The 105212-nt window shown below is 42.1% G+C and overlaps 1 protein-coding gene across 1 annotated transcript; it reads left to right on the top strand.

The window, feature by feature from the left end:
- Positions 1-236: 236 nt before the first annotated feature.
- LOC132569512 (leucyl-cystinyl aminopeptidase-like) lies at positions 237-96205 on the top strand. The gene is made up of 18 exons (XM_060235652.1): positions 237-620; positions 26258-27086; positions 29655-29793; positions 31050-31181; positions 32669-32789; positions 45187-45341; positions 63559-63672; positions 66139-66270; positions 68934-69065; positions 70393-70553; positions 78480-78568; positions 81873-82056; positions 84663-84819; positions 85513-85697; positions 87231-87392; positions 89296-89436; positions 90179-90260; positions 90636-96205. Exons 1-18 carry the CDS (start codon positions 599-601, stop codon positions 90768-90770), a joined length of 3072 nt encoding a protein of 1023 aa, XP_060091635.1. The 5' UTR covers positions 237-598; the 3' UTR covers positions 90771-96205.
- The last annotated feature ends 9007 nt before the right edge of the window (positions 96206-105212 follow it).

Here is a 105212-nt window from a genome sequence, read left to right as displayed (position 1 = left end):
TACTTCCGAGTAAGTAGGCTCAGGGAATCAGTGATGAGGAATGCGCAAGTCAACTAATAGGTATTTCGAGATGAGGATAAAATGCGAATATCTGCCAATGTGTATGATAGCAATAAAACTGTCTTGTCGGGGGCATGGCGTAGACGCAGGCGAAAGCTTCCATGGTCTGTTCCTGCCGTTTCAAACACACGGGAGGCGGCATTTGAAAAGGCAGGCTGCCCGGCCTGAAGTGGCCCAGCCCCAGTAAGGGGAGGGGTTGGAAGAAGCCCCAAAGCAGAAAATGGTCGATTGGGAGCCGTTCGGAAGGTGAAGCTAGTAAGCCTCGAGAGAGAACGGCTTTCCTGCCTGCTCTCGTCACCCGAGCTGTCTTCGTCCTGCCATCAGTAGTGGGCACTGGTGCTGCACGAAACTGGCCCACGAGAGAGCAGAAGCAGCAGCAAGAAGCGGCCACTGTGGCATCATGAAGCAGCTGCTGCCGCCCCGAGAGGAGGTGGGGGGGAAGGACCCGGAGTGAGGAGGAGCCGCAGCGGCGGGTTCTGCTGCTCTCTGCGCGTCCTGCGCTCCTTGTTTGGGCTTTCGGGCGCCCCGCGGCAGCAAAATGGAGCCCTTTCCCAGTAACGGTGAGTACGCAAGCAAGCCCCTCTCCCGGCCTTCCTCGGCGCGCAGCCTGCTGTAACGAGACTCCTGGCTCCTGTCAGAAGCTTTTCTTAAAGCAGCAACTAGCGACTGGCCCTCCGGCTGCAGCCGAGGAGGGGCCATATTCCGGCTCTGCCGGGAAGTGAGACTTGCTGCATCTACAAGGCCGCGCAGCCTTCAGCAGCCTGAAGGTCAAGGGTCCCGGCCCCGAAGCAAGCAGGCTGGCGGGCTTGTGCCCCTCGAGTACTGAGGGAAAAGTTTGGCGGAAGGAAAGCCTTTCCCTGTTGCTGTTGAGTCAAAAGCTCCTTGCGTGGAAAAAATAAATAAATCTTGGACTTGAGAACTGCTCAGTCGGTTGTAGTTTTTGGAACAGGAATGACCAGAAATAGGCTCCCAGTCTTAAGTTGTAAATCAGTGTGAGATAAAGTGACGCGCAAGTCACTTCCACTTGTTGGCATTTCCATCAGAAAAGCACGTGCGAATAACGCAGATTAGTCGACTCCAGGGCCCAAGAGCTCATATATTTATGCTTGTCTCTCACTTGACGGAGCAGCGTTGGGATGGAGTCATGAGAGGGGTTGGCTGGCCCTCATTAGGCCCGCAGTTCTAGTGGCGTTGGATGGCCATAAGAGCTAAATAGACTGATACTGCATCCTCTGCACTTCAGATCTGTTGCATAACCATACCAGTCACTAGTGCTGTTTAGTTAACAAATTAACCCACTCTTATAAAAGAGAAGCAAGGACAGCAGCCTTTTAAAATTCAGTAAGAGTTTTCAGCAGGGCTGGCTCCACCTCCCCATTTATTCAATTGAAACTTCCATTAGGGCTTTTTCAAGATGAATGGGATAGTAGCAACATAACAAAAAAATTGTGCTATAAGAACTGATATTCTGTTGGGTTTTTTTTTAAATCCTACTCTTCTTCCTGGGTGGCATATATGTTTATCCAATAACCCTTTGATCAGGCTGAGAGAGACAGATTTATTTCTTTATTAAAACATTTATATCCTGCAGCTCCTTGTGGTTCAGGTGACTGACCCAAGGTCATATCGTGAGTTTTACGACTGAATAGCAATTTCAGTCCAGATTGACTCAGTTTACAACTCACTTTCTTTTAAAAACAAAAACACCCTGATTTACTTTCCCAACCATAATTCAGCTGTAGTTAAGCTGGTTCCAGTAGACGTTTTGCAAGTGCAAGATCAGCAGAGCAGTTTTGGAGCCAAAAAGTGAACTATTCTCACCAGCTGATGTTTTGAGGAAGTCTTTGAGGCAGGATGTAAAATGAGCATAGAGGAAGTAGCAGCTTTGACTGTTCTAATCTTGAAAAACCTCAATGTGTTGCTAATGTCTTGGCAAGTACAAATGACAACTATGGTATGCTTGTATAGCACTGACTCTTTTGCAGTCTTGATATACTTTTTTTTTAAAAAAAATGTAACCATAGTATAACAAAAACAGAGTCCCTTCTACCTTGTGGCTTTATTTTCTCTAATGAACACGGCATTGCTCAAGTGGAATGCATGAAAAACCCAGGGAAAAAAACAGTACATTAGAAAGCCTCAGTTTTTATTAGGGGCCTGTACACACATATATCAAACAAGTGAGTAAGCTTTGAGGTCCCCATAATGCCTTATGAGGCCAGCTACTGGGGGAAAGGGTAGTTATTTGGTTAGCCATCATTCTCAACAATATCTTTAACTCCTACAGCTGCTTTTTTCTCATTTCCACCATGATAAGATTGCTGAGAAACTTAAAAGCTTGCTTGCTCATTTTGTGATATTTTGTATTAGTCCTTTAGTCTTTTGATTAAGACCATTGGACTTTCCAACTTAGCTGCCTACACTTTTTGCGTGAAACTGTTATCTCCATAAATGCATTTTTGCAAGCCTGCATTTATTGAGATAAGTTGGGGGGGGGAGTGGGTAGGAATACATAGGAGAAAGATAAAGGACCAGTTTTTCCTGCACAGCCCACAGGTGTTTGCTCTACCTGCTAAGCAGTCTTAGGGTTTTGGAACTCAGGGAAAAAATAATCAACACACAGGTCTTTAACCAGGAGGCCCCCTGGCTGCTTCAGAGTGGCCTGTGCATCCCCTAGAAGTCTTGTGAAAAGATCCAATCTGGGCCTTTTTAAAAAGAACTTTTATTTCACAAGAGTTTCCTCTGTGCTGCTTAGCCGGTGGCTTAATTTCCTAATTCGCATGCTGTTTCTTGGACAGAACAAAACTTGGTAATAGACTGAGAGGGGAGGAGCTTGGGATATTTTTCATTACTCAGTTGTATCTCTTAATTAAAGAAAAGGTTGGTGACCATTGGCTTAGGGAGCACTTGAAGGAATAGATGAGTTGGGGAAGGACTAAACACCCCTTCTGCTTGTCAGTTCTCCCCTGCCATTTCACCTGCATAGTAATTTATTTATTTTTGTTTGTATTATTTATAGTCCACCTTTTTCACTGAAATTTAAAGCAGATAACATCTTGTAAATAAATACCATCAACAGGATGGGACATCCAGTAAACAATATGATAGGGTCTAGACTGCAGAAATCTGAAAAAGACCTGAAATAAAGCATAAGCTTTTTGATATGACATATTAAATTATGCAGAAATTACATAACTGAAGCATATGGTACATACTGTACATAGTCCCTATTCCTTTACCAAAGTATCTTACTGAACTATTTAATTATACTAAAACTCTTATTACCAGTGTAAAAGAGCCCTCCTGAATAAATAAGTTTTGCATAACATAAGAACATAAGATAAGCCATGTTGGATCAGCCGTGTTGTTACCAGCTGTGAAAACCTGAAATCTTTGATATCATGTTGGATCAGGCCAATGGCCCATCCAGTCCAGCACTCTGTGTCACACAGTGGCCAAAAATAAAATTATACACACACACACTATGGCTAATAGCCACTAATGGACCTCTGCTCCATATTTTTATCTAGCCCCTCTTGAAGCTGTCTATGCTTGTAGCCGCCACCACCTCCTGTGGCAGTGAATTCCTCATGTTAATCACCCTTTGGGTGAAGAAGTACTTCCTTTTATCCCTTTTAACCTGACTGCTCAGCAATTTCATCGAATGCCTACGAGTTCTTGTATTGTGAGAAAGGGAGAAAAGTACTTCTTTCTCTACTTTCTCTATCCCATGCATTATCTTGTAAACCTCTATCACGTCACCCCGCAGTCGACATTTCTCCAAGCTAAAGAGCCCCAAGCATTTTAACCTTTCTTCATAGGGAAAATGTTCCAACCCTTTAATCATTCTAGTTGCCCTTTTTTTGCACTTTTTCCAATGCTATAATATCCTTTTTGAGGCGCGGTGACCAGAATTGCACACAGTATTCCAAATGAGACTGCACCATCGATTTATACAGGGGCATTATGATACTGGCTGATTTGTTTTCAATTCCCTTCCTAATAATTCCCAGCATGGTGTTGGCCTTTTTTATTGCAATCACACGCTGTCTTGACTTTTTCAGTGACCCCAAGATCTCTCTCTTGGTCAGTCTCTGCCAGTTCACACCCCATCAACTTGTATTTGTAGCTGGGATTCTTGGCCCAAATGTGCATTACTTTGCACTTGGCTACATTGAACCTCATCTGCCACGTTGACGCCCACTCACCCAGCCTCAACAGATCCCTTTGGAGTGCCTCACAATCCTCTCTGGTTCTCACCACCCTGAACAATTTAGTGTCATCTGCAAACTTGGCCACTTCACTGCTCACTCCCAACTCCAAATCATTTATGAACAAGTTAAAGAACATGGGACCCAGTACTGAGCCCTGTGGCACCCCACTGCTTACCATCCTCCACTGCGAAGACTGCCCATTTATACTCACTCTCTGCTTCCTATTAATTAGCCAGTTTTTGATCCACAAGAGGATCTGTCCTTTTACTCCATGATTCTCAGCTTTCTAAGGAGCCTTTGATGAGGAACTTTCTGCATAATTTGCAGAAAGCCTGTTGAGCCTTTCTAACCTCATCAGACAGGTCATTCCATAAGGGGGGGTGGCAACATAGAATGTGCACAGGAAGTTGTTGATTTTGCCCAGTTGAAGAATGTTATCTGCAGAAGGCCCTGCCCAGATGATTGAAGCTGTTGTAGTGGAGCATAGAGGAGCAGTTCTGAAGATGGGAGGGACCAAGGCTATAAAGGACTTTGTATGTGATAGTCAATACTTTGTACTAAGCTGATGGGTAGACAATGAAGTGTCTGTAGAACAAACATTTAGAACTCCGATTAACTGACTGGATGCACCTAGGCAGCATCATAGGTCCTGAACAAATTGGCTTCTCCAAAGGCAAATCTGCTATGGACCATTGCTGCACTCTGGCCTTCCTTGCTGAAAAATATATGCATACCTGGACAACAAAATTATATGCTGCCTTCATCGACTTGAAGGGCGCATTTGATTCAATAGATAGAGCCCAACTATGGTTTAAGCTAGGTTACCTGGGAATGGACCCTCGTCTGCTGTTTCTCTTGAGGAAACTTCATTCTAATACTATTTGCCAAGTGAAATTATCTTCTAGTGGTGACTTGACTAGCAAAATCCCAGTGTTAAAGGGGGTTAAACAAGGTTGCGTGCTTGTCCCACATCTTTTAAATTTATTTTTAACTGACCTGGTACAATTTTTGAACCTTATTAATGGTCATCCACCTAAACTAGCAGGCCGAGCAGTCCCCTTATTACTTTATGCCGATGATACTACCATCCTCTCTTGCACAAATGTGGGCCTGCAAAGGTATTTGAAAGCCTTCTATGACTACTGTAATTGTAATTCACTCTCTATCAGTTATTCCAAATCTAAAGTAGTTGTCTTTTCAAATTGCTGCTGCCCACAGAGATGGTTTATTGGCAACTCAACAATTGAGCAAACAATTTTTTTTTAAATACTTGGGGATCACTTTTAATCACAAATTAAGCTGGGTTTCACATTGTAACAACACCGTCAACTTGCTCAAATTAAACAGTTTTTCTTTGCAAGGGGCAACCAATTAGTTCCGGCAGCAATTAAGGTGTTCAAAGCTAAAACGCTAGCCCAAATTCTCTATGGTATCACTATATGGATCTCAGCATTTACCAGGGAAGTGGAGGGCATTCAAGCCTCATTCTTTAGACAAATTCTTGGTATGCCAAAATGTGTGTCCTACTTTGCTCTCTGCTCTGAAGTGGGTCAGTCTTTGGTGGAGACAAAAGCCTGGATTGCAGTGTTTAAATTCTGACTCAAAATTCACTTTAGAACAGGTCCTAACAGCCTTCTTGATTATATGAAAAGAGACCCATATATTTCATCCTGGTCAGCAGTCTTATGTCCAAACTTAACCAGTTGGGGTTAGAGGTTGATGATTTTTTTTTACTTCTGATGAGTCATATATCTTCAGATTAACTTATGAAGCTGCGTTATACTGAATCAGACCCTCGGTCCATCAAAGTCAGTATTGTCTTCTCAGACTGGCAGCGGCTCTCCAGGGTCTCAAGCGGAGGTTTTTCACACCTATTTGCCTGGACCCTTTTAGTTGGAGATGCCGGGGATTGAACCTGGGACCTTCTGCTTACCAAGCAGATGCTCTACCACTGAGCTACTGTCCCTCCCCGAGCCACTGTCCCTCCACTATTAAATTGAGACTGTTGGCTGGAGGAAAAGAAACTACATCCAACAGACCCTTATATTTGCTCCCCATCTTCCTTAGGTCTTTATGGTTTCTGCGGCAAAATGCCCCGTTATCTATCAGACTTAACCATTCCAAGTCATCGCAGGGCATTTATGTTGGCTAGACTAAATGCGTTTTCCTCCAAAGTTTTACAAGGGAGATATCGAGTCCCTTTAGGCGACAGACTCTGTTCCTGTGGATCGAATATTCCCGACTCAATTCAGCATATATTGCTTTTGTTCCTTTTATCATAATCTCTGTAAAGATTTATTTTGTAACCTTTCTTTCTTCCCAGATTTGTCTATTCTGCCACCCTGTTATTATTTACTGAACGATTCTGAGGGGGAAGTTAGTGAGGCTGTGGAAAAAATTTTGGCTGACATCCTTAAATTTAAATCTGACCACGTATGAATGCATCTGTAAGCTCGGTTTCATTTTGATTTTATCTCCAGTGTTTAAATTTTTATATTTTGTGTATTTTTATTTGCAACTGTTACGCCATTAAAGGTTTGGTATGGTATGGTGTCTGTAGAATGCTCATTTCCACCTTTTGGCTGAGGTGGTCAATGTTCAGTTTTTCTGGCCTCCCCTGCTCATGGCCCTCTCCCAGTGCTCTGCTGTCCCTGATATTATTTGGGTACTGGAGTTTCCTGAGGCACCTATTTTCTGCCTGACACAAGGCATGAATTTTTTGTCCTATTTGTTTTGCGATCCATGTTTTATTGTTTTATTACTGATAAATGTTTTGTTTTATTGTTGATCTATATTTTATTGCTTATTATATTGTAAGCTGTCCTGAGCTCACTTGTGGGATAGGGCAGAGTATAAATAAAATAAAAAATAAGTGCATTCTAAGTAAGGCCTATGTAGACTACATTACAGTTATCTAGTCTTAATGTTACTGTGGTGTGGATTTATATGGCTAGATCAGCTGTGTCAAGGTAGGAATCCATGTTAACATGCTAGTCTCAGTTAAAAGAAAGTGCTTTTTGCAGCTGCATTAACTTGCTTCTCCACTAGCAATGCCAAATCCAGCAGAACATCTCAGCTTTTAACTGAGGGTGATTCCGCATTAGCCTTTGCTCCGGCCTTGGTGCTTTGTTTCCCCTGGGGCAGATGTTGATTTCCACATCTTTTGACCCGCCTCTAAAGCAGTGTCACCCCGCATCTAGGAGATTGTCATTTTGCGAGAAGTTTATTTTTGATGCAGTTTCGGGGCTTGAAATTTATGTGCGGAACTCACGCCAATGTGCTATCAAACTTCTCGTATCAATAGAACACATCCACATAACTCCACGTCCATTATTCTGCCCAGTTATTTCGTCATACTTCCTTAATTTTACTCCCTTTGAAAATTATCCAATATTTTCCTGTAACAAAGTAATTTTTTTAAACAAATCATGTTTCACGTTACAACGCAAAAATGTATAACAATGTAACGCGATTTTCTTTTACTGAATACATCCCTTGCTTCCACCCGCCCCCATTCTTTATGGTACTCCACGTGATTTTGATAATGTGTCATTGCATTGTGATTACTTTCTTCCCCCTCCAATTAAAATCACTCCTGACTATTATAATTTTTTTTCAAATAAGATCGTTACAGCGCAACTAAAGAAATAGCGATGTTACACAAACTACTTTAAAGATGCACGATTGCCACCTTTATCGAGCTGCACCCCCGTTTGGCCTCAAACAGGAATGGTTTATACGTTTATATTTTTGATAAGTTGGGAAAACTTTCTCCCTTAACCCCTCTGCATAAATCTCCCCCCCACACACACACACCCCTTCATGCATCTGTTTGTAATTTGTTATAGCTTTTAATGAAAAACTGTGTGCTTAACATTCAGTGTGTGTGGATAAAAATGGTGGATCACCGACTCAGATTTCCCGGGGCTTAGATAACCTGCCAATGGCAGAGCGAAAGGAAAACACGTGACTTTGCCAGTATTATGCCTCTGGCATTATGTTGTAACGCAAACAAAGACGATCGCATTGTAACGCAAACATGCATGCGTGTTTTAAAAAAAGGGAAACGTATGAGGGAGAGGGAAATTGCTACGATTGTGGGGGAAACTCCGGGAGCAGCAGTAATGCAGAATCAGAACACATGGAACAGAATGGGAATTGAATCAGGAAGAAATCTTCTAGTGCGGAATCGGGAAATCACACCTGCATGGGACAACCCAGGAGCGAAAGGGAGGCAAATGCCAAATGCGGAGTCAGCAAGGGTCAGCTGAACCCCATGAAAAGTGGGAAGCTAATTGTCCTTCAAGATCTCTGCATCACTTCTGTCCTGTCTGGGTCCAGTTTCAATTTGTTCACTTTTAGTCATTTGATCACAGCAGTCAGGCAGTGGTTCAAGACTTCTACTGCATCACCAGGAGATTTGGATAGATAGATATCAACTGGGTGTCATCAGCATATTGGAGAAATCCAATTCCCAAAGCTACAATTAATTTCTCCTAAAAGCTTTACATAGAGGTTGAATAACATTGAGTATAAGATTGTGCCCCACAGAACCCCCATAAGACAGCTCCCATACTGAAGGTATGAGACTTGAGCCTGGACTTCTGAAATCCATCATCTTGGCTTCAGAGGAGCTTGCAGATCGTCTCTCTGTGGCAACTCTGAGTCTGGCGGTTGGAGGGATGTCACAGAAGTGATGCCCCCATAGAAAAAGCCCGGAGAGGCTTTTTCTTCGGCATGGGATTTTTACAGGGAGAGAGGGGTTCAGCGGCAGCTGCCTCTGTGTTCCCTGTATGTCCTGAACCACTGCGGCCATGAAAGCTGGCATATCAGCAGAAAAAGAAGAACACCTGACCGCTTTCTTGCTTTTGTTTCCTCCAGTACGTCTTTGAAGTAGCGTTCTTCTACTTCTAAAGTGATGATGCTACTTAACAAGTATGTGTTTTTCTAATTCTACTCCCTGATGGGTCACTCTGCATAACAATGAGTGACTAGCTCAAAAGAACAAGAGACCTCGGAATGTCATGAGCAGTCTTAACTATTTAAATTGGATTGAATACATTTACTAAAATTGACCTGGATTATAATTGGACACATACTAAAGAGATTATTAAGAGGTCGCAATACAGTCTGAACACAAAGAAGATATATTCCAGAGAGATCTGTCTCTATTGCCTGATTGTATTTGAAAGAATGGCATTTAAAACTTCAGTAGGAGCTGTCATGGAATGTGGATTAGCAGGAGCTTGAAGCTATTTTATAATCTGATCTGAGTTTTGTTATTGGAGAAAAATGACACTGTCTAGCGAAATTTATACAGCTCCTTAAAGATCAAGTGAGTTGTTTTATGCTGACAGCTAATGAAATTGCCAACCTACAGGGGTTGAGTGCTAAAGAGAGTGTACTGATGGCTGTGAAATTGGAAGGGGAAAGTGATATGCTTTGAAATAAAGGAAAATTAAGATGGTCTCCTGTGTCGCAGTTTTAATCAAGACGCAGTGGAATTAGGCAGAGAGGGAAAAATGGTGTTGACTTCTTCTTCCCGTGGTTGAGGGGGCAGGCCATGCTGAGAAGAGAAAAGGTGCACTCCAATCAACAAATCAAGATATGGAAAGCTTTTCGGAAAAAGGATTTTGGATTTTTTTCTTTTATTTTTGTGAATGGCTGGACATGGATTTCTATGTGCTTGTTTTAATAAAGATTTTGTTAAACCAATAATCTAATCTGTGCCTATAATAGGCTTAAGTTAAATTAGATAAAATTGGCGTTGAGATAGTTTTGAAAAAAATTTTTTTTAACTTGTTATGCTTATTTGTGTTTAAGAAGAAGTGTTTAGATTTACATTGCTACTACTAGTTTATTAAAAGAAAATTTTCTTTTTTTCCCCCCTGGTAATGGAAGAAAGGAAGGTAAAATTTACAAAGATTTTATACTTGTAGGTAGAATGATTTGAGTATTTTATTGGAAGGTAGAATTATAATTGATACATTTGTACTGGTTTCTGTTTCTGTTTTCCCCATTCTGTTAATGCCCTTTCCCCCCTTTCCCCCTCTTTCTTATGTATTCTTTGCAACGCTGGGATGTGAACTGGCAGAGACTGACCAAGAGAGAGATCTTGGGGTCATGGTAGATAACTCACTGAAAATGTCAAGACAGTGTGCGTTTGCAATAAAAAAGGCCAACACCATGCTGGGAATTATTAGGAAGGGAATTGAAAACAAATCAGCCAGTATCATAATGCCCCTGTATAAATCGATGGTGCGGTCTCATTTGGAGTACTGTGTGCAGTTCTGGTCGCCGCACCTCAAAAAGGATATTATCGCATTGGAGAAAGTCCAGAAAAGGGCAACTAGAATGATTAAAGGGCTGGAGCACTTTCCCTATGAAGAAAGGTCGAAACGCTTGGGACTCTTTAGCTTGGAGAAATGTCGACTGCGGGGTGACATGATAGAGGTTTACAAGATAATGCATAGTATGGAGAAAGTAGAGAAAGAAGTCCTTTTCTCCCTTTCTCACAGTACAAGAACTCGTAGGCATTCGATGAAATTGCTGAGCAGACAGGTTAAAAGGGATAAAAGGAAGTACTTCTTCACCCAAAGGGTGATTAACATGTGGAATTCACTGCCACAGGAGGTGGTGGCGGCCACAAGCATAGCCACCTTCAAGAGGGGTTAGATAAAAATTTGGAGCAGAGGTCCATCAGTGGCTATTAGCCACAGTGTGTGTGTGTGTATATAATTTTTTTTGGCCACTGTGTGACACAGAGTGTTGGACTGGATGGGCCATTGGCCTGATCCAACATGGTTTCTCTTATGTTCTTATGCTTCTTTCTTCTGTAGTTTAAATCAATAAAAATTATAAAAATTGAGACTTGAGTCTGATCCATGAAGAGCAATTTAAACCAAGGCACATCTCCAGATACCTGATTCTGTCTCCAGACATCTTGAAAGAATGGATGATCTACTGCAGGGGTGGCCAATGGTAAATCTCCAGATATTTTTTTGCCTACAACTCCCATCAGCCCCAGCCATTGGCCGTGCTGGCTGGGGCTGATGGGAGTTGTAGGCAAAAAAAATCTGAAGAGCTACCGTTAGCCACCCCGTATCAAAGACTGCAGATAGAACCAGTAGAAGCAACAAAGAAACATCACCATTTTTTATGTTCAGATGAAGGACATCAACTAAAGCTTCCAGGGCCATCTTGGTCACATAGCCCAGCCTGAAACCAAAGGGTCCAGAACAGATGAATTATCCAAGAAGACCTGGAGTTGGTCTTCTACTGCCCTCTGAATCACTTCTGATTTGGGAGTGGGGGAGGGAGTAGTTCTAACTACTAATCTCAGGTTTCATATACCCTTTAACTACTCATCTCAATTTCACTTACTCTTTAACTAAGTCTAAAATGAGCTCTATTAAAACTACAAAAACAAGTTATAGAAAGGGCAGATTAGAGAATGGGTGATAATTGCTCACATCATTTTTCTGTAGGTATTTTTTAAAGTATTAGATAACTAACCAAATCTTTTAAGTGGCTGGAGGAACATGCTCTGAGTTGGTGATGGATTTATGACAGACATCAATGGCTCATTAATATGGTCCTTCCATGATTTTAGCAGACAGGCTTGGCAGGAGTCCATTGCACAAGTGGTGGCCTTCACAGATCCTAGGATCTTGTCAGTGTCCATCGTGGGAAATGGGTCAAAATGCTCCATAAGCAAACATACGTTATAGCTGGCACCCAGATCAGAGTATATTTGTGTTATTTTATCATCAGAAAACTTTGCAAAGTGTATAGCTAATTGGCTGTTTCTGAGTTAAGATTTAGGAGTCAGAAGATGTCAAGATCTCAAATAACTGGGACGGTCATGAACTGACTGATTCAAAAGCTGCTGCTATCACCACTGCTTGATAGGTCTTCCAGCGGGCTCTATAACATGCTCCATTGGCTTCAGTGTAAGTTCTCCATCAGCATTTTTTAGGCATCTTCCGGCCATCATTTGGTCACTCAGGTCTGCAGTAGCCCATAGGGGCTTGTCTCCTAGGAATGTGCAAAAAAAATAAAATAAATCCAGATTCAGGGTATTTGAGGGCAAAAATATTGGAGGGGGGACAATATCCCTGAATATCAGACTCAGTGGCTGAATCTGGTTTGGGAGATATTCAGCTATTCTTGAATATATGACTCAATTGTACCTTATGGGCCATTGAAGTCAAAGGCAAAACATAGCATAATGTATGGGAGCTTGGGGTGTGTGTGTGTGTGGAGGTTTGAAGGAGAGGCAAATTTGCAGGGCATCTGCAGGAGCCTTTCTCCCAGAGAACATCCAAGTTTCAAAAAGATTGGACCAGGGGGTTCAATTCTAGAGGAACCCAAAGAGGGTGCCCCCATTTCTCATTGTTTTCTATGATGGGGAAAACTTGCAAACACAGGCAGCTGTCAGATTCTCCTAGAGAATCTCTGCAGTGGAAAGTCAATTGTGGTGAGGATGCCTGTTTGCAAGGAGCATAAAGTACTATGTGCGTAGTAGAACAAGTGCCACTGTGGCAATGCCAATGCCACACACAAGACCTTATTTTAAATCTGAGAATCTCACTGAAATACAGTGTGTGTGTGCTTTCTGCAAGGACCATAGCTCCAAGCTAACAAGCCCAGTGGCACAACCCTACCATCTACTGCTGAACAGGATTTTGCTGAATTACAATCTTTACATTCATTACAAAACTCAGGGCAATGCTATCTCTTGTTTCAGTCTGTTTCTGAAATGATGTTGCGGTAAAATAGGTTGCTCTCAGCTTTGTGAATCTTGATTTCAGATTTGTGTCTATTCATTGTTTGGTATACCCAGGCTACAAGGCCCTGGGTTCAGCTTCTGGGCAATAGTTGGTAAGGTTGTGCCCACTGGGCTGGTCACTATTAGGTTGGACCAGGGCTCTGCTGCTTACCACCAGTGTTCAGTACACTGTTTCTGTGTTGCAGTAGATAGGCATGGTTCAGACTGAATCTCCAACCCCAAAACAAGACTGCCTCTTAAAGGCTTAGTGCAAAAAAAATAAGATGGAGCTTCTTTGATGTGTTAGGCCCCTCACAATTTGAGAGAGGCCCAGGGCAGCCCAAGGAACTATAAAATCCTGAACTGGCCTTGGCTAGGAGTGTTCAGCATGAATGTTGGTGTCACTCAGAACAGAAGACACTCCAGCACCATGCCCAAGAACATTCTGTCAACTTAGACAGGGTGCCCACTGGTGAACTTGGCAGTCTGCAAACAAGTAGAATGCCTAATCTATCCTTTGTCCCACATAAGGAGTGTTCAGTCAATGCCAGCTACAGTTTGTTCTGGGAGTTTATAGAAGTTGAAGGGTTCGCAGAGAATAATAGCCCCTCCTCTCTGGCCATCTGTGTGGAATTGGCAAAGGGGTTTGTGGAAGACTGCATAACCAGGCAGAGTTAATTGAGACAGACATATCACATCATGTTCTTCCAGCCACATCTCTATTATGCAAGCCTGGACAATTTCCTTTTTTTTCTGTAAAATTCCAGAGAGGCATACAGTTTTATGCTTCACTAATATGGTATTGCACTGAGAAGAGGTGGGAGAAATAAGGTCCCTTGCATTGTCAGCTCTCAGGTTGCTATGGAGTTTAGATAGACAGTGAGCATCCTTGCCAGAGACCGGCCATCTGAAAAACCCCACCTCTATACCTACCAGATAGAGCATTCATCTAACATCCTGCCCCCAGAAACTGTATGAAACGGAACACCTTAGAATCAACATGCTAGTGTCCACAGAGGAGTGACACAGCAGTTTAGGATTACAGTCACAAAGTATAGATGTTAGCATCCAACAGTTTTTGTTCTGTATCATTATTGCTACTGGTTTCCAGGAACGCAACTGCTGTAGCTCTCTTTCTCCAGTGGTGGTGGACTTTCTTCCACTCATTGCATGTAGTACTAGGGTGCCCATGGTTTGCACCAAAAGGCTTATGCCTTTGATGAGGAGCTGGCCCTTTGTAGTTGAAGGAACTGCAGTTTCTCCTTAACTTTAACAGTGAGAGGAAGGTCCTGACTTGGATAACCCAGGCAAACTTAATCTTGTCAGATCTCAGAAACTATGCATGGTTAGCTCTGACAAGTACTTGGATGAGAGACCTCCTTGGAATACCAGAAATCAGAACACCAGGGCCTTTCCTCAGCCATATCTCTGAATATTCCCCAGTAGCAGTCAGTCACCGGAGGTCACCGTGATTTCCAGGTGCGCGCGCACACACACGCATGCACATAAAAATACAGAAATACCCCCCCCCCCAAAAAAAAAGACACAGGAAGCAAAAGTCAGTGGAAGTGTCTCTTCCTTTTCCTGCCTCAATTTCTGAAGCAATTGTGGGTGAATCAAACCAGGTTCCCCTCCCCTGCAAATAAAACACTTTTATGTGTTATGCAAACAACACAATTTATTATTTTATTTGGTAAAACATTTATATCCTGCCTTTTCTCTTGGTTCAAAGTAGCTTACAATAATAGTTAAAAAACCAACTCCAACCAGTTTTTGTTACATTTTTTTGCTTGGAATTAAGGCATCACATGCTAAAAAAAAAAAAGGAGTCCTACAGTGTTACTAGTTGAAAGGGAATAGTAAAAATGTGTGATGTTGTGTAAAAATGAGGAAATAGATAGTATGCCTTACATAGCCCTGGTATGCCTCTGTCTGATGAAACTCTGCCCAAAAACACCCATGCCCTATGGGATTTATTACCTTACTGTAGGGCTTGCAAGGCAGAGATGTTCCACCAGGCATTTGGTTGAGGACAGCAATGATCTGGGAATCTCATACTCCCACCTCCCCCTTTTCCTCAATCTCATACTCCCACCTCCCCCTTTTCCTCAATCTCATACTCCCACCTCCCCCTTTTCCTCAATATTCCCCCCAATATTCCAGGGGGCTGGTGGATACCAAAATTATCATCTTGGGTTTAGGACATAGTGTTACATAGTACTGTTTTTTGATGAAGTGTTTTAATGTATTTTAATATTATGTATTGTACTTTAGCAAACTGACGTAAGCTGCCCTGAGCCGTTTGCAGGGAATGGGCAGTCTAGAAAAGTGAATGAAGTAAAAAATTATATAGCACAAAGTAGCAAATAACTTCCAATCTAATTATTGGTGTTGTAGGATTATGTATCCTGGGATGTTAATACTTGCCCACTTTCCCTTCTTGGCTAAGAGGAATTAAATTAAAACTTAAATTTAAAACTTCAAACCATTTACATGTCAAGAAAATCTTACTTACTACCTATTCATAAATAAATTAATCTGTTTGGTAGGAAATAAAAATTGTAAATAGGCCAGCATTTGTTGCAAGGCTAAGAGAAAGCAAGGAATATCGGTAATTTATTTTATGGTAAACTGGATTAAAAGTACTGATGAATATTATCCAAATCCCATTTGGCAAGACATTTCTCTGTTTTGTTGACATTTATATGCTGTTGTGGTCTGGTTTATCAGGATGCATGCTAGTACTTGCTTAGCATCATGTGACTGAAGGCAGGTTGGGTAATGTCATAGTTTGACTATTGTGATGCAGTCAGTTGCCTCAGAAAACATTCTGACATAATACATAAAAAGTCAAGAAAGGGAGCTGTTGTGGCCTTCAAGATCAAATTGGATTACATAAGGGAGAAGAGCTGCTCTTTAGTACATTCTATTTGGCATTGTCCTTGGACTCTGCTGAGGAATGCCAAAATAAACCAAGCCTTGCCAATCTAGACAATCTCCAGGAGTCCTTACCAGGGGCCTTCTATCTGCTGCTGAAAAATCTGCAAATTGGGTAATCTTGGAGATCATATAATCTAAAGCAATTACTCTCTTAGCAGGGTGCCTAGCTGTGCAGGTTTCATCATCAGACTCTATGGCCCTAGAATTCCTGGTTATTTGCAGGGCACCCAAACTTTCCAAGGAATGTGCACTCTACTGACAAGCTTTCAGAAAGGGGGAAAACATTCTGGCAACTATAGATGTAACAACTTTATACAAAGATGGACTGCAAGACATCAGAAATACTGTTCCTAAGTGTCATCTACTCCGTGGGGCAAATTCAGTTTCTGGCTATCACAATAAAAATTAGGGGTATATAACGATTATATTTTAATGGAAACAGACTGCAACATACATCAACTGTGTTTACTAACCAAGCCATACATTTCCTGTGGACTTTCAGAGGGGGACAAAAATCTGTAGAATTTGCACTGCATATCATCAGGTTATAAAACATTTCTCATTTGCTCCACTACAGTTTGTAAGCACAGAGGTTCTACTTTCAAGCAGAGTGTTTCAGAGTTACTTTTAAAAGAAGAAATATCTAGTCAGTAATACTATATGATTGTAAAAGTTGTTCATGGTTTAAGTTTAGAAGCTGTGGTCTCCTTCTCTGAGGTCCTCAAAAGTTATTTTTGTAAAAGGACATCGGATAGTCTTATTTCTTACATGTGACTCTAGATAAAATAGCAGATTAAGGCCCACCAGATTGTCTCTAGGGAGATGGTAATACTGGTTTCTTAATGCCAAATTATCCAAAAATGTATCTTGCACCATTAACTAAAGAATGCTTTCAGAATTCTTTAGAAACAACATAGGAATTCTTCAAAGATTAGGAATTTAAATAGTTCTTTAGAGTGCTAAAAAACTGACAAGAATATATGCAGAACTGCGTGGTTTTAGTGTGTGGTCACTCCAGTGAGAATGAAGCAGTTATTTTTTTTCCATAGGGAGTTGAAAATTTTTTAACTACAAATTAGGCTTCCCAAATCCCCCGCCTGGGCGGGAGCCCCCCGATTTGGAGCCTCCTCCCCCCGCTTGGCAAAAATCCAGAAAGTGGGGGGGGGGAATGGCGGCCCTTCCCACACAGCCTAGAACCCAGCAGCTTCTCCTCTCCACTTTCCGCTGATCCCTGATGCTTCTCCTCCTCCCTTCCCTTCTCACCTTCGCAGCAGCTTCTCCTTGCTCCTCCCCTTCCCACCCAGCTCCATCGCAGCAGCCGGAGCTTTCCCAGGCTGCTTCCTGCCCCGCCCCAAAGGACCATGTGCCTTTGCACCTCCGGTGGTGAAAGGCTTCAACTTTCTGTGTCGCTATGAAGAAGCTGGCTGGTGAGTAGAGAGCCAATCCCCTACATCAGATCTGCGAGAAGGGGGGGGTGTAGAGGAGAGGGAAACGTCATCATTATTCCCTATGTGAAATATTTCTCATAGGGTATAATGGGGAATTGATCTGGAGGTTTCAGGTGCTCTGGGGGAATTATTTTTTGAGGTAGAGGCACCAAATTTTCAGTATAGTATCTAGTGCCTCTCCCCAAAATACCCTCCAAGTTTCAAAACGATTGGACCAGGGGGTCCAGTTCTATGAGCCCCAAAAGAAGGCGCCCCTATCCTTCATTATTTCCTATGGAAGAAAGACATTTAAAAAGGTGTGCTGTCCCTTTAAATGTGATGACCAGAACTCCCTTGGAATTCAATTATGCTTGTCACACCCTTGTTCCTCGCTCCGCCCCCAATGTCTCCTGGATCCACCCCCAAAGTCTCCTGGCTCCACCCCCAAAGTACCCAGATATTTCTTGAATTGGACTTGGCAACCCTACTACAAATGTAGCTGCAGTTGCTTAATTTCATATTGTGTATGCTCTCCTTGCCTTCACTGCCTCTCCCTATTGTTGGAGTGTATGAATGCAAGTACTTCAGGAAATGCCACTAAACTACCCCGATGCAAACCTCAACTTCCAAGCATTCCAATAGTGTGTTGGCAGTTCCATTGTGTTACTGATAAAATTAAAACTGCACAGACTTAAAGCCATCCTGTTGTTGTTGTTAGTTGAATTGCTCTGGGCGATGTGCAGATTTGATAAAAACAACAAAATAAAACCAGTTAAAACATTCACAACCTTCCAGTAATCAAATGGCAAGAAATAGTCAAACACAATCCCAACTGCCAGCTACTTCATGGGCAGGGGGAAGAGGGAGATGTAAATAACAGAGTTTGGCAAACTAGGTGGTAGCAGCTCTGATGTACCTTTGGTTGTGAGGGCTGTCTAATTCCTGGATGCAATACTTTGTAGGGGCAAGGGTTGCTGTGTTGCTTCAAATGAAACTGAAGGACAAATATTCAGTCAAAGGAGCTCCATATGTACAGTATGAACCTTTTTACAAATACTAGTTCAGTAGTATTCTGGTAACAACATTAGTTGTCGAGACAAATGACTTTTTAGAGGTGGTAGCGTGAAATGGAGGGATAGAATTTCATGTTTTTATTCTTTATTTCCATGAAATGACACTTGACCCTCTTATAAATTTCTGTAGTCCAAATATGGAAGTGATTAAGAAGGCAAAAGAAAGGAAATAACTCTCTTCTGCTTTCTCTTCTATTAGTTGAAATCATCTGATGGTGCAGCCATAATATGTTTCTGTTTCAACTTCCTGTCTGAAATGCATCTGATTTAAGGCTGTCATTATTTTAAATACCTTAGGCTAGGGGAACAGTTAGTCAATCTTTTTCTTCCCAGTATTCTATTAGAAGATCTTTTTTTTCAGACTTCACATATTAAATTAGATTTTTAGGCTTTGGGAAACAGGAAAGAAAACAGATTGCTTCAGTAAAGTCAGTCAATCCACTAATAGTTCAAAGAAGCTCTCTTTTATCATTTATGTTTCTTGGAAGTATAAATATTGTATATATCTGCTTTAAATGTTTATATTTCTAAGACTGTTGTACCCAACCATGCTTTCTTCTACTTTTGAATTATTCCTTGGTAAGGCATACTGGGATGGTTCATGTACTTGTGCACTTAATTACTACAATAAAGTCTTTGATTGTGGTTACTGCCTCAAGTTTAATAGCCTAGCTTGATCAGAATCATGCTAAATCCTGACCATGTTAAGCAAAATTTAGTCCACATGATTTCTGCGAGGTAGCTGAACGTGACTCTCTTCTGTTGAAATTAGATGAATTACACATTGCTGTATGCAGGGTGAATTGGGACCATGATTTTGATTAATATTCTCAGTGGAGAGAGGAATAATAGAATGAAGGCATCTTCAGAGGAATGAGTAGTGAAGAGGCTGTTAAACTCTTGCAAGTTAAGACGTGAATGTGTTTCAAAACAGTGTTCTGACCTGTTGGAGGCTGTTCCATTTTTACCAGTTTTTCCAAACTTATACTTCCCTTTGAAAAATGCTTAGTAATGAAGTGTATCTTTCAATGAAAAAATGCCTAGAAACTCCTTAACTGTTGTCTTGGCAAAAGTTGTCTTCTGGGACTCTTCCATAGTGAAAAATCCATTAATCAGGTAGGACATTACTGTTATCTAAAAAAGTGCCAATGCTTTATTTTTTTTATTCATGTTGCTAACCTACTATAAGTAAATAAGCACCATGTGGTTATATTAACATTTTGCACTGTGTTGCTGTTGTTTTCGTGTGACCTACCACAAGTAACCAGGGGCAGGCTGGCCATTAAGGCCAGTGGGAAACATCCAGGTGAGCCAGTGGCCAGGGGGCGTCTCCTACTGCTGGGGTGTTTCTCATTTTTGTAATTATGCTGTTTTTGGATTCTTCAAAATAGTTCATTAAAAATGTAGTGATATCAAATGCTTAAGTTGGTATCTTGGAAGTAAATCAGATGATCTTCTTCGTGGTCTCTGTGCATCACACTGATGGGATATAGGCGCCCGCGCCGATCTCGATCGGTATTCTTGAAAGCTGCGGATTTCCGCGCCCCGGACCCAGTGCTCATGCGCAGAAGCCCCACTGCGCATGCTCCCAGGGGCCGGAGCGGACATCCCGCCAGTTCTCTTCTGACCGCCGCTTGGATCAGTCGATCTCCGCCACGGTCGGTAGAACCCTTCTTGGAAGTTGCGTTATTGCTACGGACTTTGTTAGGACTTATTAGGACTTTTAACTTAGACTCTTTTAGTTTCTGAAAAACCTTGGGAGCGAGGAAAGCGGACTCTTTTCGGGGGAATTCCCCTCAGCCCTTTCCCGCCTTTTTCCCCTTCCCCCCCCCCCCACAGTTCCAGTTCCCCGCATGGAAAAACGGTGGGGATTTTTTAAGAGGTGCGCGAACTGCGGTAGTAAGATTGCCCCTCCGGACGGACACAATCTTTGCCTTTTTTGCCTGGGGGAAACTCACGTACCTGACGCGTGTGTGCACTGTGCAAAGTTTTCCCGCCAGACGAAGAAGAATCGAGCAGGTCGCTTGGCAGCAGCGTTAATGGAGAAAGCGCTATCGCCTAAGAAAATGTCGACAGCAACACACAAGCCATCGACATCAGAGTCAATCGGTACCGACAAGAACCCTTCCGACGCCGATCGCCCCACAAAATCGGGCACGGCATCTAAGTCGGACTCCTCCACTCCTGCAAAACGGCTAAGGGAGGAGAAAGGGCTCCATTCGGAAGCGAAGAAGTGGAAGAAGTCCGACAAACATCGGTCGACCGCGGCTTCGCCCCCGACATCACCATCGGAATCGGTAGCGAAGGTGCCCCCCTTGAAGCTGTTCGCTTCACCTCGCCGCCGACTAAGCCCCCCGGTGTTGGCTTCGATGTCCACGCAGATTGCTATCTCTTCGGACTCTGATCGCGACTTGGATCTGACTCAACGGTCGGGGATGGAGGATAGCCCACTTGAGATACATACAGTGGAGGACCCTGCTCGATCCCGTACACCTCTCCGAGACCCATCACATAGCCCTGAGCGCCAACGGGACCGCAGCCCGAACAGAGGTCGATTCTCCACACCTCGACGCAGCAGCCGAGAGCAGGACTCTTCAAACAGTCCTCGGCGTCGACACCGATCCCGAGAGTCGGAGGAGAAATCCCTTCACAGGGATCGGTCCCCACTTTGGAAGCCACCGCCACCGATGTCCTGGGACCAGAGACAGTGGCAATACTTGTATGGCTCCTGCCCAATGCCATCGATGTTCCCATGGTTTCCCCCGAGGCAACTGGACTGGGACCAACACTCCGAAGCTTCGGGTAGGTCCCGTACGTCATATCGGACCCCAAGACATACACCTTCGGCATCGATGTCGAAACCGCCGACCACATCTCCCAAAACACAAAAAACCTCGCCGCGTTCCCGGAGCACGGAGCGGCGTAGAACCCCAGAGTCACCGAAGGCTCCGGAGTCTCCTAAACACTCTTCGGAGCGCTCGGAGTCGAGGGAACGTTCCCTTGGGTCGGAGGAAGGTTCGCCACAGGAAGAACACGGCGCCTCCTCCCCAGATGAGCCATCCCCATCCAACAAGGTGGGCGAAGAACAACCCATATCCCCCTCTGAGGACCTGAAATTCTATGGGGACTTAGTCAAGAGGATGGCCCATACCCTAGCGCTACCGACGGTGCAACCGGAACCGGTGGTAACCGACAATGTCTTCGATGTCGTCCAACTTGATATCTCGACGGCTGTGGCCCTTCCGCTGACGACGGTTATGCTCCACACTGCTAAAGCATCGTGGGACAAACCGGCGTCGACCCCGATAAGCTCCCGCAGACTGGACCACATGTACCGAGTCCAGGAAGCCACAGCAGAGTTTTTATTCAACCACCCCAAACCGAACTCTGTCGTCGTAGCTTCATCTTCGAAGGCGAGAAAGACCCACGCTTCTCCCCCAGACAAAGAGGGGAAGAAGTTGGACAATCTAGGCAGAAGATTCTATACGGCGGGCTCCCTTGGCGTTAAAGTAGCCAATTACGGGGCATGTATGGGTCGATATCAATATGCTCTATGGGAACAACTTTCGAGCTTGCCAGACCTATCTGAGCAAACCAAGCAGGCAATGAGGAAGATTCAACGGGAAGGCATAACATTGGCCAAGCAACAGATTAATCTATCAAAACATGCTGGTGACATCTCAGCAAAAACACTTACCTCAGCCATCACACTACGACGCCATTCTTGGTTGAGATCGACAGCACTCCAGCCAGATAATCATACGTCGAGGATCTCCCCTCGATGGGAATGGTTTATTCAGCTCCAGTACAGACTCTGTATTACAGGAGATGGATAAAAGCATTAGAACGTCTCAAAATTTAGGGGTCCCCATCTCAGCCAGGTCCCAAAGTAAACGTACCTGGAACAAGCCATGGAACAAGAAACCGTTCCCCAAACAATCCAGTGAGCAGCAATGGAGACCCAAGAGCTCCCCAGCCTATCAAAAACCTCCATACAACCCGAAGTCAAAGTATTCTCCGACTTCAGCTCAGACATCTAGACAGAAGGGGAGTAGACCATCCAAACAGGGTCTTTGACTGCCTTTTCCCCTGTTTCTCCCCCTCCCTTGGGTACCAGGGCCAGACCAGGCTTCTCCCCTATTTCCAGGCGTGGTCTGCAATTACAACGGACAGATGGGTTCTAGAGATAATCCGGCTGGGTTATCAAATCGAATTTCGAGAGAACCCCATAGTTCCCACGGTCGTTCACACCAGAACATCTCCCACTCTGCAGGCAGAGGTTCAATCCCTCCTCCAAAAGGATGCAATCGAACTGGTACCATCCAGCCAGGTGGGCCAAGGCTTCTATTCCCGATACTTTACCATACCCAAGAGGGACGGGGGCCTTCGACCCATTATGGACCTACGAGGCCTGAATTGTTTCATACCACACCAAAAATTCAGAATGATCTCCCTACCAAACATCCTGCCTCTACTCAACCAAGGGGATTGGATGGCCACGTTAGACCTGCAGGACGCCTACTTTCATATAACCATACATCAAAACCACAGGAAGTTCCTCAGATTCTCGATAGGAAGTACCCACTATCAGTACAAGGCCCTACCCTTTGGCCTCTCTACGGCACCGAGGGTTTTTACAAAGAATATGGTGGTAGTGGCGGCCCATCTACGACTTCAAGGGATTACCATATTTCCCTATATCGACGACTGGTTGCTAGTGGCAAGTTCCAAACCTCTACTATTGCACCAGATAGACATCACTTTAGACCTCCTACAGAACTTGGGCCTACAGGTCAACTTAAAGAAGTCAGCACTGCAACCCTCGCAAAGGGTGCAGTTCATAGGGGCCATTCTGGACTCACAAGCCTGCAGGGCATTCCTTCCCACACAGAGAGCGGAGGACATCGCATCACTGATAAAAATGTTTCTAACAGGCTCCACAGTCACTGCGTTCCAAGTCCAGCGCCTCTTAGGCTTAATGGCAGCGACCACAGCAGTCATACGCTTTGCAAGATTCCACATGCGGACACTGCAGCTGTGGTTTCTTCGAGCCTTCAACTGCCAGAGGGACCCTCCTTCACTAAAGCTCACGGTTCCAGCGACAGTATTGTGCACCCTGTCCTGGTGGCAGGAGACGGGGAACCTTCTCCAAGGAGCCCCCTTCCACAGGGAATCCCCTACCCTGACCATAACAACGGACGCGTCCTTATGGGGCTGGGGAGCACACATGGACGGCATGTGTGTGGGAGGCAGATGGCCTCAGAACCTGCTACGTTACCACATAAACTTCCTGGAGTTATTGGCAATTCATCATGCCATTCTTTCGTTCAGACTCTTGGTCACGGGGCGGACAGTTGCGGTCTTGACAGACAATACCACCGCCCTGGCTTACGTGAACAGACAAGGGGGCACAGTTTCGAGGAAACTATGCTTCCTGGCACTGAGGATCTGGGAAATTTGCAGAGCATGGGGCACAACCCTAATTGCCGCCCATCTACCGGGCAATCTGAATGCCTGTGCGGATTACCTCAGCCGCGGAGGAGCCACACTCCACGAGTGGGAACTCAATTGGAAGTTCCTCCAGGCGGTGTTTCAAAAGTGGGGCACACCGGAGGTGGATGTCTTTGCCACACGCAGCACCTTGAAGTGCAAGAGGTTCTGCTGCAGGGGGGGTGCAGACCCATTGTCACTGGGAGACGGATTACTAATCTCCTGGGCTCACAGACATATGTACCTTTTTCCACCGATCCCACTAATCACGAGGGTAGTTCACAAGATTCTCTGCGAACACCCCAGAGCGATCCTCATCACACCGTGGTGGCCCAGACAACAATGGTTCTCCCTGGTGCTGAAATTGTCTCAGGGAACGTTTCATCAGTTCCCAAGGAACTCAGATCTTCTGCTATCTCATGGAGGTCGAGTGATTCACCACGACGTGCCTCACCTGAAACTAACCGCCTGGAGGCTGGAATGACGAGATTGTCTGATAGAGTTTTGAACATCATGTTAAACAGCAGAAAATCCTCTACCAGGAAGTCGTATGAGTACAAGTGGACTAGGTTTGTCGAGTTCGTGGTGGGAACTGGTAAAGAACCCAGGACAGCGGGTCTCCCACTGATCCTGGACTTCCTGCTCTCACTGCTAGATAGAGGCCTGGCTGTATCGTCGGTGAGGGTGTATCTGGCAGCAATATCAGCTAACCACGAGCAGATAGATGGCTATTCTGTCTTCTCACACCCTGACGCTAAATGGTTCCTCAGAGGTCTGCTAAAGCTGTATCCAGCAGTAAGGGACCCAGCCCCATCCTGGGACCTTCCGGGAGTGTTGCAGGCCTTAACAGGGAAGCTGTTTGAACCTATGGCGACGTGTTCTCTACAGTTATTGTCGTGGAAGACAGCCTTTCTGGTGGCTGTTACCTCTGCTCGTAGAGTAGGCGAGCTGGCAGCATTACGCTGCGATGACCCATACTTGAAGTTCAGTGCTGAAGGAGTGAGGTTACGCCCTGATGTTACCTTTCTCCCGAAGGTGGCATCTTCGTTCCACCTAAACTCAGAAATATGCCTACCGATATATTTCCCGAATCCAAGCACAGACCTGGAGCGGAAACTCCATACCCTGGATGTTAAAAGGGCACTCTCGTTCTACCTACATAGGGTAAGGCCGGGACGGAAGGACCCTAGACTCTTTGTCTCATATTCCACGGCATCGCAAGGTGTCAGAGTTTCATCACAAAGAATCTCTAAGTGGATAACGGAGACTATAAGACTGTGTTACTTGTTGAACAAAAAACCCCTGCCAAGGCAAATCAGAGCTCATTCTACTAGAGCCCTGGCGACTTCGACAGCCTTCATGAGAGGGGTGCCATTGAGAGACATTTGCGACGCTGCCACGTGGTCCTCCTCGCATACTTTTGTTAAACATTATGCACTGGACCTGAACTGGCGTCGGCGTTCATCAGTGGGCCATGCTGTTCTTCAAGAGGCTTCTCGCTGATGGACCGTTGCACCCTCCTCCAGGTAGGAAGCTGGCTTGCTAGTCTCCCATCAGTGTGATGCACAGAGACCACGAAGAAGATAAACAGGTTTCCTACCTGTAACTGATGATCTTCGAGTGGTCATCTGTGCAGTCACACTACCCGCCCTCCTTCCCCTCCGCTGCCGGTCCATCTCTAGGGCTTACGCAGCGGTCAGAAGGAACTGGCGGGATGTCCGCTCCGGCCCCTGGGAGCATGTGCAGTGGGGCTTCTGCGCGCTGGGTCCGGGGCGCGGAAATCCGCAGCTTTCAAGAATACCGATCGAGATCGGCGCGGGCGCCTATATCCCATCAGTGTGACTGCACAGATGACCACTCGAAGATCATCAGTTACAGGTAGGAAACCTGTTTCTATCATTCTTCCTTGGCATTTTTATCTATATTTCCAGAGTCAAACTGATGTAAGTCATGGAAAGAATGCAGAATAAAAAGTTCCTTTAAAATATTCATTCACGTGTACTGAATTGAAAGATTTAGCAGAAAATAGCAGCCTCATTAGTCTGGTATTCCTTTCCTTCCAATAAATCTTTGTCTTGTCATTCAAAGGAAAGTATTTCCCTTCTATGATGGAATTGTTGGTCTTATTAGGAAATGAAGCTGAATGGAGGGGGGAAGATAGCTCTTGATTAAACTGCTTCACTTAAATTGTCAGCCCTTAATATATAAGCAGAGTAGGGAGGAAAGAAATACAATCTAATACGCTTGCCATTTAATGTACTTCTTTTGATTATCTTTTTTTAGATCGAATTCAGTTACCTAGGAATATGATTGAAAACAGTATGTTTGAAGAAGAACCTGATGTGGTTGACTTAGCTAAAGAACCTTGCTTGCATCCATTAGAGCCTGATGAAGTGGAGTATGAACCAAGGAGCTCTCGGCTTTTAGTACGCGGTCTTGTAGAACATGAAATAGATGAAGATGAAGAAGATTGTGAATCATCAGCCAAACTTCTAGGAATGTCATTTATGAATAGAAGCACAGGCCTGCGCAATAGCACCACAGGCTACAGGCAGAGTTCAGGTGGATCATGCTCTGCACCATCTGTAAGGACCACAGTGATCTGTGCTGTTATTCTTGTGATTGCTGTTTCTGTAATAATGGCAATCTATCTCCTTCCTAAATGTACCTTTACCAAAGAAGGCTGTCAAAAGAAAAAACAGACAACAGTATATCCTCTTGCAAGCAATGGACAGCCCTTTCCATGGGCAAGTAGTAGACTTCCAGGTGCTGTTAGGCCACTGCATTATGCTATTGTGTTACAGCCAAACCTAACCAGTCTGATGTTTTCAGGTTCTGTTCAGATAACTGTGAATGTCCTTGAAGTTACATGGCATATCATACTGCATAGCTCAAGACTAAATATTACCAAGGCAACTCTTACTCTGTCGGGCTCAAGCCAACCAAAACCAGTGGAGTTTCTGGAATATCTCATGAATGATCAGATTGCAATTTTGGCTCCAGAGGCTCTCCTTGCTGGACACAACTATATTTTAAACATGGAATATTATTCTAATTTATCTGACACTTATTATGGTTTTTACAAAATTGCCTACAACAGTTCAACAGAAAGGTAAACTTGGAAAGTTTTTAAAATCTTATTGTTTTGAATATGTGATGATCATCTGACACATGATCTAATATATTTGTGTTTTCTGAATGAGGTGAAAGCATGGTTCAGTACTCAGAATTTCGCCCCTGATGATGTGTATGAAAATATCTGTTTCTTCAGGAGAGAATGACACATGATCCAAATTTGCCTACTTTCATAGTTTAATATCAGGAAATTTCTATATAAGATGACATTTTTCTTTTAGAATTAAAAAAAACACCTTTTGTTCCTTAGTTCAGTCATTACCAAAGAACACTTGTGTGTATGTGTGTGTGTGTGAGAGAGACAGACAGATATACAGACACAACTGATTGCCACTGCTAAAGCTTAGGAATGTATTCTCTAGGTGCAAAATGGAATATGTAGAAATAATGGCTAGGTAAACATGAATGTGATAATTCACCAATGTACTGCTCTTGACAGAAAGTAGAAAACAGAATATGGTATTCCAAATTGACATTTTTGTAGGCAGTGTCTTGCAGTCAGTGTAAAAGATAAAGAAATAATTGACTGCTGGGCAGAACTTCTTGTTTAAGATGATACTGTGATTGAATACAGTCGTGACACCATGCCATACATGGCACAATGATCCAAAGAGGTATAGCCAATAGTCTGCATTCAGGTAAAGGTAGTCCCCTTCCCCAGCAAACTGGGTACTAATTTTACCAACCTCGGAAGGATGAAAGGCTGAGTCAACCTTGAGCTGGCTACCTGAACCCAGCTTCTGCCGGGATCAAACTCAGGTCGTGAGCAGAGAGCTCAGACTGCAGTACTGTAGCTTTACCACTCTGCGCCACGGGGCTACACTGCATTCAGCTGTGCAGTTTGAAGTGCCTTTAAGTTTTATCTTCAGAGGGATGATGATTTCTACTGATTTTTGCCCTCCTGCTGCAGTCACCTTAACCCTTGAAATCTTTGTTCCTGAGAACCAGTGAACCCTCAAGATTAGCAAAACTGGCATCTATAGTTGGAGAAGGGAATCAGAGAAGTCTCTCAGCTTACCCTGTCTGTCCCATAGTAACTTGTTTCACGGTGGGAACCACCTGCCCACTACAAGCCCAACTGGGCAATGCCCTTGTCAAATATTGTGGAATGTGGGTATAACTGCCACTTTTATGGGATGATGCTTGAGAAAGTCATATATGGCATGGCCTAATTAATTGGTCTAGCCTTAGTTTCATTTTATTTTTTTGCATTTTTATACTGCATCATCTCCTGAATGGTATTGGAGCAGTTAAATTTTATACAGCCCTCCTTCCTAGACTCTGTATTTTCCCTTCATTTTTGGAGTTTGACTTCTGTTTTATTTATTTTTTGTGTATGCTCAGTTTGCCCCATAGCAATTCTTATCTTCTTTCATTATAAATACTTTGCTAACATCTTATAATTAGATTAAAGTCTTCACTAATGTGCAGAGTATGGGAAACAAGCAGGAGGAAGTCCTAATACAGGAAGGGGTCTGTGACCTAACAGGCATTACTGAAACTTGGTCAGATGACACTCATAATTAGAATATTAGGATTGAGGGGTACAGTTTATTTAAAAGGGACAGACAAATAAGGAGGGACAGAGGGGCAGCATTATATGTGAAGGAGCTATATACTTGTGAGGAAATACATGAATTTGAGAGTGGCAGTTCAGTTGAATAATAATAATAATACCTTTTATTTATATCCCGCCCTCCCCGCTGAGGCAGGCTCAGGGCGGCTGAGAGTCTCTGGGTAAAAATAAAAGGAGTAAGAAATAATAGTGATATTATGGTGGGGTTCTGCTATAGGCCACCAAGCCAGGCAGAGGACTTACATGAGATACTCCTACAACAGATTGTGAAGTTCTCCAAGAGAAGGAATGCAGTGGTCATAGGAAATTTCAGTTACCTGGACATCTGTTGGAAGTCCAACTCTGCTAAAAATGAAAGGTCAAATAAATTCCTGCTGACAACTTCATTTTATAGAAAGTAGAGAAGGAAACAAGGGAATCTGCTATCTTGGACTTGATTCTCACCAACAAGGAAGAACTAGTCGATGAGGTGGAAGTAGTGTGCACCATGGGCAGGTAGTAGTGACCGTTTGCGTTTGGAATTTACAGTGGACATTATGGTTCCTGTATTCTTTTGTTAAGTTCTAATGGACAAATCTGTTAAGAATCAGACATCATAGCAATTTCTTTTCTTTGTAGTGGTTTAGAATGGCGGACTTTAATCTGTAGAAATGGGTTTGATTCCCCACTCCTCCCCCACATTAAGCCAGCTGAGTGAACTTAAGTCAGTCATAGCTCTCAGAGCTCTCAACCTCACCTACTTCACAGAGTGTCTATCGTGGAGAGAGGAAGGGAAGGTGTTTGTAAATCACTCCAAAAGTCTTTTGGGTAGTGAAGGATGGGGGTATAAAACCAAACCCTTCTTCTTCTTCAAATATGTAATAAAAATACTATATTTTTTCTGTAAGTTTTTCTCTTTGCACTGAACTTGTGAGAGAATTTTACTATTTATAAATACAGTAATGTGACTACTTCTACTTTTTTTGTAAGGTGGCTTGCAGCAACTCAGTTTGAGCCCCTGGCAGCAAGATCAGTTTTTCCTTGCTTTGATGAGCCAGCATTCAAAGCCACTTTTCAAGTCAAGGTCAGGAGGGAACCACAACATTCTGCTCTGTCCAATATGCCAAAGGTAGGCTTACACTGCTGTTCTCATCCCTCTGTGTGTGTGTGCAGGGGGGTGTTATTGTGCGTTGACCCATGATTTTTGCCATGGAAAGCCATGATGCAGTTTCATGCCACATAGACTCTTCTTTCATTTTAAAAATGAGAATTTGTGGGCAGTGTCTGTTAATATTTTAGTAGTCACAGAACTGATATTTGTAAGATGAAATGGACTGATGTAAGTCTGTATAATTTGGACCTTGTTTACTGCAATGGCAGTTTGGAAACCCACAGAGGTTATCAAGGCAAAACCCCTCTCCTGCATCCACAGTGTCTGGTATTGCATTTTGTATTTAAATCTGCATTCTCCAGTAAAATGCTAAAGCCCCCCAATTACCTTCTATCCCCTACATTTCTTTTTGTTTGACTCATAAATACAATTATTTTCAGTTGCCAGTTAAAAGGTGATATGAGGACAAATGGCTGCTTCAGTGGACTGGGGTATGGAACATAATGCTTTTGTGGCAGGACTGGGAAGATCTAGACTTTCGTATCCACATAGGTGCCAGCCCAGCTTTGTTGTGATCTTTTCCAAAACATCTTATCAAAGCAGGTTTAGGAATGATCACAAGAAAGATAGGGAAAACCCAGAAGGCGCGCAGGACAGAGTATCATAATACTGTAGGGAAGCAGGGGAGGGGGACCCTCTTTCCAGCAACACTGACCCTGCCCACTGCCCCCCCCCTTCGTGGCACTGCCTTGCTTCTGTCACCCCCCTCCAGCGCGCTGAGACTGGTCCTTACTGGCTTTGATGTGGCTGGTGCAGCATCTTATCCTTTGAAGAGTCTGCGGGAGGAGACTTCGCTCCCCCTCCTTCCCAGAACTGGAAGTGAGGGGGAATGAAGTCTCCTCTCACAGGTTCTTCAAAGGACTAGAAGCTGCACCAGCTGCATTGAAGCTGGTACGGACCAGCCTCGGCGCACTTCTCTGATTGCTCGGGGGGGGGGTGAAGTGCAAGGGAGGGGGCGGGCAGCGGTGGGGGGATGAGGAAGGCAAGCAAACTAGGCATTTGCCAAGGGCTCCGGGAGGGGGGGAGCCTAATTTGGCGCACTCCACCTCCCAGCACCCTAGGCAACCGCCTAATTTGCCTAGTGGGCAAGCCGGCCCTGCTTTCCAGTAACATCTAAGCGGGTCAAACAGCCCATGTGTCAGTGATTCAGGTTGTCTTTGTGCCTGCTCAATGTATTTCAGTACCTGCTGATAAACTTTGCTGTCTGATTCTAGATAAACACCACTCCTGTGATAGATGGAATTGTTCAAGATGAGTTCTCCATGAGCCTGAAAATGAGCACCTACCTAGTGGCAGTCATTGTTGGAGACTTGGCCAATATTAGCAAGGAAACAACTGGGATTCTGGTATGTTTTTTTTCAACTGCTGCATACGAATGAACTTTTTCCCCACTAGTACTTAGCTAGAGTAAACTGGCAATGCACTTGCTAAATTGTGGCTTCCTGATTTGCTAAAATTTTGTCAGGATCGCTTTCCATATTTTCAAACATGTCTGGTATATTGGCTGTAATTCTTTCTTGATCAGCTTTGGAATACGGCACTAGCTGATTCTTTGTAAAGACGGAGAACCCACGAGAGCCTTGTGAGGAAGTGACAGGATTTTTGAGTTTCACTTAAAAGCCATCGGTCTCAATAGGCAAGGAAACGTTTGACACCGGCTAACATGGACTGGTTTCATGTGGATGAACTTATTCTTTATCCTAACACCTCATTGAAACAATAGTGGACTGAGTGTGCATGGCTGTTAAGTGGAATATTTGATAAGATGCCTGTGTGCACTCTTGATGAAAGAATTCATTACAGACTGTTTTCTAATGTTTTGGTTTATGAGTGACATGCATACTCAGTCTTAACCTTTAAAAAGTGCCTGGGTGCACTCTGTTTTTTTTTTCTATTGCAGGCTGTTTGGATTCATTTAAGTGCATTTAAGTAGAAAAAGAGATTATGTTAAAGTGCCTGCATGCACTCTTATGCATTTTATTGCAGTCTGTTTAAAGGTAGAGGCTTTGGAATATTAAAGTGCCTGTGTGCACACTTACATTTCTCATTATAGACTGTTTAGGTTACTAAGAAGTAGAGGCCACAGGGTTTTTCTCATCACCCCATTATTTTTTTATCGTAAATGTTTTGATAGAATAGTGTTTACAGTTTCACCCTGACGTTTCTTCTATTATAGCTTTGCTTAAACTCAGGGAGCTCCCTTTTTTCCTACAAAATTATGTCTGGGGCAAACAATGCTGTATAATTTGCTTTGCCAAGCCAAATTAGTATGAAGGAATCCTAAGGTCCAAATCTGTTGAGCCACAATGAGGTATATTTGCCAGTCTGCTGGGTAAAAATGGTTTTTGTGAAGGAAATAGTAAAATCTACAATTTTATTGCTTGCTGGCCAAGTATAAACTGTGCTTATAGTATTTGAGAATAAGTTCTCAGACTTTCTGCTTGTCCAGCAATCTTCCACTGCTCTTCTCACCTGTTTGGCAGACCAGCAGTGGCTTGACAGACTGGCAGTGGCTTTTAGAGCTGAGTAGCCAGCACTGATATTCTGAACTGTGAAGAAGACTGTGCTTGTTTGAGGGAAGCTGCTCCTTTGTCATCTAATTTTTTTTTGAGAAATGTCATGACATTTTTAAAAATTATTTTACTACTTGAAAAGGTGGCTATAATGGGCATATGAATGATCTTCTTGTTTACCAAAAATATGTAATTTCACAAGCGCTCTATTTTATGATATTCTTTTAAGAGTAGTTTTCTCCATTCAAATATGGAGAAAATTTGCAAGTCCTTTTGGAACTCTTTTATAACACATTCTTGTCTGTCTCTCCTTGTACCAGGTGTCTGTCTATGCTGTGCCACACAAGTTAGACCAGGCTGAATATGCGTTGGACACAGCAGTGAAGCTTCTTGAGTTTTATCAGAAGTATTTTGATATAAAGTACCCTCTTCCCAAATTAGGTGAGACATTATATTCTTCTGTTATCTATGATTTTGCACAGATGCATTGTGTGTAAATCTCTAAGGGATAGGATGCGTGCATCCCCTGGATCTCTTCTCTAGCCTTGTTATTATGGTCAGAGAAAATCAAGTTGAATTGTATTTTAGAGTGGGTTGTAATGCATAGAATTTCTTGGTTTTTTTTAAAAAAGTCAGCATACACATTTATAGTTGGAAACCTTTTATATAGTGTCTTGTGATACAGTGATGCCTCACAAAATAACATCCCAAGCAAAATGGAATGGGTAGTGTGCAAACTGGCCCAATTACAACAGTGAGAAATGCACAGCATATTTCTTTTTTTTTTTTGTATAAATAATCTTTATTTGTTAATCTTTTAAATCCATTACAACAAATATTTTTTATATTTCCAACACACCCTTCCTCCCTCCTCCCCCCCACTCTTTACTCCTAGTCTCTTCCCCCCAGCCATGGGCACAAAGTCGTAATCTTCCACTGAATGTCCGTCCTTCGTTCTATCACTGTCCATTCTAGGTAGGTCTTCCATCTGGTCGTAATTTCCTTGGTTTTCTCATCCCATGTTGTCATCTTGTTAAGTACTGCCACGATGTCCGACTGTATAAATTCAAACAAATAATTGTGCCAGATTTCTACTGTCCATTTACTTTTGTCCTTCCAACCCAAAGCAATGACCGCCTTACCCGCCAATACCATAGCCTTGACTAAATTTTACATACTCCCATCTATTATCGGGCCACCTATTGTACTTACCAACATAAGATTAAACTCTATAGTTAATGTTGTATTACATACTTTTCTGATTATTTCAATAATTTTGTTCCAAAAGATCTTTACTTCCGGGCATTCCCACCACCTATGAGCATACCACCCTTTAGAAAGTTTACAGTGCCAGCATAGCAGACTCAATCTTGGAATCATATTAGCTAATTGTGCTGGGGTCTTGTACCATTTTGTATGAAATTTATATTCAAGTTCTTTAAACTTGGTTACTTTGATTTCTTCTATTCCTTTCTTGATTTTTTCCACTGACCTCTCTGATATCCTGCCCTCCTGGCTCCATCTTCTCTGTAAATACTCTACTATTTTTTCCATATTTACTATCATCATTCTATATATCTTCCCTACCAAATCCTTTTTCTGCTTTGCCATTTCCTTGTATAATACTTCCATTGGCGTATCTATCCAAAAATCTTCATTTTCACTAATCTTTTTTACTGTCTTGTATAGCCCAGCTACTTTTAACCAGTATTATTTTCCTATTTCTTCTGTTATTTTGTGTAAGGGTTTAAGAATTCCAGTCTACAATAATCTTTAAGATTTAACCTTTCCCACCAATTAGTTTCTTGCACTTCCTCATTGACAGTTTCCAGTGGTGCCCATCTAGAAATTCTTCCTAACCAGTGTGGCTGCCATTTCTTCCAAACCTCCAATGAAGCTCTTCTAGGGCCTATTGTTAATTGTAAGTCTTTGGTCGTAACTTTAGAAAAAATGCCTGAACTCCCATTATTATTATTTATTTCATTTTCAAAATTGACCCACTTCTGAGTCTTTTCCTCACCTATTTCCAATAATGGTTTTATTTGGAAAGCTTCATAATAAATATTTAGATCCGGAATCCCCCATCCAAATTCTGATTTATGATTATATATTATTCGCTTATGGAATCTGCAATTTTTACTGTTGAATATCCATTCTCTTAATGCTCTATTCCATTGTTCAATTTTATTTTTCCTTGTTCCCAGAGGCAGCGTTTGAAATAGGTATGTTAACTTTGGTACCCAAAACATTTTAGCACTTCTTATTCTAGCTGATATCCCTAACGTTTTATTTTTCCATCTTTTCATGTCTCTCTCAATTTTTTCCATATTTTATCATAGTTATCCTTTATCATTTTATCGATATTTTTATGCAGAACTATACCTAAATATTTATATTTCTTAACCCCCAATCCTATTTTCGTAGACCTATTTATCTCTTGCCTTTCTTTTCTATTAACATTGAAATAAATAATTTCTGATTTTGCCAAATTAACCCCTAGGCCTGAACACTTTTCAAAGTCTTCTAGGATAATCTTAATTTCCTTAACCCCCTCTTTAGGATTAGACATAATTACAATAATATCATCTGCAAAGAGGTTAAACTTCATCTCTTTGTTACCTATTTTATAGCTCCCTATTCTACCCGAATTCCTAATCCGTTCCGCTAGTTGTTCTATTGCTATTATGAATAAGAGAGGAGATAGAGAACAACCCTGTCTTACTCCTCCTTGTATAGGAAATACTTGTGTACGGTTGTTGTTCACCCTTACTTTCGCATTTCCTCCTTTATAGATCCCCTGCAGTGCCTGTAGAAACTTTTTCCCTATCCCAATTTTCCTCAATATTTGCCATAGAAATTCATGAGATAGAGTGTCAAAAGCTTTGTAAATGTCTAGTTTTAATAATCCTATTTTTTAAGAACATAAGAGAAGCCATGTTAGATCAGGCCAATGGCCCATCCAGTCCAACACTCTGTGTCACACAGTGGCAAAATTTTATATATTTATATATATATATACACACACACACACACACACACTATGGCTAATAGCCACTGATGGACCTCTGCTCCATATTTTTATCTAAACCCCTCTTGAAGGTGGCTATGCTTGTGGCCGCCACCACCTCCTGTGGCAGTGAATTCCGCATGTTAATCACCCTTTGGGTGAAGAAGTACTTCCTTTTATCCGTTTTAACCTGTCTGCTCAGCAATTTCATCAAATGCCCACAAGTTCTTGTATTGTGAGAAAGGAAGAAAAGTACTTCTTTCTCTCCTTTCTCCATCCCATTCATTATCTTGTAAACCTCTATCATGTCACCCCACAGTCGACGTTTCTCCAAGCTAAAGACTCCCAAGCGTTTCGACCTTTCTTCATAGGGAAAGTGTTCCAGCTCTTTAATCATTCTAGTTGCCCTTTACTGGACTTTCTCCAATGCTATAATATCCTTTTTGAGGTGCGGCGACCAGAACTGCACACAGTACTCCAAATGAGACCGCACCATCAATTTATACAGGGGCATTATGATACTGACTGATATGTTTTCAATTCCCTTCCTAATAATTCCCACCATGGCGTTGGCCTTTTTTATTGCAAACACACACTGTCTTGACATTTGCAGTGAGTTATCTACCATGACCCCAAGATCTCTCTCTTGGTCAGTCTCTGCCAGTTCACACCCCATCAACTTGCATTTGTAGCTGGGATTCTTGGCCCCAATGTGCATTACTTTGCACTTGGCCACATTGAACCGCATCTGCCACATTGAAGCCCACTCACCCAGCCTCAACAGATCCCTTTGGAGTTCCTCACAATCCTCTCTGGTTCTCACCCCCCTGAACAATTTAGTGTCATCCGCAAACTTGGCCACTTCACTGCTCACTCCCAACTCCAAATCATTTATGAACAAGTTAAAGAGCATGGACCCAGTACCGAGCCCTGCGGCACCCCACTGCTTACTGTCCTCCACTGCGAAAACTGCCCGTATATACTCACTCTCTGCTTCCTATTACTCAGCCAGTTTTTGATCCACAAGAGGACTTGTCCTTTTACTCCATGACTCTCAAGCTTTCTAAGGAGCCTTTGATGAGGAACTTTATCAAAAGCTTTCTGGAAGTCAAGGTAAACAACATCTATTGGGTCTCCTTTGTCCACATGTTTGTTCACCCCCTCAAAGAAATGTAACAGGTTAGTGAGGCAAGATCTTCCCTGGCAGAACCCATGCTGAGTCTTCATCAATAACCCGTGTTCATCAATGTGCCTACTCATTCTGTCCTTGATAATGCTTTCTACCAACTTTCCCGGTATTGAAGTCAGACTGACTGGCCTGTAATTTCCCGGATCTCCTCTGGAACCCGTTTTAAAGATGGGGGTGACATTTGCTACCTTCCAGTCCTCAGGAATGGAGGCAGATTTCAATGAAAGATTACAGATTTTTGTTAGAAGATCCACAAGTTCAACTTTGAGTTCTTTCAGAACTCTCGGATGTATGCCATCAAGACCCGGTGATTTATTAGTTTTTAATTCATCCATCAGTTGTAGGACCTCCTCTTTTGTCACCTCAATCTGACTCAGGTCTTTCAACACCCCTTCCAAAATTAGTCGTTCTGGGGCGGGCAAAAAGTTCTCATCTTCCACAGTGAAGACAGAGGCAAAGAATTCATTCAGCTTCTCAGCCATTTCCCTATCCTCCTTCAGTAATCCTTTTATCCTGTGGTCATCCAAGGGCCCCACTGCCTCCCTGGCTGGTTTCTTACTTCTAATATATTTGAAATTTTTATTGTTGGTCTTTATGTTTTTTTGCAATATGCTCCTCATAGTCCCTTTTTGCCTGCCTGATCACAGTCTTGCATTTGATTTGCCACAGTCTGTGTTCCCTTTTACTAATCTCACTTGGACTGGTTTTCCACCGCTTAAAGGAGTCCTTTTTACCTTTTACAGCTTCCATTACTTTGTTTGTTAACCATGCAGGCCTTTTCTTATGCCTGTTTGTGCCTTTCCTAACTTGTGGTATGTATTTTTTCTGAGCTTCTAGGATTATAGTTTTAAATAGTCTCCAAGCTTCCCCAAGGGTTTTGACCGTATTTACCTTTCCTTTCAGTTTCCTCCTCACATGCCTCCTCATCTCATTGAATTTACCTCTTTTAAAGTTAAATGTGGTTGTGGCGGTCTTTTGGGGCAACTCCCTATTTATACAAACGGTGAAATCAATAACATTATGGTAACTGCTCCCAAGTGGCGCAATCACTTTTACATCTCTCACCAAGTCTTGGGCATTACTTAGGACCAAATCCAGGATCGCCCCACCCCTGGTAGGTTCTGAGACCATCTGCTCCATAGCACAGTCATTGAGAGCATCTAGAAACTCAGTCTCTTTCTCTCGACCAGAACACATATTGACCAAATCAATCTGCGGGTAGTTAAAATCACCTATTATGACACAGTTTTTACATTTAGCCGCTATCTTTAAGCCTTCCATCATATTATAATCGTCCTCTCTCTTTTGATTTGGTGGGCGATAACAAACTCCCATAGTTAAATTTCCTTTTGGGCCCTCTATTTCAACCCAAAGCATTTCTAAAAGGGAATCTAATTCTCTGACCTCAGTCTTACTGGACCGTATATCCTCTCTGACATACAGAGCAACCCCACATCCAACCCTTCCCTCCCTATCCTTCCGATATAACTTATATCCAGGAATCACCGTGTCCCACTGATTCTCCTCATTCCACCAAGTTTTTGAAATTCCCACAATGTCTATGTTTTTTCCCAACACTAAGCATTCCAATTCACCAATTTACTTCGAACACTTCTAGCATTTGCATACAAACATCTATAATTTCCCAGGCAAGCTAGGCCCGCCACCTTCCTCCTGCCGCCTCGAGACTCTGGCAGACAGTCCATACTGTTTGTCACCATCACAGTGGACAACTCTGATCCGTTACCCGGTAGAAAAATAGCAGCCAACCCTTCATCTCTTTTAGACGAGTCCTCCCAAACAAAAGACATTTCATCTCCTGTCGGCTTTCCCCCAAGATTTAGTTTAAAAACTGCTCTGCCACCTTTTTGATTTTAAGCGCCAGCATCCTGGTTCCATCCGGGGACAAGTGGAGACCGTCTCTTTTGTACAGCTCCCCACTTGTTCCAGAAAGCATCCCAGTGCCTAACAAACTTAAACCCTTCCTCCTTACACCATCGTCTCATCCACACATTGAGACTTCTAATTTGTGCCTCTCTCTCCTGCCCTGCACGTGGAACAGGTAGCACTTCTGAGAAGGCCACCTTGGGGGTCCTGGCCTTAAGTCTCCTGCCTAGCAACCTAAATTTTTCCTCCAGGACCTCACGACTGCATTTCCCCACATCATTGGTGCCAACATGCACCACGACCACAGGCTCCTCCCCAGCACTGTCTATCAGCCTATCTACTACACGCGTAATGTCCGCTACCTTCGCACCAGGCAGGCAAGTCACCATACGGTCAGTACGCGGTTTCGCCACCCAGCTGTCTACTTGCCTAAGGATCGAATCACCAACTACCAAACCCCCCCCCTCTCCCCCTGCCCAGGGATGGTTCCTTGTTGCGAAAGGATTCCCGCTCACCAACCGAAGAAGAGGTCCCTTCTGAGGGTGCATTCCCCTTATCCTCAGCATGGTGCCCTGTTCCCTCTCAACCCTCACGCTCTCTGGCAGCAACGGGGCTGCTACATTCAGAGCGGGGCTCATCTAATACACCCCCGAGAGTCTTCCCCAAGTGCCTAACTGACCGTCTCTGCTTCTCTAGGGCAGTCACCTTGGCCCCAAGGGTACGAACTCGTTCCCTGATGACCAGGAGCTCCTTGCATCGAGCACAAACGCAAGACTTCTGTCCTTTGGGCAGATAGTCATACATGTGACACTCAATGCAAAACACTGGAAAGCCCCCACCCCCCTGCTGGCATTTTATCTTCTATATATATATATATATATATATATGTCCCGCCCAGCCCGGGCGAGGACTACGCAAGGGGGACCCCCCGGTGCCTGCCAGCCACTCCCGGCCCCTGCCGCCGCCCCGAGAGCCTCCCACACCTTCCCAAGCCCCCGCGGCGGCCCCACCCCTCACCTGGGCTGACGGAGTGCCAACAGCCGCCCGAACGGCGCCTCTCAGCCACCACGCCCGTCTCCGGGTCCGAGGAGCCTGGCCAGAGCGAGACGTCGGGGAGCAGGAGGGAGAAGCTGAGCCCAGCTCTGGGCAGAGAGGAGGAGAGCCGCCTGACCCGTGGTGGCGAGAGACGCCATACCCCAGCACGCTGCAGAAGTCCGAGACGCCTGAGGCACGCCCAGGCAGCCCAGCCCCGGCTCGCCTCTCCCGGGCGTCTGGGGCTTTGAAGGGGGGGGGAGCCAGAGAGGGGCAGAACCCAGGAGGGGGGAGGACTGAGACGGGGGGGATAAAGGGAGGGAAGGAGGAGGTCGGGGAAGAAGCTGGCCGGTGCTTATTGAGGCTGCCTCGCGCGAGAGAGGGACAGGAGCCGCAGCACAGCCAGGAGGGGAACGGGGGCCTGCGGTGAAGTAACCTGGCTCCCACCCCTGTTTCTGAGACCTCCGGGGAATGCCCCAGAGTGCCCGGGAGGGGCGACGGCGGCGCCAGGAGACCGGGAGAGGTACCCAGAGCGTGACTATATATATATATATATATATATATATATACATACAAGGGAATCGGGGATCTGGGTTCCTGGTCCTTAGGGAGCCCCTAGGCAAAGAGCCATAAACCAAGAGCCCTTTAGCTCTCTGGCAAGGCGCAGCTTAAAATGCAAAGAGGGGCTTTGTGTTGAGTTTTTGTTAATTTTTATACTTCTAACCTTCTGTTTTGCTTTTTTAATCTTCAAATAATTCGCCAATCGTTTTGCCGTATTAATACTATTTCTCTGAAAATCATTCCGTACCATAATTTCCTTTTTCCATATTGTAGCTATGTCCAATGCCTCCAGCTGTTTTTGGATCTCTTCTATTTTATTGTGTTTTGCAAGGCAATATTTTAACATTTGTTCCTTTTGTAACTTCGCCAATTCCTGAAATTTGGCCTGTCTTTTGTCATACCATTCTCTTTTCATCCTCTTTTCGCTCTTTATACAATGCCCCCTTATTACCGCTTTGGCAGCATCCCATAATACATTAGTGGGGACCGTTCCTCTATTTTCCTTAAAATATAAATTTATCTGTGTTTTCATAAAGTTTTTATCCTCTTCTTTGCCATTATTAAATTATTTTGTCTCCAGGGTGTATATGTTATTGGTAAATTTAACTCTAACTCAATGCTTATAGGAGCATGGTCAGATATCCAGATTGGAAAGGTTATAATTTCTTTTATAGACATATTGTTATTCTTTTCCAGAATTATATAATCTGTGCATGATGCCGTTTTATGCCTACTAGAAATGTGTGTGGGTTTAGGTCTATAACTTGTAAATTCATGTGCTTCTTTCAATCCCCATTCTTCCAACTTAATATTTTTATTCTTTGTTATATCCATGTTAAAGTCTCCTGCAACTATTAATTCACCCTCTGAGAATTGTTGAATCTTTTTGAAGACCTTAATTAGAAAATTATTTTGTTTTTTGTTTGGTGCGTAAATATTCACTAGGGTAACTCGTTTACCTTCCAATTTAAACTTAACTAATAGGTATCTACCTTCCTTATCCATTAATGTTTCGATATCCTCTATTGTTAAATTCTTATGGGTCAAGGCTGCCACCCCCCTGGCCTTGGAAGTCCCTCTAGCTTCTGCTAAGACCTGCCAATATGGATCTTTTAATAACGGTGTTCTGTCTTTTTTTTTTTTTTATGTGTCTCTTGCAGACACATCAAATCTGTCTTTTGTTCTCTGGCTAATTTAGTTAACCTGTACCTCTTCAGATTTGATGTTAACCCATTTACATTCAGTGAAAGTATTCTTAATGACCTATCCATTTTCTTTATTTTTCCCCCCATTCACCTCCCTGGCTGTGGGTGTTTATCTATATATATTAGAAGATGCCTTCCCTCCCCCCCCCGCCCTTCCCTGTGGCTGAGACAAATTTGTGGACGAAAACATCATCCCGTCTCCCACCTTCTAGAGTGTATGCATCCCTAATCTCCCCCTACATATCATTCCATATAATTAGCTCATTAAACTTTTGTATACTTCCCTTTATGAGATATCCTCAAGAGAAGCCGTCCTTCACCTTTTATCAAGCCTGCTTGATGCTCCTTCTCCTGGATCATCAGGTGTCACCATGGTTTCCTCTTCTCTATGTGCACTCAAGTCGTCTGTGGCAAGTCCCAATCTTCTCTAAAGTTCTTCTGCCTCCTTGGGGTTTCTAGCTATCATCCTGTTCCCATCTTTAAATATTATTATTGTAGCTGGATACCCCCATGAAAATTTTATTTTGTTGTCGTATAATTTTTTCCCGTAAGGTCTCATTAGGTTTTTCTGTTTAATAGTCTCTTGGCAGAAGTCTTCTCTCACCCAGACCTTATTGCCTCTGAAGGACTCATCCTTCTTTTTCAAAGTTTTATAAACTTCTTGCTGTAGCTTCTCTCTTGTAAATTTAATAATAACATCTCTTGGAGCCCCACCCTCTCCTCTCCTCTGTAGTCTATAGGCTCTTTCAATTTCTTGGGGCTGAACCTCCACCCCTTGATCTACAATCCACTCTCTCGGCGTTCCCTCTAGAAGTGTATTATTTATCTCTTCAGTAATTCCTGCAAATATGAGGTTAGCTCTCCTGTTCCTGTCTGAAATCATTGCCAGTTGGCTGGATAACTGATCTATTTTTTGTTTATTTTTTCTTGCAAGTTCCTTGGCTGAGTTAGCTGTCTGCGTTGTAATACTCAGTTGTTCAGCAATACTCGAAACTGCTTCATTTACTGATTTAATTCCATCCGATAGCTGCCCTAGTGAGGCAGTAACTATATTTTGAAAAGCAGCTAGCTGTTCGTATAACTCCCTAATTGTCTTCGCCATCTTCAAAGTGAACTAGGCTTAATGGGAGTTTAAATTCGCTCAGGGCATTGCCTACTTAGAAGAGTAAAAAATGATTGTTTTCTTACCCTTGGAACGCTGAGATAAGACTTCTTTCAATCAGCAAATACTCCTACAGCAATTCCTTCTTACTATTAGTCTTGAGGACAGACTTATCTCAAATTATTTGAGCTTTTAGCAAATTACGCTGAGGAGAGAACGGGCCAGCTGTTGGCTTTCTACAGCGCATGCTTACAACTCGATGTACAGCATATTTCTTACCAATAACATGCAAAACCTCGGACAAAGATTTGATGAAATGGAACAAACTTAACTTGTCCTTACTGGGCAGGATAGCTGCAATTAAAATGAATATTTTGCCAAGGATAATGTATCTGTTTCAAACCATCCCGATTGTAAAAGATGCAAAACAATTTAACAAATGGCAAAGGAAAATTTCTGATTTCATTTGGGCCGGAAAGAAACCAAGGATAAAGATGAAGATCTTAACGGATGCCAAAGAGAGAGGAGGCTTCCAACTTCCCGATCTAAGATTGTATCACGATGCAGTTTGTTTGACATGGATAAAAGATTGGATAATGCTGTTAGACAAAAAACCTTTATGGTTAGAAGCTCACGGAAATAAATTCAGCTGGCACGCGTACATGTACTATGGGAAGAATAAAATGGATGTTTTTTTCTCTCACCACTATGTCAGAAATACTTTACTAAATACTTGGATAAAATACAAGAAATACGGGGACGAGAGAAAACCGCTATGGATAGTGCCAGCAGAAGTAATAAAAATAACAGCTGAATCCGAAGAAAAAAGAGAAATGTCATATAATCAACTGCTTAAGATTCAAGGAGACAAAATTGAATTAAAAACCTCAGAAGAGCTAAATAACAATTATGATTGGTTTCAAATGCAACAAATTAAAAGCTTGATGGAAAATGACATAAAATCAGAGGGAATTAGACGAGAACAAACAGAACTGGAAAGGGTCTTGCTAGGTGACAATGAAAAATTGATATCAAAAGTATATAAGTTATTATTGAAATGGTCTACAGAAGAAGAAGTAGTAAAGTCTCAAATGGTCAAATGGGCAATCAGTGTGAACAGAGAAATACAAATGGATGCATGGGAGCACCTCTGGAAGAACTCAATGAAAATATCAACTTGTCAAAGTATTAAAGAGAACTGTTTTAAGATGATGTATAGGTGGTATATGACTCCGAAAAAACTGGCTAAGATAAGTAAGAAAATGTCGGATAGATGTTGGAAATGTAAAAAACATGAAGGTTCTTTCTTCCATATGTGGTGGACATGTGAAAAAGCGAAAGAATTCTGGAAGATGATACAACAAGAAATCTTCAAAATTTTGGGCTATGACTTTAAGAAAACTGCAGAGACGTTTTTACTTGGATTACAATTAGAAAAATTTCCAAAAGAAGACAGGACTCTAATTTGGTACCTGCTATCAGCTGCTAGGACATTATACGCGCAGCTTTGGAAGCAAGAAAAAGTACCGGAGAAATGGGACTGGACCATGAAAGTTTTATTGTGGTGTGAAATGGACAAACTAACTAGAACACTAAGAGACTATGATTTAGAGATATTCAAAAGGGAGTGGAGAAAATTTAAAGGATATATGGAGAAAACTTGGAAAGTAAAGAAACATTGGACAATTTTTTAGTAGTAAGAATATATACATTGAACTTTGAGCAGTTAGAAGTGCCTTTAATATTGATTTTGAATTTATAACCTCGGGGAAGTCAACATTGGAGGGAGGGGGGATGGAAATGTCATATGGGTTAATGCGGGGAAAAAAAATTAAGAAATAGTTAAGTTTTGTAACCATATGCTACCAATAAATTGTTTAAAGACAATAACATGCAAAACCTCATTTTCACAGTCTAAATGTGTATCATATGAATGAAAAAATATTCCTTCCCTGTTTTTCTCATCATTACTTCCTTCATCTCCCTTATGCCAAATTTTAGATTGTAAGTTCCTTAGAGCAGGGAACTGTCAACTTGGATTCTAAAATGCCATGCACATATTTCCTTTCCTTGTAATTTAACAGCCTACAAGCCATACGTCAAAGTATTTTATAAGTGATTTGTAACTGCATAGATAAATATGGCAGAATCACATGTACATTTTTTATCTTGCATGACAGTAAGATCTTTAGTTTCTGTTTTTCTGAAATGTTCTGTAGACAGTCCAGGGAGTCATATATTGGTTACAAAGTGAGATATAACTGGGCAACTGAAAAGTATATGGGCAATTGAATCAACTTGATCTGTATAATAAGTACAGAAACATTTCTCAGGGGTGGGTGTTCTACTAAAATGGCCCTTCATCTCAGAGGAAGCTAACCCATTGCATCTAAGTAGCAGGAAGGAGTGACAATATTTTGGAACTGTTAGATAAAAGAAGTATTTAGACAATTCAAACATTTTTTGATAAGATAAATGGAAGTAAATAGGGGAGCATTTCTTGTCAGCTTAGAGCTTTAGCATAGCCCAATCTTTTTAAATTAATCAATGTGCATATTTGTGGTGATGGTTTTGTTCATGTTAGTATTTTGACTTTGTAAGGGTGTCATGTTTCCTGTACTCATTGAATTTGAAAGCTTTGGTTTTTGTGTGTGGGGGAGGGGTTTGTTAGACATTACTGAAAAAAATGACCTTGAAATGTTTCTTGGGTACCATATGGAATATGTATTCCATGTGTTTACATTTTAGTATGTGTCTGTTTGCATGATATGTTTCCTAAGTATAGTAAATATTAAGAATTGGCATTTTTGATGCTGCTGGCTCATTAAAGGAACAATTTTTCTTTCTGTCTCCAGATTTGGTAGCTATTCCTGATTTTCAGGCAGGGGCTATGGAAAACTGGGGCTTGATCACTTTCCAAGAAACAAAGCTCCTTCATGATAATAAAACATCTTCGGCAATGGATAAGAAAAAGATAACAGCAGTGATTGCACATGAGCTGGCACATCAGGTATGAAGTACCTCAGTCCTAACAACAGAATTTTTCTGTTTGTTTTAAATTAGTGTACTTAAGTGTTCTGCTAGTTACAAGAATACTTGCAATTTTATTGATTGCTTGTTCCCACACTTGGATAGGTATGCAAGGTTAAATGGGCTATTCTTGAGAAGCATTCTTAAGAATGTAAGAAAGGTACTGCTGGATAAAGAAGACAATTTAGCCTATTTCCTGAGTTAATCATAAGGGCAAAAACTCATCTTCTGACCGAGCCCCAAAACATCTGTAAGCAAATATTCATCTATGGTGTTAATCATGTCACAGTCAGCTTTTACCACAAACAAAAATTAAGGAAGGAAATTATTTCTGGGAATCAGGAAACTACCAGATCTTCATCGTGGTCTCTGTGCAGTCCCCTACATGTGTTTTCCACCTGGAAATGAACCGGACCTCAGAGAATTCAAAGCTAGCCTCAGGCGTTTTATTTTGGCGCACATTCCCTCTCGATCTGGGGACCAGGCATACACTGCGCATGCCTGGAACAAGGGGGAGGCACTCTATCCACCCAGTTTCTTCTTAATCGCCATCCGGAATAGATCTACCTCAGTGCATCTCATTGATTCTTCTCCACAGGCATCTTCCTTCATTTCTTAGACTGGTATCGTTACTCGTTTTTCCTCTTTTCTTACCTATAAAAAAAAAAGACTTCCGCTTTACCGCTCCCCCTCCCCTTCTCTCCCCGCCGCCCAGGCGTATGGAAGGGAAGGACAGCAAAACAACCTTCAAAAGTGCATTCGGTGTGGGACCAAAATTCCATCTACCGACAAACACTCTTTATGCTTATTTTGTTTGGGGGAGGCCCACAGAGTCGACACTTGTGTCCACTGCAGCCAGTTTGGAAAGCAGGCCAAAAAGAATCGGGCTGCTCGACTCAAAAGCCACCTTTTGGAGTCTTCTCTGCGGCCTGTGATGCCCCATGACTCTGGGTCTCATACCTAGCCACCTTTCCTAACTACAGAAAGGGACGTGGTTTGATCGGCAGCTTCTGTGGCATCGGTTCCCAGCAAACATCAATCCGAAAAACATACAAAAAAAATCTAACGACTCCAAGAAAAAACACCAATCAGAGTCATCTTCAAAACATCGCTCAGATTCGACTTCATCGAAATCCAAAGCAAAGACCGACCGTAGGTCTTCGGATTCAAGACCCTCCAAGCATACCATGGCTTTGACCTCCGTACCGACATCACACTCGGCTTCCACTTTGACCTTGACAGCAGCGGCCATGGCTGTGGTGTCATCGGCATCAACTGCACCAGTCCTTCCAGCGAAGCTCTTGGCTCCCACCGATGTCATTACCAATACACCTTTGCAATCCGACATCTTCCGTATCCCATTGCAATCTCCTTCTATCCATGGATTCTTACCCAACGAGATCCTTGCCGCTGACTCTCTCGATCCACCACCATTTCGACCTCGAGCACAGCAAACTAATTTCCTTGGATTCCATTCTTTCTGAGAAGTGTTGGCGCCCCGCACCTTTAAGGGATTCAGCCGTCTCTCCACTCTGTTGAGAATCTTCAATCCAGACTCATGATCGACGTCGTTCATGATCTCCGCTGAGCTGGTCACCAATGTACACAGACTTTTCCACTCAAGTCTATGCTGACTCACGATCTCCAAGCCGGCACATGGATTGCTACTTTTACAGCCCATCATGATCCAGATCACCCTCGCCTCCACATTAGTACCAGCAGCACTATGGGAACTCCCGATCACCTTCCTACGAGTTCCACCAACCTCGATACTGTGAGGAAGCCTACGAGCCTCCGAACCATGATGAAATCTACCAGCCTCGGTACCGTGAGGAAATCTACTACCCTCGATACCATGAGGATTTATCTCCTCGTAGACACAGGTGCTACACCCAGGATTCGATCACCAGTGGCCTCGACTTCTGCTGCCCAGTCTGCCCCATCTAAACAACAACAGATAGAACAACCTGGCCAACCTATCCTACCAGATAAGGTTATAGTGACCAAGCCTTTGGACAACCGTCCAACCACACCTATGGACGCACCTGATACCTGATGATTCTGATTCTGACCACTCTGACTCTTCTCAGTCTGCAAGGTCTGCATCCATGTCACCTATTTCTGGCATCACTAAACCGGCTGATCTTTCACCATCTGAAGGCTCCAAGGTCTATTCCACTAGGAAATCCTACTCCCAAAAGTGGAAGGGCTGGGTGAGAGAAGCGGTTTTCAGTATACGCTGCTCAACACAAGTTCCTTCCTGAATCATCCTCTATAGCCCAAATCCTGTTATACAGTCTGTCTCTGACTCCGGTCTGGGCTACTCCTCCTTGAAAGTTCACTTGGCTGCTATTTCAGCTCTTCATCCACACGTCGACGGATGCACTGTCTTCTCTCATTGCGCAATAAAAACTTTCCTAAAGGGCATTTTACATCTTCACCCTCCAATTTGTCAACTGCAACCAACATGGAGCCTGTCTTATGTCCTAAACCAGTTGATGAAACCTCCTTTTGAACCTCCTTATTTACTTAAAATACTAATATTTAAAGGTACCCTTAACTACTTAAAACAAAAATTAAATGTCCTTCTTTCTTCTATTACTTAATCATTATCAATAATCGTCCAATGTCCTTTTACTTTCCACTCTTTTTCTACATATCTTCTAAACTTTTCCCACTTCATCTTAAAATCTTCTAGATCATAGTCTTTTAAAATTCTTGTTAATTTGTCCATTTCACTCCATGTCATAACTTTTACAATCCAATCCCATTTCTGTCGTGGGAGCCAGCCCATAACACCGGTGAGAAAAGTAAGATTTACACGACAATACTAACACACACAGACACAGACACACAGGGAGGTGCCTGAATCAGGTTCAAAAGTGCATCAGGAGGTTGCTCAACGAACAGTAGCTAGAAGCTTCTCATAACTCCAAAAAAACTGCTGCGCAACACTGATGGCTGCTTTTATTTACGATATGACATCACAACATTCCACTTGCTCCAGCCAATTAATTATCATGTCTGATCAGCGTAACCACAAATAACGCCTGCGCAAATCTCTTCAAACTAGCATGTTTTCCTTATCATATCAAAGCTTCAACGCACAACATTCTGTGGCGCAGTTTAATTTCTCTTTTCTTCAACCTGAATCCCCACATTTCCTCTCTTTTTTATTTATTTTTTCTTCAGTGGAAAGTGCTTGATATCTTTGTTGGAATAATTGTTGTCTTGTAACCATCAGGGCTGAAGGAGAGCGTTGACTACCTAATCTAAATACATTGATTAATAAAAGAATACATTGTATATAAAACAAGCTATTAGTAATATGAATATTATAATCACTACTATTACAAAATTTCCCAACTACTCCCAATTTGGAAACCAGGACTATATTCTAACTATGGCTTCCTCTGTAACCCCTGATTCATTTATATAAAAACAACTGAATTGATTTAAAAAAAGGATACAAACCTCATTCTATAAAAATAGAAAATCTTAACCAGAACAATTTTTTTAAAAAAGTGTTAATTACAAAATTCATTTCAATTAGCAAAGCAGCAATAGCTATTTTTGAAGCATTAGTAAATAATTTTATATCTTTAAAAATGGTTAACAATATCAAATCATCACTAACAGATGTCATAGCAGGAATAAAAACTTGCAATATCCAATAGCAGTATCTGTAACTTACTCAGTGCTTGCTTATATATATATGTGTGAGTGAGGATTATATGATACCATAATATCAGAATGCTTAACAGTATACATATTATAAAGACCAAGAATGATTAGAGTACATTTGCTCTCTAATAAGAAGGCAAAACCTTATAAGCACTATGTTCACAGACAAAAACACACCATTTTTCAGACCGTAACTATAATTTTCAGTAGTTTCCACGTTTGTCTTTCATTTCAGAATTACATTTCCCACCCCACCTGTTACTCCTAATACTAAGATTACAAAGACAATTCAGATTTTTCACGCCATGGTCTGACACATCGAGCAACTGCAAAGGCTCGAATGCAATGTTGAATAACATGACGTGATGTTTCTCCTCTCCTGGGTGTAGCCCAAATAAAACCTGAAGATGTGTCTATTGTAAGATGTAACTTGTTGAGAGGGACTAGTGCTGGTACATGAGTCACATCCATTTGTCAAACCTGGTTGGCCTGAGCTCCTCGAGGATTCACTGCATCATAAGGAAAGTTAATGGGAGTCTTACAACAAGAAGGACACACAGACACAATGTCCCTTGCTTGTGACATCGGGATGGAGAACATTCTGTGCAAGTTCTTTGCAGACTGATGGAATGCAGCATGTGACTGAATAGGATCATCAAACAAGGAAAAAACATTATTCCGAAGCGCTGCATCTGCACATGCATTTCCTTCCACCAACATCCCTGGTAAGCCAGAGTGGGAACGCATGTGTGTAACAAAACAGAAAGCTCTTCTTTCCTGCAATAAAGACTGCAACTGACAGAACATTTCATATAATTCTTTGTCAATAAATGGAGACAAATAAGACAAAGGTAGATGAATCATCAGTCTAAACACATACTGAGTGTCCACTACAAGGTTAAAATCATTTTCAAACAACTGAAATGCTAAAATTACAGCAGCTAATTCTGCTCGCTGAGCTGATGACTGTGAGTTGGTAAATCTCACTTCCCACACCCCATCCTGCTTCTGCCAGGTGTCCACGCCTCGGATTGGACATCCATCTGTGAAAAGAGTTAAAGCATCCTGCAAAGGGTGTGGAGAGAAACAAGTTGTTAATTTGTAAGGCATTTGGGAAAGCAACAACAAGCGTTTATCTTTGGAGGGGTTACAAAGGATTGTTCCCAAAAAACCCGCAAAAGCTATCTGGAACTCTGGCGTCATCTGCAACAAACGATATATCTCATCCTGTGAAAAGGGAAAATAAACAAAATTAATATCTTTTCCTGTCAGCTGGATTGTACGACTTCTGGATTTAGAAAACAAGTCGGAGACCGCTGTGACCCACGGGTATAAATTTTTTGAAGGAATATGTGGTAGATGAATCCCTTCCACGATAGCAATTTTTTCTTTTGTTTCAGGGGCATACAGTACTGCTGTAGGCAATTGAAACGTAGACAAAATAACACAAGATAATTGTAAATCCCTGCTTGGCAGTCGATCTACTGCCAGCAAACGAAATCTTTGTGAGACCAACTCAAAGGTAGCCTTCATCTCTTGGGTCACCTCAATCTTTTCTGCAGGAGATGAATGTCCAGCAAGTGCCAAAAACAAAGGTGACAGTTCCATGGTTGTCAAAGCTAGGAACGGCCTAGCCCAATTAAAATTTTCCAATATACTTTGTAATTGGACCAATGTCAATGTCTTTGGGAGCTGTAATTGTGGAAGCACGGGAATTGATGAAGTTGTGGAAAGCTTGTGCCCTAAATACATATAAGGACTTTGACGTTGAATCTTTTCTGGGGCAATTATCAGACCATATTCTTGTAACACTTTTACTAAAAAACCCACATGGTGACTTGTAATTTCACTTCCAGCCAGCAGGATGTCATCCATACTTCCAGTGTATAGGCAGGGCATGTAATGGCGCTGCTGGATTTAATGATCCTTGAGCAGCTTGAACTGCAGCCGCCAGAAGGCGTGCTGCATGTGTTTGAGACCCCACATTTTGGCACACTTTGAGCATAGACTGGATATCAGTGGCTGGATTATTATAGATAGGTGTCAAGGCTGCTTTGCAATCCTCATCAGCATTTTCAAAAGCCAGCTGTTTAAGCAAGAGTTTTCTGGCTCTGGCACTGTCAATCTGACGCTCAACTGCCCTCACTGGGGGCAATAGAGAGCGCAAAAGCATTTTCCAATCAGTTGGAGGGAGACGTTGGAGTGACAGGCTTTCTAATATAGCTCTGGTGTAAGGTGCCTGAATCCCATTGTCCCGGACTGACCTCTGTAACTCCTTCAGAGTCTGGAGTGATAGTGGATCAGATCTGTCAGGGCCAGCTGGGGCTCCTCCTCCACCTGGGGCTCCTCGAATGATTGGAAAGACAGCTTGAGTTTGATCTACGTCCCCGTCCTCCAGCACCGCAGTTTGGAAGGCTGCAGCTAGCTGTGCTGACCTCTGCATCATTGGAGCAAAAACTATATTATTTTGGCCTTGATTTTCTGTATCTGGGCCATCTGGTGGTTTAGGAGGTGGATCAGGAGCTTGATCATATCCAGGTGTGGCAAATGACCCTGGGGGCAATGGTTGGAGGATTTGAGGTAAGGGGGCAAAAGGCATTACTCCAGCCTCCGTCTGCTGGTTGAATAGAATGTTGGTGGGCTTAACCCCTTTTAAACAAGCCCTCACTTTGCCCCAGGTGAACAAAATTTTGGCAGTGATTTTTGGATGATCCTGGAAAGCATTTCCTATTTTATACCAGTCTTGTATTTTGAAAGTTCCACTCTCAGGAACCCACGGGCAAATATCTGTTATGGCTTTAACCAAATCAAAAACATCAGACTTCTTAACAGCAAATCCTTCTTTAGAAAGAAGAGAATGTAAATCTTGGCAGAAATCGGCTTGGGCAGCTGAGAGGGAAGAACCCATTTTCTTCTCTTAGTGTCTGTGGTCTAACTTGACAAAATCAACTCACCCTTGAGATCCGTAGTCGGATGATTTAAGACGTCTTTGAAGCCCTCGCCGGGCGGAATGAATTGATGACCAAACAGTAAATCAGCTTATCTTATCTTCAGAGCCTCACACCTCGGGACCAAATGTCGTGGGAGCCAGCCCATAACACCGGTGAGAAAAGTAAGATTTACACGACAATACTAACACACACAGACACACAGGGAGGCGCCTGAATCAGGTTCAAAAGTGCATCAGGAGGTTGCTCAACGAACAGTAGCTAGAAGCTTCTCATAACTCCAAAAAAACTGCTGTGCAACACTGATGGCTGCTTTTATTTACGACATGACATCACAACATTCCACTTGCTCCAGCCAATTAATTATCACGTCTGATCAGCGTAACCACAAATAACGCCTGCGCAAATCTCTTCAAACTAGCATGTTTTCCTTATCATATCAAAGCTTCAATGCACAGCATTCTGTGGCGCAGTTTAATTTCTCTCCTCTTCAACCTGAATCCCCACACATTTCTCTGGTATTTTTTCTTGCTTCCACAACTGCGCATACAATGTCCTAGCAACTGAAAGCAAGTACTAAATTATAGTTCTGTCTTCTTTTGGAAATTTTTCCATTTGTAATCCCAACAGAAAAGTCTCTGCAACTTTCTTAAATCCATATCCCAAGATCCTAGAAATTTCTTGTTGAATCATCTGCCAATACTGTTTTGCTCTTTCACAAGTCCACCACATATGATAGAACCTTCGTGTTTTTTACTTTTCCAACATCTGTCTGACATCTTATTGTTCATCTTTGCCAACTTTTTAGGAGTCATATACTATCTATACATCATTTTAAAACAGTTCTCTTTAATACTATGACATATTGAAAGTTTTATAGAGTTCTTCCACAAATATTCCCAAGTTTCCATCTGTATTTCTTTATTTACATTAATTGCCCATTTAATCATTTGACATTTTATTACTTCATCTTACGTAGACCATTTTAAAAGTAATTTATATAATTTTGAAATTAATTTTTCATTGTCTCCAAGCAGAACTTTTTCCATTTCTGTTTGCTCTTTTCTTATTCCTTCAGTTTTAATATCCGTTTCAACCAAGCTCTTTATTTGTTGCATTTGGAACCAGTCATATTTGTTATTCAGCTCTTCAACCGTTTTCAACTCTATTTTTCCACTTTGTATTTTTAATACTTTGTATACTTTGTATTTTTAATACTGGTGATTTAAGAGGGTTCTACGAAGCCCTGAAGGCAGTATATGGTCCATCATATCAGACTCAGAGTCCCTTGCGTAGTGCAGATGGCCAAGTGCTCCTCACAGACAAGGCATCCATATTGAACCGGTGGTCGGAGTATTTTCAGGTTCTCTTCAGTGCCAACCGCGTAGTTCAAGATTCAGCAATTCACCTCACCCCATTTCAACCAGTGAAAACAGAGTTGGATGAGATCCCCACTCTAGAAGAGACTGTTAAAGCCATCAAGCAACTGAAAAGTGGCAAGGCAGCAGGAGTTGATGGAATCCCACCAGAGATCTGGAAGCATGGGGGCACAGTACTACATAGCTCACTTCACAAAGTACTTGTCACCTGCTGGGAACAAGGCAAATTACCACAGGACTTTCGCGATGCAATCATCATCACCCTATACAAGAACAAAGGGGAAAAGTCAGACTGCTCCAACTACCGGGGGATAACCCTGCTCTCCATCGCAGGCAAAATCCTTGCCAGAATACTCCTGAACAGACTGGTGCCCGCCATTGCAGAAGAACTCCTCCCAGAGAGCCAGTGCGGCTTCAGAGCTAACAGGAGCACTACCGACATGGTATTTGTTCTCAGGCAGCTCCAAGAGAAATGCAAGGAACAGAACAAGGCTCTGTATGTGACTTTTGTCGACCTTACCAAAGCTTTCGATACCGTTAGCAGGAAAGGCCTGTGGCAAATCTTGGAACGTTTAGGATGTCCCCCAAGGTTCCTCAGCATGATCATCCAGCTACACGAAGACCAGCGAGGCCAAGTCAGACACTGCAACGACCTCTCGGAGACCTTCCCAATAGGCACAGGTGTAAAGCAAGGCTGCGTTCTCGCGCCAACTCTCTTTACGATCTTCTTTAGCATGATGCTTCAAAGAGCCGCAGTAGATCTAGATGATGACGATGGTGTCTACATCCGCTATCGCACCGATGGCAGCCTGTTCAACCTGAGGCGACTAAAGGCCCACTCCAAGACAATGGAAAAACTCATCCGAGAGCTACTGTTTGCTGATGATGCTGCACTCGTCTCCCACTCGGTATCAGCTCTGCAGCATATGACGTCCTGCTTTGCAGAGGCTGCCAAGCTATTCGGCCTAGAAGTTAGTCTGAAGAAGACAGAAGTTCTCCACCAGCCTGCACCCCAGGAAGATTATCACCCTCCCTGCATCACTGTGGGTGAATCAATTCTGAAGACAGTCCAGCAGTTCAGCTACCTGGGGTGCATCATCTCCTCAGATGCTAAGATCGACGAGATTGACAACAGGCTGGCAAAGACAAACCGTGCCTTTGGCCGACTGCACAAAAGAGTGTGCAGCAACAAGCATCTGAAAAAAGGCACAAAGATCAATGTTTACAAAGCGGTTGTGATGACAACCCTCATCTACGGCTCCGAATCGTGGGTTTTATACTGTCATCACCTGCGACTCCTTGAGCGCTTTCATCAGCGCTGCCTTCGCACCATCCTCAACATCCACTGGAGTGACTTTGTGACCAACACTGAAGTTCTCAAGCGGGCGGAGGTTACCAGCATCGAGGCACTGCTGTTGAAGACGCAGCTGCGCTGGGCAGGGCATATTTCTAGGATGGAAAACCACCGCCTTCCCAAGATTGCCCTGTATGGCGAACTCTCCACCGGCCATCGAAATAGAGGGGCACCAAAGAAGAGGTACAAGGACTCCTTGAAGAAATCCCTTGGCACCTGTCGCATCAACCATCACCAGTGGTCTGACCTAGCCTCAGATCGCAAAGCATGGAGGCACACCATCCACTAGGCTGTTTCTTCTTTTGAGAAAGCACGCATAGCTGGTCTTGAGGACAAAAGGAGATTGAGGAAGAATCGCACTGCTACAGCACCAACCCTAAATCAGACTTTTCCCTGCAGCCACTGTGGCCGGACCTGCCTGTCCCGCATTGGTCTTGTCAGCCACCAGCGAGCCTGCAGCAGACGTGGACTATTGCACCCTTCTTAAATCTTCGTTCGCGAAGCCAAGCCGAGAGATTTTTAATAGTTGATTATATGACAACCATTTTTCTTCACCCGTCTCAGCTGCTATTTTTATTACTTCTGCTGGCACTATCCATAGCAGCTTTGTATCATCTCCATATTTCTTATATTTCCTCCATGTGTTTAACAAGTTATTTCTTATATAATGGTGAGAAAAAAAGCCATCCATCTTTTTTCCCCCCATAATACATATAAGCGTGCCAGCCAAATTTATTTCCATGCCCTTCCAATGCTAAAAGTTTTTTATTTAATAACATCACCCATTCTTTTATCCACACTAAGCATACTGCTTCATGGTATAATTTTAAATCTGGTAATTGGGATCCTCTTTCTTTTGCATCTGTTAAAATTTTCATTTTAATTCTTGGTTTCTTCCCAACCCACACAAACTCTGAAATTTTCCTTTGCCATTTATTAAATTGTTTACTATCTTTCACAATCGGAATAGTTTGAAACAAATACATTATTCTTGGTAGAATATTCATTTTTATTGCAGCTATTCTGCCAAGCAATGACAAATTAAGTTTGTTCCATTTTATCATATCTTCATCCATTTTATGCCATAGCTTCTCATAATTGTTTTTAAACAAATCAATATTTTTCATTGTTATCTCCACACCCAAATATTTTACCTTAGAGGTAACTTCACATCCTGTTAGCTTCTGCAGTTCTTTTTGTTTACTTACTTGCATATTTTTACATAGAAGTTTGGATTTTTTTTTATTAATATAAAGTCCCGCCATTTCTCCATATTCTTGTATTTTAACTAGTAACAATGGTGTTACTTGTATGGGATCTTCATTTATAAATATATCATCTGCAAATGCCCTATATTTATAAGTAAATCCTTTTACTTTTAATCCTTCTGTTTCTTTATCTTCTTGGATTTGCATCAGTAGAGTTTCAAGAATCATTATAAACAACAATGGGGAAAGCGGACAACCTTGTCTTGTACCTTTGCTAATTATCATATCTTCTGTAAGATCTGCATTTATGCATGACCTTGCACGTTGTTCAGTATATATTGCTTTTATCATCCTTATAAAGTTTTCCCCCAATTCCATTTTCTCCATTATTGCAAACATAAAGTCCCAATTTAAATTATCAAATGCTTTCTCTGCATCCGCAAAGAATAATGCAACTTCTTTTTCTGAATGTCTCTCATAATATTTACAATATTTACAACTGTTCTAATATTGTCTCTTATTTGCCTTTTGGGAAGAAATCCCGCTTGTTCTTCCTTTATAAAATTTATCAAATATTGTTTAAGCCATTCTGCCAAGATTCTTGTATATATTTTATAGTCATTATTTAATAATGAAATTGGTCTGTAATTTTAACATTCGTGGCTTCTATATTTTCTTTTGGAATCAATGAAATAACAGCTTCTTTCCATCTATTTGTTATTTTCCCTTTTATTCTTATAATGTTCATCAATTTCTGAAGTTTTGGTATTAATTCCTCTTTGAAGGTTTTAAAAATGTATCTGTATATCCATCTGGCCCAGTTGCCTTTTCATTTTTCATTGCAGTTATTGCTGCTTCAATTTCTATTTTCTCAATTGGATCATTCAAGACTTTTTCCATACTTTCTGTTAAGGGTGCTATTTTAATATTTTGTAGATACGCTTCTATCTTTTCTTTTTTTACTTTAACACCCTTAAATAACTTGGCATAGTACTTGAAAAATTCTCTTTTTATTCCATCTTGGTCTACAAACTCTCGTCCATCAACCAAAATTTTATTAATAATTTTACTTTCTCTCTTTTTTTTCAGTTGCCAGGCCAAATACTTTCCAGGTTTATTTGCTCCTTCAAAGGATTTCTGTTGTAATCTTTTCAAATTCCATTCCAATTCTTTATTTAACAAATGTCTCATTTGTGTTTGTAATATTGTAATATCCCTCATAATTTCCCCCCCCCCCTGGCCTCTTTCTCAGTTTCCCTTCTTTTTTTCTTTATTTCATTTTGAATATCCATCATCTGTTTTTCTTTTGCTCTTTTGTCTTTATTGTTCAATGTAATCAATATTCCTCTCTTTACTGCTTTATAAGCATCCCAAACCGTTTGAAATTCTATGTCTTCTTTTTCATTTATTTGGAAGAAAGCTTTAGTTTCATTTTCTAGAGATGTCACTGTTTCTTTATTCTGTAGTAAATCTTCATTTAATCTCCATCTTCTTGACTTTTTAAACAATTTTGTAGTCCACATTATTGGGTTATGGTCAGCTCCTATTTTAGGTAGGATCTCTATTTTCTTTGTAATAAGACCTAAGTCCTTAATACCCCACAACATGTCAATTCTAGAAAAAGTATTATGTCTAGCTGAAAAGAAGGTATAGTCCCACACTTCAGGATTAAATTTTCTCCATATATCTTCCAGGTTTTCTTGTTTAACTAGTTCAAAAAAAGACTTTGGCAATTTCCCTTCCTTATTATTTTTTTTCCCCCAGACCTATCCAATGCATTCTTAATTGTTCCATTAAAATCCCCCATTATCAAAACTTGTTCATACGTCACTTAATCAAGTTGTGGTATAATGTCTTTAAAAAAAACATCTTTTGCTCCATTTGTGCATACAGACCCAATAAGAATGTTCTTTTTGCATTTAATATTATTTTCACTGCTATAAATCTTCCATTTTTATCTTTAAACACTAATTTTGGATCCAATTCTTGTTTAATATAAAAAATCACTCCCCTTTTCTTCTGATCAGCCAATGAATAAAATTCTAGTCCCAGCTGCTTATTCCATAAAAATTTGTAATCCTTTTGTTTAATATGTACCTCTTGCAGACAAACTATATTACAATTTTGCTTTTTAATCCAATGAAACATTGCCTTTCTTTTTTGTGATGAATTTAGTCCATTTACATTCCAAGATAATAATTTGTAATCCATCATGGTGCAAATTCTTTATGTTCTTCACAAAATCTTCGTTGTTCCTGTGTGTTTGTAATTGTAATCCTTCTCCCTTGAAGTTCAAAACTCAAACCTTCAGGTATTATCCATCTATACTTCATTTCATTGTCGTGTAATTTTTCTGTCAATTTCTTATATGATCTTCTGTCATTTATCACTTGTCTTGGCAACTCCATTATTCTTACTCTGCTCCCTCCCACCATCAGTGTTCTTTTGAAGTTTTTATTCATGATCTTTCCCACCATTTCTTTTGTCATATATCTTATAACCACATATCTTGGTAGATTTTTTTTTTTTGGCATATAGTGAGTTCACTCTATACAAATAGTCATACATATTTCTAGACCCTTCCGGATCTTCCTCCAAAAATTCTGCAATTATTTTTATTATATATTCTTTCAGGTCAGTTTCTTCATCCTCAGGTACTCCTCTCAGACGTATTTGAGACTCCATCAATTTGCAGTCATGTATTGCCACTTTTTCTTGTATTTTGTGCAAGGTGGAATCATGTACTTTAACTCTCCCTTCCACCTCTTGCACTTTCTTTGATGTTACCACAGTCTCATTTCTGAGATCCTCTATATCTTTTTTTAGCTCTTCAATATCTTTTCTAATTTCTTTCTTGGAAGCAGTTATCATCTCCTTCATCCCTTTCATCATCCTAGTTTCCATTGCATCTAGTTGCTCCTGCATTTTCTCCAATGAAGCAGTCCTTGCATGGGTTTGCTTATGGTCTGACATGTAAAAATACTAAAAAAATTGACCTCACCAAATTGAATTTTGACTATCAAATTTAAAAGAATGAAGCTTGCTTTCTTCAATGAGCATAATTTTGCTGTCCTCAGAGCCTACTAGGCTCAGATATTTATTTTTAAAGTTTTTATTTTTCCCCAAATGGCGGTCGCGACTTTCTGCCTCTCTTTTTTAAAAAAATTTCCTCTAGAGGCTTCTAAAATAGTTTTTAGCAATAATGTCCAATAGCTTTTACCTTATAGGCTTCACCTCCACCGGCTCCACCAATTTTTAATGTCCCAAACACTTTAATAATTATTATTTAAACTTTGATCTCCTTGCAATGGCTGCCGATGTTTTTCTATGATATTTCAGGCCTAGAGTAGGCTGCTTGCTTCAGTGATTTTCTCCCAATACTTACTGCTTTTCTTGCCACCGAATTCCATTTTCACTGGTAGAGAGATCTCATGATACTTGACGTATTTCCTTTGTCGTCTGTGGAAGCTGCAATTCTCTTTCTCAGAAACTGCAAGTAGACCAAACAATAAATTCCTTCTCACTTTTTAACACTGTCCTTTAATTTTACACAGTCCAAATTTCGCCCCTTCTCCCCTTCTTCTTCCAAGCTGTCTAGATTTCAATTTCCCACCTTCTGATTTTGTTTTGTTTAATTTTAATTAGTCCCAGAATGAAAGATAGCAATCTGTACCTTTTCTGTAGTTATCCAGATCAACACCAGTCTTGCATAACTTTAGATGGTTAGTAGAATCAAAGAAGATTAGGATCCTGTCGAGCTTAAGTCAAATAAATGACTCTGGAAACCTCTGCAGATGATGAAAATGCAACTCATCTCCGGAGACTCTTCAAAGCCTCAAAGGAGCCCCCCCCCCAGGACCCCCTTTTAGCCAAAGTAAATTTCCTCAAAGTTTCCTGTGCATATCTTGGACTGATCTCTGACTGAGAAAAGTAGGCAGTAGGCATTAGATTGCCTTTCACTACGCTGAACAGAAGTTCCAGCCTGCTCCCCTTTTGAGAAGCAGTTCAGCTCGGCATTTTCCAACCCTGGAAGTCCCCCATTCCACTGCATATCTTGTCATGGAAGATGGCGTTACTGGTGGCACTTACATCCGGCAGGAGAGCCAGTGACATTTGTGCCTTCCGGACAGACCGCCCATACACTGTTTTTCACCATGACAGATGGTGCTACGTCCAGACCCTGCTTTCCTACCAAAGGTGGTTTCCCCTTACCACCTAGGGAAGTTGTCTACACTTCCTTCCTTCTTTCAGAACCCCAGTGATGCCGGACAAAAGACTACATAATCTCAACGTACGTAGAGCCCTCACATTCTATATCGATAGGACACGCTCTTTCCGTAAAGACTCTAGACTAGTCTATGGGACACATAAACAAGGGTACAAGATCTCAACTCAAAAGATTTTCGAAATGGGTTGTGTCTGCAATTGCCTTATGTTACCAGCTGGCTAAACAACCTTTATCTGAAAACTTACAAGCTCTTTCCACTTGAGCCATTTTCACATCATCAGCCTTCTGCAGAGGCGTACCAATGGAAGACATCTGTGCCGCTGAAGTCTGGTCCTCTCCATCTACATTTGCCATGCACTACGCCCTAGACATTCATATACGGCATGACGTATCCTTCAGGCAGGCTGTACTTTGCTCCGTTTTTGACTGACGCCTTCAGCTCCATGCCCTGTGAGTACAATATTTCATGTCATTTATATGCATGTTTAATACGTGTTCTTTTATCCTTTGAACCAGCACCCACCAACCATGCACTTCCGCTTATCAGTCACCCATGTGTGGGACTGCACAGAGTCCACGATGAAGATAAACAGGTTGCTTACCTGTAACTGATGATCTTCGAGTGGTCATCTGTGCAGTCACACACGCCCGCCCAGGCTTCCCCGCTGCTGGTTTACTCTCCTTTCTAAATTTAAATTTTCTCTATACAGCGGCAAGAAGAAACTGGGCGGATGGAGCGACTCCCCCTCATTCCAGGCATGCGCAGTGGATGCCTATTCCCTAGATCGAGAGGGAATGCGCGCCAAAATAAAACACCTGAGGCTAGCTTTGAATTCTCTGAGGTTGGGTTCGTTTCCAGGTGGAAAACCCATGTGTGTGACTGCACAGATGACCACTTGAAGATCATCAGTTACAGTTAAACAACCTGTTTATAATGTTAATCTAGTTTGAAATTGTCACAAGACTCCCCTAAAACAAAGAGAATTTTAGGTATATAAGGACTATGTAAGGTTCAGCCACAAAATGGGTTCAACTTCTCCTCCAGAGAAACCTCCACTGCCATTCCAGCACCAGGAGAACCGAATCAGCCAAAGTATGGTTTAATACCTGTCCCCGTACCCACTACCACTGCATTCAGGCCCCTGGATTTCTACCTACACTTTTCTAAATACTGTCCTGCTCCTGCTTCCCACTTTCTCTCCTATCTTGCCTCCAGAGCTCCACATCTTCCATCTTCTACAGGCACCTCTGCCACCCCCATCCTCTGCAACTGCCTTAAGCATAGTGTCTTGGATTCAATCTCATGCATATTCTAGCCCCCCACCCCAATCCTGCCTTTGTCCCTGTCTGTATTACTCAGCTCAGCTGCTCCTTTCCTGGCAGGACCCAACATTCACAGATAATCCCTGCTTGGTTGCCCCCCTCAAAGGGAACCACAAGAGAGTGGGACATTACTGGGATAATCACACCAGGGTTGAGATTTGTCATTATTGCATGTATGAACTGCCACTGATTAATTGATGCCTTTACTTTCCTTCTTTAATCTATCTACCTTTTAGTAAATCAAATTTACTATTGCTTATTAGCAGTGTCTTTCTTTTCAGCTCCTTTGGGAAAGTGATGTATCAGGGCAAACTCATGTATACACTGGCTTAAGTGGTCCCTAAGTGGAGGAAGACAATGGCAAACCATCTCTGCTTAATCAGTTGCCTAGAAAACCCTCAAGGTTTGCCATAAATCGGCTATAGCTTGACTTCATTTCACACACATACAAGTGGTCCCTAGACTGTTCGGCTGTACATTTGTGGGGATGTCTATGAATGCCAGCCACAGGGCTTTAGTAACATTTTCATTATCATGGTTAGTAGCCTTTGATGGATATAGCCTCCATGAATCTCTCTAATCCTGAACCTTTCTAGTCCCCTTTTAAAGTCATCCATGTATGTGGCCATCATTACATCTCCTGGAAGTGAGCTCTACAACTTAATTATTGAGTCAATAAGTATTTCTTTTTTTTGTTCTGTCCTATTCCCCAACAACTTCATTGGGTGCTCCTGAATTTTAGTATTATTTGAGAGGGATAAGAAGCAGTAAATACCCCCACTTTCTCAATCCCACGCATAACTTTATAAACCTCCATCACTTCTCCCCTTGGCAGTCTTTTTCAAGACTGAAAAGTCCTAGACTCTTTGGCCTTTTCACATAGGAAGGATTCTCAGCCCCTTAATCAACCTGGTTGTCCTTTTCTGTATTTAAGCATGTAATGGTTTCCCCATCTGATGCTGTAGTGAATGGTGACTGTGTGTTTATGCAGTGTATCCAGCAGTGCTGTTGTAACAACCTTGTGTGATTCTATTGATTCATGATGGGAATATTTGGCATTGGTACTGCATAAGGAAAGTGGAGACAAATTCTATGTAAGTTTAAAGAGCAAGACTAACCTGACACTGGTCTTGTGGTCTTCTGAGATCCAATTTCAGGCAAAGCTTATGAAGCTGCTCTTTTCCATCTTCCCTGCATAACTCCCCAAAGCTGCTATGAGTCAAGAGAACCTTAAGAACAGCATGGGACACAGCACAAGAATCTGCAGCTGAAGGAAAAACTATGGAAACCACCCCTCCACACACACACACACACCTTAGCATGAGTGGAAGCAGCTTCTCCTCTTGCAAGTGCTTCCTGTTATGAGCGAAACCATGGTTTTATTTATTTTATTTTTATTTTATTACATTTATATCCTGCCCTCCCCTGACGGGCTCTCTTGTACAGGAAACAATTGCAAATGTTGGTGGGGGCATGACAGCATGCAACACTGTCAATTTTGCCCAGGCATGTTGGGTTCAGTGGAAGAGTTCTGGAGTTAATGTGAATTTTTTTCTCCATGTGCATGTTTTTGTACTTCAGTACTGCATTAAGAATTATGGTTAGAGATAACTGAATGTCCATGCCTATATACTGCTTCATGCAGTTCATAGTTATTTATTTAGAGCATTTGTATGCTTGGCCTTTCTCCCAACACAGTTAAGATCCAGCAAAACAATAATATTAATTTAAACTCTTAAACAGATAATAATAAGCTTTTAAAATACTTTTAAAATGGACTAATGCAGAGTAAGCTGCTTAGCACAAGGCGAATCGTTTCTGTAGTGTTGTTTTGCTGCTTGAGGGACTGGTATGGAATATGCTGTCCCAGAAATTAGAGCAATGCAGGTTATCTTCATGACTACAGTCTGCTCAGTTTCCTGTTAAGATGACAAATTGTTTTTTATTTTTCAGAATCCTTTGTTGTCTGTTCTATATATGAACCACTGACATAACGCTTTATGAAGTCTTACTTGCACCCTATAGTTTCATATTTAATGATAAGAATTCATTATTCTTTTTTTCTATTTGTAGTGGTTTGGCAATCTTGTAACTATGGAATGGTGGAATGACTTGTGGCTGAATGAAGGATTTGCCACTTTTATGGAATACTTTGCTATGAATGAAAATTTCCCAGATTTATTTACTGTAAGTAGATACAACTGGAGGTGTACAGAAAAAAATCTTCATTTGGTACCTATTTGATATTAAACTCAGGGACTAGAATAGTATTTGCTAAAAGCTTGCTTTGCAAAGAAGAAACTTCTGTGTCCTCCCTTGAAGGGCTTGTAGTTTTGATGCTTATCTTTGTATTTATCTTCCTAGTGCTGTTTGATCATTTATATGGGCTCTCAGTAGGAAATAAAGTGCAGCTTGAATTTTTGTTAGCATTTAAAGCTGTCGGAATAGAGATTCTGGAGAAACAAGATTTAAGTCCAGTAGCACCTTTGAGATCTGAGGAAGGGAACTTTGACTCTTGAAAGCTCATACCCTGAACATCTTCTTGGTCTGTAAGGTGCTACTGGGCTTGAATCTTGCTCTTCTACTGCAGAAGAGCCCTGATGGATCAGGCCAGTGGTCCATCTAGTCTAGCATCCTCCTGTCCCAAACACTGGCCAACAGGTTCCTCTGGATATCCAACAACGGGGCATACCCTCCTGCAGATGAGAGCATAGCTGCCATGTCCTCTATAAACAGCACCTGCAGGCAAAAAGATGAACATGCTAAAAGGAAAAATGGAGGCATATCATATTATAAAGGAGAAACACCACAAAGCATGTGGTCGGTGTATGGAATGGGATCCATCACATCTTCAGTGCTATACTACAACGACAATGGGAACACATATGTAGGTACATATGGGGGAGGGACCAGGAAGCAGTTGCCCATAGGTATCTCCTGACCAAGCTGCTGGCCTAATTATTACTTTTTTAAAAACTTTGCACTTATGCTGTTGACCTGAAGAAATAAAATTTCACCACTTGGTGGTGCTAGATTGCTTTATTAAATTAAAAAGAATGGAAGGACATCTTTAACATAAACCAAATTTGTAAGTTGTTGGTTGGGGGTTTTCCTCCCACACACAGGAAGAATAGTTTTGTAGCCTGGCTGCTTGAGGCTGATCTTGTACAGTGTGACTCAGCACTTTGTGCCAGAATGTATGGTCAGAAGCAGGGTTTAATAAAACGTTGCCAACCTCTAAGTGGTGGCTGGAGATCTCTTTAAAGCCCTTCTCCAAGCCAAGCCAGCCAGCAGCTTGAAGAATGCATTTAAAGTTAAAGTTGCTTTCTTTCCACCTCCCCATCTATTTTCCTTCCTTCCTTCCTTCCTTCCTTCCTTCCTTCCTTCCTTCCTTCCTTCCTTCCTTCCTTCCTTCCTTCCTTCCTTCCTTCCTTCCTTCCTTCCTCCCTCCCTTCCTCCCTTCCTCCCTTCCTCCCTTCCTCCCTTCCTCCCTTCCCTTCCCTCCCCTCCCCTCCTCCCTTCCCTTCCCTTCCCTTCCCTTCCCTCCCTCCCTCCCTCCCTCCCTTCCTCCCTTCCTTCCTTCCTTCCTTCCTTCCTTCCTTCCTTCCTTCCTTCCTTCCTTCCTTCCTTCCTTCCTTCCTTCCTTCCTTCCTTCCTTCCTTCCTTCCTTCCTGTTCAAGTCTTGTAACTCAACATCTGATGTTTATTCTGTGTGGCTCTTATGTTAAGAAAGTTTGGCCACCCCTGGTATAGTATAATCTCTCCCAAGTATTTTGCAGTTTGTCTGTTATATTTAGGAAAGTGCCCTGACCTGGATGGCCTAGGCTGTCTTTTCTTTTGAGGAGGGGTATTTTTCATATTTGTGTGTGTGTGTGCCCCTGGAAGTCATGGCGACTTCTGGTGACTGACTCCTACTGGGGACCTAGAGGATATTCAGAGAGGTGGCTGAATAAAGCCTGCCCGTGTCCTCCCTACTTGGTATTTGAAGGAAGTCTCCAAGTACTAACCAGAGTTCACCCTGCTTAGCTTTCAAGATCTGATGAGATTGGGCTTGACTGGGCTATCCAGGTCAGAGTGCCGAGGCTGTCCTCCTCTCAGAAGCTGAGCAGGCTCTGCCCTGAATTGGATGGGAGACCTCCAAGAAAGTCCAGGGTTGCTATTCAGAGGCAGACAATGGCAAACCACCTCTGAAGAATGAGTTGTTTGGATGTTCCATGATACAAAATGACTTGGATCTGCCTGTACCTACAGGCCGTGGACTGAGAATGGAGGGTTAGAATAGAGCTCTTGGGACTTTATCTGCACTATAGATTTTGATGCTAATTTGGGTAGACTTCTTATTGTGCATTGTAATTCCTCTTCTCAATCATTGCAATTGTTACTATGGTAACAGTGCAGCATTGAATTTCTTAAGACGCCAACAAAGATAGTAGCCTTTCTAGCTTCAGAAATGCCCTGTTCTCTGAGATACTATTGCATCCATGTTGCACAGAAAATTCCACCCTCCACCCCTCAGCCAATTGGATAATTAGGAAGGAAAGTATGAAAGATATTTCACCATACCTGGATTACAACATAATACATAGTGAGAGATGAAATTCCTTGCATTAATAACTCTTGGGTCAATTAAACTTTTCCCCTTCCTTTGTTCAGAATGATGATTTTCTAAATCTGCGATTTAAGACAATGGTGAAGGATTCCCTGAATGCCTCTCACCCCATCTCTCTTGCTGTCCAGTCTCAGAAGGAGATTGAGGAAATGTTTGACACAGTCTCCTATGGCAAGGTAATTTCAAAAGTCTGGGAAACATGCTTTTAATAAAATTAAATGCATTACAGAGTTCACACAAATGTTTCAAATCATGGTCTTAGCGTGGGCAGTAACAACAAGTCAGGAGCTAAAAGGGGGGAAGCATTTGTGGGTAAAGAGACACGGAAAATGCTTGTACCCCTTATGAGCAAATTTTAATCTACAAGTTAGGACTGAGCATTTTTTTAAAAAATTCTTAATTTAGAAATGTGTATGTATTTGTCAAAAATATTTTAAGGAAAAGGGTTTTTGTAACTATGCATATTGTTAGTTAAATATAAATTTAGTCTATTCATAACTCACTGTAGGTTTTTGTAGTTCAAAAACCTCTACAGGCTACTTCTTCATAAACCTGCTTGAGGTGGCTCATAAAATAAATAAACAAAACAAAAGCAAAGGCATACAGACATCCAGGAGTATAAAAACAGCATAAGGCTAGCACTGAATGTTTCTTAAACTCTGAGCCATGGTCAAATTATCAGTTCCCCAGGGGCTTTCATTCTTTGCCCAACTCCTTCTTCTGTATGTCCATATGAATTCCTGCTCCCTTCCATTTTAGCCTTAGCCATGGTAACTGCACCAAGTATGTTTGCACAAAGGTTGACACTAAACACCACTGGTGTAAACCTATTTTGAAAACCTGCCATATTTAGTATTAATATTAACTGTTAGCGCTACATCCTGTTAATGATAAAACTAGAAGGGAGGGCATATGCTAACTTTTGGGGCACCCTTGGTCCTTTAATTATGGTTAATCAACTGGTAAATGTTACATTTACATCAGTAGTTCCCAATCTCTTTGAGTGTGAAGATCCGCTTTTAACATCCAAAATTTTTGCACCCTCCACATTGATAACAGTTGTCCTTAGCATCTGTTGATTGAGAAAACACATACTGACAAAAAGATTGCAGTGATAATGCTTATTGTGCATATGGTTTTGAACACCCCTTGCAATAACTCTGCCTATCTCCTAGGGTTGGGAACCACTGGTCTATATTATATAAAAATATTTGATTAAAATCACTTTAATTGCTTGCTCTGTCTTTTCATAATTATCATCCTTTAGAGGGGAAACTTTGCTTTTTACTTTCTGTTTTGCAATCATCGCATCTTAGCTTTAAAGAATGAATTATTTCTTTATTTGTTACAATTTGGAAGCTTGCTTACAGTGTGAGAAGCATTGTACTTCTCTAGAAAGTTGTAAGTAAAAGTAGTGATCTCTGGCCACTCTAGAATATTTGTAAACACATAGAGAAAGAAAATGATATTTAAATAGATTTTTACATTATGTGTATGTACCAATGGTTTAAATTCACATGTAGATGTGTAGGAAATAGATGTATGAGAGCTGATATTTTCTCCTTCACTAGTTGCAATCAGTCCCAATCATTTGTAGCCAGACCACATCTTGTTCTGATTAGAGGAACAGCTTAAAGCAGCTTTTGCTCTTGCATCTGCTAGTATGGCCAGAGGTAAAAAGTTCCTGCGTACCCAAAGCTGCTGATGCAGAGGAGGGGTGTCATAGAACAGGGGCATATTATCTGTGTCCTTTTCAGCAAACTCTAGCTGCTCCCGATCTTCAGACCCAGCCCAATTTTCAGAATCTGGAAGCACCGGTAAACACAAAATAGCAGTGCATGTCAAGATGTACTTGTTTACAGTAACAAACAAGTGGGATATTTTTGACTCATTATAGCCTCCCCCCACCTCCCCACCCCCAGTATCTTGAAAAGTACACCCAACTTGCACAAGATGGATTTTGGAAGCTGCTGAAACAGAGCATAATTTAAAGCATATTCTGTATGCAAGTTACATTTGTATATATCTGATCTAAGATAAGTAAATGCGACAGGTGCCACACAGAACTTCAGTTGCTCTTAGTCTTTGGTGTCAGGATAAAGAGAATTTTATGAAGTTGCACATTCTCCCCCATTCCCCTCCCCCCCCAAAAAAATCAGGGCTAGAAGACAGTAGACCTCAAGTTATGTTCAGGATAAAATTTTATTCTCTAGCTGTAATCTGGCTACTTTCTTTAGACATCATGCTTAACTATACGTCTTTTCACAATTCTAAACAAATGTCTTAAAAACAGTTGATGAAGGGGCACAGTATTCTGCATGCTTCCTCTGGACCTTTCCTCCTCCTCTCCTGCTATCATCACTATTTAACCCCTAATTTCTTTTTCTCTTTCTAAGTACTTGTTGATGCTGTTCACAAGTCCTGAAGGATAACTTTAGGGCATGTAGCTGAAAATGTATTCACTGATGTTTCCTAAGCTCAGACAGTCTTTTTGTTTGTACAAGGTGAGAGTAAGATACTTTTCATGCTTCATTCTGAACCCATCTTCTCAAAATCTGTAGGGGTTACACTTTCCAATAGGTTTACATTTCAGGGTTGCTAATCTGTAATTAGATCAGAATTAAATGAAACATCTCTGTCTCTCTTTTTAAAAAACAAACAAACATTATTTTCTCTCTCCATTCATTATCAAAACAATTATTGTATTCCTTAGACTAAAAGAAGCAATTTTCTGCTAAGCCAAATCTCTTGAAAGTGTTTTACTTTTAATCAAGAAGTCAGCTTGCATGGATATATGACTGTGAATCTGTCTATATCTAACACATTTTTCTCAATACAGGGAGCTTCTCTCTTGTTGATGTTGAAGAACTATCTCAGTAATGATATCTTCAAAGCTGGCATTCAGAGTTATTTGCATGACCACAGCTATAATTCTACCCGTAGTGATGACTTATGGGATAGCATGACCAAGGTAAATGTCTTGGGCAGAGGAGGGGAACTGGAGGAAGGTTGATCAGTTACACTACTTAAGTAGCCAGTCTTCTTTGGCAGTTGTGCTATGAGTAAAATCAGTTGTCCATATCAGCATCAGCTCCTTGAAATATTATTTAAAAATTCCATGTAAACACTGTGTGTTAGTGTCTCTTGCCATGGGCTGCATGGGTTTACTGATTGCTAAATTATGTGATGTAAGTGGTTTAAAATTCCATTTCATAGCTTTGGATATAACTTGAATATTAAAGCTTAATAAAGTTTATTTTAAAAATTAAAAAAAAATAGTAAGTGACATGATTCACTGCCTGCACTTTAAGTGTGGGGTCAGCTTGACAGCAGCAGGTCATAGCATATGAGAGAGTGAGCACAGAGGTTTCCAAGCATCTTTGAATAGGTGGTGAGGAGCTTTGGGCAGCATTGCAGCTGACTGTAACATGGTACCCCTTTTCCTCCCATTGCTGCTGTTGTGGAATTTGGGCAGGAATTAGTGTATGGATCATTCATTCCTACCTACAATGGAAAAAATCTGTAGTGGAAAGGAAGAAGCATCATGTTACAGACCAGGCTTGTGTGCCTTCCTGCTGTACTCCACATAGCCAGTTTTTGAAATGTGTCATACGTTGACCATCACCAGCTTAGGTAATGTTTGAGTGAAGTGAAAATAAGTTATCTTAGAATGTTTTCTTCATACATTTCTTCATAACCTTTTTATACTAATTTTAAATACAAAGATGGGACTTGAAAGACTGAAAACTTTCTAAGTTCAAAATCTAGCAAAGAGATGACCAACTGAAATTCAAGTTTCTCTTTTCATGTAGAAACATTTCTATTAAATGGCAGAGCTTCTCATTTTTATAATGAAATTTGAAGGACTGCAGATTGATGTATGTGTATGCAACAGCACTAGGCAGCTGCCTGTACAATTCACTTCCTTCTTCACTCAGAGGAAAAGATGGAGGAAAAAATGATGAGTCATGCCCAGTTCTTCTCTTAGAATGCCTTTCCTCGTCTATGCCAGTGTTTTGAAAATTTAAATTTTCTATGTGTGAGATTATGAACAAGCATAACACTTATTCCTAATGAAGAGCACTCTGATGTTATCAGAGGAATAGCTATGTTGGTCAGTTGTACCAAAAATAACCAGAGTCCTGTGGCATTTTTTTTAGCCTTTAAAATGTTAGTCTTGAATGGGAAAAAGGGAACCTATCCTTTGGTTCTACCATTATCTCTAGTTAAATTAGGGGTAGAAGTGTAGGTGAGGTTTCTTGATATATTTTTTTCTTGATATGATTTTTCTCTCATAGGTCACACATGGAGGAGTGGATGTTAAAAAGCTTATGGAAACATGGACTCACCAGAAGGGATTTCCTTTAGTGACAGTTACAACAAAAGGAAACCAGATTTTTCTGACACAGGAGAGACTCACACAGAACGTGGAATTAAAAAATCAGACCATGCATTCAAGGTTTATTTCTTGTCCTTCCCTCCTCCTCACTGTCCCGTCAAGTGTTTTAAGTTTATCTGCTGACTACACTTTGTCTTCAGGAGGAAACAGTTCCAGGTTTTCTACTAGAAACAGATACTAATAAATGGATTGAGATGTGACATTAAATACCAAGATGTATTTATTATGTGTGCTGAAAAACCTAGTCAAAAGGCATTTGCCTAGGAAGGTGGGAGGGAACAGCTGGATGTGATGGAAGCCTGATGGGTAGCTTGGAAAGGGAAGAGTGATTGAAGATCTGCAGCTGCCTTGTTCCCTGACTTCATCACAGATCTGGTTAAAATATAAGGAATAGGGAGTTAATGATAGCATGGAGAGAAGATGGGGCTTTAAGCTGATCAGGCAAATGCACTGCAGGATTTGGTGGTAAATTTCCATGATCCATGTAGGGATAGTTGCTAATACCCTTTTGCTCTTTGCATAGATGTTGAGGTTTTTTTTTAATACATGCCAGTATGGATTGTGCCAAGAATACTTTTATATTGAAATCTTACTGAAATTCTAGATGAATGTGTTTCACCTGAGCGATACTTGTAGGTGGCATAAACAGGTTATTTTATAGTACAGAAATTTTCTGTTTATTTAATTCAAGGAATAATTGCCATTTTGTGCTTTTAAAGTGGCAAGTAAAAAATGCAATAGCTCATGATTCTTTTTTTTCAGTTTAATAGGGAAAGTTGGAGATCTCTTTTGCAGAGAAGAAATCTCTCTTATTTGCTGATAACTGTGGACCTGTTCATAGCATCAATATTCAAAAGCAAATGCCTTGGGAGATGCCCTGATCAGCAGACTGTATTCAGAATGCTTTTTAAAAAACCTAAGATCCTACCTATTATCTGTTTTATAGGGAAGGAGCTGTATATGTGTGTATAGTTCTCTGTTCAGTTAGCAAGTTGCAACATGTGTGCAGATGCCTACTTCTATGTTTATAGTGTATCCAGCTAAGGTGACATTGTTTATGCATAAAGAAGATTATACTTGCAATAGAAGAACAAACAAAGCTGAGCTATGAGTGGTGAAGCATTAAATTGAAGGGGGACTTTTATTTTAGTTTTTAGTTTTTTACAAAAAACAACATTAAAAACCCAAGTGGCTGAAACATGTTGTGCATTTAATATATTGGTGTTGACCATGGTACTTGAATATTAGTAGCAACACTTTAAAATAAGCTCATGAAGAACATACAATCAGAATCTGCTTTGTATACAACTGTCATGAGGTCTGCTTTTGTGGCTCTCTTGTTTTTTGTGGTTAGTTGGTGTACATTTACAAACCACTGTCTCACTTCTGTTAACACACCTGTTGTGATCAACAGTGGGTAGAAACCAGTTGTACAGTTGGGATCATAATGTCACTGGGAATTGCTTTTCTTGGGCTCTGTCACGATCCTAGGCCTAGTGAAGACTCCAGGGAAGCCTGTATTAAAGTAGCTACAGGGCCCACAGTTCCCAGGATCCCTTCTATCCCTCTGATTGGGTGGGCAGCAGTTTTAAAGGAAAAACTTGCCCAGAGAGGTAGGACTTGGGAGGAAGGAAATAAAAGGCCCACCTAGAAAGGGAGGGATCTTCTTCGTGGTCTCTGCGCTTCACACTCATGGGATAGAGCGCCTGCGCCGATCCCCGAATCTGTACCTAAAAAGCCTGGGATTTTTTCGCGCTCGGCACCAGTGGGCATGTGCAGCCGTCCTAGTAGCATGCTCACCGGCGCCAGCGCAAGGATCCCACCAGTTCCTTTCTGACTGCTGCGCTGAGAGGATCGCCTTTCGTGTCCCCAGTCGGTTAAGTAATTTTGGATTGCTTTTACCTATTGTATATAGCCCGTTTGTTGTTTTCTTAGTTAGTAGTTAGTTGATAGTTAGTTTTAAAAAAAAAGTTGTTGTTGTTGGACTTGCCCTTTGGGGCTTAGTTTCCCCCCTGTTTTTTTCCCCTCAGAGGCTTTCCTGAGCGGGTTTTTTCCTTGCGTCTATGGAAAGACGTTGAGGGTTTTTTAAAAGGTGCTGATCTTGCGGGAAGAAGATTGCCCCCCCTGACGGCCATTCCTTCTGTCTCCTCTGCTTGGGCGAGGGGCATTGTGTGGATTCTTGTTCGCATTGTTTGAGCTTCTCCAAGCAAACGCGCAAGAATCGAGCAGCGAGGCTTTCAGCTGCATGGGTTGAATCGGCACTTTGGCCGCAGAAGATGGCATCTGGCCCGTCGGTACCGATGGGAGAGACCACGACCCCCATGGTCGTATCAGCTGATACATTGCCGGTCAGGACCGAGATGCCTATTGAGCGCAGGTGTTCTACGAAGCGTCCCTCTGAAGGGTCTGTGGACACCCCAGCAAAAAAGCGTTGGGATGATTCGGGGACCCGATCATCCGCACTGAAGAAGGCGAAGTCTAAGGAGAAGCAGAAGAAGAGATCGTCCTGCACTCCTTCGCCCTCTCATGACGCTTCGGCATCGATGGCTGCTCCACCGAGAAAGATCTTGGCGTCCCCATGTCACAGCCCTTCGGTGTCGAGAGGCAGCGCTTCACAGCAACTCCGTCTCTCGGCATCAGAGCATGAGATCGATCTCACCCAGAGATCCCATTCCTCTGGATCGAGGCGGCGCAGTGAGAGTGACTCAGTTTCAGAAGTTGAGGGGTTGGCACCGATAGAGCTGTTGGAGCCGATGGACCAGGCGAGGGGTCGAAGGGATTTGGAACTATCAACGGCAGTTCGTCGCTTCCCACCACCACCACCTTGGGATCAGCGCCACTGGCCTGCTCCATATTCGTACCCCTATCCGCCGTACCAATGGTACCCTCCCTGGGACTTTGCAGAGTGGGACCGGCAATCAGAGGCATCCCAGATGTCGAGACTCTCCCAGCATTCCAGACACTGCCCTTCGGCAGCGATCTCCATCCCGCCTGAGAGGCGCGCAGTAGTGGTGGAGGAGGTCCATTCACGCTCGTCGGTAGCTATTCGATCGCCCATCAGAGAGTCGACACCAATACTCTCAGAACATTCGTTAAGAAGAGAGTCTTCATTGTTGGACTCCGAGGTCGGTACCGACAATCCAGACAGGGCCCTAGAGCCTTCGCCAGTGTCGCATACGGCTGAGGATCTTCCTATCTCACCATTGGAGGATCTGAAGTCATATGGGGACCTGGTGAAGAGGATGGCGACCTCTCTTTCCCTCCCTGTGACACAGCTGCAACCCGTCGTGGATGATAAGATCTTCGACATTATGCAACGGGACACGTCTACGGCTGTTGCATTACCTGTGACGAAGGTGATCCTTCAGGCAGTGAAGGAGCCCTGGGCAAAGCCTGCCTCCACTCCGGTGTCATCGAGGAGATTGGACCACATGTACCGTGTCCAAGAGGCTGGGGCAGAATTCCTCTTCTCACATCTGAAGCCAAATTCTGTGGTTGTGTTATCATCCTCAAAGGCTTGCAAGATTCATTCTTCCCCACCAGATAAAAAAGGGAAAAAGTTGGATATTGTGGGGAGGAAATTTTACTCTGCAGGGGCTCTGGGAGTAAAAATATCTAACTATGTCACGTGCATGGCTAGATACCAATATTCGGTATGGGATCAACTCACCCCTCTCCTGTCCTCCCTGAGTGAGGAGAAAAGAGCGGCGGCGAAGAAGCTGCAGAAGGAGGGCTTTGCTTTAGCCAAGCAACAATTGGCTGCAGCAAAGCACATGGTGGATGTCTCTGCAAAAAACAATTACGTTGGCCGTCTGCCTTCAATGCCACTGAGGTCAACAGCCCTCCAGCAAGACACCAGTGCCTTCGTGGAGGATCTGTCTTTTGAGGGAGAAGGCCTCTTCAGCACTACTACTGACACTGCTCTGCAAGAAATTGACAACAGCATAAAGACCTCCAGGAACCTGGGTGTCCAGGCTCCCTCAAGAGTTCCCAAATCAAAACAGTGGCACAAGCCCTGGGTTAAGAAACCTTTCCAGAAGTTCTCCCCAGAACAACAGTGGTGACCTCGCTCTGCTCAACTGGAAAGCAGGTCCCCATACAGGGGGAACAATAGGAACCGATATGCTTCTCAGACCACCGGCAAGTCCAAGGGCACTCGCCCCCAAAAGCAGGGCCTTTGACTTTCCCGTAGCACGCGTCACCGTCCCCACCCTCTCTTCATCCATCCACCTCCGCCCTTTCCTACCGACCTGGGAGTCTATCTCAATCTGTGGTAATCACCACACCCCCTTCCCCACCTCTGCTGGCGGAGGTGAGCAACCTCCTACAGAAACAAGCCATAGAACGGGTCCTGATGGAGGCCAGGACGGGAGGCTTCTACTCTCGTTACTTCCTGGTTCCCAAACAGGATGGGGGTTTGAGACCAATCATGGACCTTCGGAATCTCAAGAAGTTTATTCTGTACCAGAAGTTCAGAATGTCCACTCTGCAAACAATCCTCCCACTCATCAACCAAGGGGACTGGATGGCAACACTGGACCTCAAAGATGCTTATTTCCACATCTTCATTCATCCTGCGTTCAGACGTTTCCTTCGGTTTGCAGTAGGTTCTCAACACTTCTAGTTCAAAGCCCTTCCGGTCAGCCTGTCCACTGCACCTCGGGTGTTCACAAAGATGATGAGTGTTGTGGCTGACCATCTCCGGCTTCAAGGGATAGTCGTCTTCCATACATCGATGACTGGCTCCTTGTGGCGGAGTCGAAAGAAAGCTTGTCATCCCACATTGCCATCACTCTTTGTCTTCTCGACACCTTGGGGCTGCAGGTCAATTTGGAGAAATCACACCTTACTCCATCGAGGACAGTTCAGTTCTTAGGGGTTTTGCTGGATACCAACCTGCATCGTGCGTTCCTGCCTCAGCAGACATTATCAACCTTGTGCAACTCTTGCAAAGTCGAAAGTGGGGCACAGCGCAGCAGCTGCAGCGGATGCTGGGGCTGATGGCGGCGACGACAAGCGTGCTACTTTTTGCGAAGCTGAGGATGAGAGGCCTACAACTCTGGTTTCTTTGTCAGTTTCGACCATTGAGAGACTCGCCTCGAAAGCGATTTGTCATTCCACCTGTGACTCTTCAAACTCCGCAATGGTGGAAGTCAAAGAGCAACATCCGTCAGGGAGCTCCATTTCATCTCCCTGCACCTTCTGTGACTATCACAACAGATGCATCTTTGTGGGGGTGGGGGGCCCACATGGACGGTCTGGGTGTGGGGGGCCTCTGAAATTGACTCACTGCCACATAAATTATTTAGAACTGCTGGCAGTTCATTTTGTTCTCCGCTCTTTCTGCCCCCTGGTGGCGGGGAAGGTTGTTGCTCTGCTAACGGACAATACCACTGCCCTGTGCTACATCAACAGGCGGGGGGGGGGACAGTCTCTCGACAGCTCTGTGCACTGGCACTGGACCTGTGGTCGGAGTGCCTGGACTACGACATCTTCGTGAAGGCTGCACACCTCCCTGGGGTCCTCAATTTGCAGGCAGACTCTCTCAGCAGGGGCGCGGCTTCCCCGCACGAGTGGGAACTGCAGTGCTGCTTCCTCCAACCTGTCTTTCAGCTTTGGGGGTATCCTCAGGTGGATGTCTTTGCCACAGCCGAGAACAGGAAGTGTCCTCTGTTCTGTTCCAGAGGGGGTGCGGACCCAGAGTCATTGGGAGACAGTCTGCTGTTCCCGTGGGAAGGTCGGTTCCTCTATTTGTTTCCGCCTCTGCCGTTGTTGACGAAGGTGGTCAACAAAATCGCAAGAGAGAGACCATGCTGCATCCTGGTGACTCCTTGGTGGCCTCGCCAGAACTGGTTCCCGATCCTGCTCCAATTGGTGAGGGGGGTCTTCTACCAGTTCCTGGCGGAACCGGACCTTCTGTCAGCTGAGGGGGGTCATGTACTCCATCACAACGTGCCCCACCTGAAGCTGACAGCGTGGCTTATCGACCCTGTGGGTTTTCTAGTAGAGTCCAGCACATCTTCCTGAATAGCAGGAAGCTTTCCACCCGCGCTTCCTGTGATAGGAAGTGGCAGAAGTTCCTTCAGTTCCTAGTTGATCCTTCAGTTTCACCCCAAAGGGTGAGATTGTCAGTAATTTTTGAGTTTTTGTTATCCCTGGTGGATGCTAGCCTTGTTTTTTCCTCCATCAAGGTTTATTTGGCAGCAATATCTGTGTTCCATGAACCAGTGGAGGGACATTCTGTTTTTGCACACCCTCATTCTAAGAGGTTTTTGAAGGGTCTGCTTAGGCTTCATCCCCCATCCAGATCGCCCCCACAGTTGTGGGATTTGACTTTGGTGCTGGACAGACTGACTCATCGTCCCTTTGAGCCGATGGCCACGTGTTCGTTACAGCTTCTCTCATGGAAGACTGCGTTTTTGGTAGCCATCACATCAGCACGTCGTGCAGGGGAGCTCACGGCGATGCGTTGTGACTACCCGTATCTTGTTTTTCAGGAAGCTGGAGTTTCATTAGCTCCTGATATTTCTTTTCTTCCCAAGGTGGTTTCTCAGTTCCACCTCAACTTAGAAGTTTGGTTGTTCACTTTTCATCCTACGCCTTCCTCGGATGAGGAACGTAGGTTGCATGCTTTAGATGTAAAGTGTGCTTTATTGTTTTATTTAAGTCGTTCTAAGAGTTTTCGCAAGGACAAGCAGCTTTTTGTTTCATACGCTGCTAAGTTAAGCTCCAGGATTTCATCTCAGAGACTGTCTAAATGGCTCACGGAGACTATTAAACTGTGTTATTTGTTGGCTAAGAAGCCGTTACCTGGGCCTATTTGCGGCCACTCTACAAGGGCAATGGCGACGTCGGTGGCGTTCCTGAAAGGCGTGTCCCTGACGGATTTTTGCAAGGCTGCCACCTGGTCCTCTCCGCATGCCTTTATGAAGCACTATGCGCTGGACGTGCATGCTCAACAGAGGACTCGTTTGGGAACTGCGGTGCTGCAAGCTGTTTCTTCCAGTTGACCGTCTTCCCACTAAAAGGTATGTCTTGCTTGCTAATCTCCCATGGGTGTGAAGGACAGAGACCACGAAGAAGATAGACAGGTTGCTTACCTGTAACTGTAGATCTTCAAGTGGTCATCTGTGCATTCACACTACCCGCCCTCCTTCCCCACTGCTGACGGTCTCCCTCTAGAAGGGGCTTCCAATGGTCAGGAAGGAACCAGCGGGATCCTCGCGCTGGCGCCGGTGAGCATGTGTACTGGGACGCCTGCGCATGCCCACTGGTGCCAAGCGCGAAAAAATCCCAGGCTTTTTAGGTACCAATTCGGGGATCGGTGCAGGCGCTCTATCCCATGAGTGTGAATGCACAGATGACCACTCGAAGATCTACAGTTACAGGTAAGCAACCTGTCTTTATTCTCTCTGGAAAGACTGAACTGGAGGAAAGCTGCAGTCCTGAGAGCTCCCTCATCCAAAGAGTAGTGAGTCAGTTGAAATTAGAGGAAGGGAACACATAGTTGTGTCAGGGCTTTTTTTGCTTTGTACCACCTTTTCTGTTTTCAAGTTCACTATTGCACTAAAAGTTACAACCCACTTGTTTGTTCTTGAGTACCTAAAATAAACTTATTGTTGTTATACTGCCTGGGTCTGCATACCTCTTCAGTCACAGATAAAAGGCGCTTGCTGAGAAAGACAGGGGTCAAGTGTGTGCCTTGGGCCCTCCCAGACAGACCCTTACCAGAGTGGTGGCAGCCAGTAAAAGGCCCTCCCTGGTCCCCGGCTTGTGATAGGCTCATAACGTCTTGTGTCATAGCCACAAGGTAATAACACAGCTTGCCCTTGGGTTATAGGGCTAGCTTTTATTAGAGGGTTAATGTATATAAATTTGCACAACAGCAGAAGGTTGAAATATTAGCAGGCACTAATAGACTGTCAGTACAGTTGTACATAATATAGGCTTTACAATCCAACAATAAATGTCTTTTTCTTCCTTTAGTTCTTTGTGGGATATACCTCTTTCCTACATCATCAGCAATAGCAGTTCTTTCTTCTCCTCTTTTGCACATTTACTGGTCAACAAGTCAGGTATGTCCTGTTGAATGCCTCTTGAATTTACCATGTGCCCAGACAGTAAATATAGGTGAAATATTTTCACCTATATTTGTACATTAGCCTTACCTTATTTGTATATTAGCTTTCTGGAAAGTGTTCATAACATGTTTCAGAAGCACTGTTGCAGGTATTTGTTGACTAAGGTTAAGTCAACATTTGGGACAAGTTTAATACACAGTAGGATTTTTTTTCAATTGGCTGGCCTTAGTTTTTATTAATGTAAAGAAACTATCTTGAACTTGTATTAAGGATTGGTTTGTACAACCAACAGAAAAGTGACTATGGAGTAGCAAAATGTTTGTCTCTAACCAGGAAGGACTGTCTTTCCCAATATGAACTGGTGATTGCAGTACTGTGAGACAACCTTTCACGTCAAGTAAAAAATACTTCCAACCTGCTTGTGTTCCAGAGCACCTGACTGACTGGCCTCTCTGGGGCACCAAATCTGTTGGATGGTCGAACCCAGTTTGTTTTTATTTTTGTATTATTATGTTAAGTAAAGATGTGAAATTTCCATAAATTTTGAGGGGGACTCCCGAGAAAACTTGAAATATATGTAATACTTACTTTTCCTATGAAACATATAAATCTTTTACTGGCTGACCATAAGGTACATCATTGCTACCTTACATATAAAATTGCACTATTTGGCATATTTATGGAGTTTAAAATTATAACTATTTTCATTTTATATAAGAAAATTTGCAATTATATCCAATACTTGAGAAAGAATAGCAAACTGCTGTACAGTATGTTAGTACAGCACATGTGTTTTTTAATTTTGTCATATGAGAAGTAGGGGGGAAACTGCAGGCAAAAAGCAAATTCTGTCGTAAACAAAGGAAAGTGCATTTGAGCAGAAAGAAAAGTTAAAATAAATAGCATGTTTGGATATTCAGCTAAACTTTATAACACTAAAAATACTGAACTCTTTAATATATCATCATTAAATGTATTATAGCATATTAATTGTTGCCATTTTAAAACATTTAAATACCATTCTTGAAATTGTATCTGTCTACTGTATGAGGGTTTTTTCTTCCAGTGCTTGCCCAAATTTCTCAATTTTTGTATTGAAGAAATTAAAACAATCTCCAAACTTTTTCAGTGTACATTTTTAAATTCTGAAGCATTTTATTCATTTGAAAGAGAAGCATTTTATTGTTTAAAGGAAAAAAAATATTTCAGAGGCTTTTTAAAGTTCTGTCCCAAATTTTCCAATATTTCTGTTGGAAAAATATATCTAGTTACCTGCCTTGCTTCACACTTTGGTGTGTGGACAGAACTGGGAAATCAATATTTTAATTCATGTTTTATTGATTGGTATGTAAAATATATGCCCTGACCTGGATGGGCCAGGCTAGACATATCTTGTCAGCTCTCAGGAGCTAAGCAGGGTTGTCCCTGGTTAATGCTTGGATGGGAGACCACCAAGGAAGTCCAGAGCTGCAATGCAGAGGCAGGCAGTGGCAAACCATGTTACTCTCTTGCATTGAAAACCTGATGGGTCTCTATAAGTCAGCTGTGACTTGACAGCATTTTCCTTCACCACCATCATCATTTAAAATATTTATATACTACCTTTCTCTCAGGCATCCCAGTAATAAAGATTTGTTTCCAATTCTTTAGTTACAAACAAACTTTTAAATAATTGGCCTTTTAAGTTGGATACAGTGATGCCAGTACTCTGTTCTGAGTTCCAGATGCTCTTGATGTGTATGTTCTTTTCCTGTTGGCCCAGTAGAATATATTACTGACTTGGCTGTTTCTATGAATGAGTATATGTTGTACAGTTCTAGAGCAAGAACGTTGATTTTCCCCCACTGTCTGTATGTTTCGTAGTGGCTTGGTATGGTGGATGCTGGAAAAGAAACTTTAGTTTTTGATAGTACAGATTTTTATATTTTTAATTGGGTTCACTTCCAATTTCTTCCATACAGGTAGACTTTTATCACCTTGTGATCTGAAAATACAACTAGTCCACCTGGTTAACTAATTATGCTGCTTGTTGGAAATACTTTAAGAATAAAGAGATTGCTATGATACATAACTGTGTAGTGAGTTGTTCTTGTTTTGTTCATCTTTTTGAGATGAATAGTTCCATGACTTTCTTTTGATGTGTATTGTATATAATCCTTCTGTTTGCCTGAAGTTATGTCCTTGGACACACCAACACCACTTCACGGTAGGGATGAAAAGAGAGTTTGTAACAGAGAGCTTTCTGTAACCTGGCTCCTCTGTATATGAAAGAATGAGGCAATAGTGCCAGCTATGGACATGTAAATAATTCACTTTAGGACAGATACATTTTTATAATTGAAAACTGCTCCTGAGAAGATGAAAGCAGTGTGCATTGAAAATACATATGCTGTTACTGCCAAAATTTAGGCTGTAGCATAGCTGAGATGCTAAATATGTTAATGAAAAGCAATAGATCATTTTTAAGGTGAAAAAACTTAAACAAAGCTACACTCAACAGAACTGGGGAAAGCATGCAAAAAGGGTGGGATGTGATTATTACATCAAATGTATTGCTGGTAGTTAAGCTGACCATGATATATATTTTGGTTGTGGTATTAACTTTGGAAAGCTTCATACTAGGATGGGATTTTTTTCATTTTATATACCATGAAGTGAAATGCAGGACTGGATTCGATGCATTAATATTCCCATCAAATATGCCAAACTACTTACATTTTGGTTCCTCTGGCCCATTCGGCAAGTAAATAAAATGGAGTCTTTCTTGTTCTTTCCCCTAAATATAGAAATACTGTTCTGCCTAAAAGTCTTTTTTGTGCTGTTTAATAGTACAGAACATCATCATAGTATTAATTGTGATAATTAGATAAGCTTACTGCCAAAATTTAATTTTTATCAATTTACACATAAACATAGGACTTTGGTCATGTGCTCCTTCCTGCAATATGGCTGATACAGATGATGATCGGTAAAAGGGCAGGCTTAGTAGTTTGTGTAGCTGAATTGCCACTGGAAATATGCAGAAAGGCCACTCACAGCCACCCATCTGTACAAGGCAGCTTCCAATTATATATGATATCCTGAGGCGCTGAATTATTTTCTTGGCTATGGCTAACAGTTACACCCAAGTATGATCCTGTAGCTTAGCCAGGTTTTTTGTAAAGCCAGGAAGACAGATGACTTCTGGAATGATTCTAGTGAAGAGTTCATGTGCTTATGAACACTTAAAAGCTTGCAAAGATTTTGGGAGACTGACGTAAGCTGATGTTTTTGTTTGTTTGTTTCCCTTTCTCCATAGATATTATTACGCTTCCAGATAAAGTGATCTGGGTCAAGTTCAACGTAGAATCGAATGGCTACTACATTGTGCAATATGACGATGATGGTTGGAAGGCTTTGATTCAATTGCTGAAGGAAGATCCCACTGCTCTGACATCCACTGACAGAGCTAATCTGATCCATAACATTTTCAATCTAGCAAGGTTATTTTTTAAAATTAGGGTTATTACTAAAGCTGTTCACTTGTCTGGCAGAACATAGATCTCTGTACATGAGCAGCAGATAGGTGGTAATCAACTTCTGTGAAAGAACATTCTAAAGCAGGGGTGTCAAATATGCAGTCCGGGGGCCGAATTAGGCCCTCGGAGGGCTTTTATCAGGCCCCCGAACAACTAGCTGTCATCTGCTTCTGTCTCCCTACATCTTGCTTTGCAAGGCTTGCTCAGTTGCACAGCAGAGCTACTGAGCCAAGCCTCTCTCCCTTCTATTGGCTGAGGCTCCTCCTCCTGGTCCCCTGGGGAAGGAAGGAAAGAGCCAAAGCTTCCTTTGCCCAGTTCCCTGGATCCCACAGGAGAAATACAAAGAAAGCACCTTTAAGACCACAACAAGTGCTAACGTTTTAAGCATGTTTTAAGTTTTTTTAAAAAAAATTAATTGTGTTTGTATCCTTTATTAAGTTTATATCTCTGCTACCTAATCTTAACTAGGTACACACATGGCATGGCCTGACATGGCCCAACAAGGTCTCATTTATGTCAGATCTCACCCTCATAACAAATGAGTTCGACACCCCTGTTCTAAAGAGAAATGTAATGCCAAATTGTTAGGCTGATATATGTTACAGTTAGAGTCAATATGATAAAGTAATCATGCCAAGTATTGTTATTAAGAGATAACTTTGTGGTGGCCTTAATGGCCATTGCATAAATTTATATGAATTCCTTCAGAAGGTCCACTAAAGCAGGGGTCCCCAACCTCCGGGCTGGGGACCGGTACCGGGCCGCGACCTGTTTGAAACGGGCTGCACAGTCTCGCCCCCCCCTCCCGCAGCGCCTCCTCTTCCCTTTTTTTCCCCATTTTAAGGCTTGAAAAGGGAAGGAGGCAAGGGCAGCGTCACTCACTGCTGCTGCTGCGAGGGAGGGGGTCAGCCTGGGAGGCGCTTCACAGCCCCTTCCTCGGCTTTAAAATGGGGGGAGGAGGAGGCAAGGCTGCGCGGGGGGCAAAGGAGAGAGGAGGAAATGCCGCGGGGGGGGGAGGCCAAATTGGGTACCCCCACCCTGCCGCCCTGGGGCTATGGTCAGCAAACCAGCCCTGGGGCCGGTCCCCGGGGGCCAAAAAGGTTGGGGACCACTGCACTAAAGGATGCCCTGACCTGGATAGCCCAGGCAAACCTGATTTCATCAGATCTTGGAAGCTAGGAAGGACCAATCCTGGCAAGTACTTGGTTGGGAAACCTCCTTGGAATACCAGGAGTAGGAGGCAGAGGTAGGTTGTATCAAGCCACTTCTCTGAGCGTCCTCCATGCCCCATGTGGTGTTGGCCAAAAGTTTCCATGACTTTCAGGTATGCGTGCATGCACACAAACACAGATACAAAAAATAAAAATAAAAAAGTGCACTGGAGGACTTGAACACTGGCTTGAGCTTTCAGAATCTGTGGTAGTGTAGTATGTTATTTCCTTGGGAAATAATCACAAAGGACACATTGAACAAAAGATGTCACATTACTGTGTACAGTCAGAAGATTCTCCTTCCCCCCCCCCCCCCCATAACAGTGGGCTTCTGGTTGTCATCAACCACATTTGATTTGATGTTTTATCTAAGAAGCTATTAGAATAATATAGATGGCTCATTCCTTTAGAAATAGAATACTTGAAAAAACCAATTCTCCATGACTACTGAAGATCAAGTTCAAGTTTATTAAATTTAATGGCCTATAGGCTGTAGACGACTGAAGATGTAAGATGGCCCTGTAGAGAGTTTTCAGACAATGCTATTTTTACTGATGAAGATGAGCGCTGTAGTAAACAGATGCTGATTTCTTCAAGAATAGTTCCATTTCAAATTAATCTTTCATAAGCGGTGAAACAAACATGAGTGAGCATCTTGGTCCATTTAGCCTTCTTCATTTATGTCTGCTAAATTCAATTCAGGCACTCTTGTTAACCCACAAAGGCTTTTTAAAAAAATAAAATGCCTCATCTTGCCCACATATAAGGACTAGCCTGCCAGATTCACTAAAAGAGTAAATAGTAATACAAGCAAAGGGAGCAAAATATATTGTTCAGAGATGCTTTACTACATGGAAGCAAATGATACTCTGTGAGGAATGTAGAACTGTGATTGGTAGATTTTTATTTTTAATAATTTTTTACTTTTTCTCAGCACTTGGGACCTCCTCAAAACAGTACTACTAAAAAATTTGTTTCCAAGAAAAGCAAAGCTATTTTCCAGCATAGAATGACAGGGCTAGCATAAAACTTCTTCTTAAAAATACTAAGGAAAGTATAATATGTAATAATAGCAAGAATTACCATGATTTTTAAAAAAGGCTGTCAGGCAATTTCTTTCCTATATTTGTTCCTGTATAACAATCTTTTGAAAGGAGAGATGGCTTTCTTGATCAGTCATTTCAGTTCAGAAAAAACTATGCTAATAACATCTTATTGCAAAAGTGGCAATCAGAAAATTTATTTGTTTTATACTGTATCATCCTATTAGAATGTGAATGCAAAGTTATTGAAAGTTATAGGTCTCTGAGGACTGGAGATTAATCAGAATGCTTGACCCCCTTTTTCATGTTGCTTTAGTTTAGGACTGGTATCACTGGACAGGGCCTTTGATCTGATTGGGTACCTAGTGAAAGAAAACAGCACTGCTCCAATTACAGAAGCATTGTATCAAGTGAATCATATCTACAATTTAGTTGAAAAAAGGGGATTGCTAACTCTTGCTGCAAAAATAGTGGTAAGTTGTTAAACACTAGACAGATACTAACTATTCATAAGTTTAAACAGTTACTACTGTATAGTAGAAACATAATAGCCTACTGTGGCATCAGCTCTAATTCCATAACAAGAAAAGTTGTATGTAGAAAAGATATCTTAACTTAATTAATGAATTTTGCCACTTTGAAGTGTGTAGCAGTTTCTCAGTAAATGCAAAATCCATCTGCTTGCAACTTCATCCCTAATACTTCAGGTTCATAGAGCAAGCTACCCCAAATGGATTTCAAGCTTTTAGAACACATTCACTGTACTTAGATTTGATAGTAAGAAATCGTCTAGTGCATGACAATGATGGTGTAGTATTGTTTTTTGCCCTTGGTATGTGGGGTTGAGTTAACCATCTTTGAATGCTGATCTGAATCATTTTGTATTAACTCAAATATATGCCCTAGATGTTTGAATTAGCATACTGGTACCAGTTAAGCTTCAGAGTGAATATAACAGTGGGTTCAGCTCATCCACTTGAACTTTTAATGGGAATTGAATAGGAGGGAAAGAGTGCCTGAAGAAGCCCCAGGATTTGTAAATGTGAGTGGTAGACTATTAAGAATTCTTGGACATTTTGAAGTACTTTGGGGGTTTACAATAGCATCCTTGTAGTAACAGGGTTTTTGCTATTGTTCAGTGATGTTTTTCCTTTGTGCTTTCCTAGAAAAAGGTAGAAAACATGCTTGGAGAAAATATTAAGAAACAAACATGGACAAACAAAGGGAGCCTCTCAGAACAAGAGTTGCAATCAAGTCTTCTAACTTTTGCCTGCTCTCATAACTTAGGAAACTGCAGCACTACTGCCACAGTGCTGTTTAATAAGTGGATGAATTCCAGTGGCACCAAAAGGTGAAACACAGATTTTTTAAAAATAAGGTATCCACTTTACAGTGGCATCAAGAAACTATTTTCCTGTCACTTGACCACTACCAGAACAAGACTGTTTCTCTAGTTTTAGATTGATAATTGAATTATCACAGCATTGGATGTGGAAATGCTTGTTTTGATGTCATTGTGAGAAACACTTTATCATACTTTTCTTCATGCAGTTAATAAATGTGGCTGCTAAAATCTGAATTAGACTTGCAAAGTGGGCAGTATTCACATGCTTGGGAATCAATTCCATTGTAGTCAATAGGTCAACTGAAAGCAGATCATTGAAGGCATACATACAGATTTCATGAGAATAAGGGCACAGAGCACATAATTGCATTTTTAAGGGTAAAGCACAAGAGCAGGTTCAAGGTCCTGGTAACATCACTTAAAACCACTGGAGCACACAAAGGGGCCTTCCCAAAATCAGGCATCTTGGCACATCTATGTCTAGTGGACCTTTACACTGGATAGAATTGATAGCAAGGCTATGGTGTCCTTGCTTTTAGATGTGAACATGGTGGAACTATTCAGCTGTGCTTGCATTGTTCTGGATGCTGCTGAAATCCAAGCCTGTGTTTATACCATAGTAGTACAACAAACATTAATATCAGACTGCCCATCTAGTTATTTCAGTTATTAGTGTCATAGATGCATTTAGTAGACTCATCAGTTGGCTCACTGCCTGTGTCAGGTGGCACTGAGATCTGCTACCAATTGATAGCTGCTCTCGTATGGTACTTATGGTGTCATGCCATGAGTTGAATTGTACATATGGTGGTGATTGCTCTTGGTAAGTGTAACATGGGCAAGAAGCCAACAGGTGCAGGCTTTTCAAGAAACAGCAATATATGTGAATGCATTTTGGTCTTCAACCAGTCTTCAGGACCTAGAAATGGTTGATTTCAGATCTAAGGTGGGTCACAGTAATGACATTGCTGCGTGTTAATTTTTGCCTTTTGAAGTAAAACAAACAGATTTACAGTGGCTGTGAAACTGGGGCGTCTGTATCTTTGACAGCAGTACTGACAAAGGAATTATGTGTGCTCCAGTTTATGTAGAAGTGAGAAAAGCTGCCATTGCTTAAACCACCACCACTTTTTCTTCTTTTTTTTTTTGCACAATTCTTGAAGTTATGGGGGACTCTGGTCCTTCTTTAGATCTTACTGAAGAGTTGAAAGATGAACCCAGATTTTTAAAAAAGATCAATAGAAGTGGCTCCTCTGGACATGTGAGGCGACTGTTGCAGTTCCAGACTCACTGTGTGTTTAATGATGGGTTGTTTCCCTCCACAGTGAACTATCACTTTTGTACTGTATAGCCCTGCCTCCCAGTTACCTTTGTATCTGATCAGTCTTCTGATGTAAATTTGTGTGACCTACAGATTCTTCTCTCAGGTTAAGGGCTTTGCTTAAGAGGGGTTATCAAGGCATTTTTAAAAAGCTAAAATACTTTTATGTGGCTGTTCTCTTCAAACTATTCTCATAAAGGTTTGTTCTCCCTGTGTAGTCTGCCAACAGATGTTATGAAGATCATATTCACAGCTGGAGCAAAAACTGAAATTGGCTGGCACTTCCTTTTGAAAATGTATTCCTCTTTGGTTTCTGAAGCAGAAAAGCTCAAAATCCTTGAGGCACTAGCCAGCACAGATAATGTTGGAAATCTGATCAGGTATGAAGCCTCATGTAAACTAGAATCCTAAGGATCATTCTGGCCAGCCACTGAGTCTTCTTTTCTTCTGGACATATTTTTGGTTTTAACCATTTTGTTTGGTTGATCACTGCGGGTTTGTACATCAATATATTTAATTACCAATGTGGCCAGATCTGTGGATACTTAAATTCAAAGACTTAATCATGAACAGACAAGACAGATCTTTTTACAAACCTGAAATATTAAAAAAAAAAAAAATCAGAGGGCTAATAGAAGCAGAACTTGCAGCCTTTAAGAATTGAATGTTCTTGGTGGCTGTTGCTAGGCAACCCCAACAAAATTGCCACCTCTCCAGTCTTTGGTTTGGGTCCCTGTTGTGGAGAAAGGTGGGGTATAAATTATAACTAAAGATGGAGGAGAGATAAGAGGTAGGTAGGTTGGTGGGTAGAAAGGAGAGGAGGAAGCTGGAGGAAATAGTGTGGGGAAAGGGATGCTATGCTATGTAGATATCTTTTCTGGTTTGTGCATTGCTAGATCCACCCATGAAATGAAACTCTCGCTTTTCCTGTGCAGTCCGCTGCTTCCCTAAAAATGCAGTCCCCAGGTTTCAGGTGATAGAGCCCTGTTGTTTGAGAGGTGGGAGTCTGGAGTATGATGGAAAAATCAGCAGAAGTTATCCCTTCTCCACTAGTGGAAGTGGCAAACAAGCACTGGATCTAACCCAGATTTTTTTCTTCCTATACAGAAGGATTATATGCTCGGGGCTGGTCCTGCCACTAGGCAAACTAGGCAATTGCCTAGAATACCAGCCTTCTGGGGAGACCGAATTGGTTACCCCCCCATGTGACTTGGTGACATTATCAGTGCGGGGGGGGTGGTGGCGCCAGAATGTAGCCTTGGCTAGAGTGCCAGACAGTCTAGTGCTGGCCCAGTACATGCTGGAAGGAGTGCAAGTGCACAGAGGCAGCTTCAGAGGTCACTTCAGCTCCAAACAGATAGTCTTTACCTGTCCAAATTTATGCAGGTGGGGGGATTCCATCTTCTGACTTTACATCCTTTCCACACCTGACACAATATCTCAGAAGCCTTGTCTGCAAGAGCACATGTAGAGGCCCCCACATATAGGCTCCATATGAATGAAACTATCTTGAAAAAAATATAGATAATAGATTGCACATATATAATGTCACACTGAGTGCATAGGCCCATTTGGGTGGTTTCTCTAACACATGAAGGCTGGGTGAAAGGATGGAGCCAGTGGATGTGGCTATAACCTTCCCTGCATATATTTGTACATATAAAGTATCTATGTAGGGCTAAAGTGACTCTGAAAATCTTGTCTTTCTTCTACACATGCATACATATGGAGCATTTTGGCATCAAGGAATCCTGGGTAATTTTTCCAGTGTACCTCCTATTCTTTCTAAACCACTGGGCACTCTGAGAGAAGTGCATTTCATGGGGTTGTGCTCCTTGAGATGCAGGTATTGTTATGGACTACTTTCCATGCTGGAAAGGAACTGTTAGGAGCATCGCACTCACTTTGAAATGAAGATAAATGTGACCTACCAGAGTTCACATGCTGAGGTCTGTGACCACTGGGGGAACACCACTAACCAGAAAATAATAATACCGCTGAGAAGACTTCACAGTGTGCTTCAGGACTCTGTGTACAATTTTTATCAAGTCATTGAAATGTTGATTTGTGACCACATAGAAGATCATGGATTATAATTTTTGATGTGAATCTAAATAGCACAGAGGAAAAGAACACTTTCTAGGAATGTGAATGTTTTGACTGTTGCTTGACATGCAGCTAATGAAATTCCTCAGTTGCAATGTACTGCACTGGATCCAGTTCAGGTGATCATAATGATGTATCTCTGAAAAGCCTCTGGCTTAGGCTGCTTTCTCTCTCTAGGTTGATGCAAATAAGTCTTGGAGGAATCCAGATTAGATCACAGGATCTTTCACTCATTCTAAGGAAAGCCAGCCAGACTTTGCCTGGGCACTTAGTGGCCTGGGACTTCGTCAAAGAGAATTGGAATCAACTTATAAGAAAGTAAGAATCTTCTTGAGTTGTAATGATAATAAATTCTGTTTTACACTGTATGTGTGTGGGAGTACATGCTCTTCTTCAGTACACAAACCATACAACATAGGACTAGGTTTTTATATTGAGAGGTACTACTAATACCATTAAGTTTTCTACATCTTCATATTAGTTCCATGAATCTCCCAGCATTCTTGAAGCATTTGACAACTGCAGTGTGTGTACATGAAGAATGTCTTGGTCATGGAAGTGCAATATATACTGACAGACTGAGAGCACACATGAACATATGAAATTGCCTTATACTGAATCATGCCATAGGTCCACCAAAGCCAGTATTGGCTACTCAGACTTGTAGCAGCTCTCCAAGACAGAAGTCTTTCACATCACCTACTACATTCCTTTTAATTAGAGATGCTGGGGGATGAACCTGGGACCTTCTGCATGCCAAGCAGATGTTCAACAATTGAGCAGTAAGCCTTTCCATTCACGGTACACTGCTATTCCAGAGTCTGTCTTTAGCTGCCAGGCATAATTCAAAACACTATGTCTAATTTGTGAAGCATGTAGGTATTCTTGGAGGGTGTTCTCTAACTTTGTTGTTGCCAACTAAGATAAATCTCCTGACTTTTTATTTATAAACCTGGTTGTTCTAATATTGTCACATACTGTATACCTTCCAACAAATCTGACATGAATTAATTTTTTAAAAAAATGCTAGCTCATCTTTATGCACTCTTGTTAATTTCAGATTTCACAGTGGATCATTCACAATTCAAAATATTGTGACTTCGACAACTCATCACTTCTCAACAGAGGAACATCTGCGTGAGGTTTGTTAAAAAAAGAACTTTCACAAAAATATTTTTTGTCATTGACATGGTTGCGAGAGAATACATAGTAGGGGTCAATCCTATGCTATGACATTATTTCAGCTTCTATACTCTCTGCCTTGTACTCTTGTTAGTTTCTAAATAATGACTTAACCAACATCTTTTGAAATTTAAGAGATTGCTGTTGAACTTGTTATGTGTGTTTTAAGATGGTTATTCTGATTATTCTGATTTTTAATATTTACAGTGTAATCAACATTCAATTCTAAATGGAGGTTTTCCTCTCACTTACTTTTTTTGGCTACCCAGGATGCATCAGGAAATGTTTGTTTGCTTTGTCCTGCCATTTTTTTTACATGTGTTTTGTTTCTGCAGGTGAAAGCTTTCTTTGAGTCTAAGTCGGAGGAGACTGTTCAACTCCGATGTGTCCAAGAAGCCATCGAGACAATTCAGCTAAATATCCAGTGGATGAATATAAACTTGAAGAATTTGGAGAAGATGCTGCTGTGATGTTTGCAGAGCCCCCAGAGCTCATATTAGCCACTTGGAATGCTGCGATTCTTACTCTTTTTTGCTTTAGCAAAAAGCGGGGTTGAAAATTGGCAGTGCAACTTTTCTTTGCACTGTGAGAGGATTTTAGTTAGCTCAGGGTATATTTTTTCTAAGCTGGCTCTCTTTGGAGTGGACTGGATGTTGTTGCTTTTTAAGGGAGTAGTCATTCATTGACCAAACATCTACGCAAAAAGGAGACAACTTTTAATATTGTTGCACACCTCCCTTCCATTTGAAATTGAGTTCCATTTTCTAAAATTTGGATAACGACTCAACAAGAGCAACAAGGCAACAACTCCCCTGAGAGCAGGTTTCCTTTGTAGATTGCTGTTTGATCCACCTTCTTCGTTGTTGGCAATTTCCTGTGTTGTAAATACCATACTTGTGGAGCACATGTGTTTGTTTGTTTAAGTACCATGATTCTAAATGGCTGCTAAAGCATATAAAGTGGAGGTGGAAGAAATGTATTATTGTTTTCAGTGTAGCTGAGTGCTACTGAAACTGTATACTAGATAAGCCAAACAATTCTTATTTTCAAAAGTTGAAAGGGGGAGAAAATTGTGTACAGTTTAGTAAATGAGATTGATAAGACTAACAAAAACCACCTCCTTGTATACTTAGTGCTGTTGAAGCAATGCTACAGAACATTGTACAGGCAGTTATTCTGCCTGATTTGATACTTTTATTGCTGATTTCTGACCTTTATTTACTTTGCATCTTTTTAAGAGTCTTCATTAACAAAATGTCACATCATTAATTAATGTATGCCACAGAGCTTTAGTTCTACATGACCCCGTCCTGGAAATCTTGCTTTAATTTATATGTTCTATGATGGAGCAACAATGCTGGGGCAAAGCTGAAATGTAAGTTTTTGTATAGACGACCCAAGACAAGTTAAATTTACTAAAGGGTATGCAATTCAAAGGCACTTCAGGTGTATAAATATAGTTTAGGCCACTCTTAAGAAATACATAGTGTATAGAAGGGCAAGGAAAGCTTTCAAAACCAAATTGTCTCCTTAATGATAAGAATGGAAGACTGGAATTCTTTGAGGAGCTGCATTTCATCAAGATTGCCATGGTAATGTCTGTCTTGATTCATCACATATATAGCTTAATGTTTATTACAATAACTAGGTTTTCAACTATGAAGAAAATGAAACGGAATAAGAGAAATGCATATAAGTCATTGAAAGTAATGTGTTTAGGCTAAGGGCAAACTCCTCAATAGTCTTAGGTAGCTCCATTTTTCAAACTGCTCAGAAGCAGCTCACCTTGATACAATCAGAGGGAAAAAATTACCTACCACTTACTCTTTGAATGAAAATAAATAATTTCCTTTAAGGTTATGTCTTTAGAAGTGTTGCCATGACCTTGTGTTGTCCTGGACAGAGGGTGTGAATTGCTCCGTGTTCTCTTCCGTGCTTTCTGATATGCTCTCCTGGCTGTACCTTCTCCTATAAACTGATCCTATCTTCAGTTTGTTAAGTTACAGTAGTGATGGATTTAAACCTGTAGAATAAGAGCCCCATTAATTTCCTTTCTTGGGTCATTTAACACTATTCTGCAGCATATAGAGGTGCTTGCTACTGGAAACATGAAGTGTACTAGAAAATATAGTGCACCAGTATCTTCAAATTAAGAATATAATGTTAAAGCACTCTTTTCAATTATTTCTTTTTTTAGTATGGAATTCAGATTTTGTTATGTGATGAATAGTCATGTGTATTCTTTGCTTGCCTATGCCTGGAATGAGATCCAATCCCCAGTAGAACCAATCAAAGCTTTCTCACTTCCCTCCTAAAACTGCAAGTCAAATATAGCTTTGATTCTAACAAGCTTTGATTTCTTTTTAATTTCCTGTTGGTTCACTGGAAGTTGGAGTGGTTGGGCTGTCCTTTATTCTTTAAATTCAAGCCAAAGCAGCAGTTCACAGATATCAAGTCCTGTGTTAGATGACCTTTAATCTGTGCTGTACTGTTCCTATCAGAATAATAATGCACTGTAGTGATATTCGGAGGTCTTTTCTGTAGTTTAATAATATGCAGTGATTCTTGCTCAAGTAAAGAATTTTCTACAATGTTTTAAGACACATATAGGGCTATTAATAGTATACTTTCATAAATGGTGAAATCTCAGTTCTGTTTAATATTCCTTAGCTTTGGAAACATCTGAAGCTGGTTGTGTTCAAAGTTTCTATGCTGCTGTGGTATCCTACTCAACAGTATCCCCTCTTTGTGCATGTGTGCATGCCCCCCCATAGCTTTGCTGTTGTCACTCCTCAGTTCTAAGATTTTGTCAGAGAGAATTTTTCATTTTTTTCAGCTTCCTTTCTCATCAACCTCCATGTGAAGAAATGCATCACAGAAATTTTCAAGCAGTACCCACTGCCCCCCTTTAATCATGTTCTGAATTGGTTTTTAAATCTTTCTGGGATGTGGGTTTTTTGCAAGGAAAGAATTTGAATAGGGAAAATCTTGGTTGTATTTAATCTAATAGTAGCAATTATTCATGTGCCTTATGGAGTGACTGTGAAAGGAATATATTGGTGTATATAAAGAAAGTCTGTATTTTTTACACTCTCCTTTCACAACTGTTGTCTTACCTATAGGAAGGTGTGTATTGTTATGGTTATTGAATGAATGAGGAAAAACCCTTTTTTAAAGCCCATTTTGTTGGCATGCCTTGCAATAAAACTGATTTTTAGGTCCTTGGGACTAGAAGTCAGTTACTGTGATCCAAAACTCTATGGTGTTCTGATGTACACTGCGAGTGGCACACAAGCAAGAATTTTGCTGTTAATGTCAGTGACAGGAAACATGGAGCATTCACTGAGGCTAAAAACAAGCATCTGTTATCTGTTAGGGGTATGCATTTGACTAAATCCAAGCCTCCCCCCCCCCTCAAAAAAAAAACTCCTGAAAGATACCTTATTTCGTATTCTTGGATATTCTTTCAGTGAGATATAGATTTGGCTATTTTTCTGTTTATCTGAAATGGCTGTGCCCCCAAAATCTTGAAAATATTCCTAGAAATATTTGGGATTTTTTGGGACAACCAAGTAGTCAAAGTTAAAGGGTGTTTGGGATTGCAGTCCCTTTAAATTGCCTTCTGGGTGAACCTGCCACTTGGACAATGTGTTTAAAGGGGCTGGAAGCCTTCAAAGTTTACTAGTGGAGTTGTGGCTTGGAGGGACAAAGATTCTTTTAAACACATTTCCCCCCTTGAAATCAGTGGGGGGATGGGGGCACCTTCTTTGTGGGTCCATAGAATTGGACCTCTTGGTCCAATCTTTTTGAAACTTCTGTGGGGTTGTAGAGAGGCACCAGCAGCTATGCTGCAAAATTTTGTGCTTCTACCTTTAAAAAAAACAGCTTCCCAGATAACTCTTGGATCAATTTTCCATTATACTCTATGAGATTTGGGAATATTGGAAAATACTGATTTTGGGGGAGGGGTGATATTCTCAAACTTGAAAAATACAAAAAAAATATTTGCATACCCCTGCTGCTAATATGTTTTCTCAAAGGGTCTTGCTTATGCTCCTCAAATCAAGTGCTCAGCTGACTGTAACTGAATAGGTTTCAATCCAAGTCTGATTTACAGTGTCTAGGTATCAGCCTTAGTTATCAAGTCTTCGAATGCTTTAAGTACAATTTGTAGTATTCTGCTGTTGAACTTTAATGTTAGACCAGGGGGAAATGCTTTTCAGTGATTCATCTCTCATGTGAACATCATACACTGTAAAAATGCATAGAAGTATTGTCTGTTACTTTTCTCTAAGAATGAAAGTTAGATGCAGTGACCAAATCACTAATGTGAGTTGGGTTTATTTTTTAGCTCTAGGTCAGAGAAAGAATTTTTGAACCACATTTTCATCTTTGAAACAGTTGCATACTTTTTATAGGTGGGGAAACAATAATAGCAGTCACTGTGTCTCATTTTGAGATGGATGATGCAAGCTTTCCATGAACTTTAGTCCAGTCTGTTAACAGATAGAAATGGGGGTTTGAAGGTGTCAGTCTGAAGAGTCAAACTGCATTTTTGTTGTACAGAAGTCCCGAGATGCTTTTAAAGTCACATGGTCTCATGGTATTGGGAGCTGCTGTGTGCATTTCATCAGGGAATTCTGAAGCTGTTACTCAGCTAGTTTAGTCTCTCCAGTTGCTCAGTGCTTTCTTCCATTCAGAAACTTGGAAAAGAGAAGGAAACTATCATGAAGAGCACATACCATATCAGATATTGGAGACATTATATTCAAAGTTATGTATGAGCACCCTGAGAAATCTGCTTTTGTGTGTTGGGAAGGAAACACAGCCTTCTGTCTTGCTTTTTTTTTTAAAGCAAGAGTTGTACCCAAACAATATAGCCAAGCCTTTTGAAATCATCTGTAGCTAAAACAATGTTGCATAATTCTTTCAAAGCACAGATACTTTTCAGACTGATTATCTTAAAACTGAGATTGATCTTTTTTGAATTCTCACATGGCAACTGCGTGCATACTAGTTTGCATTTAATTTTGTTTCTTTCTAGGGATGTTGATGGGGGAAGACAGTAAGGGAGGATTTTTTTTTATAATGGATCTTGTTGGTTTTAAGGTATCTGCCATACCTAAAACTGGACATACATTTTAAAAATAGTACTTCAAGGAATGTGATTGTGCCACTTTTCCTTGGAAGCAACATGCTTCAGGATGCTGACCTTCAAACTGAATACTTACATGATTATACATCTTTCACCTGTTCTCTATTAGATAATACAGTCATTTGCATAAATTGGTTTTCTTAATCTCTTTGTACTCTGAACTTTATTGTTTCATTAACTGTACAGTTTTTGAATGCATTTCATGAATCTAGATTTCTGTGTGTGTTTCAGATTAAGGAATGCAGGTCTAAAGCCTCATTCTAGTCAGGTGCATGCTATATAGCCTTCCTCTTCCAACACATGTAGAAGACAATGCAGGGACACACTCCTGAGTAGTTGTTATATCTTGTTTTTACTTATTCTGTGTCATGTTGCAACTGTGTCATGTTTTGTCATGTAGGTAATGAAGTGGTTGTTAAAGTTTTAGCCACTTTAAAATTGTCATTTGCCATACTTAAGCTCTCAGGTCATAGTTTTTCATAAATTAAACCTCCTAGGTTTGCTTTGTTACTTAAACCTGCTGTTGTAGTAGAAATACAGACCTTTACACGTGATGTTATTTTGATCAAAGCAATGATCTGGCATCTTTTTCCAGTTAGTCATGGCACCATGTAGCAAATTACTGTAAAAATCTGAAATAGTTACCTTTTTTAAAATGTGGAATGCTATGATGCTTGAAAGCCACTAAAGGCTTTTGATGTTCAAAGAAAGAGTGGATTTTTCAGAGTAAATTTGCAGCAGATCTTTGGAGATGTCTTTAATTCTATCGATAACAAGAAGTTGGCCTAAACAATGGTAACGTCAAAGTAATTCTGGCATTTCAAACACAACAGGAATTTGGGGAAAGTGGTTAAACTTTCTGTGTTCAGTACTGTAAAGATGCACAGTTCAAGGTACAAAATGCCTAAGCAGTAACACTCCAAATTATAAAATATTTGCCTTGAGGTGAAGGATTTCTGAAAACAATGTATGTACATGTCTACAAATTTATATGCAACTTTTTGTTTTCCTTAATTTTGTAAAAGGGAATTAAAGCCTATTTTTCTTTGTACTTCAAGTTAAATGGTGTGTATAATAATTAGCACTGATTTGAAGGGCATGTATACTGCAAGCACTGTTATGTTTGGGGGGGGGGTCAAATTAAAATAAAATCTTTAAATACAAAATAGTTTATTTTTTGATATCTTTACCTCAGTTCTTCAGATGTATTTTAAAAAGGATATTGAATGATTGTATTTTTTAAAAAAGGGTATTGAATGACTGTACCAGTTTATTACATACCAACTGTGTCTGTCAAGAAAGATGATAATTTTGTGAGATATAAGCAGCATTCCTAAACAGATCTATCATTGTTGTTTTATGGGGCTTATCCCCAGGAAATGTCTTCAGGAGTGTGCAGTCTTCATAGGCTTAATTATTTCACTCGCCTAGGTAACAGTGCTAAGGTTCAGGAGCTATTGCCTCTTCCAAATGATCAAGGGGACCTTTCTTCTTTAGCAGACAATTGTGCTTTCAAATCTATAATGTGGCTGTTCTAATTAAAGCAGCAGTTCCTGTGGTTGGTATAGTAGAATTTGCAGCTAACTCTAGTTGACCTTTCAAAATGACCCTTGTTGTACAGCACACCTTCAGGGTTTGGATACTGGCATACAAAATGGTGCTGTGGTGCTGGGAACACACAGTTCTTACAAGAACAAAATGGAGGACAAGAGAACATTGGTGTAAGACACTTTGGGTCTTCCCCTAAGGAGAAAAATGGGGGGTAAATTTCCTTTTGTGCATTCTGAATCTACAGCTCATCAGCTTTATTTGATACTCTTGAGTTCTAGTATTTTGGCAGAGGGAGAAAAACTTTCTCTTGGTCAGCTCTTCCCACTCCATTCATAATTATTCATGCCCACACTTTCTACAGTTAACAGAAGCAAAAAATTAATTGATCTCCTCTGCCATCTTCCCTTAGCAATCCCTTCATTGCTTTGCCATCCAAAGGCCCAGCTGTGCTTCTCTGGTTGGTTTCCTGCTCCAGATATATTTAAATATATATCTTGTTTGTCTTGATGCTTTTAACAGCCTGCTCTTCAAAATCTCTCTTTGCATGCCTATTGACTTAGATTTATTTTGCCAGAGCCTGCGATCCCTTCTATTCAATTCATTGGAGCAGACCTATCACATCTTAAAAGAAGCCCCTTTACTTTTTATAGCTTCCTTGACTTGCACTGTTAACCATTCAGGCATTCTTTTAGCCTTGGCAGTTCCTTTCTTAACCTGTGGTATACATTCTATCTGTGCTTCATTTAGTGTGGTTTTAAATAGCTTCCAAGCATCCTCTAAAGCAGTGGTCCCCAACCTTTTCGGCTTCGGGGACCGGCACCAGGGCCGGCCTGCTGACCACAGTCCCAGGGCTGGCAGGGTGAGAGCACCCAATCCGGCCTTCCCCCCCCCCGTGGCATTTCCTCCTCCCTCCTTTGCCCCCTGCACAGCATCGCTGCCTCCTCCTCCCGTTTTCCTCCCCGTTTCCTCCTCTCTTCTTTGCCCTCCACACAGCCTCGCCACCTCCTCCCCCCCGTTTCCTCCTCCCTCCCTCTGCTGCTGCCCCCGCGTGCAGCCTCGCAACCGCCTCCTCCCCATTTTCACCATTTTAAGGTTGGGGAAGGGGCCGTGAAGCGCCTCCCAGACCCCCCCACACACCAATCAGCTGATGGGTGGGAAAACCGCAGCAGCAGCGAGCAACGCTACCCTTGCCTCCTTCCCTTCCCTGGCCTTAAAACGGTGAAAACAGGGGGAAGAGGAGGCCCTGGGGGGGGGGGGCGGGAAGGTTGCATGGTCCATTTCAAACAGGCTGCAATTCAGTACCGGTCCCCAGCCCGGGGGTTGGGGACCCCTGCTCTAGAGATTTGACTCTCCTGTGTTTTCCTTTCAACTTCCTTTTAACTATTCCCCTCATTTTTGTAAAGTTCCCTCTTTTGAAATCAAATGGAACATTAAGGGTAGCTTTCCATTGACCTGAATGCTGAACTTACTAATATTGTGGTCAGTGTTCCCAATTGGTGTAACAACCTCTACATCTCTCACCAGGTCTTGAGAGCTGGTCAGAACCAAGTCCAAAATCGCCAGCCTTCTGGTTGGCTCTGTGGCCAACTGATCCTATACACAGGCAGTTGGGCCAGTCAAGTCCTCTAAATGTTGCAGATATAAATGAGACCATATAGACACTGCATTTTCCATGATAGATGCTCAAGTCTTTCCTCTAGAGACCAGGTTAATTTAATTTAATTACATTTATAAGATTGTCCTTTTGCCTTATGGTGGGAGCCAAGATGGGTAATAGACAAGGGTAACATCAGCCATAAAAAAAGAAAACATTAGCCAAAATAAAACAGTTCCTTCAACATTCACAGATGCCCACACTATTGAAACTGTTACTAGTACTATAAGAAACCCCAAACACTCCTCTAACAATTCAGTAGTACAACAGTCCTGAATGCTACTAAAGAAGAGCTTTTATAATGCCCTTGGAGAGCTCAGCTACCAAATAGCTGAAGCTCAGTAGTTTATTTGGCAGCTGTTGTGCCTTTTTTGTAAAGCCTCATCAGACAGCCACTTTGCTTTCTTACATTTCTTTTTCTTTGGGATGGTTGCTGCCTTCTGTACAATGTCATGGACCTCTGTCCATAGTTCTTGAGGCACTCTGTCTGTCAACTCTATTTCCTTAAACCTATTCTTCACCTCCACTGTATATTCATAAGGGATGTGATCAAGGTCAAACCTGAATGGCCTAATTGCTTCCCCAGTTTTCTTCAGTTTAAGCCTGAATTTTGCAATGAGTAGCTCATGATCTGAGCTGCAGTCAGCTCCAAGACTTGTTTTTGCTGACTGTAAGGAGCTTCTCCATCTTTGCAGAGTATATAATCAATCTGATTTCTGTGTTGCCCAAGAGGTGATGTCCATGTGTAGTCTCCTTTTAGGTTGTTGGGTGTTTGCTATGACCAGCTTGTTCTCTTGACAAAACTCTATTAGCCTTTGCCTGGCTTCATTTTGTTCTCCAAGGCCAAACTTGTCAGTTGTTCTGGTTACCTTTTAACTTCCTGCTTTGGCATTCCAGTCCGCTATGATGAAGAGGACATCTTTTTTTGGTGTTAATTCTAGAAGGTGTTGTAGATCTTCGTAGAACTGGTCCACTTCAGCCTCTTCTGCATCAGTGGTTGGGGCATGGACGTGGATTACTGTGATATATTGAATGGTTTGCCTTGGATACGGATGGAGATCATTCTTTCATTTTTGAGATTGTATCCCATTACTGCCTTCATCTCTCTCTTGTTAACTATAAAGGCCACACCATTTCTTATATGGGACTTTTGCCCACAGTAATACATTTAGTGATCTTCTGAGTTAAATTGACCCATTTCCTTCTCCAGTGGATCACATTGTGTGCGTTTTCAGCTGTGGCCTGTCCATCTTGGGTGGCCCTGCATGACATAGCCTGCAGCTTCACTGAACTATGCAAGTGCTCTCACCACATCAAGGCAGCAATCCATGAGAGAATAGCTGAGGAAAGAAGGAAAATGAAAGGCAAAGGTGAAAAGGAAAGATTCACCCAAGTGTATGCAGATTTCCAGAGAACAGCAAGGAAAGATAAGGAGCCCTTCTTGAAGGAACAATGCAAAACAATAGAGGAAAATAATAGAATGGGAAGGACAAGAGATCTCTTCAAGAAAATTGGAGGAATCAAGGGAACATTTTGTGCAGAGATGGCCGTGATAATGGACAAAAACGATAGGGACCTAACAGAAGCAGAAGAGATTAGGAAGTGGTGGCAAGAATACAAAGAAGAATTATACAAGATGGATCTCAATGTCCTTGACAATCATGATGGTGAAATCACTGATCTTGAGCCAGACATCCTGGAGTGTGAAGTCAAATGGGCCTTAAAAAGCATTACAAACAACAAAGTGAGTGGAGATGATGATATCCCACTTGAGCTATTCAAAGTCCTAAAAGACAATGCTGTTAAAATGATGCACTCATTATGTCAGCAAATTTAGAAAATGCATCAGTGGCCACAGGATTGGAAAAGGAGAGTTTATATTCCAATCCCAAAGAAGGGTAATGCCAAGGAATTTTCAAATTACCACACCATTGCACTCATTTCACATGCCAGCAAGGTCTTGTTAAAGATCCTACAAGCTAGACTTCAGCACTATGTAGATCGGGAACTACCAGAAGTTCAAGATGGGTTTCAGAGAGGTAGAGGAACTAGAGATCAAATTGCCAACATTTGCGGGATTATGGCGAAAGCATGGGATTACCAGAAAACTGACTATGCTAAAGCCTTCGATTGTGTGGATCACAACAAACTATGGTAAGTCCTTAAAGAGATGGGAGTACCAGACCACCTCACATGTCTCCTGAGAAACCTGTATAAGGGTCAAGAAGCAACTGTCAGAACAGGATATGGAACAACTGATTGGTTTAGAATAGGAAAAGGAGTTTGACAAGGATGTATATTGTCACCCTGCTTATTTATTTATTTTATTTTATTCCACTTATATCTCACCCTCCCCACTGAGGCAGGCTTAGGGCGGCTCACACAGACATACATGTGCATGATTCAACATAGTAGTACAGCATTAAAACCATAAAACATAGAGTAAAAATAAACATAAAATACATTAAAAAATGTTTTGGTGCCATGATCTTACATTTTCCAATGTTATAGTTCTCTGTATAGCAGATCTTAAGTTATCCTCTCTGCAGCTGCTATACAGCAGATTGTTGTTGGTGGTTCACATGTTGCTTTAAACTGTAGTAGCCAACAGCCTAGTTCACAAATGCCTGGTGGAAGAGTGCCGTCTTACAGGCCCTGTGGAACTGTATGAGCTCTCGCAGGGCCCTGACCTCTTCCAGCAACTCATTCCATCAGCTTGGGCCACTACAGAGAAGGCTCTGGCTCTAGCTGACATGAGCCTGGCCTCTTTTGGGCCAAGGATTGTAAGTAGATTTTGTGATCCAGACCGAAGTGCTCTCTGGGGAACATGTGGGGAGTACATCATGCAGAATGCCGGACTAGATAAAGCACAAACCGGAATTAAGATTGCCAGGAAAAACATCAATAACCTCAAATATATGCAGATGACACCACTCTAATGGCAGAAAGTGAAGATGACCTAAAGAACCTCTTGTTGAGTGTGAAAGAGGAGAGCACAAAAGTAGGCTTGAAACTCATCATCCAGAAAACTAAGATCATGGCATCCGACCTTGTCACTTCTTGGCAAATATAAGGGGCAGACATGGAAGTAATGACAGACTTCACAGTCCTGGGATCCAAGATCACTGCACATGGTGACTACAGCCATGAAATTAAAAGACATTTGCTCCTTGGGAGGACAGCTATGGCAGACCTATTCAGTATAATAAAAAGTAGAGACATCACCCTGCCAACAAAAGTCCATATAGTCAGTGATGGTATTCCCAGAAGTAATGTATGGCTGTGAGAGTTGGACCATAAGGAAGGCTAAGAGCAGAAGAGTAGATGCTTTCGAGCTGTGGTGCTGGAGAAGACTCTTGCGAATCCCTTGGACTGTAAGAAGATCAAATCAGTCAGTCCTAAGGGAAATCAACCCTGACTGTTCCCTGGAAGGTCAGATGCTGAAGCTTAAATACTTTGGCCATCAAATGAGAAGGGAGCACTCACTGGAGAAGATTCTGATGCTGGGAAAGACAAGGCAAAAGAAGAAGGGGATGGCAAAAGATGAGATGGCTGGACAGCGTTATTGATGTAACCATCATAAATTTAAGCAGACTTCGGAGGATGTTGGAAGACAGGAGGGACTTGGTCCATGAGGTCACAAAGAGTCGGACTCAACTGTGAGACTGAACAACAAAGTGTTTGTATTGTGACAGTCCAGTGGCCAAGGTTCTGCTGGATCACTTACAGATAACTAGCCACCTTGAAACCCCTAAAATGGGATTAAAATAATCCCAGGTAGGGAGAATAATCACCTAGTTTAGCTGGGTTTTTCTCCCTTTGTCCACATGCAGAAGGTGCCATGGTAACGAAAATATTGACCTGTTTATTTAAACAGCTGCCCCCATTTTTTTCTCCCCAGTGGGGTCTCAAATCATTGAGTCATTGCTCTCCTGTCCTCCATTTCCTTCTGAAAAACAACAACCCTGTGGAGATTAGGCAGAGTGAGTGTAAATGTCCCAAAGTCACTCAATGATGTTCTCCAGTGGTCCCAGGAGTGGGCCAGTCCTCACTCTTGGGATCATAGCTCCTCCTCTTCGATTGCAGGGCTTAACAAACTTGACCCGAAGGGGAGGTGCTTGATCCTCAGAAGTCAGTTTGTTTAGCCCTGCTATCGAAGCAGGATGTGTTATTAGAGCCCCTTTGAGGCTCTTGACCCGAAGGAAAAACAAAACAAAAACAAGAGAAGATCAACAAGGAACAAAGAAACAGCAGGGAAGCAGATAATTACCTTGTAAAGTCGCGCTGCTGTTCTGGGGAGGAATCTTCTCCCCCACCGTGTTTGAAAGAGCGTCTGAGTAGCCTCGGCGGCGAGGCACGGGCACGCTCATTCGTCCCTCTTCCTCCCGGTCAGGCAGACGTGCTCAGGGCCATGGAGCGATCCTCCCTCCAGCGCCCTGCAAAGGCACCCTGGCAAACCCAGGGGCCTAAGGGGTCAGTAGCACTGAAGAGAAGAGGAGAGAGAGAGACCGGACAGCGGGGAAAGGACTCGTGCTTAGCACGCAGCCCTCCCAGAGCACCGACGACAGAGCGTTTGGCACGGTAGATGGTAAGCCAAGATGCTGAAGTCTCTGCATGGGGGGATTTCTCGTATGGGACGGCAAGGGATAAGAGGAGGTCTCTGGACCTAGCCCTTATGTTCCTTTTTTCCTGAATAATCCGTCAGGATGCTGAGATCTTTGGCAGATAGTTGCAGTCTCAGTGTCCCCCCCCCCCTTCCTCCTTCTCCCCTTTTTCTTCCCTTACCTTCCTGGGCTCAGGAGGTATGGCTATTTATTTGGCCCTCCTTTTTTCTTTGGGAAAGAGAGAGGGAGTAGTGGACAGCGTTATGCTGGTGGGGGAAGGTGTGTGTGGAGGGATTAGTTTTTTGGCGGGAATGGTAGCCATTTTGCTTCTGCTTTTTGTACTTACAGGGCCATACATTCTAAGATGGCCACCTCCACCAGATTTCCTAAAGGAGCAATTATGGAGGAGGGCACTTGCGATTTGGAGTTGGCTGATTCACCAGCACAGGCAGAAGGGGCAGAAGATCATCATGCTGATGTCTCTGCAGATGAGGCCAAGTCTAATCTCCTCTCATGGATACAAGAGTTGGTTAGAAAGGAGGTAAAGGCAGCTTCTGCAGCCACCCCAACCCCCACACTCAAGAGAACAGCCAAGCTGAAACACAGGGCAGTAGATAGGGAAGAGGAAAGTTCCTCTCCTAGATAGCAGGACACAGTTCCACTCCTTTCCCTCTGATCAAGAGGAAGAGGATTCTGATTTGTCGGACTCTTCCTCATTGCAAGACACTGGAGAACTCTCTGAGGAAGAGGAAGGGGTCGCTTCAATTCATTCCAAACTTTTTCCTGTGGAAGTGTATACACGCTTACTTCCAAAGGTGATTAGGACATTGCAGATCCAGTACACTCCCAAGTGCAAGGATGAGGAAGAGGCAGAGTTTCCCTTGGCAATGGAAGACATCATTCCAAAATCAGAATCCATACCCCTACAGGTTCCATTGCCTTCGGGGGTTTTCTCTGTCATCAGGTCAGAATGGGAACATCCAGCCAAACCAAAAACGGTTTCGTTAAATTTTTCTAAGTTTTTTTCATTCATCCCAGAGGCGGCCAAGAGACTAAAGTTACCAGTGGTAGATGACCCGGTCAATAGTCTGGCTTCTAATTCCATACTCCCGATGGATGCAGATGGGATGCCAAGGGATCCGACGGACAAGCACATAGAACAAGCTCTATGTCGGGATTTTGAAGCCTCAGCCAATTCTCTGAAAGTATCAGCCACCACGTCTCTATTCTGTAGAGCTTCATATATGTGGCTATCTGACCTGGCTAAGAGGGATGACCTGCCTAAGGACTCGCTTAAGAAGATTACATTGGCTACTGCCTTTGCATCAGACTCTACTCTTGAAGCCGTTCAGCTTTTTGCTAGGGCCATGGCATCTAGCATCACGGCTAGAAGAAACACCTGGCTATGTAATTGGGATGCGGATCCTTCAGCCAGGGCTAAGGTAGCTGCAGTTCCGTTTAAAGGGGCCTCACTCTTTGGAGAAGGCCTAGATAGATATCTTATTGAGGACAGAAACAAAAAAGTCTTGCCTTCCAAGAGACGGGATGACAGGACAAAACAAAGGTTTCAGTCCTTTCAGGGAAATCGGAGAGATTCCAGGCAAACTCCCTTCAAGCAATACAGATCAAAGTGGCAGCCAAAGTCCAGAGATGGTAGAACTTCATTCGGGGGGAAACAGAATCAGCTCAATAAAGGACAAAAGAAGTCCACCTCAGCATGACTGGGACGGTCCTCTGGATATAAGTCAGATAGGAGGACGTCTTCAGAGATTCTCTCATGTTTGGCACCAAACGATTTCAGACAGATGGGTGTTGGACACAATTACAACGGTTACTCTCTGGAATTTTATTCGCTTCCCCGACACCATTTTCTAGAAGTACAGAAATCTCAGTCTCCCGAGAAACATTGAACATTGCTTCTAGCCATCGACCATCTGGTATCGATAGG

Source organism: Heteronotia binoei, chromosome 4 (genome assembly GCF_032191835.1).
Source record: "Heteronotia binoei isolate CCM8104 ecotype False Entrance Well chromosome 4, APGP_CSIRO_Hbin_v1, whole genome shotgun sequence".
In the NCBI taxonomy this organism is placed as follows: Eukaryota; Metazoa; Chordata; class Lepidosauria; order Squamata; family Gekkonidae; genus Heteronotia; species Heteronotia binoei.
This window is presented reverse-complemented; position numbering and strand designations above follow the sequence as displayed.

Coding starts and splice junctions, on each gene's coding strand:
- LOC132569512 (XM_060235652.1), top strand. CDS start 599: ATGGAGCCCTTTCCCAGTAACG. Junction 45,342..63,558: donor CACATGAGCTGGCACATCAG/GTATGAAGTACC, acceptor TTCTATTTGTAG/TGGTTTGGCAATCTTGTAAC. Junction 84,820..85,512: donor CTCTTGCTGCAAAAATAGTG/GTAAGTTGTTAA, acceptor GTGCTTTCCTAG/AAAAAGGTAGAAAACATGCT.